General features: G+C 42.8%; 2 protein-coding genes across 6 annotated transcripts; one reads left to right on the top strand and one right to left on the bottom strand.

Annotated features, from left to right (window-relative positions):
- Window positions 1-15,364: 15,364 nt before the first annotated feature.
- erg (ETS transcription factor ERG) lies at window positions 15,365-110,515 on the top strand. Of its 5 annotated transcripts, XM_062485071.1 has the most exons (11): window positions 15,365-15,508; window positions 36,507-36,598; window positions 85,712-85,929; window positions 98,911-99,074; window positions 101,216-101,419; window positions 103,593-103,673; window positions 104,248-104,319; window positions 104,826-104,888; window positions 105,189-105,245; window positions 105,358-105,405; window positions 108,389-110,515. In XM_062485071.1, exons 2-11 carry the CDS (start codon window positions 36,560-36,562, stop codon window positions 108,907-108,909), a joined length of 1,467 nt encoding a protein of 488 aa, XP_062341055.1. In that variant the 5' UTR covers window positions 15,365-15,508; window positions 36,507-36,559; the 3' UTR covers window positions 108,910-110,515. The 5 variants fall into 5 exon arrangements, with proteins under 5 accessions (XP_062341055.1, XP_062341058.1, XP_062341059.1 ...); XM_062485074.1 differs by lacking the exon at window positions 103,593-103,673 and having other exon boundaries at window positions 15,366-15,508; XM_062485075.1 differs by lacking the exons at window positions 15,365-15,508; window positions 36,507-36,598 and adding an exon at window positions 61,507-61,727.
- A 245-nt stretch (window positions 110,516-110,760) lies between these two features.
- On the bottom strand, window positions 110,761-112,246 carry kcnj15 (potassium inwardly rectifying channel subfamily J member 15). The gene has a single exon (XM_062485091.1). It carries the CDS (start codon window positions 112,188-112,190, stop codon window positions 111,165-111,167), a length of 1,026 nt encoding a protein of 341 aa, XP_062341075.1. The 5' UTR covers window positions 112,191-112,246; the 3' UTR covers window positions 110,761-111,164.
- Window positions 112,247-144,179: the final 31,933 nt, after the last annotated feature.

A 144,179-nucleotide genomic window follows, 5' to 3' on the forward strand; every position in this document is an offset into this window, starting at 1 on the left:
ACAACCATGGGATGAAGAATCCCCTCAGCAGGTAAGGCGGCTGCTGGTGATGAGTCTATCATCAGGATTTCTTGAGCGACAAGCTTCTTCAGCTCGACCTTGCACACAACCGGAGCATCACCATCTGGGGGTAAGACCAAAGGGCCTGGACCCATCCATCTGACACGGCCAGCCTCTTCATCCTGACCCGGGACAGTAACACCCTTGAGTGCAGGTTGATCTTCCTTGACACAAACACGAAGGCCTAGTGTTCGGGTGACATCAATGCCATTTTCTTTGCATTGATCCACCAAGCGTCTCACATGGCTCGCATTGGTGCCCACAATGACAGACGTCTCATATTTAGGCCTGGGGTCATCTTCAGCCCTGGGGTTAGGACATATGAGAGCTAGGACAGTTACAGTCTGGCTGGTTCCTAACACCTCCGTGGGATACTCCATATCAACTACCACGTAGCCACGGTAAGGGTAGCTAGCTCCAGACTCACTTAAGCCCCACAGGGAAAGACCAGATACTGGCTGAATGGGAATATCAGGCAAATACTTCTGGTACCAGGATTCAAAAATGATTGTCACCTGAGAGCCACTATCGAATAAAGCAGTGCAGGGTTGTCCATTAACAGCAGCACCAGGCTAGGCGGCCCAACTAACCCATCAGGAATATGCTCACTCTCAGGAATGTCAGTGGTACTCTTCTGAACAGAACCGTTAACTGCATTAGCGGTGGCATCACTTGACGGCTGGTTGTTCTTGGACAGTTTCAGAGCCTGGATAAGTCTCTTGATAACTTTAGCCTGGTTTTCTGGGTTTTGGCAATTCCTTCCAAAATGCCCACTCTCACCACATCGATAACAGAAGTGTTCCTCAGATACTTTGAATGGTCGTTGTGGGGAGCTGGCTACTGCTTTTGAGGCATTCACAGCTGAAACGGCAGCTTGAGGCTCAGCTACTTTATTTGTGACTTTCTGTTGCAAGCGCTTCATTTGTTTTTTCAAAGCTGCTATCTCACTGTCCGCACTGCAATCACTGTGCTCTACATTTGGGGGAATTTTCTCACTGCCAGCTGACTTATCTGGTGCTGGCTTAGACACGACAGTAGCAACCAAGGCCTTAAGTTCTTTGATCTCAGCCTTAAATTTCTGAATTTCGGTCTGTTTCACATCAGCATTCTGTCTTACATTGCCACTTTGCATGACAGGAGTAATCTTCTTTCGTGAGGCCTCAAATTCCTCTTCAGTGCGTATCTCCTTTAACAGCTGGAGAAAAGTCGGGGGTGTTGCTTTCCTCTCTCTGAGACAAAGGTTGACTAACATCAGATCAGAGGCTATCGCACCATGCAACAACTGTTCGAGTCTGACTCTATCTGCACACCCAAGGGGAAGACCATCTCTCTGCACAACCCTATTCAACGACTGTTCTAGACGTCTGAGGAAGTCAGACAGCTTCTCACCTGGTTGTTGCTGCAGTAAACGAAAGGCAAAATACAGCTCTTCTCCTGACTCTGCTGTCCCAAAAACATGCTCAAGAGCCTCTAAGCAGTCTTCGGGGCTATCAGGATCACTAGCTCGTGTTGCTTTTACAATGTCAAGAGCCGGGCCTCTAAGACTTTCCATCAGTCTCCGCCTGTTCTCTTTGCGAGAGCAGTCACTCTCTTCGACCATAAGCTGTGCTTGACCCAACCAGTGGTCGAAATGCTCTTCTCCAGCTGGGGTGGGCAACAACCCAGAGAAAGTTCGTAGGCGGCGATAGCTTCCATGCTCACTTGAGGACTTTGACGTCTTGTCAAGTAAGTCACTCACCGCTCGCAGAATGGCCTCTGTTGACTTGGCAGCAGCCTCATCTTCAGGAAACAATGTGCGAAGGTCTTCAACATGCTTATCTGGAGCTTGTTGCCTTTCCTCTCTCTGACATTTTGTACTGGCTCGTGTAGCTTCATCTGCTATGATAACATACCACGGCTCCCCACCATCAACAGGAAACACTTCAAAGGGACGATTTTGCCTTTTACTACTTCCTTACATTCACACAAGACCAAGTATCGGTTTTGTTGGCTGTTGAACGGCCTCTGACTCGCACACGTCCCAAACACTTCACTGTTTGCATTGTCTCTTCAATTGCATTTGTGTCTACATCTTCTTGAATGAGCACCATGACTGCATGAGCCTCCTCTACTACCTCGCCACGGCACCATCCCTTTAATGCTGATACTAGTTCTTGTACACTTTCCATGTTAGCTTATCCGTTGCACTATTTAAAGCTTCAGAATGCTTATTTTCAATTGTGAAAAGGCACAAAAACAAAAAATCTATACTAGAATCTCAGCGGTGCCTCCATTTTATGTAGCGCCTCTCTAGCTTAGTTGAGCTGAAGTGAGAGGTGGCTAACCTGAATTCTTTTAACTAACAAAAATACACTTGGGGTTTCACTAATGAACTTGACAATATTAATCCAGTATATCAACAATCATTAATTTACTCTTAAACTTAGTAGTTATTACTGATCTACGCCAGTGTCCAATAGGAAAAAATCAGTACACCCATATACAGAAAAGCATTAAAGTTTTACTTTAGGAAAAAACAGATCAGTAATTCAATTCTCGTTTCCAATATTGTCACATACGTTCACATCAACATGACATATTATTCACACTGAAAAAACAATACTAACTAGCCGGCAATACTAAATAACATAATACCCTCTCGATACAGTTCAAACGGTGCAGGCCTGACTGTAGCTTGGGTACGTTGTAGCCGTAAACCAAATGGCTGCTTCACCACGAGGGCGCAAATAAAATTAAGATGGTACCTCTGGTTCAGATGTAGCCACACGCACAGCGGCCGAATGGCAGTAGCAGGTGAAGGAGAGACTGCTCAAAAATCCTTGTGGATGATGAGAAGAGTAGACTTTAAGAGAGGACCGATGCCGAGGACAATCTTGACTTTCCACCGGCTTTACCACTACGTTCGCTGGTCGCTAGCTTGGTAGCAAAGTCTGTGCTCAATCACTAGCCACTTGGTCAGCAGCTGAACTACTTTTTACAATGGTTGAGTTATCCACTCAACTATCTAAATATACCACCATTACTAAGATAAACAGAGTCCTGGTTGAACACTTGCTGTAATAATGATGGATACTTGAAATAAACTGTTTGTATGGGTTTACGTTACAACACTTCTTTTTCGACCTCCTCCGTTCACCGTTATATCTCTCCCTCTCTCACCGTTATATCTCTCCCTCCCTGCACACCCCACGACCTCTCACCCCTGACCCCTGATTGGATATTTTTAAAGGAACGTGAATATTAATGAACTTAATCGAAATACATATAAACAGTACAAAACAAATAATTAACATTTTAATCAATTCACTTTTTAACCCTTAAATGCTATTTATTATATAATGAACTTATTTATTATAACTTATATTTATATAGCAATGAATGAAATTCAACAGGGTTACAATAGTTTTGTAAGGCAAATAGGGTGTCAATTATTAAGGCTCAGACAGGCACTTTTGGAAGCTAAGGGGTCCTTTCTTGTGGAAAAAACGGAGCGGGAGCAAGATCTCGCGGGAATTTAGAAAGGAGAGTTCTGGGACAGCGAAGCGAGGTAGCCAGTTTTTGAAGAGCTAGCATGTACCCCTGTATGACGACAAATAAAAAGTAACAAATCTGCACGCCTGGAAGACATTGTGTCCAAGTGTGCAACAAATATTGGAGGCACCGCTGAGATTGAAGTCGCCATTCGGCGTTGAGTTTTTAGGGTTTAGTTTCGCAAAGGTAGGCTACAATGAGCATCAAGTACATGTAGCCATGTAGCCCCATGCTGCTCTCTCAAAAATGTAAATGAAAAAAACAATCTAATAGTCAATTTAGCATGTGTATGGTTAAACATTTACTTTCTGTGCTTGACTACATTATGCATTGAAAATGACATCTACGGTTGTCACATCCTCCTTGCTTTTGTGGAGTGATGTACTTATAAGAGACAGAAAGCACATGAGTTCACACCTCAGCTACAGGAAAGAGGGAAGCTACAGGAGGGAGAGGTGTTGACCTCCCATGGCTAGTGTATGTGAAGTTAAAAAAGGCATTACATGCCTGCATAAGTGCATTAGTTTGTCAGTAGCCATTAAGAAACGTGACACTTTTAAAGCCTACTGGCAAACAATCAAGAACTGTGCTTTGGACAGAAAACCTACCGAAATGGAGTCAGGAGGCTAGAACAAAACTGGGGTAAGTTGTAAATCCAGTAAGTATTAGGTTAGATAGGTTGATTTGAAAGTAATCAAAGTATGGAGACAGCAGGCACATAAACCACAAGAGTGTGCATGTTTTCCAGCCAATAATAACACACTACTACACAATAATAACGCCTAACTTATAAAATCTAAACTAGTCATGTAAGATGCTACAGAAAGGTGATTGGAGATTTATGTGTCAAACAAATAACTTAATAAAGTGCCACTAAAAGGCCTAACTATACATTTAGTTACAAAGGAGTAAATTGGAATATAGTTGCCATAGCAGCGGTATAACAAGGTATATGTTGAATGTTATGTCTGTTGGATCTTGCAGTGCATTAGTCTGTTAGACCCTATGTGCTGACACACCCACAACACAGACTGGCAGTAAAAAAAAAAAAAAAAGAAATAGGCTTTAGTGGGTTTGGGAAAATCATCATTTTAGAGAATTAATCCATTGCTTTGCATCTAATGTAAATTAAAAAGTGCCCAACATCAAAGGTTATCCTGAACAGCAACTACAAGGAAGGTGACCCAAATGTATTGGGGGAATTTATGCCAAAATAGTCCTTTGTAATTGTACTCTTATATAAAACACCACACTGTGACCTTCAAATGAACCCACATGTTCATCTTGATGCACATGGCATTGAAATGTAAATTGCTGTTGCACAAAAGATGTAGAGTGCATGAATGTCCATAAAAAAAATCAACCTTGATATGATAGAGTAGACAATGAGAACTGGGACATGCCGTCCTTGGGTGATGTTAACGATTCTCATTTTCTGCTCTATTCAAAAACAACCAGTTGATTCATGCATTCATAAAAGAATGCCCCCCAAAAAGTATTGCTTAATTTCTATAGACCCAGAACATTGCACTGAAACCTGCAGAGCACTATGACCACTATGAACTATTGTTATATTACATAGCACACAATTCATTTTTGCATGTATTACACATTATTCAACAAAATGAAAAGATCAATATACCCTACTGTATATGGAAGCTAGTGTCACAGTGGTAGGGCAAGTAGCTACAGGTCTGCAGAATGTGTTTTGGTTATTCATTGCATTCACTGTTGCTTAGCAACACAATACCTCTCTATCACAGCTCCTTGTGTGGGAGAGGGATAGAATAAATGGAATGAAATATGTTGAAAAGATGTACCTTTGAAAAAAGAGGGTTCAGGGACAGCAATACCTGGCAACAAATTATTAAAGTATGTGATGAATTCCGTACTATCAGTAGTACATCAACTTCACAAATGTAAGGTTAAAGGTTCATATTCCATCTTGGTCAGACAATTTATTTATTTATTGAGTGTGCTTGCCTTCGGCGAGCACCACCATTGTTCTCTCTCATATATATTTATTATAATTTGTATTATTATTTTCTAAGGATCCATCAATATTTGGACTACATAGACAATGCCGGTGTCAAAATGTTTGCCTTGGTCCCGATTGCGTTGCTTGTATTTTTATATACGTTCCGTTGCACGGTTTAGGAGCTTACAACGTTTGTGTGCACAAAGGGAACTCAGTGCTAACCTAACATCACAACATCAGCACGCGTTAGCAATGATGCATAGATACGACGTGCATACGACATGCTAGTAAAACTGTTGCTCAGCAAGTATCATGGTGTACTAGCAGCATCATACATTTAAGCAATTCAAGACTTGCATGTACAGTAAGTAATGTCACATTAAATAATGTATTTAAAATAGGGCTGTCGAAGTTAACGCGATAATAACGCGTTAACACAATCTCACTTTAACGCGATAAAAAAAATGGTGCCGTTAGCACAGGTTTCTTTATGACCCTGGGAATCACCTGTCGTCACATGGCTTCGACTGCCGACGGTAGCTGAATGATGGAGAGAGGGCTTTTAGATGGGAAGTTCCATTTCAAAAAGTTGCCAGACAGCCAGGTTGACAAAACCAAGGCTGTGTGTACTGATTGTCAGTCTGAGTTTAGTTCAATCAGGAGAGACCTGGGATGAGTGAATGATGTTTATTACAGAATGATACATTTACATTTAGCAGATGCTCTTATCCAGAGCGACTTACAGTAAGTACAGGGACATTCCCCCAGAGGCAAGTAGGGTGAAGTGCCTTTCCCAAGGACACAACGTCATTTGGCACAGCCGGAATCGAACCAGCAACCTTCGGATTACTAGTCCAATTCCCTAACCGCTCAGCCACCTGACCCCTTAAATGTACTTCAGTGTTTGGAGTTCACGACGAACTACACAGGGAGAGAATCATATTTAAAGGCACAGGATGAAGTGACAGCGTTAATTGATAGACTGGAGCGCTAATCGACCTGAACCCAGATGACAGCCTGACATAGGAACGGAGGAAAGTAGAGCGTTCTTAGCGGGGGGAGTAAGTAGTGTACATTATCGAGTATGCCCGAGTGCAGGGATCGGTCTTGCCTGACTGAACTTGCGCTAGGCTTCATTTCAATCAGGAGAGACCTGGGATGAGTGAAGGATGTTTATTACAGAATGATAAATATACTACAGTGTTTGTAGCTTAGACCCCATGGGGAATTATAGATTAACGGGCGCCTGCCCAACATCCGAAGAAGAATCCCCAAAAGTAAAAGGGTAGGAAGTTAGAGACCATAAATCATACTCACCAACAGGATGGAACCATGAAACGCTGGGGACTAAGCAACACAAACACAACACGGCTGCTGTGGCTCCGGGGGGAGAGAGGGTTGTCTGTTAATCGCAAGGTTGGCGGTTTGATCCCCGACTCCTCCTAGGTCATGTGCGGAAGTATCCTTGAGCAAGACTCTGAACCTCAAGTTGCTCCCGATGGGCAGGCCGGCGCCTTGCATGGTAGCTCGCTGCCGTCGGTATGTGTAAGTGAGAGTATGAATGGGTGAATGAAAGGCAAACATTGTTAAGCGCTTTGAGTGCCGCTAAGGTAGAAAAGCGCTATATAAAAGCAGTCCATTTACCATTTAACATGGAGAACGACCGGCATAGGTGCTCAGCACCGATCGGTGCGACCACGATAAATACGTAACAGAATGACCTAAAAGCATACATACCCGGGCCGGATCCTGCAGGAGATGGCAAGGCACGGACAGATCCGTAGAACTGTTCCTATACCAACGACGCCAGGGGACAGCAAAGCAAGTGATTGTAGGCTGTAGCCTGCCGGCCAGAGGCCGATGCCCTAGTGCATGAATGAGCTATGTTGGCTGGAGGGCCGACACCCTCATGCTGTCGGTGTTTGCTTGAGCCGGCTGAGGCCCAACGCCCTCGAGTATGCAGGTGATAGCCTTTGGCGGCTTTAGTCGGCTAGAGGGCCGACGCCCATGAGTCTATGTGAACAGCCTGTGCCGGCTGGAGGACCGACGTCCCCACGTACATGACCTATGTAGGCTAGAGGGCCAACGCCCTTGAGTCTATTTAAACAGCCTGTGCCGGCTGGGGGACCGGCGTCCCCGCGTACGTAAGTCTAGGTGTGCTAGAGGGCTGACGCCCTTGAATCGATGTGAACAGCCTGTGCCGGCTGGAGGACCGACGTCCCCGTGTACAGATGAACCTATGTAGGCTAGCGGGCCGACGCCCTTGAGTCTGTGTGAACAGCCTGTGCCGGCTGGAGGACAGACGTCCTCATGTGCATATGAGCCTTTGTTGGCTGGAGGACAGAGGTCCTCGTGTGCATATGAGCCTTTGTGAGCTGGAGGACAGAGGTCCTTGTGTGCAGATAAGCCTTTGTTGGCTGGAGGACCGACGCCCTCGTGACTTTGTGATAGCCAGGGAGGCAGGAACCCGGGACCATCTGTTTACATACATAAGGCCGAGTAGCTGTATCCGCAACGTTTGCATCGAGCCTGCAAACACAGAACAGTTAACGCGAGACACGATAACGCCACTGACCACCAGTTATTTGCAAATACTCACAGAGAGCCATCAAGGCCGTAGCGATCTTTGGGCCTCGATGATGGCAGCAGAATCCGGACGAACGTATGAAGAGTACGCTGAAGAAGACCAGCGGTCCAGAATTGTGACATGGGATTGTTGGCAGGGCTTATAAAGAGGGGGGAGAGTGGACCAGAGGGGGCCCTCATCTTTACGTATCTAAGCATCGATAAGAAAGGACAGAAAGGACCCCCCGTGTGAGCAATGACGATAGTGCAAGAGCCGGTTTTAGAATGTTTGAGAAACAGATTAAAGAATTCAGGGTGAAAGGTTAAATCAGAAAAGCACACGTCAGTGGTAGGATTGAACACGTTTGACCGAGTAGTGAATTCCCCGCACCGTAGAAACCCATAGAAAGCCATTAAAAACGAACAATCCAAGAGGGAGTCGATGTAGGGGGAAAAGCAACCACGTCTGAGCACTGAAAGCATGTCATGCAAAATAGACAGAGTGAAAGGGAGTCTATCATCTACTTCAGCGAGGAAAACTTTGCCTATGCCTTTGAACAGTAATTTGACTGCAGGATTAGTGAAAAGGCTGGGGAACGAAGGAGCAAGGCATCTGGCATTGAATTGGATACAACCAGACCTTTAATGTAGTGAGGCTGGAAGTGGAGAACATCAGTGCAGTGACACATGAAAGCACACACCACGTTAACACACACAGGTACCAGCGGAACAGACAGAGATAGGCAGATCATGGCGTACGTTCTCCAGGCGAAATCGAACGACCTAAGGGTGGAAGCAGCCAATCTCTTTCTCATATAACCCTTAGCTAACTCTAAATATGCCTGCAGGGAGTGCTCGTTTAATCTAGGGCCAGTGACATGAGAGGGGGAACAGCTACGGGCCCTGCCAGCTTTATGAGCTTAATGGCATGGTCCACGAATGGAGCGAGAAAGGCTCGAGGGGAATGAGCCCGTTTACGCCAGGAACTGCCGGTAAACGGCAGCTCGGTATCCAGCACGGACCAGTCCAACAACACATTTGAACGGGAGACGTGGAGAGCAGCCTTGCTGGAAAACCCTTTATGGTATATGTAGAAGAGTTTTTTTCCGTAGCGCAGATTCACTTCCCCAATGAGAGCCAGGTACCCGTCTAATTCCTGCCGTCTTTGAGGAAACACGGAGCACACCACCTCGCGGAAAATCCCGAAAGCAACAACGAACTCCCCAATCGACAGGTCCCTTGCCAACCTAGGGTCAGCAGATCGGAGCACCGTGCTATATTGATCGCCGGTGGAGGTGCTAGCGTCACACTTGGGCGAGGGGAGGATCAACAGGATTAAATTAATATTCCTGCCTTGCAGGATGTGGGACCTCAATCGGGGAGTAATCTCAGCCCCAGAAGGGATGTAAGGCCTACCTAGTGAAGGAGCAGCTACAGCAGAGGCCAGGGTGTGCAGCGGCTCTTCAATGGGCACACGGGAGGCGGCAGGCGGCGCGGCCATGGGAGAGGGCACCACGGTAGCGGAGGTAGAAGCCACAGCGTTCTCCAGAGACCGCAGGCGGGCATGGACCAACAGCAGGGCCGGCAGATGCGCCAGCGTCCGAATCCAGGAGCTCTGGACGGCGTGACTTCCTGGCACGCTTCCGACCTGGAGCAGCGTGCAGGGATCGGTCTTGCCTGACTGAACTTGCGCTAGGCTTCATTTATCACCGGAGTACTTCCAACCTAAAATATCACATGCAAGCAAAGCACACAGCTAGCAGCAGCAGGGTTAACAGCAACAGCGTACAGCAGAAGAGTTTGCTACGGTAATATACGGCAGACAACACTTGACAATGTTAAATTTCAGATTACATTTCCTAAATATATAACAATTTGTATGTTCAATATTGTACAGAGTATGTGTGAGTGAATAAAACTCTAACAAATAAATATTTTATTGGGGTAAAATTTGAACAGATTAAATCAATTGAATACATTTGCGATTAATCGCGATTAACTATATGAAATAATGCGATTATTTGCGATTAAATATTTTAATCGCTTGACAGCCCTAATTTAAACTCAAGCTTGTGTGGTGCGGCGCTGTCTTCAATGCTACAGCCTAAACTTGAAGTCAATCTGTTTGAGAAAACGGCTAACATGCCCTGCGCTAGCACTAGTTAGCTTGCCATAGGCATTTCACAGATGAGGGGAAATTGTGTCTCGTTTTCGCTCATTTAATCCTTTCGACCTCATAATCGATTTCCATCTGCAACGGACGCAAGCACACCCCACAATTTCCCCAGAAATTGTACCCTGTCTAGTTTTACATTTAATTTAAGCAGTGGCGGTTCTAGACAAATTTTACTGGGGGGCCAAGGGGGGCCAGTGTTTAATCAGAGGGGCACATTAAAAAACAGAAACAAATGATATTTAAACATTAAATACTTTAATTTTGCTTTAAATCATACAAACGGCTCTGGCTCTCCCTATTCCAGCTCCTCAGCTCTCTCAATACCTTGATATGTTTCTCTCACTTTTTTATTTACTGGGGCAAAAAAAGGCTGCAATGTCCCTTCCTCGTTTCATGATGACTACTAGAAGAAGAAAAACAACATTTTTACAGGGGCACTGGCCCTTGTAGGCCCCCGTGTAGAACCGCCCCTGACTTTAAGTCTGACTGACACATTGGTCGGCTGTTTGAGGGCATTGCTTGCCCATACTTATACCTCGACATCTATATCACATTGCTTGTCCTCGGTTATTTGGGGGAATGATGGAGAACATAGCATGCTTTCTCGGGCAGAAAGTCATTATGAAGCAGAACTATACTGTCAAAAATTAAGTTGTTTCTGCTAAACCACTACCTGTACACTTCCTGAACTTCTGTAATGATTCATGAACTTCATTAGATCCTCATTGTTGTTTGTGTCTACAATCAGAAAATCTGAGACAGTTCTCACTGAGTCATACAAGCAACATACACTCAGGACACTCAGCACACTCAGGACACTCAGCACACTCAACACAATCAGCACACTCAGGACACTCAGCACACTCAGGACACTCAGTCCTGAAGTCAAGGACTTCAAGTCACAGTTTGTGAACAAAACACATGATAGTTTTTCCATGCATGTGTAACAGATCTGAAGTATTAGTACACTTTGTCGAATTGATACTGTAACGCTCTATCTATTAGGAAGTCACGCGCTGTATTGAAGGCTTCTTCAAGAATGAGTGATCTCAAAACTTTGAGCTGTGACAGTTTCACCTGTCATACATTTCTTACGTGTGTTCATTTAGCAGATGCTTATATCTAAAGTGATAACCAGGATTCAAACCTGATACATCTTGATTGGGGGTCCAAATCTTTACCACTGAGCTATACCCATTCCATTTCTTCCATAAAGGGTAGACGCATAAAACCGAAATAGCAGAACCATAGGGAGGCATTCGTCCATCTTATTATATAACTTAAGCATAGTGGGTACTGACAGCTATACTAATCATTGACAATGATACAAATCAGTATAATTTTACCAACTTTTTCCTTGAGTGAGAAGTGATTTAATTTTACAGTAAACTGCATTTGCTTGGCCACTGCTCCCTCTGCTGGTCAGATCAAGAAGCCTAACCCTGCAATACATTTTTGCTGTCTAAATATTCTTTAGAAAAGAGTCATGCCAAAAGCAATACTCAGACAGCCATCAATAATAAAATGAAAATGTATTGTGTTGTACATTTCTTGGCGAAGAGAGTGTGTACATACACATGTATAACTACAATACATGACTACGTTTACTGATACCACCATAGAAAACCTATGACATTCACAAAAACAAAAGGTTTGCTTGACAGAAACACAGCCCAGTCGAAAAGCTCTGAAGCTGTCTCTTGAGTACAACAGCTTATTCAGAACCAGTCTACCCCCATCCAGTTTTGTGTCGGGTTAAAAAATGATGTTACAATTTTTCATGTGTAAGTAGGCAGTGAAATGTGATCCCTGACTGAGGCACAGCAGAGAGAGAGAGAGAGAGAGAGAGGCAACCCTGAGTATTGAGTTGGAGTCAATGGCTTCCAGATTTCAATCCAATCTTCCCTGTCTAGACTCGACGTTGCTCTTTCTCCACCCCACCCCCGTTTGCCTTTTACCCCATTTGTCTCTCTCTCATTCTCCATCTGAGAACACAAAATGGCAAGAGGCTGGGAGTTTTTTTGCACCTCTTCTCCAATCCACTACAATCACTCACACACAGACACACAGACAGAAATCCCTTTCCCTCGTAAGTGGAAGGAAGGCAGGCCCTGATGTGGTGGTTATGTCTCTCAATCGCTCTCTCCCTTTCTCTCTTCAGACACCACACGTATCATCTGGGTGAGGTGAGAGGGACGTGTCCCAGGGGCTATGATCAGGTCACCCACACACACACACAAACACACACACACACCCAAGTCCCCATCACTCAACCCAGAAAAGCACAGTAGTACATTAGGATCAGCAACCATCACAGTAATTATGGGTGACACAGGTACTGAGATATGACTACTACTACCACAATGTCAGCAACATTTGAGCTTAGTTAAGTAAAGCTACAGTTGCAGATCTAAATCCCTGTGGTTTTGTTGGGGTGTCCCAAGACTTGAATGTCAGAATTCAATACAAAAAACTAGATACATACAACAACTAAGATCTTATTTAGCTGTCCTACTAAACTATTTGTTATCTTATGTATTTATAATTTTGGAGCTTCAAACAAATAGAGCTCTGCAGTAGTCGATTGACACAGGTCAACAAAATTGATATATTACGCCAGATGGACAAACCACCTCTACAAAAATCTTAATGAATGTGAATATCAGACTGCACTAAGGTCATGAAAGCTTCTGGGTACTTTGTCTGTTTCAGATGTCATTCATCCCATGTGGTTGTTGCTCTGCTCTCTGGAAGCCTCAAGCCACCTTTGGGAGGGTTTCAATCCCTTAACTATTACTCCTCTGTTTGTTCAGAGGGAAGAATGTTCTTGCAAAAATGCATTCTTTATGTACATATGGTTGAAGTTTATTTCCATGATTTGACTAAAGTGGAACATCCCCTGGTTGCTTCATGTTGACGGTCAGAGTAAAGTCAATCCTAGTCTAGTTCTGAGAAGGTGTGATGGAAGGTAGCCATTGGATGAACTTGCTAATTTCATTTTATACTCTTGAATACTTATCTCTTGTGCATTTTTGTGTTGTAAACTATCGGTAGCAATTTATGTATCCAATTAATAAAGCACTCCTTGAGGTTTATTGTCCCCCAAATGATCCACAACTAGTACGACATTTGAAAGATTTGAAGGTTTTCTGTAGTCTAATGTTGTGCAGTTAGTGCCTATGTCTTCTCATATTTAAAATACTGCATACAATTCTAATCCTTTTGAAATCCAATGAAATGGACTTCTGATGCACACACATCTGATGTGCAACCAATGACTGTGTTTGGGCCTACAGTAAGTAGGTAGAATAAGTATCCAAAGAGAGGTTTGAGGATGACAGAGCGAAGGAGGAGGAGAAGTCAAAGGCCATCCTGCCCCAAACCTTCTCCCTTTATCCAGACTTGGGGGTCTCTGTGTGTTTCTTTCATATTCTACCTTTTTTTTCCTTCTCTCCCGTTTTCTGGCAGACTGATGGAATGTCTGGTTGCAGAGGGGATTGGGCCTTAGCTCGTGGTGCAGCATTCTGAAATGAGAGAGGAAAAAAGAGGGAAAAAGGGAAAGTTAGAGACTAGACCACAGAAATGTAAACATGTCTGGAGCTAAAATAACTCAGCTTTCATTGAAAACACCCCTCCGTCACAAGCAAACTTCTGTGTGCTGCACCCTTTCCAAAACTGTCACCAAAAGGGCTCATTGGTTCTGCAGAAGGGGTATTGTTTTGCAAATAAAAACACCTGTATTTTCATGGCAGAACTTTAAACCTTAAAAACAGAATCTTCTGCGCTGAAGTGGATAATCATTTCCTCATGTATCTGCTTGTGCATTATATTCGGTTATATTTATCATATTCTTGATCCAGATTTTAACTATTTGATCAACTAATAAATCATTTTCACAAATGTTCACTTTCAAAATCAAACGTTTATGATTAGTATCAAATATAATGTAAAATGTAAATAACAATAGTTAAAAGACAATTTGGGGGCCAGTCTTTTGCAAGCAAGGCTATTGGCACTCTTTTAAGATTATTTTCCAACATGAAAATGTATCCATTTACCAGAAATCTTCACTCTCCACTTTAACTTTAGGTTTTTCAATTTCTCAACTTCTCTTTTTCAGTTATTTTCCCCACCATCCGGCATCCCTCTATCTGTCCCTCCCTTATACTTTCTCTCTCTCTTTCTTCTAAATGTAATATTATTCTTATTTTATGTAATTCCCACCTATTATACAATAAATACAATAGTCTTCCAACACACATTTTCTGACTCTGAGCCTGTTCGCTTGCAATTTTTCCATTTATCTCCTGCTCCATCTTCACTGTTAGACTTCAACTTTTTTTTCCTGAAAGGTCAATAATAATAGTTTTGATCATGTTTTAGGCAAAGGTAATGTTTACATCAAACATCTAATCGTCATTTCAAAAGTGTATCACAAAAATGATATTCCGGTTGTGAATCTGATATGTTCAGGTAGTAAATCTAAAAAATAAATAGCAATACCCAATCCTGAGTAATTTCCCCACCCTGAATGTTGTTGTTTTAATGTGGAGCAGGCAAAACTGAAATAACGTCTACTGTTGGGTCATTATTCTTCATGCAGTCATTGTGACATTTCTACTGGTATTGTGAGATCTCTAAACTACATCAATAAAGAGTTTTTATGAAAGTTTCCCAAAAGGTTGCTGCAATAGACAAGCTGTCCTACTGTTCTTCTGATGGAATATACAATATGCACATTCAAAGCCATCAGCTTTTTTTTTTTTAAAGCAGAAGAAAAAGGGACACAGATCACACAGCTATGACCAAGGAGTCATAATTATTTTCCTACAATTAATTGGTGATTATTCACTGTGTGGCAATATAGGAATACAGCACTTTGCCGGAAAGTAGAGTGTTAGCTCTGAAATTATTGATGCTACCCCCAAGTTGACAGCTGACCTCCTCAAATAGCACATAATTTGAACACATTCATTCTTTCTCACTAGCTCTCTCGTGTGCGCACATTTAATAGTGGCGTTTTGTATTAGGGGTCTGCCTTCTTGTGAGGTATAGTTCTTAGTAGATGCCGCCTGGCGACCGGCGACGTAGGTTACCAAAGCAGTTCACCAGACAATAAAACGAATGCCTATTTATTTTTCCTGCACCTTTCCGACAACTTCATCACCACCATTGACGACACAGTATAATACCGAACCGTAAGTCAAATTGTTATTACAACTTATCTGAACAAAGTTGATGAATGTATATACCGTCGCTTTGTTCACTTAAACAGCATGCAAATGTTCTTCAGAACGGATCCCTTTAATGTAGGCTAGATCTGGTGACAGGATGGCTGGTATGAAGACAAATAACGATACCGGAGGTAATGTGACGCTATTGCTGGTTCTATGGCTATTTGGAGGTTCTTCTGTGATGGACAGCTGACAGTAGCCTATACTGTATACGCGCGCATGGATTCTTTGTTAAGACACATTTCAAATATGCCACGGTTTTAAACTAGTCGACGAGTCATAAAAACATAGTGAAACAGTTAGTCTAAAGTGTTAAAATTAAGATATTTAATTGTAACCATGCGTCATTGAAACTTCATTTGCGGGATGGAGGTATAGACTACGTGCACAGCTTTTGAAGTAGGCTACACGATATCAGTACAATAAATAGTTCTAAACACCAACTTGCAGTTACACTATTTTGTTCATTTAGTTGAGTAATTGAGTTAGTTTACTTTCACATTGACTTGTTTTGGGACACATATGGCCCCACCCTTCCCCACTCAGCCATACATTCCCTCAATATTCATATAATTAGTTTGATACTACCAAACCTCACACCAGCTAGGTTGTTTTGCTGTGAGAGCCATTTATTGTTAATCAACACTAAACAATTATTTTATCAAAGCTACCATCTTCTCTCTGTTACATCATAGTTATTCTAAATTATAAGCAATAACATTTTGCTAAATCTTCCAGAAGATAGTAGTTCTGTCACTGCAAGCATTCTGAGAATATGGCAACTGAGTACATTATAGACAATACTGCCTGTAGTGTAATGGAATGTTTAAATTGATAACATAATAGTCTGAAGACCATAAACTTCAATCATTGTGGACAAAATTAAAACAGTATATTATTTACTGTAGCATGGCAGTGCCATTTTTAGCACTACTAATACTGACATTTGAGTATCACATTATTCTTCTGAGCTACTATGAGTGTGGCAGTTAAGTCTGGCAGTAGACCTGTAATGTTTGGTAAAGAAATAATCACATCGTTTGATGTAAGTAAACATTTTAGTTAGTATAAATAGTGGCCATGGTTACTTTCTATTTTTAGAATTTTTTTTTTTTTTACATTTTACAAATTATGTATTAATTACTGTGCTGTGTCACAATACCTCTCCTTCTACATTTTGCCACTAAACAAGAATGTTTGTGTCATTGATTTGACTATAGGCATAATTAAACAGTTTGCTTCTGTTTGGTAAGCTCATGTCCCAGTGATTTATGTGGCGAGGATCATTTTTGCAACATCTGGTTTGCTCCTCTGTCATATCAAAATTTACATCACCATTCCAAAGGCAACATTTGCTGTTGGGTTGCCAGGTCTTTTCCGGATCGAGTGTCACCTTTTCTATATTAGATTTTAGCTGAAAAATTACCCTGCAGCTCTTTTTCTTTTGTCTGAAAGAAGTGATCTTACAAAGTTCATATGGCATAATCTTTTTTCATTCACACCTACAGTACACCATTTCTAACTTGATACTTGAAAGAGTGTGAGTGGTGTTACGTTAACCATATTTATTGTTAAAGGTGTGCATATATTTCTACATTCTTAGAAAAATGTCTCTGTGCCTGGCAAGGACAGCTGACCACGTACATTTTCAACTTGCCTCCTCACTTATAACCCCTAACCACTTGCTATACAATCGTTTTTTAGATACTGTGAACAGCTCTTAAGAAGATGCACTGCATTCCTTAAACATCCTTGACTATACCCATCCATGTGGCAGGTGTGATGTGTGTATAGAGTTGGATTGAGCCTTCCAGTGCTGATTACAGCAGTGCTCTCTGTTGGTCAGAATGGAGTGCACACACACCAGATTGTATCAGACTCAGCAGAGGAAGGGAACTGAGGAGTTTGATTTGTGAAATGTGGATTGAGTCTGATGGGGTTGAAGTGTTAACCAACCTAGATAACACCTAGACAACCCCAGGAGAACTTTTGAGAGCTGACTTGGCTGTAGTTTGTATTTGGGAGAGAGGGCGTGTCCTCAGTCAATAAGTCAACTGTGCTACGATCACTTACCAAGTTAGATGTACAGACACAGTCAGCCAACATTGAATTTAAAAAGAAGAGTATAAATACTTTAATGTATGGTTTTATTTGTAATTTACTTAGTTTACGATGAGCCATTTGTTTGAATATAGAAACATGAAAACAGTATTCGTTACAAATATGGTTCTTGAATGTTCTCATGCTTTTCACTGATTCTGCCAATGGGAAGGACCTATGATACATTTAAAGAAAACATGACAAGTCAGTAGTGTGTGGGATCATGTGTGAATACTCATGGACTATTATGTTTGTGTGTGCGAGTGTGTGTGTGTGAGAGAGAGTGAGTGAGTGGGAACACAGACAGCACATTGTCATTGCTGTCAGTCCAAAGTGGATCCTCACAGCCAGAGATGCAGTCAAAGCACTGTACTGTGTGTCAGTGTGCTTTGGTGTGAGAACACACACACACACTTGAATCTACACTAGATGTTTGTGAAGTAAAGCAGCAGCAGTGTCGCAGCCATTACTAAAGTCACTGTGACACATTAGAATGTGAGCGGCTTCCGTATAAAAGTGGAGGAATGGTGCTTTAGTCGATCATAAAGACCAGGCCTGGCTGAACCAGTGGTAAGGAATGAGCTGATAAACCCCACATTTGGCCAGCACACATTCAACACTCAGGCCTGGCCGCCTAATTTAAAACATATGTGTGTGGGTAAGCATGTATATGCGTTTATATCCGTAACACACATTCATGCCAGCTTTGCAACCCCTAGTAAGTTATATTAAACACACCGATGCCTTCTTATCAATCTTGCCCATATAGCAAACATCCAGACGAACACGGAGTGACCCGCGCCCATCTTTGTTTTGTTTTTTCACAAGCTGCTGTTTCTTCGGCCAGAGACTGCAAATTAAACCATCCTGTAAATGTTCCATTATAGGTAGTAAAACCTAATTTTAGATTTCCTGCCCGGTGCTGCGTTGTGGCTGATTGCGTGCACACCAGAGGGGCCAGAGCTTTACTACGATTGCGGCTTGCTCGAGGCGTTAAGAAGTATCCTTTACAGGTCGCTCCTCGCCCATTAAATCCTTTAAATTGCAGGTAAAGCTGCTAACTGCTGGATCTATAACCATGGGCTAACTAGTCTACGGGTCAGTTATCAGTGCTGTCTTTAGGGCAGCTACCAAACGATACTCACACTAAGGAAACTAACAAGTGATGTAAATGTTTTTTTAGGACACCAATTTTGAAGTATGTTTTATCTATCCTTTTTGTTGCTATTGGTACAACATTCATCCAAAGCTTGGAAATTTGGGATTATCGTGTTCGACTGGATCAAAATTCTGAATATGGACTCCTGTCCTGACTATCAAAATGCCACAGTAGATTTGACCAATGTAGCTTTCACAACTTTTACTAATGTAGCTGCCAACGTTGCAACGCATACATAATGATCCTCAAAGCCAATCGAGCTTTGAGGTCTGCCCTTTTATGCTGCCCCATTACGTTTCTTACCTCTGATATCAATGTCAAAGGTCAAACTTGCAAGTTGCTCAATGTCACACAAAGAGAAAATATGGACATTGATATTTACGCAAGATGTACTCATACAGCTGCTGATAGATTGAAACCATCAGCATTATAAAAAAATATGTATATGGCTGTCACTGAGCTAATGGCAAGATTAAGGTATTTCTTAGTCTCCACATGGGAAAAAAAAGAAAGAAAGGTCAACAAGTCCAGCAATAGATGTGTCATGTACTTCGCGTGAACAGACTGGAACAGTGAGTAAGTAAGTGCGTGAGCTAGTACATGAGGGAGAGCTACACCTGCAAGTAATCACAATTTCACCGCCCACACCCTTTTGGACTCACCTCGTTGGCCGGCAGCATCAGTGCATTTATAGATCAGGTTATCTTGATCCAGATGTGAGTACTGAAAGGTGGACGTGTTCTATTAGATTGGTTTGGAAACATAGAGATATATGAGCTGCTAATGTATCCCTGCTATTTCATCTACCACACAGTACCGTGGTCTGGTTTATTCTGTGGGAGGGTTTCAATAGGTCAGGATTTGACTATCTAAAGTTGGACCTTGTTGTGAACTGTTCTGAAGCAATCTACCTATGACAGTCTGAGTTCTTGCCCAAATAATTGGAGTTTAGACTAACTAATGAAATTCTCATTAATTCAACACTCACACTTGATTAACCAGCTGCCCAGGTAAGTTTCACTTAATTTCTAACTTTGCCACTGTCTTGAATGTTATTGGGCATTTGCAATTGAATTTGATCTATCAAGCATCTAGTATTATACACACAGGCTATATTACATACAAATTATATACACCCAACACTAAAAGTGCCTAGCATGGGTCATTTGACCCCAGTAAAGATTAAAAAAATATAAGTCTTCGCACCCATGAAATTCCAGGACTGCTTTCTTGACTGTTCATAGATATGTGTGGTTTGTCACCCTGTATTTTTTCATATAAGGCTTATAAATTATAATAATTAGAGACACGGACAGACAGACTATTGGGCTCTGTGAGTCCTCTATTTGGCCGGTGTTGTAAAGAAAATCTTGCTTGTGGAGTTTGCTATTATAATAATAATAATAATAAGACTTTATTTATATAGCACATTTCAATCAAGAATTGCAGCTCAAGGTGCTTTACATAAAATCAATAAAAACAATATTATAAGTAATAAAACCCTTCTGAACACAGGCCGCAGTCTTTGCGGTAATCCAGAACACACAAGCCGCAGTCTTTGCGATATCTCGAGCCACAGTCTTTGCGGTATCTTGAGCCACAGTCTTTGTGGTTTCCCAATATACCGTATTTCTTCAAATAAACGCTGCAGCGTTTATTAAATAACGTTCATTTTTGGTGCCTATGAACCTATGATGAGCTCAAGCCTTTTAAAGAGCAATCCAAAACACAAAATCTCAGACATTGTGCAGAGCAGTCCAGAACCCATGTTGCTCAAGCCTTTTGATTCACTTCGTAATCAATTTAGCCTATGTTTCGCTGTTTCTTGAGAATAAGTCCTTTAAGACAACATTTGGTTGTTGTTTGTTATAGAAAAGAATTGTGGCGACACGTATAATGTGCACTTTTCTCTAGCTTATTCGTCTATAAATACACAGTATACATACATACAAATACATACAAAGTATACGCCTTTATTGCCCCATATCTTAAATTGGAAAATGCCTTAGGTTTATCATCTAGACAATATTCATATTTATAGTTGGCTGTATATAAATAGTGTTTGGTGCCTGCAGAAGATAACCCCCCCCCCCAGCTCATGTTGACCAGTAGACTCGTCTGTCCCTTATGTTTGTCCCTTATGTTTCAGTTTTTTTCTTTCTTAAATAAAATGTATTTCATTATCTGGTGTAAATCTTGTGTAAAATACACAGAATTGAGACAGATTTAGATTCCATTTGTGTGGCTTGTTGAATGTGCAACATTTACATTTATTCATTTAGCAGACGCTTTTATCCAAAGCGACTTCCAAGAGAGAGCTTTACAAAGTGCATAGGTCACTGATCATAACAACAAGATAGCCACAAAAACATTGCGAGTAGCCAAAACATGAAGCACACATTGTGAACAACCAAAGTAAGTGCCAAAGGGAAGAACCATAAGAGCATGTAGTTAAACAAGTTACAATTAAACAACATGAACCGCTATAAGTGCAAGTGTACCTGTGGAAAAAGCAAGCAACAATAATAAAAACAATATATCAGAGCGAGTACAACAATTTAAATCAGTTACCACTAACCACAAGAGCAACAAGTTTCTAAGCAAGAGTCATTGTGATCCTTGAGGAAACTAACATCGGGTCAAGCGAACCATTCCTAAGTACCGTTGTACTCCCGGAACAAGTGCGTCTTGAGCCTTTTCTTGAAGGTGGAGAGACAGTCAGTGTCTCTGATGGAGGTGGGGAGTTGATTCCACCACTGGGGGGCCAGACAGGAGAAGAGCTTGTGTTGGGACCGAGTGCTCTTGAGCGGTGGGACCACCAGGCGGTTGTCTGAAGAAGACCGTAGGTGACGGGTGGGGGTGTAAGGCTGCAGGAGAGACTTGATGTAGACAGGTGCAGTCCCGTTCACTGCTCGGAAGGTCAGTACCAGGGTCTTGAATCTGATACGGGCCATGATGGGTAGCCAGTGGAGAGAGATGAGGAGCGGGGTAACATGGGAGCGTCTGGGTAGATTGTAGACCAGGCGGGCCGCTGCGTTCTGAATCCTCTGAAGAGGGCGGGTTGCACATGCTGGGAGACCAGCGAGCAGCGAGTTGCAATAGTCCAACTTGGAGAGGACAAGTGCTTGGACTAGCAGCTGGGTGGAGTGCTCAGACAGGTATCTCCTGATCTTCCGGATGTTGTAGAAGGTGAATCTACACGACCGGGAGACTGCAGCAATGTGGGCCGTGAGGGCTCGTCGTCCATGGTAACCCCAAGGTTCCTGGCAGAGGGTGAAGGGGTCACCGTCGCAGATCCCAGGGTGATTGAGAGATCGTGGGAGATGGAGGGTTTAGCCGGGATGATGAGAAGTTCTGTTTTGGCGAGGTTCAGCTGGAGGTGGTGCTCGGTCATCCAGGCAGAGATGTCTGTGAGGCAGGCCTCAATCCTAGCTGAGATCCCCGGATCGGTCGGGGGAAACGACAGGTACAGCTGCGTGTCGTCAGCGTAGCAGTGGTAGGAGAAGCCATGGGAGGTGATGATTGGTCCAAGTGAGGTGGTGTACAGAGAGAAGAGGAGGGGTCCAAGGACGGAGCCCTGTGGGACACCAGTGGAGAGCTGGCGAGGGCCTGACAGTTTGCCTCCCCAGGAGACCTGGTAGGATCTTCCCGACAGGTAGGATGAGATCCACTGGAGTGCAGTGCCAGTGATGCCCATCTCAGAAAGTCTGGAGAGCAGGATCTGGTGGTTAACCGTATCAAACTCTGCAGAAAGGTCCACGTAGGTCTCAGTATCATTAGGGTTAGAAATACTTTTTGTGGCACAGTCTACTGGTCAACATGAGCTACCAAAATGATTCAGACCTTTAAGTCTCAAAATAGTGATGGAGGGGAGGGGGGGTGTATCTTCGGCAGGCACCAAACACTTTATATACAGCTATCTATAAATATATTGTCTAGATGATAAACGCACTTTCAAATATAAGACGTGGGGCGGTAAGGGCTTATAGGCCTACTTTGTATAAACTAACGTATTTATAGACAAATAAGATTACACTCAAGAAAAGTGCACATTATAGGCCTATGTGTTGCCCACACAAACAAACCACAATTATTTTCTTTAACAAAACAACTAAATGTTGTCTTAAGGGACACCAATAAAGAATAATAATAATAAAAAAATATTTTTATAAAATAGTAAGAACAGTGAATAGCACAGTAACTCCATAAGCAAGCGAGTCGCAGCAATGCAGAAACAGTGTGCGCGCGTTCACGAGCAGAGTTAGATTTGACAGGGAGTGGATTTTCGGCACAACCCGGCCATACTTTATTGTCTCCACTCGAGCAACGACTTCCTCCTTCACCTCCTTTCAATCAAAGTTCCTTTTTTTATACTATTGCCTAACATTACATAACAGCCCACTCAATGACATTTAGTCATTTTTACATTTAGTAATTTAGCAGATGCTCTTATCCAGAATGACATAGCTTACTGTCCTTTAGCTCCGTGCAAAAAGCGCCATCTAGCGATCATTACTTGTCAGTAACAATGTCCCTGTCTCAAGACTCATTTGACCCCTAACGGTTCTAGTGCTAGATAGATTCCATATTTACCATATGTTTTAAGAACATTTGTAAAGTAAAGTAATTTTGTGCATTTTTTTTTACGGTTTTCGGGTCACCAGAGAGGCTGAATACTATTGTGCGCAAGCACCAGACATATCCAGTGTACTGTATATGTTGGTGGAGTCAAGACAATGATGTTGTTACAGCTTTTCATGAAGCCTGAAAAGGCTCTAATTTTTCTTCCAGGCTTGAATTCCGCTTTCCTTGCTAAACCCGTGGAAGCGATACAGTTTTCCTCTGTTTGGAACATTCTCTATTGACATGATGAGCATATTTTGTTTAATAACTGTGGAAGTATGTGGAGACGGGCATTCAGCCAGAGAAATACAGTTAGACTGGCTGTCAGATAGACCCCTGTAGAAAGATGGGAAGTCTAAAAGATATGCTTAGGATGCTATGAGGGTGGGTAAGTAGGGTGATCGGTCGCTTGGCAGGTGTATAGGTAAAGTAAGAATAAATTATTAGACCATAAGCGGAAATCCCGGGGGGACACGACCCCCCCATCCTGGGAAAAATTGCATTTGTCCGCCCCAATACATCACTGTAAACATAAGGAAATATTATATATATAATAGAATATTAATAATATACATTTAACATATTACAATTTAGGCTATGTGTTACAGCAGTAATTTTGGTGTCCCCCTCAGGAATTGCTCTTGAGAAAATGTCATATAATTGCCCCCCTCAAAATTGATAGCAGATATTCGCCACTGTATTAGACATTTACATTACATTTAGTCATTTAGCAGACGCTCTTATCCAGAGCAACTTACAGTAAGTACAGGGACATTCCCCCGAGGCAAGTAGGGTGAAGTGCCTTGCCCAGGGACACAACGTCACGCACACCCAGGAATCGAACCGGCAACCTTCAGATTGGTAGCCCGATTCCCTAACCGCGCAGCCATCTGACCCCACATAAATAATGATAAAAAATGTAGGTGGGTGTGTCAATAGTAGGGTAGGTCAGTCGGTTTGTATGAAGGTTGGTATAGACAGTCAGCAATACAATAAGAAATATGCCAAAAGATGGAAAGACATAATGCATAATTAACAGAAACGAATGGCCTGTAAATTCTTGTCTGGTATTGGTCACCTTACTCTGTCATCTCCACTCACACTTTAAAGCACATAAGCTAACCAATAAAAATAACATTTTGCATAACGTTCTATTTATTTAGCAGAAGCTTTAATCCAAAGCAACATACAAACACTGCTGTACATCAGTGTCATACATCAAGTACAGCAAACAATTATGAACCAAATAAACACAGTTAACAGTGTTTCAGGGGTTAGTGACAAGGAATGGTCTATATTTTAATTAGACTCAGTGCAACAATTACATTCTTTGTGTCTTCTCCAATAGTTGATAAAGAGATAGTGAAATTTGTTGCGGATTTAGTGGTCCATAGGAGAGTGTGTAGCCTGGATTCCCTGTCTGTTTTTAGATTGTATGTGGATGTCACCACAGAAGCCACCAGGCCACAGGCATGTGTGGGGATAGCAGGTTAGGCTTTAGAACAACACCATGTCCTCCCTCAGTATAGCTGGAAAGCCAGAGCAGCCAAAGTTATTGGTGCTCATTATACATTTGTTTGTTGTGTTCACTGCATCAGCATGTTCTATTCTAAAGGGGAGGATGATTCTACAGCTTGAAAAGCAAACAAGAACAAGATAAAGCAATCTGTTGCAAGATTGCTTCAAGGACTTCCCACATACAAAGTAGCAGAGGAAAATTATCCTAAATGATGTTTGTCGCTTCAGAGCACCATCAGAGCCTTACACTTGTGTTGTGTGGCAAAACACCTCAGGTCTACACAATTGAGGAGTGAGCCAACAACTGAATGTGCCTGTGCGTGTCTGTCTGCTGCGGGGTGTGTGTGTAAGCCAACCTTTCTTGACAACCATATGTGCCTAATTTGCTGAAAATATGCTAAGTAGTGTAATTCTTTAAGGATTATTAGAGTGCTCTCTTATAAGCCCACCCGCTCTATTGATTTGGGTTGGTTTCTCCCGCTGAGCATGCTGAACTTGAAACTTTACTTTAATAAGGAATGTTCTACCCTTTTTTTTGCAGAAACACAGTTCTCCCAGAAAAAGCCAGGCAGGCAGGCATGCAGGCAGACCTGCAGACAGACAGACAGACTGTGAATTCTACCGTACGTTTTGCTGTAAATCAACATAGGGCCATGCTCCAAGATGCTGGTGCCATTTTTGAAAAGTAAGAAATAAATTATTAATTAGATACAGATGACTCCAAATACCAGAGATCTTTGCCACATGGGACAAAATGAATCCAGACCCTTTTTAAATCTTTCAAAGGACATATAAATTATAAAGAGGGTCGCGCAAATGGCGTTTTATGTGCATGTGGGTGGGTTAGCGAGACGTGCTAGAGGTCTTAAATAGGGCTTTAAAATAGCCAAAGATGGTATGAGTGGGAGAAGGGATCAACCTCCTTCTGTTGTTTTCAAGCTAATGTAACATTAAAATGTAGAATTGTGGTCAATATTCTAATGCTGGCATTGTTGGGAATGTCTCAAGAAGGTGAAGTCATTGTGACCACTAGCTGCCCATGCCCTTTAGCTGACGTAGTAAATCTAACAAGGTGGTTTGAGGTCATATTTATGAGACGTCATTTCATCAGAAAAACACCAAGTGTAATACCAAAATTATTCGACAAACCAGAGATATTTGTATGCAATTCATTTCATTGTAGGTAGCATCTTGCTAGCCTGGTCCTAACCAGACTCTCCTACATTGAGAGTCTGGGCTTGATCCATTGACAAGCGTTAACTTCCTTGAATGCGGGTACTCTGTTGAAGTTTAAAACTATTGGATCTGCCCAGAGCCACTCTGGATCTGGCATAACCAATCGCTAGTTCGCCTTAGCCACCTCCTTCACCACTAACGGAGCTAGCTGGAAAAACAAACCCCGTGGGGATCAAAGATTGTTCTTGCTCCGGCTTTAACTTCTGGATATATTCGGCAGTGTTGCCACAACGGACCGAATGGCTTCGCTCGCATCTTTCTCCGCCGCCATTACGGAACTACAACTCAAACTAGCGCACGTTATCGTTCTCAGCCACTCCCTCTGTTCGCTGATTTGACCGGTAAAAAGTTTACCGGAGACATCTGACCAATATACCTCAAGCCCATACACAGTACAGAAGCAAAATGAAAATTGAGCGGAAGTACGTAGGAGGGCAGAGCCAGGCTACCATCTTGCATCAAATCAATGAAAAAATCCTCTGTTCAGTAAACCGTTTTTCTATCAGACAGACTCAGAGCATAGCCTTGGCATGGACATGTGAATGGGCAGCCATAGTGCTGGGGAAGACTGTAACAGAGTCAGAAGAAATTGAACGATTACAAAATACGTCTGTTACATAACCCACAATTGGTCACTGTATTTCACACATTGATGTGATTTTTAGTGCTAATGTTTTGAATTGGGCTGGGATTTTTCCATCACCATTTTTCAATGTAATACTTGATCTCAATCTTAATCTTAGCCACTTAAAAATCCATTACCCTATGATGTCATTTACCACTCTACTCCTTGTCTTGGGATGTCTTTTGCTCTCTGGAAAGTTTTATTTTGGTAAAGTAAACAGCGCATAAAAGTGTCTCAGGCTGAAATGGCATGCTGCTGTAGGAGCTGTAGTTCTCTTAAGGCCTGCCACTCACTTCACACCTAGGGTTACATGAGCAGGCAGGCAGGATTTTGGGACAACTAGAAATCCCCCATAAATCCTTCCAGAAACACATAAAAGTTGGCATTCTAGTCAGTGAGAATAGAATGTTTACATTTATTTTTTTTATAAGCAAAAAAAAACCTGATCCATTCCTTGTTCGAAAGACTTATTATTAAGTTGATAATACATAGTCCATATGATATATATATATATTTTTTTTTTTAATAATAACCAAGGGAATTCACCAATGCAAGCCAGCTTTCTAATTGCCCAGCTCAAATGCATTTATGTCAAGTAGTACACCAGAGTGAACGTTCTGACATGCTAAATCAAATTTAAATGGAAACATTTGCAGGACTAGAGTCTGTATTGACTAGCAATAATTATTGCTAGTCTGTCCGTGAACATTTTAAGATAAGAATTTTAGCTGAAGACTGATAGTTTGAAACAAACCCGAATTGGGGAACCTTGGACCCAATTGGTTTTACCTACCTCAAAAATGGCATGGACCAATTGTGAAGCCAAGAGCAAGAGCAAACCAAGAGCAGAAGCCAAGAGCAGTTTAACATACATACTTTTCAGGCATGGTTACCTGCTAGGTAAGACATTTGTTAACAAAGACGCTACAGAAATAATGAAAAGGCTTCTTTGACTTCTTCAAACGATCCAAGCCCTGGAGCACAAAACAACATAGCCTGTGTCTGATGGCAGTCCAGTAACTCCTAAAAGAAGTCCAGACCTCCTCTGTTCCACAAACATAGTTCTTCTTTGATGCACACTGGTTTTATAGCTTGATTTGATTTTTCAGTGTGTTTTCTATGATGGCTGCCCTGTCCTTTGTGGGTGTCCTGGAATGTTTTAGATTTTTTTTTCGTGTTTAACTGTAACTGTTATTCACATACTGTTTTAATTTTAAAATGTAACAAAAAAAGGTGTGTGATAATATACTGGTGCTCTTGGTTGGCGTCAGTACTCCACAGGCCATTGACACTACAGGTATAGGAAAACAGTGAGTGAGCAGTCGCCATGGTGAGCCAAAATGGTGATACAGTATCACTGGGGTATGACATCACCTGGGCTGTCAGTTGATTATCACTCCCTCTGTGTCTCAGAAAACATACATAATTTAAAGATCCTGTAAAGTGGAATTAAAAACGACTTTCAAGTTCACCACACCACAGAATGTGTTATTAACTACCCGTCCAAATTCGAATGAAAAAAAAAACACTGACAAGTATGTTAAATTAGGCTTTGAAATCGTAAGAAAATCAGCAGTCTTCTCTGTTCGAGACTGGGTGGGCGTGTCGCCTGAAGGAGCTGAAGCTCCGCCCCTCGCTACCTAGTGCCTACCTCCGACCCAGATAATGGACGCTATGTCAAGCCGAACAAAACAGTATAGAATTATAATTTATTTGTTCAATGAGAACATACAGATGCATAGAAATGAAATGTTCCCCTGAGCTGTAACACGGGAGTAAAAATTGACACCAGAGACATTAGCTACCATTCCACCAAAATACTATCATTCTACACCGAGTATCCTAATATCAATTTAGCGGTTTGCACTAACTCATAGCAGAGATACCTCTGGAAAAGTTATCTAGTATAATTATAACAAGCACACAGAACTGAGTGATGAACTGCTGGCGGCGGTGGATGGTCCAAGTGCGACCGGAGGATGAACGGCCGGAGGGGCGATGCTCGGTACGGCTCCGCGCTGCAAGAGAAGCCGTGTGTTGGTGAACCCCGTCTGTCTCTGGTCCATGTTAAAACTGTCCGCCGTGAAATGGTCAGTGCAGAGGCGGCTGTTGGAGTTTATCCGAAGCTTTCCATGAGCGTGGCTCTTCACAAAATCTATCCACCTATTTTTCCTTTTATTATCAATAGGGAACTTAAATTGCGTTGAAGCGCAGCTGGAGTTCTTGCTTAAGGGAAGATGCAGTTGCGGGTGGTGGGAGACATCCTGAAGCTAGCTAGCTAGCTGATGTAAGCTACAATAACAGTACAGCAGGAGGAGCCATTCAGTGATCTGACGTAGATAGGTCGAAATGACGTAGATAGGTCGTTTTTTGGCTCCGCCCATTAAAACCTGATCTGAAAACGGAAGAGAAACTGTTCTTCGGTCTAACTCCACATTTCAGTGCGACAAAGTTTTAGCGCTTGGCACATGCTTTCAGGAACTCATTTCACACGTATATAATGTACTTAGAAGCAAAACATGGAATTTACTTTACAGGATCTTTAAGTTAATATAATAATAATTTACTGTCATATTTTGTAAAGATTGGAGGGTAGCCAGTGTGTTTGTGGCTTATGGTTTCTGTGTAGGCATAGACCATTTGCCTCCATCTCTTCTACACAGACACACACAACGCTCCTCTACCTGCCAGTGACAGTGGTAGTGAAGCAATGACCTGGGATAATCAGAGAGCCACACACCAAAGTCTAAATAATAAACAAATGCGTCGCTGGCATGTCCCAGGCCAGCCTTTGATTAACACTGGTGTTAGTAATTACAGCGAACTTCCATTGGCCACAGGACTGCTGTCTGTGCTACTGGATGGCTTCCAGATGTGACCAATAGGGACGGAGGAGAAGAGATTGGCCTATCAATCCTGTCCTGAGTTTGTTTAGGCCCATTCTCATAGGTGCAATCAGCCATGACAGAACAATATTTTTGATGGAATGAGAAGGGGGGACATATTCAAAAAAGTAAACAAGGGGATGTGTTCAGAGTTGATCCTCGAAGTACCAATCGGCACCAGAGTAGGGGAATTTTATGGGGGAGATTGATGGGATAATACCCCTATGTCATGGGATGCCATATGTGTCAATAACTCCATGCCACATGAGTGGACATTTTTGTGATTTAAAGGGGCGATTGATTGCAAAAAACGATTTTACCTGGTCATAGTTGAAAAATGACAGTTTGGTGTGTAAAATAGACATACAGTGAACCTCAAAGTCCATTGAAACCTCTTTCCTATCAAAATTTCACTTCTCACTACTATTTTGAAACTGCAACTTGCAAACGCTAGCTTTTGAAACAGTGCAACTTGTGACGTCACAAGTTGCAGCATCAACTTTGTCACGCCTCAAAATGTACATTTACCCGCCCACTTTTTTAGCTAGCTGCGTGCTGCTCTGTACTTCCACAGGAATTACAAATAAGAAAGTTTATAAATTTTCAAGATATTGAAAATGGAGCGCCATAAAAGCAGTGTTCCAGGCTGTACCGGGAATCCTGACACTTTTCAACATCTTCCCAAAGAACAAGAACGATTATCTATGGAATATCCCTATTTATTAACGCTGATTTGCAAGGAATGCAAGAAAAGCTAGATAGCGAAAACACCTATACTGTAGGCATGTAAACTAGTTTAGCTTGCTAACGCAAGAGCATAAGTAGAATGTGTGATGATTTAGCCTAGTTTATTGGCAATGGGGCTAACGTTATTTCATGTTCCTGACTGTGTTTCATTCAAATAAATAACCTGTGTTGTCAGGTAAATCTACAATTCAAGATGCATGTTTGTCCAGATTTATTTTTCAGCAAGATACTTAGAGCTAACTGAAGCTGAGTTGAATCACGATAGTTTGTCTGCTAAGCTGTAGTGCTAACGTTACCCACCTAAAGCGATCCTGTTTGCTTCGACAACAGAAGTGGAAACAACTGACGTAATCATTTCAAATAATATCTAGTCAATCTGTTGAAAACAGTGTTGTGTAGACACAATAGATTTATTTGTTCGTTTTTATTTCAAGTCTCCACCTTCGTTGTTTCAGTGAGTGCTGTTGGCCGTGTTGCGTCTGTGCTCCGCAGCTTCACTCGTTGTAAACCAACCAATCAGCGCGCAGCTCATCTATATATTCATGAGCATACCATAAAATAGGCCGCAAGGTGAACCACGAAAAGTCTTTTAGAAAATGATTCCCGCTCCACAGTCTGGCATCTACACAATCTTTAGCTCATAAAAAGGAACGAGTCGTGCTAAGCTACCAAAAAAAAGTTTGTAGCTGAAATTCCAGTCGATTATCGTTGCGTCTATGTTTTATGCAGAACTAGTTTCTTCAGAGCGTAATAGGATTTTGGTGGCACGGTTCGACACGTGATCGTTCTACACCAATAAGGTAGCTGCTTTTTGTCAACATGGATGGATATGTTTGGAAAATAGATGATGGGACCAGAGCCTGTTTAAGGAGAGCCTGGCCACTCCCTATTAAGCCCCATTGTACCGAATTTTGTTGCAGTTCCACCAGAGTTCCACTGGGAGTGATCGCGGTCGAGTGCAGAATGAATGGGAGTCTATGGAGCTAAACGGCTAAATTTGTCTCTTTCACCTGATTGTCGTTGAGAAATCTCAGATTTTATTGTAGTTTTTGCATGTTCAACATGGGATTACAGGTCGAAAGTTGAATGAACGAGTACTTATGTCCTTTCGATTTCTTACAGGGTAAGTCGTTGTTGCCCATAACACGCTAGCATTCTGCTAACGAATGCTGATTGGTTAGTGAAGGACTGACTACGACCAGAGATCCCGCTCGATGGCATCCGAAGCAGAATGTCAGAGCATTAGCAACATTAGCAACAACATTAGCAAACCAAAACTCTTTCTAGCATGTGTATTGACAGGGAGAGCCTAACCTGTCAGCTGTGTTGTCGATGCCTCGAGAGAAAAGTGGAAGTAACCAGAGCTTGCCGTCAAGCAGTATCTCAGGCCGTACAATGTGTATGACGTCAATGACATTTTAAAAGGCTTTTTAGAACAGAAAGGTGACTTAAAAAAAATCTATCACCCAGCGGTGTGTATTTTTTTTGCCTCCCCTTTCGAATTCAGAATTCAAATTACTAGACAAAAAATTATATCCTGAGAAAAGGGGATTTTGAGGGGTATAGCTCCATAGACCTCCATTCATTCTGCACTCGACTGTTAGCGCCCTCACATGGAACTAGAGTGGAACTGCAACCAGTTCAGAACCCGGAAGTTTCCCGAGAGTGGCAGTTCTCTCTATATTAGACATTCTCTGATGGGACCTTGCACGTAACGGGACGTAACGGGACGTTGCACGTAACGGGACGTAACGGGACGTTGCACGTAACGGGACGTAACGGGACGTTGCACGTAACGGGACTCAGGTGCCAGAGCGGTTAGGGAAGCGGGCTTGTAATCAGAAGGTTGCCAGTTCGATTCCTGGCCGTGCCAGATGACGTTGTGTCCTTGGGCAAGGCACCTCACCCTACTTGCCTCGGGGGAATGTCCCTGTACTTACTGTAAGTCGCTCTGGATAAGAGCGTCTGCTAAATGACTAAATGTAAATGTAACAGAAATTCGGCCCCTGACAGTGTTTCGCATGTGATACACTGCGGCTGCAAAAGTGCGTGTGAGACAGGCAGATGTTCATGTTTTTCTGCAGGACTGTGTTGCACAGACTTATGTCGTTGTTGTAATTGTGCCAACACAAAAGAAACTGAGGAACTGGAAGATAACTGTCCTGACAATATTTCATATTTTTCATTACGATAGTGTTTATGGTTGATCAGTGTTTTCATTTGTGGAAGAATGAATGAATGAATGTTACAACAACGACATAAGTCTGTCTGCCCCCCCCCCCCCCAGGTTAATGTAATAGCCTAGTTTAATAACTAATGTAATATTGCACATATTGTCGTACTATTTCCCCTAAAGCAATAAGGTTAGGCTACTTAGAGACCTTCCACTCATAAAGTATGTTCTAAATGGCATAAATGCCAATTATTAATTGACGTATTAATAATTGACCTTGGTCAGTAGCCTAGCCTATCGATTAAGGTACTCGAAAGCATGTACACTGTCTGCTTCATTTGAGCTTGATAGGCTAAGCATTCTGTAGCAAATAATAACAATAAACCCACTATTTATTAATTAAAACTACTTCTGCATAGTAATGCACCGAAAATACAAACGTAAGCAAAGGCAGCAATCGCTATCGAATCAACAAACATGTGCAATTTAGCTAGCAGGGGAATAATACAGATCACCAGTTAACTTAATTTAAATTAGCAATAATACAGACTAATACAATAACAGGCTTAAATTAACTGACAAGTTAGCTATACGACTTCTCAAAGACGCACAATCTCAACTGCAGTGTGAAGCGCGTATCCATGCTAATCTCCGACATGCACTCTAACAATCACATAGACGTCCTAAAATTTTGTACAGCCCTATTTCTGATACCATGGCGGCAGAAATGCAGAATAAACATAGAGGAAACACTGTAACGTGCAAGGTCCCATCCTCTATTTGACAACCATATCAGAGAATGTCTAATATAGGGAGAACTGACACTCTCGGGAAACTTCCGGGTTCTGAACTGGTTGCAGTTCCATGTGAGGGCGCTAACGAGCGAGTGCAGAATGAATGGAGGTCTATAGAGCTATACCCCTCAAAATCCACTTTTATCAGAATATAATTATTTGTGTAGTAATTTGAATTCTGAATTCGAAAGGGGAGGCAAAAAAAATACACACTGCTGGTTTTCTCCTTTTAGGCCGTAAGGTGAACCCTGTTATCGTTTCAACCCGCTCCACAGTCTGGCATCTACACAATATTTAGCTCATAAAATTTTTTTATTTTTATTTTTTTTGCCTCCCCTTTCGAATTCAGAATTCAAATTACTACACAAATAATTATATTCTGATAAAAGTGGATTTTGAGGGGTATAGCTCTATAGACCTCCATTCATTCTGCACTCGCTCGTTAGCGCCCTCACATGGAACTGCAACCAGTTCAGAACCCGGAAGTTTCCCGAGAGTGTCAGTTCTCCCTATATTAGACATTCTCTGATATGGTTGTCAAATAGAGGATGGGACCTTGCACGTTACAGTGTTTCCTCTATGTTTATTCTGCATTTCTGCCGCCATGGTATCAGAAATAGGGCTGTACAAAATTTTAGGACGTCTATGTGATTGTTAGAGTGCATGTCGGAGATTAGCATGGATACGCGCTTCACACTGCAGTTGAGATTGTGCGTCTTTGAGAAGTCGTATAGCTAACTTGTCAGTTAATTTAAGCCTGTTATTGTATTAGTCTGTATTATTGCTAATTTAAATTAAGTTAACTGGTGATCTGTATTATTCCCCTGCTAGCTAAATTGCACATGTTTGTTGATTCGATAGCGATTGCTGCCTTTGCTTACGTTTGTATTTTCGGTGCATTACTATGCAGAAGTAGTTTTAATTAATAAATAGTGGGTTTATTGTTATTATTTGCTACAGAATGCTTAGCCTATCAAGCTCAAATGAAGCAGACAGTGTACATGCTTTCGAGTACCTTAATCGATAGGCTAGGCTACTGACCAAGGTCAATTATTAATACGTCAATTAATAATTGGCATTTATGCCATTTAGAACATACTTTATGAGTGGAAGGTCTCTAAGTAGCCTAACCTTATTGCTTTAGGGGAAATAGTACGACAATATGTGCAATATTACATTAGTTATTAAACTAGGCTATTACATTAACCTGGGGGGGGGGGCAGACAGACTTATGTCGTTGTTGTAACATTCATTCATTCATTCTTCCACAAATGAAAACACTGATCAACCATAAACACTATCGTAATGAAAAATATGAAATATTGTCAGGACAGTTATCTTCCAGTTCCTCAGTTTCTTTTGTGTTGGCACAATTACAACAACGACATAAGTCTGTGCAACACAGTCCTGCAGAAAAACATGAACATCTGCCTGTCTCACACGCACTTTTGCAGCCGCAGTGTATCACATGCGAAACACTGTCAGGGGCCGAATCTCTGTTACATTTACATTTAGTCATTTAGCAGACGCTCTTATCCAGAGCGACTTACAGTAAGTACAGGGACATTCCCCCGAGGCAAGTAGGGTGAGGTGCCTTGCCCAAGGACACAACGTCATCTGGCACGGCCAGGAATCGAACTGGCAACCTTCTGATTACAAGCCCGCTTCCCTAACCGCTCTGGCACCTGAGTCCCGTTACGTGCAACGTCCCGTTACGTCCCGTTACATGCAACGTCCCGTTACGTCCCGTTACGTGCAAGGTCCCATCAGAGAATGTCTAATATAGAGAGAACTGCCACTCTCGGGAAACTTCCGGGTTCTGAACTGGTTGCAGTTCCACTCTAGTTCCATGTGAGGGCGCTAACAGTCGAGTGCAGAATGAATGGAGGTCTATGGAGCTATACCCCTCAAAATCCCCTTTTCTCAGGATATAATTTTTTGTCTAGTAATTTGAATTCTGAATTCGAAAGGGGAGGCAAAAAAAATACACACCGCTGGGTGATAGATTTTTTTTAAGTCACCTTTCTGTTCTAAAAAGCCTTTTAAAATGTCATTGACGTCATACACATTGTACGGCCTGAGATACTGCTTGACGGCAAGCTCTGGTTACTTCCACTTTTCTCTCGAGGCATCGACAACACAGCTGACAGGTTAGGCTCTCCCTGTCAATACACATGCTAGAAAGAGTTTTGGTTTGCTAATGTTGTTGCTAATGTTGCTAATGCTCTGACATTCTGCTTCGGATGCCATCGAGCGGGATCTCTGGTCGTAGTCAGTCCTTCACTAACCAATCAGCATTCGTTAGCAGAATGCTAGCGTGTTATGGGCAACAACGACTTACCCTGTAAGAAATCGAAAGGACATAAGTACTCGTTCATTCAACTTTCGACCTGTAATCCCATGTTGAACATGCAAAAACTACAATAAAATCTGAGATTTCTCAACGACAATCAGGTGAAAGAGACAAATTTAGCCGTTTAGCTCCATAGACTCCCATTCAACATGCACTCGCTCGCGATCACCCCCAGTGGAACTCTGGTGGAACTGCAGCCAAATTCGGTACAATGGGGCTTAATAGGGAGTGGCAAGGCTCTCCTTAAACAGGCTCTGACCATATCCACCCATGTTGACAAAAAGCAGCTACCTTATTGGTGTAGAAGGATCACGTGTCGAACCGTGCCACCAAAATCCTATTACGCTCTGAAGAAACTAGTTCTGCATATAACATAGACGCATCGACAATCGACTGGAATTTCAGCAAAAAAAACTTTTTTATGAGCTAAATATTGTGTAGATGCCAGACTGTGGAGCGGGTTGAAACGATAACAGGGTTCACCTTACGGCCTAAAAGGAGAAAACCTTTTTTCCCGGGAAAATTTCACTGGATGTATCAGGGGGCATAGAACAGCACCCGGGCCATTTTCAGCCCAACCAATGTTACATACCGTATTCGGAGACCTTAAGGAACAGTGTGAAATACCCCCCAAAAAACTGTCAATCATCCCTTTAAGAGAATGATTATTGAACTGTGTCTAATGCCCCCCCCCCTTTCTCCCTCTCTCCTTCACACAGTCTCTCTCCATCCCTCCCTCTGTGTCCCAGGGCTGTGTAGTGTGTGGCTGTGTTGTCTAGGTGTCTGATGTCTACCGGGGGTCATGATTCAGACTGGAGCAGATCCTGCCGGACCAACCAAAGTAAGTTCCTCACTCTACTCACTCACATTGTCGAACCACACAGCTCCAAACCTGCCAAATCTTAATTTATGGACTAATTGCTTGACTTTCAATCAAGAATGAAAGATATAGCATAGAGCAGGGCTGCACAATTACAATTTAAAGCATTGACTAACATTTTCTCCCCCCAAAGCCATCCATCCAAACCATTGGTTGGGGCAGGGGGGGGGAGGGGTGCTGGTGTCTCTTATTGGCTGGTAGGTGGCATTTAACTCTGACAGCTATAAACTCGTCAGAAAACCTCCCTCCATATGCCTGCGCCTCTTCCATAAATGCTATATAGCGGGACAAGTTTTCCCTTACTTCTCAGCGTGAGAAATATAAGGTGTGGCGTTTGAGATACAGTTAGGTCCATAAATATTTGGACATTGACACAATTTTCATCATTTTGGCTCTGTATACCACCACAATGGATTTGAAATGAAACAATCAAGATGTGCTTTAAGTGCAGACTTTCAGCTTTAATTTCAGGGTATTTACATCCAAATCAGGTGAACGGTGTAGGAATTACAATACATTTTATATGTGGCCCCCCCCTTTTTAAGGGACCAAAAGTAATTGGACAATTGGCTGCTCAGCTGTTCCATGGCCAGGTGTATGTTATTCCCTCATGGGAGTTCGTTATTTCATTGACAAGGAGCAGATAAAAGGTCTAGAGTTCATTTCAAGTATGGTATTTGTGTTTGGAATCTGTTGCTGTCAACTCTCAATATGAAGTCCAAAGAGCTGTCACCATCAGTGAAGCAAGCCATCGTTAGGCTGAAAAATCAAAACAAACCTATCAGAGAGATAGCAAAAACATTAGGTGTGGCCAAATCAACTGTTTGGTACATTCTTAAAAAGAAAGAACGCACTGGTGAGCTCAGCAACACCAAAAGACCCGGAAGACCACGGAAAACAACTGTGGTGGATGACAGAAGAATTCTTTCCCTGGTGAAGAAAAACCCCTTCACAACAGTTGGCCAGATCAAGAACACTCTCCAGGAGGTAGGCGTATCTGTGTCAAAGTCAAAAATTAAGAGAAGACTTCACCAGAGTAAATACAGAGGGTTCACCACAAGATGTAAACCATTGGTGTCTCAAAAACAGGAAGACCAGATTAGAGTTTGCCAAAAAACATCTAAAAGACCCTGTACAGTTCTGGAACAACATCCTATGGACAGATGAGACCAAGATCAACTTGTACCAGAATGATGGGAAGAGAAGAGTATGTAGAAGGGAAGGAACTGCTCATGATCCAAAGCATACCACCTCATCAGTGAAGCATGGTGGAGGTAGTGTTATGGTGTGGGCATGTATGGCTGCCAATGGAACTGGTTCCCTTGTATTTATCGATGATGTGACTGCTGACAAAAGCAGTAGGATGAATTCTGAAGTGTTTCTGGCAATATTATCTGCTCAGATTCAGCCAAATGCTTCAGAACTCATAGGACGGCGCTTCACAGTGCAGATGGACAATGACCCGAAGCATACTGCGAAAGCAACCAAAGAGTTTTTTAAGGCAAAGAAGTGGAATGTTCTGCAATGGCCAAGTCAATCACCTGACCTAAATCCAATTGAGCATGCATTTCACTTGCTAAAGACAAAACTGAAGGGAAAATGCCCCAAGAACAAGCAGGAACTGAAGACAGTTGCAGTAGAGGCCTGGCAGAGCATCACCAGGGACGAAACCCAGCGTCTGGTGATGTCTATGGGTTCCAGACTTCAGGCTGTCATTGACTGCAAAGGATTTGCAACCAAGTATTAAAAGTGACAATTAGATTTATGATTATGTTAGTTTGTCCAATTATTTTTGGTCCCTTAAAAAGGGGGGGGGGCACATATAAAATGTGTTGTAATGCCTACACCGTTCACCTGATTTGGATGTAAATACCCTGAAATTAAAGCTGAAAGTCTGCACTTAAAGCATATCTTGATTGTTTCATTTCAAATCCATTGTGGTGGTATACAGAGCCAAAATGATGAAAATTGTGTCAATGTCCAAATATTTATGGACCTAACTGTATGAACTGGTTGAAATGCGTGGGTCTTTATTCATACCGGACGTGCCTGCGGTGCGTTACGGCTGCGACGCAACTACGTTATGCCTGGGACACACTGGCTGCAAAGCACCGCGATTAGCTGCAAACCGCCTGGGAGTGCCTGGAAGTACAGCCTTTTTCCTTTCGGCGGCCATGTTATCAAATTGGACCTGCCACACAGGCGGCTCGTACTCGTACGCTTGCGAATTCGGCTGCAGGATGATACAATTCACCATATTATTTGATATATTTGGATAAACATGGTATTAAGATTTACTACGTTAGTTGTAGGCTATAGCCTATAACTTAACACCCAACTTTACTACGCTGGTAACAAACGGCCAACCATGTGTTTACCCCGATAAAAACTATTTATAACATTTAAAAATAAATGTTATAATTGATGATTGCGTTGACTAATTGATGATTGCGTTGACTGTCAAGCCAACATTTCAGTCAGTTATTTCTAAACAGTGTGTTTAACGGGGTCATTGACTGGGTTTATTGGGTACTTCAGGCCCAATAAACGCTCAAGGCCCAATACTTCAGGCCCAATAAAAGGCTCAAGACGCACTTGTTCCGGGAGTACAACGGTACTTAGGAATGGTTCGCTTGACCCGATGTTAGTTTCCTCAAGGATCACAATGACTCTTGCTCAGAGACTTGTTGCTCTTGTGGTTAGTGGTAACTGATTTAAAATTGTTTGTACTCGCTGTGATATATTGTTTTTTATTATTGTTGCTTGTCTTTTTTTCCACAGGTACACTTGCACTTATAGCAGTTCATATTGTTTAATTGTAACTTGTTTAACTACATGCTCTTATGGTTCTTCCCTTTGGGCACTTACTTTGGTTGTTCACAATGTGTGCTTCATGTTTTGGCTACTCGCAATGTTTTGTGGCTATCTCGTTGTTATGATCAGTGACCTATGCACTTTGTAAAGCTCTCTCTTGGAAGTCGCTTTGGATAAAAGCGTCTGCTAAATGAATAAATGTAAATGTAATGTTCACACTGTTCCTTAAAGATCCTGTAAAGTGGACCTGGAAACGAGTTTTAAGTTTGCCACACCACAGAATAATGTGTTATTAACTACCCATCCAAATTAAAATAAAAAAACAACACCGACAAGTATGTTAAATTAGGCTTTGAAATCGTGAAAAAATCTTCTCTGCTTGAGACTGGGGGGGCGTGTCGCCTGAAGGAGCTGAAGCTCCGCCCCTCGCTGCCTAGTGCCTACCTCCGACCCAGATAATGGACGCTATGTCAAGCCTAACAAAACCGTATATAATTAGAATTTATTTGTTCAATGAGTGAAACATACAGATGCATATAAATGAAATGTTCCCCTCAGCTGTAACAGTAAAAATGGACACCAGAGACAGCAGACAGTGAGCTCTCCAACTAGGCTACTTCTAACACATTAGCTACCATTTCACCAAAATACCATCATTCTACACCGAGTAGCCTAATATCAATTTAGCGGTTTGCACTAACTCATAGCAGAGATAACTCTGGAAAAGTTATATAGTATAATTATAACAAGCACACAGAACTGAGTGATGAACTGCTGGCGGCGGTGGATGGTCCAGGTGCGACCGGAGGATGAACGGCCGGAGGGGCGATGCTCAGTACGGCTCCGCGCTGCAAGAGAAGCCATGTGTTGGTGAACCCCGTCTGTCTCTGGTCCATGTTAAAACTGTCCGCCGTGAAATGGTCAGTGCAGAGGCGGCTGTTGGAGTTTATCCGAAGCTTTCCATGAGCGTGGCTCTTCACAAAATCAATCCACCCATTTTTCCTTTCATTATCAATAGGGAATTTAAATGGCGTTGCAGCGCTACTGGAATTCTTGCATCCAGGGAAGATGCAGTTGCAGGTGGTGGGAGACATCCTGAAGCTAGCTAGCTAGCTGATGTAGGCTACAATAACAGTACAGCAGGAGGAGCCATTGAGTGATCTGATGTAGATAGCGCGAAATGTCGTAGATAGGGCATTTTTTGGCTCCGCCCATTAAAACCTGATCTGAAAACGGAAGAGAAACTGTTCTTCCGTTTAACTCCACATTTTAGTGTGACAAAGTTTTAGCGCTTTGCACATGCTTTCAGGAACTCATTTCACACGTATATAATGTACTTAGAAGCAAAACATGGAATTTACTTTACAGGATCTTTAAGGTCTCCGAATAGGGTATGTAACATTGGTTGGGCTGAAAATGGCCCGGGTTAGCTCTAGCTATCTTGCTGAAAAATAGATCTGGACAAACATGCATCTTGAATAGTAGATTGACATGACAACACAGGTTATTTATTTGAATGGAACACAGTCAGGAACATGAAATAACGTTATAGGCCATAAGGTGAACCCTGTTATCGTTTCAACCCGCTCCACAGTCTGGCATCTACACAATCTTTAGCTCATAAAAAAGTTTTGCTAAGCTACCAAAAAAAAGTTTGTAGCTGAAATTCCAGTCGATTGTCGATGCGTCTATGTTTTAAGCAGAACTAGTTTTTTAGTTTTTTCTTCAGAGCGTAGGCCTAATAGGATTTTGGTGGCACAGTTCGACACGTGATCGTTCTACACCAATAAGGTAGCTGCTTTTTGTCAACATGGATGGATATGGTTGGCAAATAGAGGATGGGACCTTGCACGTTACAGTGTTTCCTCTATGTTTATTTTGCCGTGGCGGCCCGCCACGACTACATTTCTGCCGCCATGGTATCAGAAATAGGGGCTGTACAAAATTTTAGGACGTCTATGTGATTGTTAAGGCCGCAATATGAATATCCATCCATGTTGACAAAAAGCAGCTACCTTATTGGTGTAGAAGGATCACGTGTCGAACCGTGCCACCAAAATCCTATTACGCTCTGAAGAAACTAGTTCTGCATAAAACATAGACGCATCGACAATCGAATTTCAGCGACAAACTTTTTTTTGGTAGCTTAGCAGGACTCGTTCTTTTTTTATGAGCTAAAGATTATGTAGATGCCAGACTGTGGAGCGGGTTGAAACGATAACAGGGTTCACCTTACGGCCTAAAGGTATGTTGATTAGGGATGGGCGGATCGATCCTAAAGTATTGATATTTTCGATACTAGCATTGTATCAAAAGGATCGATTCTCAATTTGAAATATTGATTCTACGTGGGATTTCTTTTAAACTAGTGATTTTAGAATACTTTTATAATAGTAGTAGGTCGTATAGTATAGAAATGTACTTAAATAAGAAAGTCAATGGGAACTATTTTTTCTTCCGCTGTGTCTGTGCTCATCATGAGTTCATCAGCGGCAGCGTGCCGCGCTCTCTCACTCAGTGAAAGCACACTCAGCTCAGATTCGAGTGCATTGCTGCGGTCATGACTGAAAGAAAAAGAAGCATAATCTGGAGTTATTTCATTCCAGTTAACAACGATGAAGCTTCATGTGACAATTGTCAAACAACAATACGCCATTGTGGCAATACCACAAACATGACAAGCATCTAAAAGTTAAACACACTAAAGAGCACAACGAAGTACAGCTGACGCAAGCAGAGGAGGCAACAATGCTTATTGCAGTTTATTTAATATTAATAACGATGGCTTTCAGAATGCATTATAAAATTACTCAAATAAAAATATTTCATAGAAGTATCTGTATCGATATCGACGATACTGGACTTGAAAGTACTTGGTATCGGATCGAAAAGAAAATGATTGGTATCACCCATCCCTAATGTTGATGTGTTATGAAACGTATTAAGCATTCTATCTATGCTAGATACAGGAGACGTTAGCATTGCTAATAGGCTAACTGTTACAAAATTATACTTGGCTTGCGTTTGTGATGAGCATAAGGTTGGAACCGCACCTATTTTCAGCAACAGCGTCTTAGCAAATCCTTCTTTAAATTGTCCAAGGTTTTCATTCAAAACTGTCTTTGGTGAAATGGTTCGAGCAAAGGAATAAATGAGTGTCGAACTTCACAGGGAGCTTCTCATAGAAAAACATCAGCCATGCCCGTCCAGTGTCTGGTTCCTTGGGAAGATTATGAAAAGTGTCAGCATTCCCAGTACAGCCTGGAACACTCCATTTACTGGTCCATTTTCAATATACTTTAAAAACTTTCAAACTTTCTCCTTTGTTGTTTGCGTGGAAGTACACAGAGCAGCGCGCAGCTAAACTAGTGTCTGAGATCCTGGGCCAGAACACCAGATAGCTGGTCTGTATGTAAATGTTGGGGCGTGACAAAGGTGATGCGGAATTTGTGAGTTCACAAATTCCTCTTTTTCGAAACCGATCGTTTTACAGCTGTATGTAAAACGATCGGTTTTGTCATCATACTGACGTAAAAAATCAGCTGTTTTTACGTCAGTATGATGACTTGAGCGAATATCATTCACGTCTTACTGAAACAGCGGCCACGCGAAAGGGAATGAGGAAACTTTTTCCTCTACTAAAAAATACAATGCGGGTCACATGAAAAATGATCCAAAGACTCGTAGAAAGACCGAGTCGGGAAATGAACGAATCGTTAGTTTCCTCTAGCTAACAGTACAGAGCCTATGCAGGTCACGTGTAAAATGATCCAAAGACTCGTAGAAAGACTGAGTCTGGAAATGAACGAATCGTTCCCTCTAGTGTTTCCTCTAGCTACCACTACAGAGCCTATGCAGGTCATGTGAAAAATGATCCAAAGAATCGTACCCGAAGACCGAGTCGGGAAATGAACGAATCATTTCTGTTTACTTGGACGAGCCTATGCAACAGTCCCGATGCGCGGCCACGAGAAAATTAACGAATCACTCTTTGAGAGGACTCGTTACTCCCGAGTCCTTGTAAGGATTCGTTCAAAATGAACGAATCGTTCACGAACGGCACATCACTAGTTTGTTGCGAGATACAGAAGAATAAGAAGAACAGACAGCAGAATATAGAATATTTCCAAAGCTCCACAAGCTCTTTTCGCGATTGAAAAAGGCATAAAATTTGAAGTAAGTTTTGAGGTTTGCATTGGGTTTAGGTTTCCTTAACATTTTTTACGAATAGCCTACAGTAGCTGTGTAAGTTAATGTTAGAACTTCAACTCCAATAACAGACAAACTGAGACAGTCAGTAGGCTTGTACTCCGATTTTACAGTTTTGTGCTTGTGCGGCTTATATTTCGAAGCAGTTTATAATCCGGTTTTAGAACAAAAAAGTGGCTTCGTCTCAAGATCTACAAGACCCAGTGAAATGTTATAGCCTAGCTAGCTCTAGCAAAATAACGCTAGCATTGCTAACAACATTACTAATTCAACTTTGGTAGTGTAACCGAGCTCTTTGTAAGTTCGTTTTAGATCTAATTGTATATGATCGTGATCTAATTGTAACGATTCGTTCATTTCCCGACTCGGTCTTTCTACGAGTCTTTGGATCATTTTTCACGTGACCTGCATAGGCTCTGTAGTGGTAGCTAGAGGAAACGAACGATTCGTTCATTTCCCGACTCGGTCTTTCTACGAGTCTTTGGATCATTTTTCACGTGACCTGCATAGGCTCTGTAGTGGTAGCTAGAGGAAACGAACGATTCGTTCATTTCCCGACTCGGTCTTTCTACGAGTCTTTGGATCATTTTTCACGTGACCTGCATAGGCTCTGTACTGGTAGCTAGAGGAAACGAACGATTCGTTCATTTACCGACTCGGTCTTTCTATGAGTCTTTGGATCCTTTTATTATCATGTGAGCCGCATTGTATTTTTTAGTAGAGGAAACAGTTTCCTCATTCCCTTTCGCGTGGCCGCTGTAAGACGTGAATGATATTCGCTCAAGTCATCATACTGACTGGTTTTGTTATTTGGGTGTGCTTTGCCTTCGGCAAGGGCACAACCTTTGTTCTCTCACATATATATTATTGGGTGTGCTTTGCCTTCGGCAAGGGCACAACCTTTGTACTCTCACATATATATATATTTTTTTTTTCTTCTTTTTGCCCCCCTAAAACTCAGTCAATATTTGGCCTACATGGACAACCTAGGTGTCAAAAGTTTCGTCTTGGTAGCGATTGAGTTGCTTCTATTGGGATTTACGTTCCGTTGCATGGTTTAAGTGGAAATTAAGTTTTTGTGGCGAAAAGTGAAGCTAACGGTGGCTAACTTGCTAGCCACAGTCAATGACGCTACTTACGTCACTAACGTCACGAAAACTCGCGTGACTACCTCTAGCAGAACATTAGTTTAGCAGCTCGTTAACTTCTGGGAAATAGCTAAGCTAATTGCTTTACTGCAAGGCAGCTGCAGAAATGCCACAAGCAAAGAGGCCAGGTGATAACTATTTACTAATTTTACTTTGTGATATGACACACAATTGTGACGTGTAATGTACAATATAAGCTGATTTTATTAAGGAAGTACATCTACTTTCGGAAACAGTAGTCTACTATGTCACTGAAGTATTAGCATCATGACATTAGCCTCTGTTGCCCGGGCAACACATACTACAGTGGTCTATGATGCATCTGTTTTCAATCGTTAAAATAAACATTCCTCACAAATACATTTTCGTTGTAGGATTTATTATGACATTACATTACAAGTAAACGATTTGTGGGTGAAATTATCATTACCTGTGGTTTCAAACCAGTGTTGCTTACTGCAACGCTGTAGCCTACGCGAGACACTACAAAAACATCTACACAGCTGTAGGAAGTCAAACGGCGACAGAACATGTTGGCACTCCCCTTACTTAAATCAAAAGTCTATCTAACTACTAACCTTAACTTCATTGCCACAGCCTAAACTTTGTCAATCTGTTCATGAAAATAATTAATTTCAGCCTAAACCGTACAACGGAACGTTAAATCAAATTCAACCAACGCAATCGCTACCAAGACGAACACAGCAGTAGTCTAGTACTGTACCGTAGTAGTACAATTTACCGGGGCAGCTTCTCCACACAGGGCTATATCGCATTTTGCGTTGTTAGTGACAATGATCGCTACCAGTGAGCTTTTTATGAATGAGCGATTCCCCACTAAATAAATGTCAAGCTTATTTACGTTTTTGGGGGCATATTTTCAGTTAGCAGATGGTACTGTTTGAATCGCGATTCCATCTTCTACTGCCGGTAACGTCGTTGAATAGTCTTCAAAGGGGGTTCTTTATTAATGAATGAATGCAATATGAGTAGGCTAAATGCCTGAAAATATCACGAGAAGGGAAAAACTTAAAAGGAAGTTTAAGTCATAGAGATTAGGTAAATTTTTACACCGGTCTGCCAAATTTATTCGTTTTGATTGTTTGCCGTGATAATTAAATGCTAGTGTGATAATAATGGACCAAATCATACAAACTGTCATGATACATTATTTTAATGCAGGAATTTCTTTTAAAATAGTATCTGCTGGTGCACATGTCATGCACTAACCTACATGATAATATGATACGTGTTTGCAGTGGACGGATAGCCCCCCCCCTCCCGTTGAAATGAACGAATGACTCGAAAAAAGATTCGTTCATTTTACTGAAGGAGATTCAAAGAACTGTATCAGTAAAATGATCAGCATCAAACCTACGGCAAATCCTGAGGGACAAAACACCCTTGTCCGTTGTCACATAGAAAGGTCTGCTACAGTAGGCTATCCTCAGGATTTGCAAGTTAGCTAAACTTACACTATATCTAAAATAATTTTGTAGACATAACAATGGATTCTGCCACTAAATGAGTGACTTGGCTTTATTTCTGGACATACTATCCACAAAGTGTGTTACACAATGCTGTAGATCGCCTATACTCGTGCCTTGCTCTTGGTACCCAGAATGCCCTGCGGCAAGGTGAAAACCTTCTAAGTTAAGGGCATTAGCTTAGTTAAATAAGCATTGTTTGGAGTTCTAAAGTTGTGTTCGTTCTGTTTTGAAATGTGTAATGCTATGCTCTTTAGATCATTTGAGTGTTCACCCTGATGAATGTTGTCTAGTTAGATGGCAAGTAATCAATCGTGAGCAGTGGTCCGTTCAACGTTAACCGGCACAAGGCCGGATTAACCATTAGGGCAACTGGGCACTTGCCCAGGGGCACATGACATCTAAGGGGCCCTGGACAATGTCAACTAAAATGTTATATCACTTTATGAACGCAGTCCTAACTATCCTTAATGTGAGTACTTTATTGCAACTCGTTCGATCAAAATATTATGTTAAGAAATCCACTCCTCGTCGAAAGTTTGTTGTGTCCGAGTGGGGGCACGCATTTAAGAAATAAGAAGCGTTGGAGAAGCCATTACTGTAACTGGTATGTATTAACTAGTTAGTCATTACAGGTTGCCCTGGCTCATCAGGAGCGCAGAGTGGAGTGAAGGAAGAGTCAATTACCAGAGAGTGAAAGTGGGGAGTGCACCCCCTTTATAGTTCCCCCATGACAGGAAGGATCATGGGAGCTGTAGTAACAATGAATACACAACAAGTTGAAACTGATTTTACTTCTTGTACTCGCTTTGAATTATATTATTGTTGCGTATTCTTGCTTTCCTACAGGTACACTCTTGCACTTTTGAGGTTCATGTTGTTTAATTGTAACTTGTTTAAAGATCCTGTAAAGTGGAATTGAAAACGAGTTTTAAGTTCACCACACCACAGAATAATGTGTTATTAACTACCCATCCAAATTCGAATGGAAAAAAAACACTGACAAGTATGTTAAATTAGGCTTTGAAATCTTGAGAAAATCAGCAGTCTTCTCTGCTTGAGACTGGGGGGCGTGTCGCCTGAAGGAGCTGAAGCTCTGCCCCTCGCTGCCTACCTACGACCAAGATAATGGACGCTACGTCAAGCCGAACAAAACTGTGTAGAATTAGAATTGATTTGTTCAATGAGTGAAACATACAGATGCATATAAATGAAATGTTCCCCTGAGCTGTAACAGTAAAAACTGACACCAGAGACAGCAGACAGTGAGCTCTCCAACCAGTGGCGGAACTACAGTTTTATACATGGGGTGGCCAAGGGGTGGGCAAGGCTACTTCAGGGGGTCCATAGTCCAGAGTCTTGGGTCACTGTTTTCATTAATACATACAGTATAATCTGGGTCTATAAGTGCTGGAACATCCAAAATATTTTTAGGAAAAAAAGCTCAAGCACCAGGGACTTATAATAGCATTTCTGTGTTACAGAAATAACACAGTGCATAGTTTATTTACAAAACAAAGTGAATTTAAACACCCCAAAAAAACGCTGCAATTTGACTTGACAGGTTGCAGAAATCAAGCAGAAATGGACTTGAAAAATATAAATAACTTGGTGCCCAAAAATATTACAAATTTACAGTATAATATTTATGTTCATATATATTATGTTAACTAATAGCAAAGAAAAGTTTGGGAATTGGCCTACCTAAACAAGACCACATTAAATCTGTGTGATAAGAAACCCTTTGGATGTATAATTTTAGAATGTCAGTGTACAAGCTAGTACACAGTGCAGGTATTATTTATTATACCTACTAACACAGATGTAAACACAATGTTAGGCTAAATTGGGAACGATCTCTCGTCTATCTGATTACCGTATTTTTCGGAAAATAAGCCGCATAGTGTTCGTGTATAAGGCGCACCCCCCCAGAATGAGCACTTTGGGTTTGTAAATCGGAGTATAAACCGCACTGGAATATAAGACGCACTTTGAAAGCAAACAACGTTACCATTGCGCCGGTTCAGGGCCGATTTAACAATTTTCTGTGCCCTGGGCAACAAGGCTCAAGCCCCCCCCCCCCCCCCGTGTTTGATGCAATGCTAGTTACGATTTCTAAAAGTAATGCGAGCACAACGCGCGCGAGCAAATTTTTGGGGCCTTTCTTTGAGCGCAAAATAGTTTTTTGAGCTTTATGTAAAATAAACTTTTTACAAGCCGTTTTTCAATTGGTAAAATCTTGTCTAGAGAATGTGATGTCTTTTTGTCTCTTAATTTTTCAGCCCTACGTAGCTACCTTGCGTTTCTTAGCCTGGTTTAACCAAGGAGCTCTCCACCTTACTCATTTTAAAACTATTTGATATATCGAATATAAAAGCATCATAGAATGTAAAGTAACAGCTAGCTGGCGTCAGTTACTTGTAAAATGCATAGATAATGTTTAACAGTAATGCGCATAGTGCGCGTTATGGGAGCGGCGGCACTGGCTACTAGACTACACAAACACTGTTTTTGACGTGATTTAACCACAATTTAGTTTTGAAGCTGATCGAAAATGCTAACGTCGACGAAAGAAACTAGCAACTAGCAAGCAAGTGAACCAGAGATGGCTGTCTTTAGCAGTGAGACGGGCTTGTGCTTCGACGAGAGCAGCGAAAGTTTTGGAACGTATGAGCAACGTTATGCACAATTTGTGGAAGCCAACGGAATTGAACAAGAAAAACGAAGGGCCGTTTTCTTATCTGTGGTAGGTGCAAAGACTTTCTCATTACTGAGAGACTTGCTAGCTCCGAAAAAGCCGTCTGAATCTACATATGATGACATTGTAAAAGCTCTAAGGGAATTTAATGTGCCAAAGAAGAACGTGTTAAGTGAGCGTTATACTTTGCGTGCAACAAAACGGAGAGTCTTTGTCAGAATATATTGCTGCACTAAAAGGACTTGCCGCCACTTGTGAATTTGGGGGGGGGGGGGGGGGGGGGCAAAATACCTGTGAATAAATACATTGATTTAAAAAAATTAGAAAAAAAAGAATATATATATATATATATATATTTTTTTTTTGGAGCACCGAAGACCCATTTTGACCCAGGAAAAACCCTGTGGTATAGTGCTGGTATAGCGCCAGAAGAGCGTTGTGTGGGCGCAGGTGACGCCCACACAACGCTGGATAACGCTGAAGAACGTTTGTGGACGTTTGACTAACGTTGCACGCGTTTGGCTATCGTTAGTCAGTCGTTCCCCTAGCGTTACTTGGTTGTTATTCATCGTTTGCGAAAGCAAACGTTGTTTTCATCGTTTGCTTTCGTCACACGTCACACGTCATCACACGCTAATAGTTTTCAGGGGTGTCTTACTTGGTCGCTGTTATACACTACTCATGCGTCAGTCCCACGCTAGTCATGCGTTATAGTCACATGTTAGTCACACGCCAGATGTGTCCACCTCGCCCTAGAATGCTTGAAATTGAACGATTAGAACTTTCAGAGAACGTTAACCAGAACGTTATGGTGTGACGGAGCCTTAATAAACAGAGTACTTCCCAGCTGTGCTGAGCCAGCGCAATATGTGTTCATTGCAGGGGCGTCGCTAGACCCTTTTTACTGGTAAAAAGAAAGTTAAAAGTTGTGTTAACAATTTACTTTATTCGTCAGTGCATTCATTTATCAACAGTCATCCCAACAAGGCTTGTTAAATCAACCAGTTGAAAACACAAACTGATGCGTGCCCATGTCCACGCGCTCTTCAGTGCTTGCTACAATGGCCATTGCACCACGCACACAAGTCCAGGTGTCAGCAGGCAAGTCGGAATTGAGGTAGGTTAAGAAAACATTTGGAAACTAAAGAAAATCAGAAAATAATTGGCCAACCGATTTTCTTATTTTGACATAATAACAACATGAGTCCAATGTATTATATTGCAGGAAGCTCAAAAAAAGTATTAGAGCTCAATTTATGGCGAAATAAATTGTTTTTTGTGCTACTGCACGCTCGGATTAACTATTGATGTCCTTATCAAAGCTGACATCAAATTTACGTCCAGGAACTGTTTTATAATGAGTAGGGGCCTGTGCCCTAGTAGAGCTTTATGTCTAGCAAAGCGCCTGGTTCATTGAAAGTAACGGTTGCTTCATCAGTATTTAATTGAACAATTATTTATGAGAAACGTGTCTAGGTCGAGATAGAACCTTAACAAAGACCGAGGTCCGCCAATTGTGTACCCCTGGCATAGAGCCTTAAATAAGAGAAACCCATATTTCATGTTGGTCGTAGATGGTTGAGTTGAATTTGAATGTTTTTTGTTTGTGTGTGTATGTGTTTTTGGCTACAAAAGAGAATGTCCACTACTGCCCCCTGTGTGTTACTGCCAGTGTTGGGGTAGTTACTCAAAAAAAGTAATAGATTACACATTACTAGTTACTTTTTTAAAGTAATGCTTTACTTTACTAGATTACTCACTGCTGAAAGTAACTATTTACATTACTTTTGGATTACTCACAGTGTTTCCCACACATATACTATTTCGTGGCGGTGCGCCACAGGTTAAACACCGGCCGCCACACATTGAGTTTCGTTTTTTTTACGCTATTACGAACACGCAGCGTACTCGTTCAGTTGCATTTCCTCTCCCTCCGTGTCTGTCACTCACGCGTCTCACATACAAACGCACACACAGCCCCTCCCCTCCGTGCACACCACGTCTGTCTCGCGTGTCATGAAAACGAGATCATCCTATTTGGCCTAATTGGTGCAGAGAAGACGGCTGGCGAAAGTTTACGAAAGGTTGGTATCTCTTTACACAATAAAAAGTGCTATAAAAAATATTATATTTCAATACAATGTTGTCAGTGTATTAATGTTGGAGTCCCGACCCTTAGCAAACAAGCGATTCCCTGAAAGTTATCTAACTAGTCGCAAGTTTTCGGTAAAATGCAGTTGGGTTGTCGAGGTATAAACATTATGCTAGGTTATATGTAGCAGCTGTGAATGTAATGTTTTTACTTTAACACAATGTTTGCTGCTTCAATCCAGATGAGTATAGAAAAGTACTTTCTGAAAAAGGCACGTATTGAGGATGAGGACCAGCCAGAACCGGAGGTATCAGTCTGAAACAGCGCTGAACAGTCCGACCAGTATAGTAATTAGTTTTGTTATTAATTTGTTTACAATATTTTCAGGCTTCAACCAGTGCTGCTCAGGCAAAAAAGACAGGGTCAGGGAGAGAAAGAAATAGTTTCTTTAGGCCTTGAAGAAAGAGTAGGAGAGGATGACAGCATCCATGCTGCTGTGAGAGAGACAGCTGAAACAACAGGTAAGGTGTACAAACAGATGTGGAAACAGGCAGGTAAGAAAGCAGGTTCCAGGACAAGGGAAATCATTTATATTCTTCTGTTTCTAGCATACAGGACTTTGGCAACATCCAAAGGCACCAAACACAGGGGCACTGGATTCAACCCTGAGTGGTTGAACATGCTTCAGTTCAAGCCATGGTTGTACCACACACAGCATGGTAAACTTAATGGCTGGATACTATTCTATCCTTTACAAATAATCTGAAATATATTTGTATTGATTATTCTTTTTATATGATTATTATTTATGTAATAAATGTATTATGATAATAAAAAAACACAAAATGTGACTGTGGAATGTCTATTTAACTAATTTCATTAATTATCAATGTACTTTTAAGGGATGTTTTGTAGACTGTGCAGGCAGCACAAGCCTGCACCCAAGAAAGGTGCCACAAAGAGGGCTTTTGTTGAGGTCGGGGCCAATACCTACAGGAAAGACTATTTCGAGCGGCACATCACCAAAGAGCACCACCAGGAGAGCATCAGATGCCAGGCATCTCTTGCATCCGGTAACTTCTGAGTCCAATAGCAGATCATATATAATAATAATAATATAACTTCATTTAGTATACGCCCAAATTATTTTCTAACAATTTTGGCATTAACAGGTGTCTCTGTAATGGACTCTTTCGAGCCTACTATTGTGCTAGAGCACGAGGCCATCATTGGTGGCTTCAAGTGTCTCTACTGGCTGGTAAAAAATGAAAAGGCCCACCACACCAACTACTCAAAGCTTCTGAGCCTGGCAGAGCTTTTGGGGTGTGATTACTTTAACCCTCGTGCTGCCTTCGGGTCACATGACCCAAAGGTTCATAACGAACCATCGTTGTGTTTACCCAATTTTACCCAATACAAAAACAAATTAAAATAATTTTCTTTTAACCTTTGCAATGTGGGGGGTCTGAGACAGCCTAGCTGTTAAAAGAAAATGCTTCACTTTGTCTTTGTATGCGGTAAATTTGTCGCAATACGACGGTGGGTCACAATGACTGATGGGTCAGAATGACCCGAAGATAACACAAGGGTTAAGAAGTTAAAGGTAACACACCTAAACCGTAAGATAAATGTCACCTATTATTTAAACATACATTTAATCTTTACTTTAATGACTATACATGTTTTCCCTTTCCCAATGTCTAGATTGACCATAGGAACAATTACAGGTCTTATCGAATAATTGATGAGATGCTTGAGATTTTATCTCAGGAAATTGAGGAGCCTATTCTGATGGCCATAAGAGCATCACAGGCAATTAGCCTGGAAATAGATGAAAGCACAGATGTGTCTGTGTCCAAGCAGCTCGATCCGCATGTCAGGTATGCATTTATTTTCTTTGTCAGATTTACATGTTGGTCCCTGTTGAAGTACTGTGGATACTAAATGCTTTTCTCACAGATACATGGATACACAGGGAAAAGTAGTGAACCAATTTCTGGATCTTGTCACTGTTCTGGATGGAAAAGCTGACACCATTGTGTCAGCTGTTAAAAAAGTGCTACTAGAGAAAGGTATCCCAACAGAGAGGCTGTATGGGCTCGGGACTGATGGGGCAGCCGTAATGACAGGTAATTATTTTAAACCATGTGAGAGTATCTTGGCGGTTGAATCCCTAAATATTGTGACTAAATGTTGTTTTTTAAATATAGGGCGTTTGAATGGGGTTGCAAAGCAGCTAACTGACAGCTTCCCCAAACTTGTGACCGTGGCCTGTGCTGCCCACAGACTGGCCCTTGCCTGCAAAGATGCATCAAATGATGTGAAATACATGGCCACTTTCAGAAACCACTTGCAGGACCTCTACCTGTATTTTAGAAACAGTGCAAATCGTACTGCCACTCTCAAGGCTGCATCCATAACCCTGGGTGTCAGTGACTTGAAGCTAAAGGTAATATTATTCTGATTCTGATACTAATAGTTATCTTCTGTCTATTCATAACTAATCATTATTGCATATGACATCTACAGGAAGTGAAGGACACACGCTGGCTCTCACAGCACAAGGCCATTGAGACCCTACAGAGGAACCTGAGTGCCGTCCTTGGAGCCTTGGCAGAGGAGGCAGAAGTGCGCAAATGTCCTGGGGCAAAGGGACTCTACACATTCTGTGCTACGTACAGATTTGTGGCTGCCGTGTACCTCCAGGCCGATGTTTTGCCCCACCTTGCCTGCCTCTCTAAAATCTTTCAGATAGCACATGTAAATTTCTTACATATCAAAGAGCAGGTATGATAAATGTGCACAATCTAATTCAAATCTGCTTGATGTGATGCATTGAAATTATTGTTTGCATGCACTAAATGGCTGGAAATGTTTTTTTAAATTTAGGTTCCTGTGACAATCCAGACTCTAAAAAATATAAAATAGGCTGGACAAACTCCACTCCCTGGATCCTTCTTGTCTCGCCTCCATGAGGACCTTGATGATCCCTTGATGATCCCCAAGGACTTGGAGCCTTTAACATTCAGCACGAGGACGAGAGGGATAGGAGAGGGCGAGAGGTCCAAGATGAGTCACGGGTGGGGAAATGGGCCAGATTCCAGCGAGAGGTAAATGATAATTTGCTTAGTGCATGAGTACAGCACTCTTGTTAGGTGAGCTTCACTGTCTTCACATGACAAGATTAAAAATTGATTAGTGCAGGCCTAAATGGCACATTTTAAAACTTTTTAAAAGATAATTATTAGTCCTGAACTGAACATACTGTCTGGTTTGGCCATTGATGCCTATTATCAAAACTGAGTGTAGGCTCTTCCTAAAAAGATGCCAATCTTGTAATTGTAGATCATTCACCCGTACATAACTGGCCTGGAAAAAAATCTGGAGAAGAGATTCCATAATCTGGACATCCTTGGAGCCTTCCATGTCTTGGGGCCACAGTCAGCTGCTCTAAAAGATGACACAGTGAATATCGCTCATCTGCAGACTCTTTCAAGGAAATGTTGCCCTCAACATGAGAAGGAAGTAATTCAGGAGTGGCTCTCGTTCAAGAACCATGTCCTTACTGGGATATTCAAGGTGAGTGAGTGAATTGACCTGACTGTTCACTCACAACACACACATCACACTAATGCCATGACAAACCCTTATATTTCAAGAACAAGAACCAGGAGGAGCTCTTGAGTTTACTGGCAAGTGAATTTGATGAGTGGGCCAACCTCTACCCCTGCCTGAGCCTTCTTGCGAGCATTGCTCTGGTTATCCCTGTTTCCTCAGTCAACTGCGAACGGGATTTCTCCACAATGAACAGAGTAATAGCAATACATTGAAATTCCCAACGTCTTTATATTGTTGCAGTTTGTATTGATAATAATTAGCATTTTGCTTTATCTTCAGGTGAAAACAGACCTCAGGAACCAACTACAGAGAGAACACCTGGCAGCTTGCCTGAGGATCTCCATCAATGGACCATCTCCTGAAGCCTTCCCGTATAATAGGGCATTAGAAACTTTTTTTAGCAAGCCCCGCAAAATACGTTGCTCTAACAAAAGTTGCAGACTTTGCTCATGTAACAAGAAGTAGTATAGGGTGTGACATGTGTACTGTACTACAGTTTAGGGAAGTTGTATATAGTGTGAATAATATAGTTCTATCTAGTGATGTGTTTTTTTATGACTTTACGAGGCCTTGTTTTAAATTAACGCCAATAAAGTTCTGTGCTAAGTAATATTGAACGAATGATTCCTCCGCCCGCACCCCCCCCCCCTCCCCCGGTCGGCACCTGGTCGGCCCCCACACATTGAGGTTGGATCTGTGGGAAACACTGAGTTACTCCATAACATCACTATATATATATGAGATGCACTATAACTTACTTGTCAAATAACAATAACAATTGTGTAGAAATCTGAAGCAGCATGCCTAAACGTTCATACACGTTATCTTTCAAACAGAAAGCTGTGCAGAAAGTTATGTACATGTGTAATAAATACTGGGGTTGAATTTCAGTTTTCAGATTTTTTAGGTGCAGCGTTTATTCGAGGGCGGCGTTTATTACACAACGTTCATTTTTGGTGCGGCGTTTATTCAAAGAAATACGTTATATGCCCAAATCAACTCAAATTCTTATTATAATGAGGACACACAATATCTCTCTAATGCTTTTTAATACCACAAAGCTGACAAAAAAGTTGTGAACATCAACCTAAAAGTTATCAAGCATAACAAGGCTACAGTACTGGCAGTAAGCAAAATGTCTCAAAATAAAATAATGCTTAAAACTTTAAATGGAAACATTTATTTAGAGGGCGATTCCACTGTCGAAACAGGCAACATTTCCTCTAATATGTATCGTATGCTGCTACAAGCCTGTTTCTTATATAGTAGTGTAATAATTGGACCAATACGCTGTTCCTATTGGTCCAGAAGACGTTCTCAAAAGTTAATAATACCGTTTATATACCTCCCGAATGTTCGCAGAGGTAAATAAACGGTTTTATGGACCTAGCAACAAGGTTGCCTTGGAGATGTAGCCATTGACCTTAACAACGTAGCATCTGCTCGGCAACAAAGTAGCCTAAGTTGCGTAAAAAAAAACTAAAACAACCAAATATGGTTTCTGCACAGGTCCGCAATCGCTTCGCGTTTTAAAAAAGTATCTGAAGCAGACAGAAGACGAATTGATGTTGTTGATATGTTGCCTTGGAGGTGTAGTGACGTCACCAGTGCAAGTGCAGCTGATTGTTCTGACAACATGGCGTCTGCTCCATATTCGACCTGTTTGATTTGTGATCTTCCCACGTATTGTTGTAGTATATAAGAAACCAAATGTTTACTCCTCGACAGGTCAGCAAACGCTTTGTCGCCTCGATTTGTTAAAACGTGTGTTAACCGAGACCGTAGGTCGAGGTTTACAAACAAATCGTTTTAACTCGGTTTACAAAGGCGTTTGCAGACCTGTCGAGGAGTAAACATTTGCTGTTTATCTATGCCTTGGTAACCTGCTGTTGAAAGTAAAGTCGTGGCTGCTTGGCTGGTGTCGGCAACAATGGCATATGGCAACCTTTTATCGGCGTCAGACAGTGTCACTCAGGATCCGGAGATTTTAGCTACTAGTCTTGAGTTAGCATGTTACAGTTGAAGATCCTTTGACAGATTAGAGGTTGTGTTTGCGGCGGTGGAGACTTTTTTTGGCCGGGGCACAATGTACATTGTACAGTTAAGTTTTTGTCCTTTCGCGCAACTAATACGAAGTAATGTGCATACCTCCATCCTTTAAAGGACGTCCTAAGCGGCTCTGCCATTCTTGTTTTTCCTCTTGAACTCTGGCGCTAAGGTCAAAGTGACGAGTGTTACGCAAACACAAACGTACTATAAAGGGAGTTTTGATTTGTTGTTTTTTTCTCCTCCCGATATGCAGATCGCAGTAATGCAAGTAACGCAAGACATTCATTTTTTTATTAGTAACTGTAATGCGATTACTGAAGTTATCAACAGTAATGCATTACATTACTGCGTTACAGACAATCTGATTAGGCCTACAGTAACTTGTTACTTTGTAACACCCCCAACACTGGTTACTGCAGTGAGATTTCTGATGACAAGGGAGTTCTTATTTCCTTCCCTCCCTCCTTCCATCTTCTCTCACACAGCACTGTATTTACTGCTCCTATCTACAGAGTTGGATAAATATTCATATTTCAGACTCTGGGAGTGTTTGTGTGGGTGTGTGTAAACCTCTTCTGTGTGTGTCCAATCCCTCCCTCCCTTTCTCTCTGAACACAAAGTAAATAACCGACAGGTGTATCAGACCAGCAAAGGGTGTACAGAATTGCCGTCTACAGTAGATCTTACCATACTGTGTGTGGGTGTGGGTGTGTGTGCAAGTGTCCACACTGCACATCAACCAGTGTTTGAACAGTGTATGTCGGTTTGGTCACTCTACTGTCCTCTTGAGGGAGACTGTCTGGGCTGCTTTTCCCATTCTCCTTCAAATTGAGGGGGATTAGCTTCTCCTGTTGTTATGTCTTGATTGCGTACCAGTCAGGCATTCATTTTACTGTAAGTGATAACTGGCAGTTCACAGACCTTTTCATCCCCATAAACTCCTCCTTTCTCCAGGATACTAGACAGAGCAAGGCCAGATGTGGATCCCTTAGGGTCCCAGTGAGCAGGATTGGGTTTCATATCAGTCCTGGGGACCAGGGCTTGAGAGGATATAGTTCATGTATTGTGTGGTGAATGGACCATGAATGGAACATAACGCATTTGACTGCAGATAGACCCGTGCCTTAGAGTGAATGGAATGAGACAAGTTGATTTGTTAAATCATCTCCAAGCTGTGTGGATAGACAGGAGCATTTCCGCATCTTTGTATTTATGTAAATCCTAAAGGGTTTTATGAAATTATGTTTACAGGACTATTGTGATAAACCCTGTAGATTATCACTTGCCTTTTGTGTAATTCCCCATCTGCAAATGTATTACATTAAGATGAGGTGATGTGTTTCAGAGACTGTGTGTGATTTATTCACTGAGTTAAGTATGAGTGTGTGTGTGTCAATATGAGGATGTTACTGTGGATGGGGCACTTACCAATTGTCTAAAGGTCTAGAGCAGGATCTCATCTGGGATTGCTCCTGTTTGGTTTGGCTCTAGGCCCAAAGCCATTGAGGAGACACTGCTGATCCTTGTCTACAGTTTTACTGCACATACAATACCTACCCAAAACACTTGAGAACCCTGTCATACGTGACCTAGCCTTGGTTATAACAAGTAACTGCATGTCAATGGCAACTAGAAGTAACATTTGTGTCAGCAGACAAAAGCTATGGGGCATCATGTATAACTGGACTGCAATTTTATGTACAGGTACATGTCTCTCATCTCCTTTTAGTGATTTGTGTTTTTGTTGGCTGGCGGTCATAAACATGTCACTTAAATTGATTCAGAGATTTGTCTTCAGAGACACAGGGTCTCTAGAGTCTTTAATCTCAAGGACCTAAAACTGTCCGACTGAGAATGGCTGAAGATCTACGCACTCGCTGACTGTCAGTCACTTTAAACAGAAAGGTTCTTTGCATGGCAAATATTTAGCATTGAGCAAATGGAATCTGTAAATTGGAGGAAGAGATGCGGTGTCCTCTCTACACAGAGACAATGTGTGCCTCGATTCTTTAATGTCAGTTCCCAGTTTTATTTCAGATGGTCTGCAGCATTTGTGGATGGACCTGTAGCTACAATACCATTGACAAATACAGCAATCAGCCATAATGTTATGACCACCTGCCTAATATTGTGTTGGTCCCCCTTTTGCCACCAAAACAGCCCTGACCCATCAAGGCTTGGACTCCACTAGACCTCTGAAGGTGTGCATTGGTATCTGGCACCAAGACATTAGCAGCAGTTCTTTTACGTCCTGTAAGTGGGTCGCCATGGATTGTACTTGTTTGGCCAGCACATCCCACAGATACTGGATTCGATTGAGATATGGGGAATTTTGAGGCCAAGTCAACCCCTTGAACTCATTAATATGTTCCTCAAACCATTCCTGAAAATGTTTTGCATTGTGGCTAGGGTTGCAAAGGGGCGGAAAGTTTCCAGAAAGTTTCCACGGGAAGTTTGGCTCGGGAATTTTGGGAATTTTGAAGGAAAAAAAACGTGCCAAAGTTTTTTTGCAAAAGCATAACAGGGAACTTCAATGTAGTTGAGAACAAGACTATGCACGCCTAGCTCAGCTGGACCCTGAATGCAGCTGGTTGGGAACATTGTCTGCCAGAAACATAAACCTAAACGTAAAACGTTCTGTTGTTTTTGAACGTCTTTGTCATCAGTGTTGCGTCTGAACATTTCAGCCCTATGCCTGGCAAGTGTGAGAGTGCCGAATTGCGTAGAGGCCAAGAGCGGTATTGCAGACATAGATTTCAATTATAGCTCGCAACATATTGAAAGACATTTTTGGAGCTGTGAACATAGTTAACCCTCGTGCTGCCTTCGGGTCACATGACCCAAAGGTTCATAACGAACCATTGTTGTGTTTACCCAATTTTACCCAATACAAAAACAAATAAAAATAATTGTCTTTTAACCATTCCAATGTGGGGGGTCTGAGACAGCCCGACAGTTAAAAGAAAATGCTTCACTTTGTTTTTGTATGACGTAAATTTGTCGCAATACGACGGTGGGTCACAATGACTGATGGGTCAGAATGACCCGAAGATAACACAAGGGTTAAACATTTTTAACTATGAACTGAACTAGTTCATGTAGAAAGTGAACTTTCCAACACTGTTTGTCATTACCTAGCATATTGATTACTTGGTAAACTGAAGCCATGTTCATTTTAATACCAAGTTTATTTGTATACAGTAGACTAACTTTTTACAGCAGTGAGAGTAGGATGTATGTATGTCCACACAAAAGTTGTATTATAAATGTTTGCATGCATGTCTGCTTATGACAAGGTAAATACAGTTAAATTACCCCAACATTTCTAGTTTATTCCTGTTAATTACCGTTAATTCCCGTGGAAAGTTTCCAACTTTGAATATTCCCGGAATTTTGCAACCCTAATTGTGGCAGGATGAATTATCCCCAATCAAGGAATACCGTTTCCCTGAAAGGGTGTACATGGTCTGCAACAATGCTTAGGTAGGTGGTACATGTCAAAGTAACATCCACATGAATGGCAGGACCCAAGGTTTCCCAGCAGAACATTGTCCAAATTATCACACGGAAGGCTTGCCTTCTTTCTATAGTGCATCCTGGTGCCATGTGTTCCCCAGGTAAGCGACGCACACGCGCCCGGCCATCCACGTGATGTGAAATAAAATGTGATTCATCAGACCAGACCACCTTCTTCCATTGCTCCGTGGTCAAGTTCTGATGCTCACATGCCCGTTGTAGGCACTTTCAGCAGTGGACAGAGGTCAGCATGGGTACCCTGACTGGTCTCCCATACGCAACAAACTGTGATGAATTGTGTGTAATGCCACCTTTCTATCAGAACCAGCATGGACCTTTTCAGCAATTTGAGCTGCAGTAGCTCTTCTGTTGGATCAGACCACATGGGCCAGCCTTTGCTCCCCACGTGCATCAATGAGCCGTGGCCGCCCATGACTCTGTCACCGCTTTTTCTTCCTTGGACCACTTTTGATAAATACTGACTTCTGCAGAACGGGAACACCCAAGAGCTGTAGTTTTGGAGATGGCCAGTCATCTAGCCTTGTGGATTTTACCAGCTTCAACTTTGAGGACAAAATGTTTACTTTCATGCCTTGTATATCCCACCCCACTGACTGGTGCCATGATCACAAGATTATCAGTATTATTCGCTTCACCCATCAGTGGTCACAATGCTATGGCTTATTGGTGTATACTGTATAATTAACTCAGCTACATCAAATGTCAAAATTACTAATACAGCCTTATATGGGGATACTTATATGGGGACCCTGTGTTTGAGTACCACCACTTCAGGGACCTCTGTCTGCGGTTGAGGTGTATTTTAGGGACTGTGTGTCTTCCAGTGCCTTCTCCACTCGTCCTCTCAGGCCGACGAGAAGAAATGGAGCAGACCAGACGCCTCCTCCCCCGTCCTACTGTTCCAAGAAATCTGGCATCCAGGAATTTTATTTGCTCTGGGATCACACCATAGACCCTTTTTCATTCTTTGTTACTCCTTCTCTCCTCTCCTGGTTTTTTTTCTCCCTCTTTTTATTACGTGTATTTTTTCTTCAGAGCAAATGGGGTAGGACAGAAGACGATAGGAGGGAGGGGGTGGGATGGGATGAGGGGGGGTTAATGTGTGTGAGGTGTGGGGTGGGTGGGTGGGCGGGCGGGAAACAAACCTAAACTTGCGGTCTGGTCACGTTCGTTCCTATTTCTCTGCACAGCCCTGACATGTGGAGCAAAGCTGGGTTAGATAGTTCAGTCGTTTGTTACCCAGCAGCCTCGGCAGGACTGAGGCTGGGGCTAGGACTGAGGCTGGGGCTAGGGCCGAGGCGTATTGCCAAGTTGTGACCGTGGCTCTGACACACGCTCACATGTGTGCACAGCCCCGGCAGCAGCCTGCCAGGCCAGATGTGCTACTCAGCGTTGCAGCCGGCAAAAGAGACAGGCTCCACGCAACAACACACAGAAGGTAAACTCTGCACCGCTTTAAGTCCATCTCCTCTGATCTGCCTCATACTCTTCTACTCTTCCTTTTATCTATCCCCCTGTTTGAACTCATGCTCTTTATCTCACACCTTCTCTTCTCCTCAGCATGTACGAAGACATTGTTTGTATTCGTCAGTAGTTTGTATCTGTGTGCAATTTCTCTTCTGTAAGAACTGAATTTAAACCCACAGTTGGTTTTATATGTTCCTGTGTCATTGAGAGACTTATCTGTGTCTGGAAGGGAGATCACTTCCTGGGCTTTTTTAGGTAGCATGAAATGGCAGGTCTGGAAATAAAAACCACAGTTTAATGATAGACCAAACTCTTGTTTTGTATAATGAAATTACACTCTGTGATTAATTTAATATGTGCATGAAACATTGAGTACGATCTCAATATCTGAATGTGGGAGTCCTGTGGTGTGCTGAGGCAAATACAATACAAACAAAACCAATCCAGTTGTATTACTTCCAAATGATATTTTCTGGTTCTTAACAACATAGGGAACCCCAAGCCTACGTTAAATGCAGTCCACAGTCAGACTAACAGAGTTATAAGATCAGTAATAAAAGACGTAGTCTTCATTTTTTGTTAGCAGTAGCCACTACCTGGCTGGCTTGCTAGCAACAGCAGCAGATCAGCAGTGACTGTTTATTTCCACCATCAGGATGACTGATGCTGTCCCACTGAGGGCTCCAAGTACTAAGCACACTGTGTGCAGTGTCTTAGAGTCCCGGCTTAGTCTCCGCTCAGCTTAAAACATTAAGTGCTCCATTGCTGGCATGGACAGCCAGGGACCAAAGCAGAGTCCCTGTCAGAGAGCCAGCCTGGCTGCAGGTTGCACTCAAAAGCACACTTGTTGCGGTGCACCAAATGACTCTCTTGGAGTGTCTGTATAAGGGACAGCCCTCTAGACTGAGGAGAGATGGGTACCACTGCTGGGAAATTCCACTGGTGAAGTTTGGCTTGGTTGGGGCTGTGTTGACTGTGGTTTTGTTGTGGTTGGAAGATGTTACCCCTTGGCGAGTGTGAGTTGTTTGTGCAGTGGCTGAAGTTAATTTGAGCTGTGGAGCTCTATTATCAATAAGGTGTTTTGACGTTGTTTGCATTGAATTTTGAGCATCGCTTTACCTAACTGTCACAAATTTGGGCTTCAGTGAAGCATGATACATTTGGACATATTTGTCTTGGGTGTGAAATCCAAATTGTGGTAATGAATCCATTGTAGTTATCAAAAGTTCTGATGAAAATCTATATGCTTATAAGTCAATACTTTTAAAAAGAACACTCACATATTTCGAACACATATCGTTATAGACTTCTGAAACATAATCAGCATCATCGTCCCCACAATTTAGCCTCAGCCCCATGTCAGCATGATATGACACAACTAATTTGAAATCAACACACGGACTAAAGTTGACTGCCGACTATGTGCCTGCTTTGTGCAGGCTTAGTATATTTATTTTCTGTGACGTGCAAAGGGAGGAATCCTGTCACTCGCTTTCTCTCTCTCTCCGTTTTTTCTCCTGGCCACGGACATTCTTTCTGCCGGTGATTTCCTGTGCCGTGGCTTTGCCCCGCCAGTCTTGTGGCGTGACTCACAGGGAGCTGGCATGCCAGTGGTCTGGTCACGGCCAAATCAAATGTATCACAGAGTGGCAAGAGTCTGGGTCCCTGCCCTTGATAATACAGGTAGACTAACTAGGATGGTTGACTGGTCTGTGATGTACTGCTCACACATCTGTAGAAAAGGCAAACTTGTTCAACTTGTTGTGGACTCACCCTTAAGAATGCTGTTATACTTCCAGAGCTTGAAGGTGTCTACATGGGGAAAAATAGGTTTACTGATACAAGTGATATCCAATGAGTGAGCTTCTACTTACCATACATTATATTTTTATGTATTTTTCTCTTACAAATGTCATACCATTTTCTTTTAGGCACATAGAGAATCTAGATGATATAAATTATATAAATAAGAAGATTAACAACTCTAATTCAGGACAAAGCTCTTTCAGGTTCACGTTTGGACAAACCCTCACTCCCCTTTCACCCCACCCAATTCCCAGTCCTTCTGCAGAGGAAGGTCATGTGGTTGACCACTTCCTGGTTTGCCCACACATCTAGGGTGAGATTATGCCTTCACTCTGCACATCATGGCTGCCGTGTGTGACATATAGTTCCAAATCTGGAACCAGCTATTTATGGGTGTTTACGTAGTGTACCTTGTAAAGTGTGTGTATTTTGAGATTGGTTGTTTGAACAACATATCAAACCATTATATGTGAGAAGTTCCACATGCCTGGCTGGATATTTTATACATTTTATTTTGAATTCAGAATGTATGCTCAGATGTTGCTTCATAATATTTTTAATCGTGACTTTAGCGCTGTCCTGTTATTTCATCATGTTGATGTAGAGTACCAAGATAGGTCCTCCATCTTTGCAAATGCAAAACACATGAGTGTCCTCCTGTTTGCCAGATATGAGACCAAAAACCTTAACCATCAGCTACCGGCCAGTGTTTTGTCAAGCAACAGACAACCATTATGACCAAAGGCAAAAAAGTATGTTATTTTTAATATAGCTGTCTGGCCAGGGTGATTAATTCAAATCATATGGTGTTTTCTCCTCTCGTTCATTTTCTCCCTTTCTGACATACAGAGACAAGCAAACACACACACCACACTGAAACTTTCTGAAACTTTCTCTCCTTTCCACTAACCATCCTCATTTCCTACAACGAACCATCATTGAAGCCAATGATACTAGGAGAATGCTAAGTGAACAGGCTATACAGGGAAGCAGGATACTGTCAGTCTGTTGGGATGTAAGTGATCCTTAAATGTCCCCCTTTTACTAATCCAGGCTTCAAAGGCTCTCTGGGTCAGCTGGGGTTCAGTGCTCAGTCAGATTTTTTCACACTTGTCCCCCTTGGATCCCAGAAGAAGTCTCTGCTGGGCCAAGCTGACTGAGTCATAGACATTTAGCTTAATGTTACAAGCCTACATTTTTGTTTATTGGAATTTAATTAACATTTAGCGATAAGAAAAGTGAATTGCTGTTACTGTTTTTTGATGGATAGAACTGAATTGATTGCCATGGAGACATTTTACAAATTCAATGCTGTGTGTGCAAGAATCAAAATAAGGTAGTTTATTGTGTTTGTGTATTTCTTTGCTGAATGATGGTAATTAATAAACTGCTTGACACACCAAAGTTGAAAAAAAAAGTAAAGACCGGATACAGGCTCTTGGGCTGTCTGACACTGGAGGCATTAGTTGGTCAACATCAACCGTAATAGAATCTTCAAGAATGATCCGTTACGCCACTTAGAAGCGTTAGTAATGTGAACGACAGCTCAAAAACACGCTTATACAGCTCCACAATGGGAGTAGTCATGCTGTAGGTATCTTCATAAAAACCTGTGGCCCCTAGGCATCAGAGGAAAATAATATTAATTTCACTCTCAATCACCATATCTCCCCCTTATTTTCTCTCCTCTACCTCTTACTGCCTATTTCTCTCAGAAACACATATTACATTTACATTTATGCATTTTTATCCAATTATGCGCTTTTATCCAAAGCGACTTCCAAGAGAGAGCTTTACAAAAGAGCATAGGTCACTGATCAGAACAACGAGATAGCCCCAAACATTGCGAGCAGCCAAAACATGACGCATACATTGTGAAAAACCAAATAAGTGCCAAAGGGAAGAACCGTAAGAGCATGCAGTTAAACAAGTTACAATTAAACAACATGAAACTCAAAGTGCAAGAGTGTACCTGTAGAAAAACAATCAACAGTAAAATATTTCACAGCGAGTACAAGAATTTAAACCCGTTACAACTAACCAACAAGAGCAACAAGTCTCTCAATACGAGTCATTGTGATCCTGGAGGTCCAGCCAAGCATTCCTAAGTGCCGTTGTACTCCCGGAACAAGTGCGTCTTGAGCCTTTTCTTGAAGGTGGGGAGACAGTCAGTGTCCCTGATGGAGGTGGGGAGTTGATTCCACCATTGGGGGGCCAGACAGGAGAAGAGCTTGTGTTGGGACCGGGCGGGTGCTCTTGAGCGGTGGGACCACCAGACGGTTGTCAGAAGAAGACCGTAAGTGGCGGGGGGGAGTAAGGCTGGAGGAGAGACTTGATGTAGTCGGGTGCAGTCCCGTTCACCGCTCGGAAGGTCAGTACCAGAGTCTTGAATCTGATACGGGCCGTGATGGGAAGCCAGTGGAGGGAGATGAGGAGCGGGGTAACATGGGAGCGTCTGGGTAGATTCAAGACCAGACGGGCCGCCGCGTTCTGAATCCTCTGGAGAGAGCGGGTTGCGCATGCTGGGAGACCGGCGAGCAGCGAGTTGCAGTAGTCCCACTTTGAGAGGACAAGTGCTTGGACTAGCAGCTGGGTGGAATGCTCAGACAGGTATCTCCTTATCTTCCGGATGTTGTAGAGGGTGAATCTACACGACCGGGAGACCGCAGCAATGTGGGCTGTGAGGGAAAGCTTGTCATCCATGGTCCCCGAGGTTCCTGGCAGAGGATGAAGGGGTCACCATCGCCGATCCCAGGTTGATTGAGAGATCGTGGGAGATGGAGGGTTTGGCCGGGATGATGAGGAGTTCTGTTTTGGCGAGGTTCAGCTGGAGGTGGTGCTCGGTCATCCAGGCGGAGATGTCTGTGAGGCAGGCCTCGATCCTAGCTGAGATCCCCGGATCAGTCGGGGGGAACGACAGGTACAGCTGCGTGTCATCAGCATAGCAGTGGTAGGAGAAGCCATGGGAGGTGATGATTGGTCCAAGCGAGGTGGTGTAGAGGGAGAAGAGGAGGAATCAAAGGACGGAGCCTGACACTTTGCCTCCCCAGGAGACCTGGTAGGATCTTCCCGACAGGTAGGATGAGATCCACTGAAGTGCAGTGCCAGTGATGCCCATCTCAGAAAGTCTGGCCAGCAGGATTGGATGGTTAACCGTATCAAATGCTGCAGAAATGTCCAGCAGAATGATGACGGATGACCTGGAAGCCGCTCTGGCAGACTGGAGGGTAGTGGTGACTGACAGGAGGGCAGTTTCTGTGGAGTGGCCAGTCTTGAAGCCCGATTGGTTGGGGTCAAGCAGCTTGTTCTGAAAGAGAAAGTTTGACAGTTGGTTAGATACAGCGCGTTCAATTGTTTTAGAAAAGAAGGGTAGTAGTGATACTGGTCTGTAGTTCTGGAGGAAGGCTGGGTTAAGGGAGGGTTTTTTGAGTAGAGGGCTAACTCTGGCATGTTTGAAGGCAGAGGGGGAAGTGCCGGAAGTAAGAGAAGAGTTACGGACATGGAGAAGAAAAGTTATGATGGAGGGAGAGATGGTTTGAAAGAGAGGGGAGGGGACTGGATCAAGGGGACAGGAGGTGGGGCGATGAGAGAGAATGAGGTCAGAGATCTCTGCCTCGGACAGGGGAGAGAAAGAGTTTAGACATTTAGTTGGGTCAGTCATAGAGGGTGATTGGGAAGGAAAGGTGGGTTCAGGTAACCGACTGCTAATGTCAGCAACTTTTTTCTCAAAGAAGGAGGAGAAGTCGTCTGCTGTCAGGGTGGAGGGGGAGGGTGGGGGAGGTGGGTTTAGAAGGGTGTAGAAGGTAGAGAAAGGTTTACACACACATATACACACACTCCTGTTCTCTTTCCCTCTCTTTCCCTCTTTCTCTCACTTTTTCACTTACTTGTGACCACCCAATCAACCCACAAGGCGACCACAGCGAGACCACAGTACACTAAATCAGATCTGTTCAGACAACAACCGCACCTCCCACCAGGGGGTTACTGGAGACTGCTGACTACTGAATTTATGAGCTTGTGCCACAGTAGGCCCACCTGATGATTAGAGAATTTCAATAGTTTTGTGGTAGTTAAGTCAGATCGTCATATTTGTGTGGAGGGACTGCCAAGACTTGTCCTGTTTTGCATTGTATGAAACATGAGTGCATCCACTGGTTTGATGACAAACACAAATACCGTAAATCCTCAAATAAAGACCGGGATTAGAGGCCGGGCTTCAGATAGTAGCCGGGAGCGTGATCGATACGGACAAATAAAGGCCGGGCCCCGAATACAGGCTGGGGGTAAAATAAGGTACGTTTTAGCAAGGTCCATTTAGTTCGGAGTTTGTTGGCTCCATTTGACCGTAGCCTATGCCCATTCAGATGTTGCTGATGAATTTGGTTGTTGCGTAATATGATAGGCCTAGTGTAAGTACTGGCCTTTCGGTTTAATTTTGTTTGTCTCCTGTTCGTTCTGTGATTGCTCTCCTTTGATGGGACCAGATGTTTATTGTTACGTTGACACTGCAAATAAAGTGCTATGCGATAAACTTTTTATTTGGCTGAGGGAAATTTTTTACTTGCTTGATTGTAATTGAGAACATTGGAAAATATCTGCAATTGACGATGTATCTTAAAACTGACACTATGGTTAATTACTGATTCATTTCTAAATGGTTAGTCTACAGAAAGTGGATTAGCCTATAGGTCTACTGGTTTCATTCTTAAGTTAAATGGTTGCAGGAAGTGTTGAACGCAAATGCAATGAATGCTATTAGCTTACTGTAATCATGCCCATTATTTTATATAAATAATTAAATTCTATAACAGAAGATAAGTAAGAAATAAAAAGAAATGAAGGCCTGCCCTTAATACAAGCCTGCCTCAAATAAAGGCCGGTGCGCTGTGCAGCCTAAGTAAATAAAAGACCCCGGCCACAATTTGAGGATTTACGGTAATGCTATGTGAATAATAATAATAATTGGTATTGTATTTTATATCGTTGGAAAGCCTGATCAGTCACCTTTATAACGAGGTACAACTTGTAAGGATCGTGCATTCGTGGAATGAGCAACACAGCTAACCGTGTGGGTAGCGGCCCAATTTTTTTGCCATAATCCCCTGCAATATTCTTCTGTTGGTATTCACTCTCGTTTTGAGTTGCTTGGTGGATTGGATGATTGCACTCTCCCACAGTAATAAGGAAATAACAACACATATTGGCCATTTTTACACTTTATTCATTTTACACTGTCAGGAATCTCAGTAGCGTGTGGAAGGTCCATACGCAGCCACAACAGCTCCTCATGCTGGTCACCAGCCTGGTCAAACACTGCTGTGGGATGGCATCCCATTCCTCAACCAGGATTTGTCGCAAGTCAGCCAACATGTTTGCATTGGTCACTCTGGCACGTACAGCACGCCCAAGCTGATCCCATCAGGAGGATGTGCCAAGCTTTTGTGGCTGCGTATGGATCTTCCACACGCTACTGAGGTCCCTGACAGTGTAAAATAAATAAAGTGTAAAAATAGCCAATATGTGTTGTTTTTTCCTTATTACTGTGGGAGAGTGCAATCATCCAATCCACCAAGCAACTCAAAACGAGAATGAATATTGCAGGGGATTTTGGCACATTGTTTTGGGCCACTACCCACACGGTTAGCTGTGTTGCTCATTCCACGAATGCACGATCCTTACAAGTTGTACTTCGTTGTAAAGGTGACTAATCAGGCTTTCCAACGATATTAAATACAATACCAATTGGTATTATTAAAGGGGAGGAATAATCGACCGAAATAACGATTCCGAACTTTTTTGGAGGAGTTTATATTAAGACTAGAGAGGGTACAATTTCTGGGGAAATTGTAGGGTGTGCTTGCTTGCGTCGGGGGTCCGTTTTTGAATTACATTTTTACAACTGATATTTCTGTATATTTTATATAAAAATGCATACTTATTATTTATAAAGATTACATAGATTTAAAAGCATTTTTTGCTGCTCATTTACAACTGAAAATACGAGTGAAGTGTAGAATGAAATAGATGTCTTCTCATTTCCCCTGCAAGAGGCAGCCTCATCGTTGAATCAAAACGAATAAATGTGGCAGACCGGTGTAAAAATTGACCTAATCTCTATGATTTAAACGTCCTTTTAAGTTTTTCCCTTCTCGTGATATTTTAAGGAATTTAGCCTACTCATATTGCATTCATTCATGAATAAAGAACCCCCTTTGAAGATTATTCTACGACGTTACCGGCAGTAGAAGATGGAATCGCGATTCAAACAGTACCATCTGCTAACTGAAAATATGCCCCCAAAAACGTAAATAAGCTTGACATTTATTTAGTGGAAAATCGCTTTCATAAAAAGCTCAGTGGTAGCGATCATTGTCAGTACTATAACAACGCCAAGTGCGATATAGCCCTGTGTGGAGAAGCTGCCCCGGTAAATTGTACTACTACGGTACAGTACTAGACTACTGCTGTGTTCGTTCGTCTTGGTAGCGATTGCGTTGGTTGAATTGGATTTAACGTTCCTGGCTGTGGCAATGAAGTTAAGGTTAGTAGTTATAGACTTTTGATTTGAGTAAGGGGAGTAACATGTTCTGTCGCCGTTTGACTTCCTACAGCTGTGTACAGTAGATGTTTTTGTAGTGTCTCGCGTAGGCTACAGCGTTGCAGTGAGCAACACTGGTTTGAAACCACAGGTAATGATCATTTCACCCACAACATCGTTTACTTGTAATGTAATGTCATAATAAATCCTACAACGAAAATGTATTTGTGAGGAATGTTTATTTTAACGATTGAAAACCGTTTCCGAAAGTAGATGTGGGCCTACTTCCTTAATAATATCAGCTAATATTGTACATTACATTTCACAATTGTGTTTCACATCACAAAGTAAATAGTTATCACCCTGGCCTCTTTGCTTGTGGCGTTTCTGCAGCTGCCTTGCAGTAAAGCTATAGTTAGCCTAGCTATCCCCCAAGTTAACAGATGCGAAACGAATGTTCTGCGACAGGTAGTCACGCGTGTTTTCGTGACGTTAGTGACGTTAGTAACGTCAGTGACTGTGGCTAGCAAATTAGCCACCGTTAGCTTCACTTTTCGCCACAAAAACTTAACTTCAGCCTAAACCATGCAACGGAACGTAAATAAAAATACAAGCAACTCAATCGCTACCAAGACGAAACTTTTGACACCTAGGTTGTCTATGTAGGCCAAATATTGACAAAGATTTAGGGGGGCAAAAATAAATAATAACTAGAAAGGCTGTTCCTGCGAAACAGCAGTGAGAATGCTGAAAACCTGAATGGGGATAGCTGACCATGCTAAAAAAGCTGAAAAGTGAAAATTTAGTAGAAAGTTATAAGCTGAAGCTTCAAAGCAACCGAAAGGTATTTTTGAAAGGGCCTGGAGCAGCATTCCAACAATGATTTGAAAGGATTTACCATTACTTTTAAAGGGAGAATAATTTGCACAAAAACCTTTATATTTTAAAAAGTATAAAAGTGAGAAATGAGAAAATACCCGCAAGGTGAAATGAATTTCAAAAATGTGTGAGTGACACAAAAGAGGCAGTGTGGAAGCTGAACTGCATCATCTAACAAAGCTAAGAGCTAAAATAGCCTACAATGCGGGAGAAGCTGAAAGCTGAACTGTTAAACAGAAGAATGCGAGTCAGGTGGCTGAGCGGTTAGGGAAGCGGGCTAGTAATCAGAAGGTTTCCAGTTCGATTCCCGGCTGTGCAAAATGACGTTGTGTCCTTGGGCAAGGCACTTCACCCTACTTGCCTCGGGGGGGTTATGTCCCTGTACTTACTGTAAGTCGCTCTGGATAAGAGCGTCTGCTAAATGACTAAATGTAAATGTAAGCTAGCTAGTCGTAACAAGAATATTATTGTTTTAACAGCTGAAATTATAGTTGGGATAGTAATAGAAGTAGCAGATGTAGCCTACCATTGAGTGCGTTTACTCGGCTTTCTTAGTAGGATTCAATGTGTTGATGGAATGAAACATACAGCAGTAGGGCCGATACAGGAAGACACGGCGACACTTTGTTGCAGAAGGATGATGGTGCAAGTTTTGTCCGTGGAGCATACAACGATTAATAAAAAGAATCATGTAGACGCGCTTATTGAGTAATCGCATAACTAATTACACATGTAAACGGAGTAATCGTATGGCATAAACCGACAATTGCTAGTAATCGGGTTTCTCATGGTCAAGTAAACGTACCAATCAATGGCGGAGCCAGGGGGTGGCCGGGGGTGGCCACGGCCACCCCCCGTAGAATCTCGGCCACCCCATTGGCCACCCCAAGCACCACATCAGAGCGGTTAAAAGTTTTGACGGCTGTGGAAAAATGCGGAACCTTTCTCGCACCGCTAGTACACTGTCGGACCCTTTAGCCACGCGCAGCGCGCACACATCCTGTATTTGAATTAAACGGTTCAAGCATGGCCTGAGAATGCCTGTTACCACCTGACGCTTCGACCGGCACCTGCGGCTAAGTGAAGAAACGCAAAACAGAAAGGTATGATATCATAATGGATGTTGTTTTTGTCTTCTAATAACTGTGACTATCCCACCCATGACTATCTATTTTGCGAAGTTTAGAAGCAAGCTAGATCGGAGGAGAACATAGTAAACTGTTAAAATTGCTATATGCTATGCTGTATTTGATAACTACGTTGCCAGAACGTGTTATGATTGTGTCAGGTATATACAGTATGCATTTTGGATAGGTGTCATTAAAGAGGGAAAAATAATGAAGAGGAAGAAGGCAGACATAGCGTCCTTCTTCAGGGCAAGTGGAAAGAAGACAGCTAAGGCAAAGAATGAGGATGAGATGGAGAAAAAACAGGCAGAGAGTGAGGATGAGGAGCCCCCAGAGAGCAGCAACTTAAATGGACCTCCAGGTATACAGTATAGAGACTCACATATAGTACAGCTTGATATGATGTTATCTTATTTACAATTGGCTTAAAGTGTGTCTATTCATATACAGGTCAGGTTGAAAGTGCATTGTAAAACATATCAGTTAGTTTTTTCATTACATTAAAGTATGGCATATTTGTATTTGCTACCCAGAGACACTTTCACTAATATTATACTTTAGCTTATAGAGTGTTTGTTAAACACTATATAGCATGCATTATAAAACCTTTAGGAAAATTACCTGTACACCTTATTGTAATTATTTTAGATGTTTCTGAAAGATTGATTGAGAGCAGGACAGAAGAGTCCTCCCTGAGGAGTGGCCCCAGTGGATCCCCAGGTAAATTGTCAATCTTACATTGTATGTTGTACTCTTCTGCTAACTTTTCCATCGATATTGTCCACAAGTTTATATTGAATATGTTTAATGCTGTAGAAAATGAATTTTAATCTTTTGTATCTGTGAAATTGGATAGTGGATCATTACACCTTGTGGAAAATACTTTAAACACCTATTAATGTTTTTAATATATATATTTAGATTCCCACAGAGAAGATTCAGACAGCGAGAGAGAGGTGCCTCCAACAACGAGTGATGTTTGTTATTATGTGTTTGATAGATGTTTATGGATCGAATTGAAGAAAAATTGACACTGCTTATTTAAACAGGCTGTTAATGCTTGTCATATTTACATTTGTTGTAATTCAGCAAATTGTATTCAGGATGTTATTTTATTTATTTTCCTATTTCTATACATTAGCTCAGTATTTTATACTTTTTGTTATTTAAAGATAAATCCATATTGTGATCAGACTTGATTAAAAAAACATTGCACTTCTAATTTTGCATCCTTGTTTTGTATTCCTGATGATACACTGAGAGAATTGACTTGGCTTGTCGCCATAAACTGAGGACATCTCTACTATAAAATAGAGTACCTTACTGTCATTGCATATCTCTACAACCATTGTTCGACTCAGTCGTACAATACAAAAAAAAACGCAAATAGCAATCGCTAAATCAACACAGTTTAAAACCAAGTATGAATACAGAATAAGTGTATTCTTTTTTTTCACCTGAATTCCGAATAATGTTGAGATGTTTCCTATATGTGTCTAAAATAGCTCTGCATCGCCTGGTGAGACACATGCTTGCCACCCAAAAATTATCACTGGCCCCATCCTGGCCACCCCAATGGTAATTCCCTGGCTCCGCCACTGGTACCAATCACCTGTGTGAGAGACTGAGTGGTGCGTGTCTGTCGTTACGGTGATGGTGCAGCTATGATTGCTAACGCGCTGAGGGCAGAGAATAAGAGAAATGTAGCTAGAATCCACACCTCAAACAAGATAACCTAGACGCAAAACTGTACGTCCAATCCAAAATATAAGGATATTTTCCGAGACCCAAGACTCTGCCGAAACCAGATATATTCTTTATATGTCTGTGCAGTCAGAAATACGACTCTACCTGCAGTTTCAAAAACGTGTTCCTTCTGCTTTCCTGGTGCGTGTTTGTTTGGTTGCCACGGCGATGGCGCAGCTGTGATAGCTAACGAGATAGGCAGAGAGAAAAACGAACATTTACCTAGCATCCACACCTCAAACAAGTTGACCTAGACGCAAAACTACACGTCCAATCAATAAAATTAGGATATTTTCCGAGACCCAAGACTCTGCCGAAACTAGAGATGTCCTTTATATATCTGTGCGGTCAGAAATATGTCTCTACCGGCAGTTTCGAAATCGTCTTCCTTCCTGCTTTCTCTGACGGATTTTACCCACCTCTCCATTGAAGTTAGTGAGAGAATTTGAAAGGCTGCTCTCGCTTCAAGGCTCATAGCTGAAAATCTGTAAATGTGAGCTCTTTAGTAGTTACATTGGCTGAAAGAGGACAATGTTTCCTACATTTTAAGGTATAACTTGTTTCTGTACATTAAACTATATGAACGTTAGAGGAATTTGTTTGACAATTTAGTTGAATATCAGAAAAAGAGCAGCCAGCAGAGTGTGCCACTCTGCTGGCTGCTCATTCATAAAAATCAAGAAGGAGCAAACATTTTAATGTATTTCAAACGGTCATAATTCAAAATTGGCTGAATATTTGAAAAAGCGGAATCATTTGGGAATAGCTGAATGTCTTGTGAACATTTTAAAGGTTGAATGGTGTCTCTAGCTGAAAGTATGCTGAAGTAGTTACGTTTGAAAGAGGAGGAAGCTTTTTAATGATTTGAAAGGATTTACCATTACTTTTAATGGGAGAATAATTTGCACAAAAACCTTAATGTCTTAAAAAGTATAAAAGTGAGAAATACCAAAAGTCATAGCCAACATCTCCTGAAGGAGCTGAACGTTTTGATACAAAAATTGTAGGAATCGGTGAAAGTATGCAGGACTAGTTAAAGGCCAAAAAACCAGCGGAAGAACTAAGAAGTTGAAAAACAATAGTGAGAATGCTTAACAGCATTCTCACAATAATAAATATATATGTGAGAGAACAAAGGTTGTGCTCTCGCCGAAGGCTTGAGCACACCCAATTACCAATGTGCTAAAAGCACAATATTGTCCAAGACTGGTGCAGTACTTCTGCGCCGCCTGTAGGTGGGATTGTATGTGCTGTCAATATTTTGTGGCCTGTGGCGCCTGTCAACAGACATCAGCATGTGACAACAATGCTACTCACGCTCTTCCTCTATTGTTCAACGGCCAACACACTGAACACAACACAAGACTGTCCATGTGCCTGACATCAAGTGTTTAGTCAAAGACTATCAATCTGGCCTTTGACGCACACAATTCAATAACATCGTTTCCTTAATTGTTGGAACCTATCTATTTATAGCTTAGCCAGACAAAAAAGATGTCTGTGTGTGTGTGAGTGTGTGTTAGCATGTGTATGTCTGTGACAGGACGTTCCTGGAGGAGGTCGCAGCCCAGCTTCCCAGCCCCCTACGGACAGAGCACTTTTAGCATTTAGGTTGTGGGACAGGGGGGGATGTGATGGGACTTTGGCAGTACATATGGAGGAATGAGTACAGTGGTGCTCTGACATGGTGTGTGTGTTTATGTGTGTGAGTGTGGACCGCCCAAATCTGGTGTGAGAGGGGAACAGGCGGGGTTATATCTTACTAACTTCCTGCAAGAGACCATAAAGCCGAAAGGCATTTGTGGAGGAGCACAACGAAGAGAAAGAGAGAGAGAGATGGAGAGAGATTGACACAGTAACAGAGGAGAGACAAGACCTAGAGGGAATGAGAAAGTAAGAAAGGCTGACAGCTACAAATTCATAAATACAAGCCAGCACAAGCAAAACGTTATTCCTCTATTAACATGCGGAACATATAGGGCCCTATTTGAACAATCTGAAACACAAGTATCAAAACGCAAAGCGCAAGTAACTTTGTGGGCGGGACTCCGGCGCTGTTGCTATTATACCGGCGGGATAAATGACTTTGCGCCTGGCGCAAATCTGAAATGAATTGGTCTGAAGTAGCTACATTACTAATGGGTGTGGTTTGGGCGTAACGTGCAATAAACCAATCAGAGCGTCATCTCACATTCCCTTTAAGTGCAGGCGCGCTTGTTCCATGGCGGATTGCTATTATAACGGCGGATTTGCCAGGCGCACACCAGGAGCGGTTCATAGCCAAGGAGGCCGACGTTCTCGTCAGGGCCGTAATAGATAGAGAAGTGACATTGTATGGGATAGGCAGAGCAGTTTTGTCATTGCCCACTCATGCTGCTCATTCAAATTCTTAGTCTAATTTTTATATATATTTAATTTTTTTAATTGTTATATTTTTTAATTGTTTAGTTCTTAGAATTAGTTTAACCATTGTACTTTTTTAGTTAATTTAAGACCCGTATATATGTTTATTGTTTGCACCTTACTGCCGCAGTAAATTCTGTGTTTGTGTAACATACATGGCGAATAAACCGAATTCTGATTCTAATTGGGATGGGAGAAGAAACCCACCCAAATTAGCTTCGGTTAAAGAGTTAAAGAGGCGTGGGAGGAAATTGCCACAATTGTTACAAATCAAGTTCACATACATAGAGATTTCTCATTATATATAAAAAAAAAAATCTTTGACATGAAAGAAATGTCATACAATACACATACACAGCCATACAATAAATCAAAACAATGTAAGGTGGCTTTGCAGGAAGAAGACCCTGGCCTCGCCAGCAGTGCGCACGGGCCAAGCATGCGCCCTTAAAATAGCATCTGAATAACGCGCCATTGACTTTAGACTACGTTTTTCCTGGTCTGTGGCGGAATTGTTTTTCTGAAACTGCAAAATAGCAGCAGGGAACGTTTGCGCCGGAACACGCCTCCTTTTTTCACTGAACCGCCCCCGGGAGCGCAAGGTCATTCCCAGTGGTGTAGTGGTAAAAATAGAGGTGGGCAAACTATGAATTTTATTATTTATTTATTTACAGGGTCGTCAAGCACCCCCCCCCCCCCCCCGAGACGAGCTTTCACGTCTGTTTCGACCCCCCCCCCCACGCATTGACCGTGAGAAACACGCATTTCAGCCCCTTCACAGAGGCTTGAGAACCCTGTTTATTTATTCATTTTTACGTTTCATTAGGCCTATTTGGATGGAACCAGTAAGGTTGTCTTGTATCTGCATCATTGTATTTAAAAGAATGTTAATAATAGTAGGCTAGCCGTTTGTCCCTGTTTTAATGCGATGTTGTGCAAACCAAAACAACGTTTACAAACGTGAATTTATCTTACTCTGTACTTGAGGCCTTTTGCGGGCATCTGTGGGAGTGGGAGAACTCGATGGTCTCTTCAAAAATCGCCTGATATCCATGGCTAATTAATCCATTCCAAACAGGTAGATTAATCCACAACGTGTATGTGTGTACATACTTCGTGGATCCTGATTGGTGCCGCAGCCGCAACGCATTGATTGGACACAGACCATACAGCGCAGATGAAATGATTCAGACTACAGCGTTTATATGTTAAACAATATGAAATTTTGTCTTTGGTGTTTTAAAATTACACCAAATTTTATTATTATTCTGCCGTTTGATTATTCCCACGGCAGAATACGAGGCGCAGAGAACTTAGATGTGCGTAAACGCGCATAAACGCTAATTAGAGGTGGATAAACGCAATTTCTGCAATTTAGAGGTGGATAAACGCTATTTCCGAATTTCGGGAGGTGCATAAACGGCGTTTACGTGCGTTTAGCCCCCACTACATCCCTGGTCATTCCCTAATTTACCGACGTGCGTCTGTGGAGGGAAAAGTCCGCTTTGCGTCCACTGCAAACTAGGAATGATACTTGCGTTGTTGACAAAGTCAATTGCGCTGGGTGCAAGATAGGGCCCATAGCCTCTATATGCTCAGATTTTTTTATTGACCTCTCTCAATATTGTTATCACATCTTGAAACTGGTGTTTGTGGTGTACTGGTTCTTGTGTCCAAAAATCTGATTTCAGACTATAAAAATACATATTAGGGCCGTATTTTTTGGGTGACCTAAATCAAATGACCTAGTCCTTACAAAATTAAACTATGTTTGCAATTATTACTTCCTCTTTGTAATCTGATGCAACGCAGTTTGTAGTTGCATTTTGAAACCCAACTCAATCCCCTGTTGTTGTCTTCGATTGCAACATCTCAAGCAGTCAGAGGAACCAAACATGATCAACGGTGGGGGGTTTGGTTTTGAACCTGAAGGGGACCTGAAGGTCACAGGTCACTGTGGAAGTGGAGTCCGATCTAAGTGTGTGTGTGTGCATGTGTTTCCAGCGTTTGTAATCAACAATCTGGGTCCCAGGGTGGTCACAGGGTGTGTTTTGACAGAGGGACGGTGGCAGGATGTGCGAGGCTGTGCTCTGATTTCCTTTCCTTGACTTTCTCCTTGACTTCACCTCCTTATCTGGGTCGTTCAGATATGTGGAGCTCTCACCTCTGATCCTCTCTGGGAAGCCCAGCCAGGGTCCCGGACACCTTGGAGGGCTGCTTGCATTCCAGCTCCTCCATTCAGTCATCGTTCATTCATTGTGATGGTCAGTGTGCGAGAAAATATTATGTAGGGCGTTTAAGCTTAACTCTTCCTTGAGCTGGAGTGTGTGTAACCTAGAAAAGGTGTATTGGATGACCACAAGCTATATATCCAATCAGCAAGTGTGGAAAAAGGATAACAGTTTTGAAGTGTGAAGCTCTAATGTGTGTAATGTTTTTGTCTACAATGCTTTACAAGTGTTCAGTATTTTGTGTTCAGTGTTCAGTGCCAAGTCTTACCAGGCCGGCTGGGTCTCCCCTCACTGCTGCCGCCTGTAACTGGTAGCCCTCCTGGGGGCCCAAGGCAGGCAAGCGTGTCAAGTATGGACTGTACCATCACACATCTGCATCCTGTCACCGGTTTTAGTGTACAAGTGTGATACACACACACACACACACCTGCATTGAAGTGCACCCTGGTGTGCATGCTTCAGCAAACACATGTTGTTGCACACTTTCATAGAGAAACCCACACACTCCTAAGGTTTTGCAAGTCTGTGCTCACACAAACACAAGATAAGATAAGATATACCTTTATTTGTCCCACAATGGGGAAATTCGGGATACACACACACACACACACACAAACACAATGACATTTTGCACCTGTCTCATGTCTCAATGGAGACCCTACTGTTAGAGTAGTCTTCTTGGTAACCCCCACCTCCATCTAAAACTTACCCCCTCCTTAAAATCTTCAAACACACATCATCAAAAATAACAGCATTGTTTTTTGCCCTTCTTATCTCCTCACTCCCAAATATCCTGTTTCTTCGAGTTGCGGCGGCCAGAACCAATAGAAACCTCTTCCTGCTATTGGCTGACTTTACTTCCCAACGTTAGCACAATCTCATCCGCTCCAAACAACGCTTAGTGGAACCTCAACTAGCTTGCTGTTCAGATTTTTTTTAACTTGAATTCACGTCAGTGAGTTTTTGCCAGGACTCAAAGGTCCTGATCAAAAATGGCCAGCACCATCAAGGTGAGTCAATTTGATTGTGCTTTCACTGATTATTATTAATATTTTGTACATTTTGAATACATGATTTTATGCATCGTCTATGGCATAAGGGAAACACCCTTCTGCCATAGCGGTGAGACAATATTTTGTTTTTCTCCTTTGCAAATTTCCTTTTTCCTATTCGAATTGGTCTGCATAGATTCCCCAAATTTCAGGGTACTGACCTGATCTGGGAGTGAGGTGATTATCTCCCCCTTATCTCATCCACAAAACAACAATTGAAAGAGTGACATGAATAATTAATAACTGAAAACATACTTACAAATATAGAAATTTCTATAAAAAAAGAAGAAAACTATCAAATAACTGCAAGTAAGAATGGTTATAGGACAACTTTCGTTTTCCTTCATAGTTCTAATTTTCATACGATATGAAGAAATGCTATATTAATTGCATACAAAAGTCATTTAGCGGACGTAGATTTTCTGGTTATGTATTGTTTTTGTGTAATTATTAAAACAAAAATAAAATATTCTCTACAATGCTTGATTTATACTTTACAAGAGCTTTCAAACCAACTTGCTATGCAAATCTTGTGATGAAAGGAGCAGTGTTCCCAGAATAATGGACTGAAGTGGTTTAGCACATTTTTACTCCCTCTCAAACTGGTACAGTAGGTCAGGGATAACCAGTCACCTGGCAACTTAACTGAACATGGCGCTCTTAAAAAGATTATCCCAACATGCCAGTGAGAAAATGTTGTCAGGGGTAACACAAAGATGTTTTGCAGCCAGTCTGACCTCTTTGTGAACACAAAAAACAATGCCAAGATGACATAATCAGCTGTCCTACAAATCAATAGATGTAAACACCAAAGTTTGTGAGCAGAAACCAAATGTTTAGAGAGAGAGAAGCCCACTTCTTTGTGAACCGAGATACTGTTGCGTTGAGAGTTGAGATCTCAGGGAGAAAAGGAGAGTAACCGCTGTTTATACTGTATACTTTACCCCTTGAATGTCTTTATATGAAAATGTGGAGACCCTAACTAACCCTCATCTTTAAAACTTTTCTTAGTAGAAATTCTAGCAAAAACAAGATTTGTGACTCTTCTATTCATCAGCATGCAATGCCAGTAAACGTTTGTACCTTTTGAAGAATCCAAGGCTTGCACTACCAAGCTATAGGAAAAAAACAGCTTGTTGTCATCTTTTGGAAAGTGCAATAGTGAAGTTCATGTGGAAAGTACTGTCTAGTTCCTCTGTCACAACAGTCCTGGTTAGTTGCACAATGGTTTCACTGGTGTTTAACATTGAGATTGAAACATGTCAACGGTCAATCATCAGAAAGTAAGGATTTGGTTTAGTACATTTACATTTTAGTCATTTAGCAGACGCTCTTATCCAGAGCGACTTACAGTAAGTACAGGGACATTCCCCCCGAGGCAAGTAGGGTAAAGTGCCTTGCCCAAGGACACAAAGTCATTTGACACGGCCGGGAATCGACCCAGCAACCTTCTGATTACTAGCCCGAGTCCCTAACCGCTCGGCCACATGACTCCCTATTAAGTACTGTCCTGGTTACAAAATGTTTGTAATGTGAAAAACATAGTCTGGCCTCTACATACTGTATATCTTGACGGCATGTTCCTTGAACTCCTGCAAAGTCAAGAGAAATGGGAAAGTTGTTCTCCAACAAATGTTTTGGAAAGGTCAGGATTTGCACTCTACAAAAGCATGCATAATTAAGTGTAATGGCTTGACTTGTATAAACACTAGGGTCATCCCATGGTATGTGGTTGTGGCTTTTTGTGTGTCAGTTTGTGGCCAGTATTTTTTTATTTCAGAACCTTAAAGCGCACTTTTGCCATATTTTGACATTAGCCGCTCCAAGTTTCACCCTGAGCTAGTTTCACACATCATGAGTGTTCCGTACCACACATGACAGCATAACATACGCTACTGCCAAACCAAGACCCTGACAATGATTCATTGTTTGCTTGCTGCAGAGACACCCACTCACTATTGTGTCCGATTTCAAAACAATGAATTTGTGTGTGCCGACATAACTTTTTATCCTGTTTGTTAATAATATGAAGCTTTAGGATTAAGTACTTTTTGCTATACTGAAGAGACATACATCTCTGTCAGTTCCTAGTGTGACATCCATTCGTCCTGTCGTCTAACCACCTGGAAAAGAATGAGTTGAATGATTGGTGGAATCAGGGAGGGGGCTGCTAAAACAACATCCAGAATGGATGCCCCCGATGAGCCATAGGCTGCGCCATTGACGTTACTGGGCGGTTTACTACCCAATGTGCTGTCCTTTTATACATGGATGAGTGTGCTTCCCTAGCTCTTGATTTTTTCTCCTGCCTTTCCTCCCTTTTCATTTTCCTTTCCTCGTGCTTAACATCCCTTTCTTTCTCCAATTCGCTCTTTCTCTCACTCTACAGTGCCCACCCCTATTCTCATTTACTCCCTCTTGTTTCTCTTTTTTTGTGCTCTCATCTTTCTTGTATCTTTCTCTCAACTTTCGGACTTTTTCTTTCTATTTTCTATGTCTCTCTCCCTCCATTTCCCTTTTGCCTGGCTATTCCATTGGCTCTCTGCAGTTGCAATCCGGAGGCCGATGGACAAGTGCTTCCTTTTGTCCGCCCCCTCCATCTCCGATATCCCTCACTATCTGGAACTATCAATGCAGGAAATGCTGAGAGAGGGGCTGCTTCCTGTCTACAGATCCACAGCTCATCAGCATCTCTTCAGTGTGGTAGCCTGCAACTGCTTCGTGTGAATAGCTACAGTATCTTTCAGTGGCATAGATTTGGAACTGCCAGAGTTGCTGATACTGAATTATGAGTTACAGAGAGACACTGTAGCTATCCTGTGGTTAATTATCTTTTTTGCCCCAATTTTGTGTGGTAAACCTTTCTATTCTTAGAAGGCTAGAGCGCAGTGTGAAAGCATCTCCTTTGTGGAAAAAGCTTTTAGTAAATGTATATATAATATGTATAATGTATATATCAGTATATATGGCCAACATTTGAACTAAGATTTTGAAAGGATTGAAAATGCTATATTGAATAAGATTTTGAAAAAAATGACCACCAATATGTTTGGCAGGATCATCCAGAAGAATATAAGTCTGATTGTTGTTAAATGTCATTTACACAACATTATATTAGGTGAAATTAACAGTGCACCATACCACTTTTCCACGATAAAAGCTCAATATTTATAGTGGCAAATCCCAATAAGAGCCTCATGGTGGCCAAGGGTTTTTATTTGAGTAAGCTGCCCTCTGGTCAATAGTTCATTTTCTTTCCCAGAAAGCTATTGAGCTGCCTGCTTAGTAGTGTCAGTTAGCTCTTTGCTAAAACACAGAGTGCTAACTTTGACTAAGGACCACCCTTCACGTGTGTTCTCCATGTCTTATCCTCCCAAGGAATGGGTGTCAAGTAGAACTTTGCCTTGCTCCTCTCTCCATAATTCTGTGTTTGTTTTTTTTGGCAGGGACGCCAAAGCTTGTGAAACAATCTTTCACTTTTCCTCAGCAAAGAATAATGGGCCGTAGAGGAATTCTCAATTCTGGGCAACGTTGTTGACTTGGCCAGACCTTTCTTGTTGTCCCAACTAATTTATTTAAAAACCATACATTATTATTTTTGCTTCTTTTTTATCATGGTGTTGATGCAATATATTAATCTCTTCACAAAAGGAACGCAGCATGTTGTCTCGAATCTAAGGTTTTGTTTTGGGTTTATTTTATATTCAATTCATGACCTTCCCCAACATTTTCCATAAAGATTATCACCTAGCCACAATAGGCTACACTGGATACACATAGATTCCAAGCAATTCCCAACAATGGTTTTAATCAACACCACTATCAATGATCTACATAGCAATTGGTTCTCGGCTTTATGGCCTTTTCTATAGGATCAAAGTTCAGGAAGTGTGGAGCTGTCTGGCCCTCCATTAGCCGTGAGTTGATATGTTTTTCTTTTGTTTGGGCTGGACAACCAAAAGCTGCATGTGCTCCTAGTTTCACTAGGATCATCAGGGATTTGAACTAGTCTCTTTTCTCCTCTGTCTTCATCCATCCCTCTTCAGCTTCCTCTTTTGTGTTTCTGTATCTAAACATATCAGTTTTTCTCGTATTGCGTTCCCTCCCTTTCTTCTTCCCTCTGTCAGGTGAGGGTAATGTGGTTTGCAGCTGAGACACTGTATCAGGGAGGACCAGGACCCCACCACATTAATCTGGTTTCCCACACCGTTTCCTTTTCCTCCTAACTGATTTGAGGTCAGGCTCTTGACCTGCCTCCAGATCAGGGCGGTTCACTCACACCAATACGCTTCAGAGGCACTCCTACTACTTACAAATGTGTGTGTGTCTGTGTGTTTGTGTCTGTCACAGACTGAAAGAGAGACAGGTGAGGAACAAGGAGAGAGTGGCTTTGAGAGACAACTATGGTGTGAGGTGCTTTAAAAAGGCAAGGCCACATCCTTTTTTCTAGAGAGAGAGAGAGAGAGAGAGAGAGAGAGAGAGAGAGAGAGAGAGAGAGAGAGAGAGAGAGAGAGAGAGAGAGAGAGAGAGAGAGAGAGAGAGAGAGAGAGAGAGAGAGAGCAAGAGAGGAGAGAGGGACATGAGAGGGATATAAGAAGGGGCAGGGCAGTTGAAGACATGTAAGATATCCAGTTTTAGCTTGGTTGTGTTTGACAAGGTTGTGACCTGAACCGTATGCTTCACAAAACTAAACAACACTGCGAACAAAACTGTTTGTTGTGAGGTTTGTGGAAAAAGGTGTGCATGCGTCATAGACAGTAGTTTTGTTACTTCACAGTTGAATTCCAGAAAGGAATTTGAAATCAACTCCTCCTGAGCTTAAAAAAAACCACACTTTCTTTCTAAGTATTCAGCCGCATGTTTTTACCATGTGAGATGGTGATCTTTCTTAGAAGCCGTGCAATCTCACGCTGTGTGTTTGAGAAGTCAGACCTTTAGAACAGTGTGGTTTTAGGGAGGATATCCAGAGATGAGATAACCCCCTTATCAGCATGGTTATGGTCTCTGCTGTGGTCTTCTTACATCAGCTTTAACTACCCTCTTGACCATATTTAAGTAAAAATATATGGTTGAGTCCTAGCATTCAAATCTAAAACAATACAATGCGGAATTACATAAAAATGTATTTACTGTAACTTTTTTTTACTAGAAAAGGTTATTCTTTATTTTACTATATGTAACGGGTGTGAACCTGTGAAACTCACTCCTCAGGTATGTAACAGGCCACCCGCGTCAACGAATAGCTAGCTTTTCTTTGGCGTAGCTGATAGTGGTCGCGCTTGGCAAGTCAGAGGTTGTGAGTTCGAGCCCAGCGAGTGACGAATGACACCTTGTTGTGACAGAGCGTGGCTACATCTGTTACATACCGTCACATTGGTGCCGTGACCCGGATTCACAAGGTTAGCGTCAGCTAACCACTGGAGTGAATTTCAGAAGGGTGAATGTAACGGGTGTGAACCTGTGAAACTCACTCCTCAGGTATGTAACAGGCCACCCGTGTCAACGAATAGCTAGCTTTTCTTTGGCGTAGCTGGTAGTGGTCGTGCTTGGCAGAGGTTGTGCGTTCGAGCCCAGCGAGTGGCGAACGACACCTTGTTGTGACAGAGCGTGGCTACGTCTGTTACGTCTGTTACCGTCACATACATACACATCATTCTAAAGAACATAAAATTATTAAAACTATTGCAAAAACAATGTCAGTATACACTTGGCCACAGAGTAAGAATAAGGGGACCCCCTCAATTTCAGACCATGAATATATAAACCTGAAAAAGGTTCCTCCCTGACTGGTAGGCGGCAAAGTCAGCCTTGAGATGCCAGGATATGTCTATTGTCTTGTGGGGAAGAAAGCCTGCAGGATTAACTGAATGCCTTTGCTTCTTGGTGGTTCCCCGGTGTTAGCATATGGTAGCTAAATTAACAAGTTTTTGTCGTGTTTGCCAGTTTAAATTTAGTGTTTGCTCAGATTTGTGGCTTTCAGATGGATATTTACACCAATAATAACATACAGTACATGAATGGTAGAGGGGGAAAAAATAGTTTGGAATGTTCACAACAAGCATTGTACCAAAGTATATGACAGACTGGACTTTACACTCTTTTAGAAGACATTTGTTTATATTTTCATATTTTGTTGTTTAAATGTTTTTTCCCCCCCACACTTTGCACAGGAAGCGTTGTCGGTGGTGAGTGAAGACCAGTCACTGTTCGAGTGTGCTTACGGAACTTCCCAGCATCCCAAGACGGAGATGACGGCGTCTTCGGCCAGCGATTACGGCCAGGCAGCCAAGATGAGCCCTCGGGTAAACCAGCAGGACTGGCTGCCCCAGCCCCCTGCTCGTGTCACCATCAAGATGGAGTGCAACAGTGGCCAGCTCAACGGAAACAGGTGAGGGGGTGGACAAACTAGTGCACTTGTCATTTACAGTAACAGTTGTTTCTTTTCGATATTATTTGTTGTTGTGTCCACAATCTCTTGTTTTGTTATCAGAGAATAGTAATGAGGCTTTTTGGTTACGATAACACTAAAGGTAGAACCTTAGTAAATCTCTGGAGTTGTGGCACTGATGCATTTCCATGCACTAAAATAACGTATTTCAACAAAGGCTACACTTATGACATTGTTTGAAGGATAGCCTGCCTGGTTGTCCACTGCCCTGTACACTAGACCCCAAAGCCATTTGTTTTGAGAATAATGGCTGGCTGATGAAGTTATTGGCTGGCTAGCCAGCTCAGCCAAAACCTAAATGGCTGCTGCAGCCGCCAAAATGTTAATAGCTACAAATGGCTGAAGCTGCCACTTCATGTCTACAGAGGTGTATGTTATACTGATTTACTAGATCTCAATATTTCCAAGTTCTAAAAGAGTACAAAAATATTGATAAAACACTAGTCCTGACTCAACGACAAACGGCATTCTAGTCCTGACAAAACGGCATTCTTACTTCCAAAAACTGAAGATCTAACAACAGTCTAAGTATCCAACGTAGTAATTAGGAAAGTATGTGAGAACAACACAATTACCTTTTCTAGTTTTCTAGCCATTTCAGCTCAGCGTGAGAGAAAAATGCATTGCTTCTTTTACTGTCTATGTCTATGATCATCACTATCGGAAAACGCGCAATTTTAATTGGTCATCAATTCACTGTGAGTCCTGTGTATCATAGCAACGAGCACGAGACTGTGGCGAATCCGGTGTGCAAAATTGATTTAGTTTATCATTTATTTTTCGTGTGTGTATGTCTCTATGTGATAGATATAATTATTGTTTGATGCAAATAATTTCAGCTGGCTCAGCCAAAGAATATCAGATGGCGGCTCAATTTGGCTTACAAAATTATTAGCTGGCTTTGGCTGAAACTCAAATGGCGGCGCTTGGCGGCGGCTTCGGGGTCTACTGTACACTACACATCTGTTTGGACAGGGGAATCCAACTATAGCAACATGATATGATATGTCTGAGGAACATACTTGCCTCAACGGAGAAGGCTTGCTAGTAAACGGAGGGTGTGTTCCAGGGAGACTCCCTCCCCGAGGGGACAGAGAGCTGCAGCCAGGGTGCTGCAGCCCAGGGTCTACTGCTGGGCTTGTGTACTGCAGGCAGGCGGCATGCTGGCAACGGTTTCCTGTCCATTGTCTGGCATTTCTATGAATGCTGCTTCAAAACAGGTCGGTCCGCTGCAGGGTGCAATGCAAACCTACCAGTGTAAACATTTTCTAATAAACACTGCAGACAGGGTGGATGGTTTTAGCCCAGTTAAGGGTGGGGGGCATTACACCCCAAGGACGCTCATCACTCGTCAGTGACACAGCCTGGGACAGCGGAGTGCCTACACCGCCAAACCAAGTCAGGGCCTGACTAGAGGAGAAAAGGGAGCAGAGGGGCCTGACTAGAGGAGAGGAGGGAGCAGAGGGACCTGACTAGAGGATAGGAGGGAGCAGAGGTGCCTGACTAGAGGAGAGAAGTGAGCAGAGGGGCCTGACTAGAGGAAAGGAGGGAGCAGAAGGGCCTGACTAGAGAAGAGGAGGGAGCAGAGGGGCATGACTAGAGGAGAGAAGTGAGCAGAGGGGCCTGACTAGAGGAGAGAAGTGAGCAGAGGGGCCTGACTAGAGGAGAGGAGGGAGCAGAGGGGCCTGACTAGAGGAGAGGAGGGAAAAGAGGGTCCTGAATAGAGGAGAGAAGGGAGCAGATGGGCCTGAATAGAGGAGAGGAGGGAGCAGAGGGGCCTGACTAGAGGAGAGGAGGGAGCAGAGGGGCCTGACTAGAGGAGAGAATGGAGCAGACGGGCCTGACTAGAGGAGAGGAGTGAGCAGAGGGGCCTGACTAGAGGAGAGGAGGGAGCAGAGGGGCCTGACTAGAGGAGAGGAGGGAGCAGAGGGGCCTGACTAGAGGAGAGGAGGGTGCAGAGGGGCCTGAATAGAGGAGAGGAGGGAGCAGAGGGGCCTGACTAGAGGAGAGGAGGGAAAAGAGGGGCCTGAATAGAGGAGAGGAGGGAGCAGAGGGACCTGACTAAAGGAGAGGAGGGTGCAGAGGGGCCTGACTAGAGGAGAGGAGGGAAAAGAGGGGCCTGAATAGAGGAGAGGAGGGAGCAGAAGGGCCTGACTAGAGGAGATAAGTGAGCAGAGGGGCCTGACTAGAGGAAAGGAGGGAGCAGAGGGCCCTGACTAGAGGAGAGGAGGGAGCAGAGGGGCCTGACTAGAGGAGTGAAGTGAGCAGAGGGGCCTGACTAGAGGAGAGGAGGGAGCAGAGGGGCCTGAATAGAGGAGAGAAGGGAGCCGATGGGCCTGACTAGAGGAGAGAAGGAAGCAGAGGGGTCTGACTAGAGGAGAGGAGGGAACAGAAGGGCCTGACTAGAGGAAAGGAGGGAGCAGAGGGGCCTGACTAGAGGAGATAAGTGAGCAGAGGGGCCTGAATAGAGGAGAGGAGGGAGCAGAGGGGCCTGACTAGAGGAGAGAATGGAGCAGAGGGGCCTGACTAGAGGAGAGGAGGGAGCAGAGGGGCCTGACTAGAGGAGAGAAGTGAGCAGAGGGGCCTGACTAGAGGAGAGGAGGGAGCAGAGGGGCCTGAATAGAGGAGAGAAGGGAGCAGATGGGCCTGACTAGAGGATAGGAGGGAGCAGAGGGGCCTGACTAGAGGAGAGGAAGGAAAAGAGGGGCCTGACTAGAGGAGAGGAGGGAGCAGAGGGGCCTGACTAGAGGAAAGGAGGGAGCAGAGGGGCCTGACTAGAGGAGATAAGTGAGCAGAGGGGCCTGACTAGAGGAGAGGAGGGAGCAGAGGGGCCTGACTAGAGGAGAGGAGTGAGCAGAGGAGCCTGACTAGAGGAGAGGAGGGAGCAGAGGGGCCTGACTAGAGGAGAGAATGGATTAGAGGGGCCTGACTAGAGGAGAGGAGGGCGCAGAGGGGCCTGACTAGAGGGGAGGAGGGCGCAGAGGGGCCTGACTACAGGAGAGGAGGGAGCAGAGGGGCCTGACTAGAGGAGAGGAGTGAGCAGAGGGCCCTGACTACAGGAGAGGAGGGAGCAGAGGGGCCTGACTAGAGGAGTGAAGTGAGCAGAGGGGCCTGACTAGAGGAGAGGAGGGAGCAGAGGGGCCTGACTAGAGGGGAGGAGGGCGCAGAGGGGCCTGACTACAGGAGAGGAGGGAGCAGAGGGGCCTGACTAGAGGAGAGGAGTGAGCAGAGGGCCCTGACTACAGGAGAGGAGGGAGCAGAGGGGCCTGACTAGAGGAGTGAAGTGAGCAGAGGGGCCTGACTAGAGGAGAGGAGGGAGCAGAGGGGCCTGAATAGAGGAGAGAAGGGAGCAGAGGGGCCTGAATAGAGGAAAGGAGGGAGCAGAGGGGCCTGACTAGAGGAGATAAGTGAGCAGAGGGGCCTGACTAGAGGAGAGGAGGGAGCAGAGGGGCCTGACTAGAGGAGAGGAGTGAGCAGAGGAGCCTGACTAGAGGAGAGGAGGGAGCAGAGGGGCCTGACTAGAGGAGAGTAGCGAAAAGAGGGGCCTGACTAGAGGAGAGGAGGGAAAAGAGGGGCCTGACTAGAGGAGAAGAGGGAGCAGAGGGGCCTGACTAGAGGAGAGGAGGGAGCAGAGGGGCCTGACTAGAGGAGAGAAGTGAGCAGAGGGGCCTGACTAGAGGAGAGGAGGGAGCAGAGGGGCCTGAATAGAGGAGAGAAGGGAGCAGATGGGCCTGACTAGAGGATAGGAGGGAGCAGAGGGGCCTGACTAGAGGAGAGGAAGGAAAAGAGGGGCCTGACTAGAGGAGAGGAGGGAGCAGAGGGGCCTGACTAGAGGAAAGGAGGGAGCAGAGGGGCCTGACTAGAGGAGATAAGTGAGCAGAGGGGCCTGACTAGAGGAGAGGAGGGAGCAGAGGGGCCTGACTAGAGGAGAGGAGTGAGCAGAGGAGCCTGACTAGAGGAGAGGAGGGAGCAGAGGGGCCTGACTAGAGGAGAGAATGGATTAGAGGGGCCTGACTAGAGGAGAGGAGGGCGCAGAGGGGCCTGACTAGAGGGGAGGAGGGCGCAGAGGGGCCTGACTACAGGAGAGGAGGGAGCAGAGGGGCCTGACTAGAGGAGAGGAGTGAGCAGAGGGCCCTGACTACAGGAGAGGAGGGAGCAGAGGGGCCTGACTAGAGGAGTGAAGTGAGCAGAGGGGCCTGACTAGAGGAGAGGAGGGAGCAGAGGGGCCTGACTAGAGGGGAGGAGGGCGCAGAGGGGCCTGACTACAGGAGAGGAGGGAGCAGAGGGGCCTGACTAGAGGAGTGAAGTGAGCAGAGGGGCCTGACTAGAGGAGAGGAGGGAGCAGAGGGGCCTGAATAGAGGAGAGAAGGGAGCAGAGGGGCCTGAATAGAGGAAAGGAGGGAGCAGAGGGGCCTGACTAGAGGAGATAAGTGAGCAGAGGGGCCTGACTAGAGGAGAGGAGGGAGCAGAGGGGCCTGACTAGAGGAGAGGAGTGAGCAGAGGAGCCTGACTAGAGGAGAGGAGGGAGCAGAGGGGCCTGACTAGAGGAGAGTAGCGAAAAGAGGGGCCTGACTAGAGGAGAGGAGGGAAAAGAGGGGCCTGACTAGAGGAGAAGAGGGAGCAGAGGGGCCTGACTAGAGGAGAGGAGGGAGCAGAGGGGCCTGACTAGAGGAGAGAAGTGAGCAGAGGGGCCTGACTAGAGGAGAGGAGGGAGCAGAGGGGCCTGAATAGAGGAGAGAAGGGAGCAGATGGGCCTGACTAGAGGATAGGAGGGAGCAGAGGGGCCTGACTAGAGGAGAGGAAGGAAAAGAGGGGCCTGACTAGAGGAGAGGAGGGAGCAGAGGGGCCTGACTAGAGGAAAGGAGGGAGCAGAGGGGCCTGACTAGAGGAGATAAGTGAGCAGAGGGGCCTGACTAGAGGAGAGGAGGGAGCAGAGGGGCCTGACTAGAGGAGAGGAGTGAGCAGAGGAGCCTGACTAGAGGAGAGGAGGGAGCAGAGGGGCCTGACTAGAGGAGAGTAGCGAAAAGAGGGGCCTGACTAGAGGAGAGGAGGGAAAAGAGGGGCCTGACTAGAGGAGAAGAGGGAGCAGAGGGGCCTGACTAGAGGAGAGGAGGGAGCAGAGGGGCCTGACTAGAGGAGAGAAGTGAGCAGAGGGGCCTGACTAGAGGAGAGGAGGGAGCAGAGGGGCCTGAATAGAGGAGAGAAGGGAGCAGATGGGCCTGACTAGAGGATAGGAGGGAGCAGAGGGGCCTGACTAGAGGAGAGGAAGGAAAAGAGGGGCCTGACTAGAGGAGAGGAGGGAGCAGAGGGGCCTGACTAGAGGAAAGGAGGGAGCAGAGGGGCCTGACTAGAGGAGATAAGTGAGCAGAGGGGCCTGACTAGAGGAGAGGAGGGAGCAGAGGGGCCTGACTAGAGGAGAGGAGTGAGCAGAGGAGCCTGACTAGAGGAGAGGAGGGAGCAGAGGGGCCTGACTAGAGGAGAGAATGGATTAGAGGGGCCTGACTAGAGGAGAGGAGGGCGCAGAGGGGCCTGACTAGAGGGGAGGAGGGCGCAGAGGGGCCTGACTACAGGAGAGGAGGGAGCAGAGGGGCCTGACTAGAGGAGAGGAGTGAGCAGAGGGCCCTGACTACAGGAGAGGAGGGAGCAGAGGGGCCTGACTAGAGGAGTGAAGTGAGCAGAGGGGCCTGACTAGAGGAGAGGAGGGAGCAGAGGGGCCTGACTAGAGGGGAGGAGGGCGCAGAGGGGCCTGACTACAGGAGAGGAGGGAGCAGAGGGGCCTGACTAGAGGAGAGGAGTGAGCAGAGGGCCCTGACTACAGGAGAGGAGGGAGCAGAGGGGCCTGACTAGAGGAGTGAAGTGAGCAGAGGGGCCTGACTAGAGGAGAGGAGGGAGCAGAGGGGCCTGAATAGAGGAGAGAAGGGAGCAGAGGGGCCTGAATAGAGGAAAGGAGGGAGCAGAGGGGCCTGACTAGAGGAGATAAGTGAGCAGAGGGGCCTGACTAGAGGAGAGGAGGGAGCAGAGGGGCCTGACTAGAGGAGAGGAGTGAGCAGAGGAGCCTGACTAGAGGAGAGGAGGGAGCAGAGGGGCCTGACTAGAGGAGAGTAGCGAAAAGAGGGGCCTGACTAGAGGAGAGGAGGGAAAAGAGGGGCCTGACTAGAGGAGAAGAGGGAGCAGAGGGGCCTGACTAGAGGAGAGAAGGAAGCAGAGGGGTCTGACTAGAGGAGAGAAGGGAGCAGAGGGGTCTGACTAGAGGAGAGAAGGGAGCAGAGGGGCCTGACTAGAGGAGAGGAGGGAGCAGAAGGGCCTGACGAGAGGAGGGCGCAGAGGGGCCTGACTAGATAAGAGAAGTGAGCAGAGGGGCCTGACTAGAGGAGAGAAGTGAGCAGATGGGCCTGACTAGAGGAGAGAAGTGAGCAGAGGGGCCTGACTAGAGGAGAGAAGTGAGCAGAGGGGCCTGACTAGAGGAGAGGAGGGAGCAGAGGGGCCTGACTAGAGGAAAGGAGGGAGCAGAGGGGCCTGACTAGAGGAGATAAGTGAGCAGAGGGGCCTGACTAGAGGAGAGGAGAGAGCAGAGGGGCCTGACTAGAGGAGAGGAGGGAGCAGAGGGGCCTGACTAGATAAGAGAAGTGAGCAGAGGGGCCTGACTAGAGGAGAGAAGTGAGCAGATGGGCCTGACTAGAGGAGAGGAGGGCGCAGAGGGGCCTGACTAGAGGAGAGGAGGGAGCAGAGGGGCCTGACTAGAGGAAAGGAGGGAGCAGAGGGGCCTGACTAGAGGAGATAAGTGAGCAGAGGGGCCTGACTAGAGGAGAGGAGGGAGCAGAGGGGCCTGACTAGAGGAGAGGAGGGAGCAGAGGAGCCTGACTAGAGGAGAGGAGGGAGCAGAGGGGCCTGACTAGAGGAGAGTAGCGAAAAGAGCAGCCTGACTAGAGGAGAGAAGGGAGCAGAGGGGGGGAAACGATGGGAAAGTTTGTCTGACTGCTGACTGAGATCCCCGCCACCACATACACACACACAGGCCCAAGTCGGCAACACTCAGCCAATGGCTATCTGCTGCTGTTGGAATCCCCTAACTCAAAACAGATGTACTTCTGCCCCCCCACCCTCCCCAGCCCCCAAGTCTCGTCGCACAGGTCATATTAATGACGCATCTCGCACACTCTCCAAAGGCCCCACCACCACACCAGCCCTCAGCCGTCCTCCACACACACTCCCCTTCTTCCATCTTTGCAGCAGGCCTCTCTCCACAGGCACCCAGGGAGTGGGTCTAATTTATCTGGCAGTGAGACACTGGGAAAGATTGTTCCAATTAGTGACGAGTCAGGGAGCAAGAGAAAGATTTACAAGGGAGATCAACACTCAGACAGGACTGCTGCTCCTGCTCAGTCCCTCCCCCCCTCCCCCCTCAACCCACCCCCTAGTTCTCCCCCATTCTCTGGAGCTACTATAGGATGGCCAATGCACTGCCAAATAGAAATACAGTATGCGAGGTTCGAGGACAGAGAGTGATCTGAGGGCTGCAGGTGTTTTGATGCACAGGGCATGTGTGTTTGTATGTACATGTGTGTATGTGTGTGTGTGTGTGTGTATGTGTATTATAGGGGTTTAAATATTAGCCAAACAACCAAAACTATTCCCCTACGGTTTAAAGGAAGAGGGAAACTGAACAGTATATTAACATCAGAATCAGAATGGGTTTTATTTGCCATGAAAGTTTGCACAGACAAGGAATTTGCTTTGGCAGGAAGGTGCAAACATTAAACATATAGGAATCTAAAATTTAAATATGAGGACTAACTATACTAAGGGTACATAACTAGCAATACTAAGTGGAATTAGATTAAAATAAACTATACAATAAAATATAAAATAAAACATGAACCAAATGATGCCAATACCAATGAAATTACAGTTATTTGACTCTATGGGTTCAATCAGAGCAAGAATGATCAAAGTAAAGTTAAATGAAATAGATATTTAATAACATTGCAAATGAATGAAATCAATTACAAGGCAAACATTAATAAGTGAACCCTCACATACTCTACCTTGATTATTGTAAATCAGAGAGAGAAAGAGTAAGAGGTGAGCAAGGAGTAGGAGCCAGAGCTGAGGAGAAGCCCTCAGGAGATGAAGAATCAGACCACATCTTGACCCTTACTTATATGACTAGCAATGGGTTAGGGTTACACAATGAGGTGTGAGACCCATCAAGCACAGACTCCGTCCTGCAACTCCAGATTTTAGCATATGAGAGGTGGGGGCAGGGTGAAACCCAGCCTTACAGTACGATGTATGGTGGATGTTCAGCCTGCATACAGTAGATCTGTCACTGTGTGTGTGTATAATATCTGGGGAACCCGAATTCAACCCAAATTTTTCTCTCGGAAATCAATCCCCCAACTCTCCAGAATAGATCTTCCTTCAGATTATGTTACATGCCCCAGCTTTCTTTCTCCTCTTGTGGAGTTATGGTTTAAGGTTTTGAACCAGGAGGTATATGAAGGGAAGGGGCGGGTGATGGAATGTATTGTGCAGTATGTTGATGTGAGGGCAAGGTTGGGTCCTGGGGTGTTGAACTCTCATTATCTGGATATAATGGGCGAGCAGAGGGTGTGGATCCCTGCCCAGAAACCACAGTGTGATCCACTGCAGACCCAAACTCACAGCCAGACCTTACATGAGTGGTAGGCAAGGTTGTAATAGGAAGTGGGCCCTAGAGCCTTGGTTCATGGCAGATAAATTATCCTCAGCCAAGGCTGGAGAACAATGAACAATGTTAGCTTGGAGTCACGGGCTGAGGCAACGTTTGCCTGCTCTCCAGAATTCTTTACTTTGTCTCTCTTTCTCTCTCTGTCCCTGTTCGTTGGTCTGTCACACAAATTGTCTTTATGTCCTTTAATGCCTCCATTATTTCTTTGTCTCTTTTCGTTGGTTTCGTATGCTGTTTTTCCTATTTTCTTCTTAGTCTCACTGAGATTTGTATGCTTCAGTTTGCAACAGCTTGACCACAGCACAGACACAGCTGTAAACACACACACACTACTTTTCTTCTGAGATGTTTTCACACAGACTTTGACATCCGAAGGAAAACACTCTAAAACACACAAGTCTAATGTTTCCATACCAAACAACACTGTCAGTGTAACAGTGCAATGTTTGTTGGCGGTTAGGTATTAACAAAAATTTTGCATCACATGCTCCTTTGAGTGTGAACTCAAATAATAGATAACATCCACAGACTTGTGATATGTTTTTCAAAAGGAACATATGGCAACATGGCTAGTTTCCACACTCAAACGTATAACAGATACTTTGAAATTAGTGCTTGGAAAGCTGCAACAGTATGATCTTCTGCCCAAACTGTTAACCTCAATCAAGCATAGATTGACCACAGAAAGACATTCTGGTCCTTTCCCTCTCCATTTGGGAAATATATAAAACCAAACCCTTGAGATAAAACATATTTCATTTATAAATTGTTCAATAGTACTGGCACGTTAAGTAATTTTATATCCATCCATCATCTTCCGCTTGTCCGGGGGTCAGGTCGCGGGGGCAGCAACCTAAGCAGGGAGGCCCAGACTTTCCTCTCCCCGGCCACTTCCACCAGCTCTTCCTGGGGGACCCCGAGGCGTTCCCAGGCCAGTCGAGAGACATAGTCCCTCCAGTGTGTCCTGGGTCTTCCCCGGGGCCTCTTCCCAGTGGGACGTGCCCAGAACACCTCACCAGGGAGGCGTCCAGGATGCATCCTTATCAGATGCCCGAGCCACCTCAACTGGCCCCTCTCGACGCGGAGGAGCAGCGGTTCTACTCTGAGCCCCTCCCGGATGACCGAGCTTCTCACCCTATCTCTAAGGGAGATCCCGGACACCCTGCGGAGAAAACTCATTTCGGCCGCTTGTATTCGCGATCTTGTTCTTTCGGTCACTACCCACATTTCGTGACCATAGGTGAGGGTAGGAACGTAGACCGACTGGTAAATAGAGAGCTTCGCCTTTCGACTCAGCTCCTTCTTCACCACGACGGACCGATGCAGAGCCCGCATCACTGCGGACGCCGCACCGATCCGCCTGTCGATCTCGCGCTCCATCCTTCCCTCACTCATGAACAAGACCCCGAGATACTTGAACTCCTACGCTTGGGACAAGATCTCCTCCGTGACCCGGAGATTGCACTCCACCTTTTTCCGGTCGATAACCATGGCCTCAGATTTGGAGGTGCTGATTCCCATCCCAGCCGCTTCGCATTCGGTTGCAAACCGCTCCAGTGAGAGCTGGAGGGGGATCACACTCCTCAGCCTCCCTGGGAAAGTCTATTCAGGGGTACTGGAGAGGAGGGTCCGTCGGATTGTCGAACCTCGGATTCAGGAGGAGCAATGTGGTTTTCGTCCTGGCCGTGGAACTGTGGACCAGCTCTATACCCTCGGGTTCTGGAGGGTGCATGGGAGTTCGCCCAACCAGTGTACACATGCTTTGTGGATTTGGAAAAGGCGTTCGACCGTGTCCCTCGGGGGCTCATGTGGGGGGTGCTCCGGGAGTACGGGGTACCGGACTCCCTGATCGGGGCTGTTCGGTCCCTGTACGACCGGTGCCAGAGTTTGGTCCGCATTGCCGGTAGTAAGTCAAACTTGTTCCCGGTGAGGGTTGGACTCCGCCAGGGCTGCCCTTTGTCACCGATTCTGTTCATAACTTATATGGACAGAATTACTAGGCGCAGCCAGGGCGTTGAGGGGGTCCGGTTTGGTGACCTCAGGATCGGGTCGCTGCTTTTTGCGGATGATGTGGTCCTGTTGGCTTCATCGGGCCGTGACCTCCAGTAATTTTATATCATTTTTATATTCATTTTAACCTGAAAAAGGTTGGTTTTCAATATGGCCAAAAGATAAGTGATGGGGCTTAACTTAAAAGTAATAAAGAGTACAACCTTCTTCTTCCTGTACATATTTCATGTTTTGGCCTAGTTTGGCATCAAGGTTTCTTTTGCAATAGCTTGAAACTTTACTCTCATGCACAATAGTTTGATTGCACTTCAATTCTAGCTCAAATTGTCAAACGTTGGAGCATTCCGTGGGATTTTTAACATGTATGTCATCTCTGACCCTTAACTCAACCTTAACACACTGTTCTAATACCCTAATTGATTACGGATGGAATCGTTAATCACATAAGTCTCATTTGATAAGGAGAGAGAATGTCACTGCTCAACATTCAGCAAAAAGTCAATTTTGAACAACCAAACATTTCCTCAGGTTGGCTTTCAGGTGATTAGGTTTATTTTGACAACCTGATCCCCAGTGATGGGTGTCCGCTGTTTCTGAGGCCCAGTTGCTAACAGTTACAGACGTGTAAGGGAGACACCCTTTGGGAGTTCCCATTTCAGCCAAGTTGAAAAAACAAGGTAGTCCATACTGTAGCAATGTGATAATTTCTTTCCAACAAATAAGGTATCAAGGTTTCATTTTAACATTCCAATCTGGAAACCATATCCTGCTGGTTTTCTAAATTCTGCTGTAGAAAACAAGGCGACCACTAACATTTTGTTATTATTGCCCAGCTTTGGGTCTTTGTTGTCCCTCATTACCTCAAGTGTACTATTCAAACACAAACAACATTTTTAATAATCAAAATGGCCCAAGAATAACATTTCTTTTAAGTATATTTTTGAAGTCTGAAGCTTGTCCTCAAGTCACATGGCTGTCCAGCTTGTAACCATGGTAATGCCTCTCTCTATGTAGGGCCGGTTGAGGCCAACAGTTGGTTGACACATGACAAACTTTGATCACATTAAACAGTCTCTAAATTGTTCTTATAATGGCTGCGGCAGGTTGATATGAATTCATGTGACATTCCAGCTGTAATCCATCCCATCTGGTGACTGCAACCCTCAGGGAAGTTCTAGCCATCCAAACAGGAGCCTGGGGGCTTACAGGTCCTCCACTTCCTCCTTTTGATTTTGGCAAAAATCTGCACTTTCTATGTGGCTTGAGTAAAGCAGCGGGGCAGTGGTTTCAGCCGCAGCTGGGATATACTAAATAATGAGAGGTCTGGATGATAAGAGAAGAACAATCCGAGACGACTTTGTTTCGGGGGCTTTGGTGAGAGGGGGCTCAGAATTCTGATTACATGGTCTAAGCAACTGGAGACTGGAGACACATGCTAGGATTGGAGAGATTATTGGGGTCGGCCTTTCAGGTGATAAGTCCATGTTGAGAGGTTTACCTTCCAACCAGGGATGTAATGAAGCATGTTTTTCTGAAAGGCCCCTGTGACCAAGGTGCAATTTTTACAATGACAATCGGGGGGGGTCAACTTTTTCTCCAGGGTGTAAAGGATACCTCGTACAGCGCAGGGGCGTGCTTCAGTGAACTGAAGTCTTCCAATCCCTACAGTATCTTGCTGGTTTAACGTATTGTCTGCAGTCTGTTGGTGATAATAAATCCAATCCATTCCACAAGCTAATGGGGCACGTACCACACAACAACTGTTGTAGTCAGGGGTCACCAACAAAGTATCGTAAAGCAAAACTGGCAGCAAGTCAGACCCACACACACAACAGCAGATCATAATTTACGCTCAAACACAATGCTGTACCAGAACAAAAGACACTATCAACATTACAGGTAACAATTTATACATTTTCCGAACCCCCCGACCTGTTGTTTTTACCTGTTTTTGTCCAAGTCTTAATTAGTAATTCAAACCCAGCCTGTGACCGTGGGTCAGCCTATCATTGAATTCTGCAAACCAACTCAAAGTTATCTGTTGCAGAACTCTCCAAAGTGTATATTTTTGTAGTGTTTAATGAACTGATGATCTCATTGTGATCTATTGAACTTGTTTCGTTGCATCACTAAGATATATAATTGACCTATAGATTGATTCTAACACTGTTTGAATGTGTGTTTGTGTATGTGTGTGACAGGACCTCTCCGGACAGCTGCGGAGGGGGGAAGGTGGTAAAGCTGGCCAGTGGAGGAGGTGGGGCAGAGAGCACAACCCCTGTGAGCTACGGCAGCTACATGGAGGACAAACACATTGCTCCTCCAAACATGACCACCAACGAGCATAGGGTCATTGTTCCCGCAGGTAACACTACACTTACAGCAACCATGTCACGAAGGGAAAGCATCGTTACAGAGTTTTGCAGTAATTTAGATGTGACAAGATGTGTAATACAGGTACAATACAAGTGTAATATACCCTCCCTCCCTAATAGGCAAGACATTTTGGTCTATTCTACTCTGTTGTAGCCTCGTCTAGTTCGGTCCAGTATGTGAGTCGCATTCTGATAAGAAGAGTGTTTCTCCACTCTCATATGTCAAGAGGAGGGACGACTTCCTCTAATCTGCAGAACAGAAGGCCCCAGCGTTAGTTGCCGAGTGAGCTGTTCCTAGTCTAGACAATTTCCTAGGAGAGAAGGAGCAGGGGGGAGAAAGAATTTGTCTGCCAAAGGGAGAAAGGTATTCTTATCAGTTCCCGTTTAGATGAACACACCTACATTCTGGCGCCTTATTTGGGAAGAAAACAATGGCGGCCTAAGTTAGTCAGCCAATAAGAAAGCCTTGTTCTCTCATTGTTTACCCACGTAAATAGATTTGAATAGTTTGTATTACAGTTTAATATATTGTTTTTATTATTACAAGACTTATATACTTACAGTATTATACATTATTATTGAGGTTGATACTGAGTAGAATCATTTTTGTCCCATCTTGATCCTTGACTCCACCTCAAGATGGAAAAATAATGCTGAGTAGTCACCTATTTTTTGGGGGGAATTTTCCCACAGTGACTGGTAGCATCGACTATGTAGCATATTTACAGTGTCCACTCTCAACGACACTGGGCTTCAGCTGCTGTTTCTCTGACGTAGCGCAACTTCCTATTCAACTGAAGCTGACAAGGACAATGACGAGGCATGTTAAGAACATCCTGTTTTTGCTGTTCACTTAGGGAAGGACAATAGACGCATGCTGCTCCACAGAATGGAATGGGAGGTCGCCGTCAAATTGTATCTTTGCTCGACGTACGGGAAATGCACAAGACATTCCTGATATGTTAGTTTTCAGGGAGAGTGGTATTTCACTTTAGTGATTTGGCATGTAGTCGCATATCTGCCCAGCTGCCCACATATAAGGATGGCTTTTCCATAACGTGCGGGATCACTTATTCCCTGTCTCACTGATGAATGTCCTGCTTTTAAAGTCACCCTTATACAACCCACCCTACATACTGTCCCAAAGTTACAGTACCGTCTGGGACTCTTGTTTCACCAAATAAATAAAATCCCCCTGCCTCAAAATGTGAGAAGAAATTGGAATGAGGGAAACATATTGAACATGGTCTACTTGCTCAGTTTTTTTCTTATCAAAATGAACTTCACCTTATCAAACTCTTATCAACAAGAGCATCGTTGAAGCATATTTCTGGTCTGATCCTAGCCCTTTATTGTTTCTTTCCTTTCTAAATCCTGTCCGCATTAAGACACAATCACTACCTAAAGCAACATCTAGAACATTGTTTGGCCGGTTAAGTCCTCTGATATTGCATCATGATCTGAGGACACATGGAACAGCAGTGGTCCACCTTCTGCACTATCCCTGCTATCCCTCGCTCGTGCCCCCGTGTAGCCAAACATCTCTCCCAGTTAGCGGTACCCTCAAGTCTCTTAGCCTGTGAAAGTGCTCCAGTTGTGCCTGGCCAGATGCCATCAGCCATGGGGAATCACCAGGGGCTTGTAGTCTCCTCCAGCCCCTGCAAAAAACAGCTCCAGTTACAACAGTCACACACTGCTGCTGCTAAATATGGCAGGGGGTTTTGGGGAAGACGAGGGGAGGGGGAAGACGATTGTGGTTTGTTTTTGTGATCGTCAGCCATATTTGGATCCTGCTAAGGTTGTTACAGTAAGTGTGTGAGCGAGGTGAGGGGGGAGGGGCAATCTTGTGGGTTCTTATGTGTGGGAGACTTGGTGAGACAGCAATTGTCTGATCTTAGGGAGATATTAAAGTAATGCACTCAGAACACCATTTCAGCCAAGTCAGAGAATCCTGCCCACACATTTCTGTAGGGGTGATAATGACCACCTTTGACAAGTTTCTGAGCGTGCCTTTTGACTATTAACCTTCCCTTTAGTCTTTACCATCATTCGCCTCCAATATAGCGAGATTGGGGGCATTCCTGACATTATTCGAAGACACACATTCACATACCTCCCCCCCCCCCTCCAGACCCTACTCTGTGGTCCACGGAGCACGTGCGCCAGTGGCTTGAGTGGGCTGTGAAGGAGTACGGCCTGCTGGATGTGGACACGGCTCTCTTTCACAACGTGGATGGCAAGGAGCTCTGCAAGATGAGCAAGGAGGACTTCCAGAGGCTTACGCTCAGCTACAACGCAGACATCCTGCTATCCCACCTGCACTACCTCAGAGAGAGTGAGTCCCTCCACTCCCGCCCCCCTCCCCCCACCTCCCGCCTGTCCTCTCCGTCCACTCTCTGTCCCCTCCCTGCTCTTCCTCTCCTTACCTGTGCCTCCACCTCAACCTCCACTGGCCTGTGGAATTATGGGTATTTGAGGAGGAAGGGGGCACAAGGGCATACTAGAAGGCTGTGACTAGTTATTATTTTATATTTTTTAATATATATTATTTTTAAATGAACAAAAAAGCTGGTGATATTCAAATATTTTACCTTCAATTGTGTGCTGAAGAATAGTATTTGAATTAGGTGCTGGCTTTGACCGAGGCCAATACACAGGGTTTCTTAACTGCCTGCCTGCTGCTTTGGCTGTACAACTCTATGCTTCTTGCTTGCTCTCCTTGGCCAATCCTATGTAGCTCTTTGCACAAACACACACTCATGCTGCATAGAGGATCAGATCAGGCTCAAGTTTATGTCAAAACACTAATCACGCTAATGGTGGACACCTAAGAATCACATCACATATTGGCAGATGGGTATAGAAACACTTATCTGTTTATAATCAGAAAATGGCTGTCAGACCAGATTTTGGAGAGGATTTTGATCATCTCTGATATATTCTTTGTATTGTCTTCCAATACAGAGGAGTCCAAGATCCACTTGCTCTCACTGAGACGAGGCCTCCAACAAACCCTTTCTCCCCCTATAATGACTCCTCATGTTTGTTTTATATCAATGTTGGTTTTAGTAGCGATCACGCCACTCCAGATGTGCTGGAGAGGTGAGTGATGGGTATTGCTGGCAGGCAGAGAAAGAAAGAGAAGCAGCAAGCAGGCATGCACAGAGACAGACAGGCAGGGAGGTAGGTCTTCAGGCAGGTCAACAGGGAGACAGGGAGGCAGTTCAACAGGGAGACAGGCAAACTTAGAACCAGAAAACCAGACGGACAGACAGCCATTAACTGGACTATAGGCAGATGTACTGTGGAGTAAAATTGTCTTCTGAATTCTCTTCTGTCACTATATTTACATCTGATATGATCAGTACTGTGAATTGCAATAAAATGAATTGCCTGTATATTTACTAGGACACTTAAATGGTGACATTTTGTTGTTTAACCCTTGTGCTGCCTTCGGGTCACATGACCCAAAGGTTCATAACGAACCATCGTTGTGTTTACCCAATTTTACCCAATACAAAAACAAATTAAAATAATTTTCTTTTAACCTTTGCAATGTGGGGGGTCTGAGACAGCCCAACGGTTAAAAGAAAATGCTTCACTTTGTTTTGTATGCGGTAAATTTGTCGCAATACGACGGTGGGTCACAATGACTGATGGGTCAGAATGACCCGAAGATAACACAAGGGTTAAAATACATATTAGAAACCATAAGTGATTTTACAGGAGTTAACAGAGATGCACAAAAAAAAAAAAATGCGTAAAAAACATAAAAACAAATCACAGCCTGAGAAGGAAAGGACTTTCTTTGGCTTTAAGCTCCTCTCAAATGGAAAAGACACCAGGGATGAGGGGTAAAGGGAAGAATGCCCTTACAAGCTTTCCTTTCACCCCGTCCCTTCCTCTCTTCTCCTTTGTTCTTGGCAGCAGCTCCTGCTTCTTCTCCTGATATGTACACACGTTTGCTGAATTCATCCTGGAGGAGGAAAAATTGTGAAAAGCAATGGATTCTCACTGACTTATGTGGGCACGAGTGACTAACTATTTATTTTGGCTGGCCTTCTGTGCAATTGTCTGTTCCTCCCAGTCTGGCGCCGTGTGCCACACTCACACAAAAGTTTCTCCCTCTCTTTCTCTCTTTTTTCTTTCTCTCTTTCTTTCTCTCTCTCTAGCAACCCCCCTCTCTTCCCATCACTACATATTTTAGCTTTAAAAAAAAATCTTTCATTCATCTTTTGTCTCCGATGCCATATTCCTCTCTTTCCCTTATCTCACTTCTCATCCACTCGCTATTCCAGTCAGTTTCCTTGTTGCTAGCCTGTTTGACATTGATGCTTTCAGGACAGCTTCTCCATAGTGCATCCCTCTCACAGTTCTCACAGTAAGAGCCGTTCCCACTCATAATGCCCGTCGCTCCTCTTTCCACACATCAAAGGATGTTTTTATTTATTTATTTGGGGGGAGTTGGTCTCTTCTTTTTTCAAAAAAAAGAATGTTTTATTTCTCAGCTCCACTTCCTCACTTGACTTCCGATGATGTTGACAAAGCCTTACAAAACTCGCCGCGGTTAATGCATGCTCGCAACACAGGTAAGGAGACCCCCCCTTCCTCCACCTTCTCCTCCTCCTCCACTCCTTCCCTACATCTGGCTTGGCCTCCGCCACCACAAGCCTTACCGTGGCATCCACTGTAGGACACATACTGGCCATCTATACAGTTCATTCTTCATACTGTATACATGCAGCATACTGCTTTTCTGTTGAAAACAACTTTGTGATCAAAGTTGTTGCTATGCTACATAATTAGTGTGAGCCTTTACGACTCTCCCTGGGTCTGTTGTCTTTTGTGATGTGTATCCATATTTGATGACACACTAGCGGGAGGTGGCATCCACAGTGTACGCTGGTGTGATGGGACCACAGAGTGGCCTTTAGAGACAGAGATAAATGCATGCGCTTCAGTATAACATTGATCCATAATGCTGTAATTGCCTGTGCACCTCACATTGTGATATTATGTAATGTTAGCCCCAACCCCGCGGATATACTATTCGCCCATACAATTAAAATGTCAGCATTGGAGCAGTGTATCATGAGATGTGTCATGAAAGTTTCATCATAATTGAAATGATTCATTAATAACACCGTCATTCACTCTCGGTAGGAGGGGCGAGTTTCATCTTCCCCAACGCTCCAGTTTATCCCACTGACTCCCCCAGAGTGCCTGTCAGGGCAGGTGGGTCTTTCAAACTAACGTTACACACTGTTACAATTACACATATACTTGTAGTAGACCTATAGGGGCAGATTATGATATTCAGGTTAAACAAAATGAAAAATACAGGACAAATATGGTGTTTTGTTACTTATTTAAACATATCATATATATTAAGTGTAAATATGGATATATATCTAGGAATATACGTTTTGTGCACTTGTACATAATTGTCTATATATGTCTACAAGTGATCTAGAGATACCATCTCTTGTTTGAATCTCAACTTCAGACTCCACATTAAAATAAAGCTCCTGTTGTCAGTTTTCTGTGTTGAAGTTGCGTGTAGAGTGGGAGGTCTTTGGCAATCCAGCACCCTTGCCTCAGACCAATGTGGTAAACCACAGTTGCTCTCCTCCCTCTGTGTTTTTATACAGCCCTCTAGGGGGCATGGTGGGTAACTGCAAGGCAGGCAACAGGTTGCAAGTCATCATGAATGAACATGAACTGTGTTTGTAACTTTACAGACTTGTCATACGAAGCAGCCAGAAGGTCTGGATGGCCTCCACAAGCTGTGCCTTCTACCAAAGGTTTGTATTTAGATATTCATTTAAACATCAATAGTTATAGCATATATACTGCAATATATATTCTATAATGTATATATATGCAATTAACTGTGAAGGAAATGTTTCCATATGCAAAAAAGTGGGTGCATTAGTGAGGTTCTGAAAAACCGACACACTTGAATGTAAACAAAACCTTGAGGGAGGAATCAACGAACAGGAAATTGTATACCCCAAGATAAGAAGGAATTTCAGTGCTCTATACACATGGAAACTTGCCCTCAAGGAAACACTGTTAATATATTGGGAACTTTATCCTTCAAGGTTCCCAGCCATCCCCTGCCATTGTGACCAAAACAGAGGAACAGAGGCCACAGCTTGGTAAGATGCTTTTTTTGTAAAAAAAAATGATCCAAAAAAAAAAACAAAGGGCTGTTGAAGAAGTTGAGGAAAACCTTCCTTATTTTGTAATGCATGCTTTTCCATCTCTCAGATCCCTATCAGATTCTGGGACCGACAAGTAGCAGGCTGGCTAACCCAGGTGAGTTGATGTGTTGACAGTCAAAGGCAGTCAAAAATTGCTAAAGGGGAACTCCAAATCAATGTTCTCATCAATTAATATAAACAATTAATTCCAGATTTTGTTATCTCACTCTTTTGACTGTCTATCTCTAGGATGTCACATGTAGAAACATATTTGATATTTATGCATATACAGGGCCAGATTAACAATTTTCTGTGCCCTGGGCAACAAGGCTCAAGCCCCCCCCCCCCTCCTGTGTTTGATGTGATGCTAGTTACGATTTCTAAAAGTAATGCGAAGGCGCGCGAGCGAATTTTTGGGGCCTTTCTTTGAGTTTTTTGAGCTTTATGTAAAACAAACTTTTTACAAGCCGTTTTTCAATTGGTAAAATCTTGTCTAGAGAAGGTGATGTCTTTGTCTCTTAATTTTTCAGCCCTACGTAGCTACCTTGCGTTTCCTAGCCTGGTTTAGCCAAGAAGCTCTCCACCTTACTCATTTTAAAACTATTTGATAAATCGAATATAAAAGCATCATAGAATGTAAAGTAACAGCTAGCTGGCGTCAGTTACTTGTAAAATGCATAGATAATGTTTAACAGTAACATCTCAATTTAGCTTGCACCTAAGTTAAAACATATTTGGGTGTGCTAACATTGGCCGGGTTTCCCAGATTCGTTAAGAAGCTCTTAACGCTAAGAGCTTCTTAACGAATCTGGGAAACCCGGCCATTAGCAATAACGTCAGCTAGTTTGAGGTTTATGCATAGGCTAACCATTAAATTAGCAGCACATTTTCCGTGTTTAACAATGATTAAACATGGACTTACCTGAAAGTGATGCACGAGCACCATCTCGCAGTCTCTTTCTTTCTTTTTTTCTTCCCCTGACTCCTGTTATCTTTTTAATCCAATTTTAGAAAAGTTGACCTAGCCTGCTGTCAAAGTTCTTCAGGCCACTGAGATAGGGAAGGGCACCCACAGCGAGCTTGGGAAGTTGAGTGTGTATTTGTTTGTTTTTTTTTTTGGGGGGGGGGCACCATCGTAACTTTTTTTGAGCATTTAAATAGGCTATATCTCTTGTTCTGCCTGTTTTGTAATATACGTGCCTAATATTTCTATACTAAAATAATATCGGCATTATAAGTATTATAACTATGATGATTTTTTCAGTTGGCTAATTTTTGGTGCCCCCTCAGGAGTTGGTGCCCTACGCACAGCGCGTAGTGCGCGTTATGGGAGTTGCGGCACTGGCTACTAGACTACACAAACACTGTTTTTGACGTGATTTAACATAATATTTTGATCGAACGAGTTGCACTAAAGTACTCACATTAAGGAAAGTTAGGACTGCGTTCATAAAGTGATATAACATTTTAGTTGACATTGTCCAGGGCCCCTTAGATGTCATGTGCCCCTGGGCAAGTGCCCAGTTGCCCTAATGGTTAATCCGGCCTTGTGCATATAAATTGTACAAATGTACAAATATATTGTGGATATTAACCTGTTTACGCTCCTGTTTCGCCCGCGAGACAAAAATGCTGCCTCCCCCTTCCTCAGTTACGACGCACTAAATTCTAAAAAATATATTTTTTAGACGCTACACATGTTATACATCGTTGGAAAGCTACGATTCTTGTGCTTCCATTGAAATAAACCAATTCAAGATCAAGTCGCAATAGCAAGCAAAGTCAACGTCTTTTTCCGGTGAACATTCCTTCAACAATGCCAAAGAAAAAAGTTGTACTCACCCTAAGTTGTTCAAATAGGTCCAGGTGTGCAAATCATGCCATCAAAACTTGATCTGCGTAAGTCCCAAGGGTTCAAAGTATCTAACCATGTAAAGTAATTCGTCCAAATACAATGTTTTACGTTCATGAATAGCCATTATCCTTTGTTTCATTATGCAAGTTAGCCGACGGAAGAAACAACTTGTTCACATAAAAGTGTTATTTTCTCCGATTTATCAACGGAGTATTTACAAAATGAAGGTCTCAAAATGTCCGTTGAACCCTCCCCTTTTGATTGACACCTTGTTCGACCCAATAGGAGCTTCCATGCCCCGTTGACAGCCCTCTAAAGCCAACTAGGTCTGTGCGTCCTGCCCCCCCCCCGCCCCCCCCCCCCCACACTCGTTCTAAACAAATTTCTCGAACTGGCTTCGACTGGCTCTGAAATTAGCTCGTTAGCCTTGTAGCTGACAGCTAGCTGAAAATGCCAATACCTCATTTGTATGCGTCTGTGGAGCCTTCAAAATAACAGTCGATTGCGCAATATGGTTGACAGAATCAGTGTTCTTTGTGCGCCAATCCTTGGAATCAGATAAAGCACTCCAATGTGTTCATGCTTCAGTTTTTGTGTTTCAGTATTACTAATTAGGGATTTAGCTATTATATATGATATTTCTAAGTACCAGAGATGGGCCAGAGATAACAATTATGAAAAATAATACCTTTTTATTTGACCTTGACCTTGGTTACAAAGGGTCATTTTGGAGTCTCCAAAAGACCCTTTTAGAAAATTCCTGGATGTACTCTTATAAAAACATGTGTCAAATATGAATATATTGTGGTATTATGTTTGACTTTTGATTTGAATTGGGTAAGGCTTCAACCTGTGGTCCAATTTAGTCTTCCAGATAATACCTACCACCTCTAGGCCTCTTCAGGCCTCTGTTTTCAAAACAAAATCTAGGCGGAAATAGAAATTTTCACTTTCCTTGTGTTCAAGCTTCTATTACTCAACACTAGAAGGACTGACAGGGGTCCTGACAACAGGGGACATAACTTCAGAGTGTCAGCTTTCAAAAGAGATCATTTACATGCATGTACTCCAAATGGTTCAAGAACAGCTTCCAATTTACTTTGGGTATGCTGTTTAGGCGTTTTCAGGCAAATTTAACAGGAACATGAAAAGGTTAACATCACATTTAGGAAATGGGTTCAGTATTTGGCATTCTGTCTCAGTCCATAGTATTGACTGTTAAGACTTCCTGTCTCTCCTCCAGGCTCTGGTCAGATCCAGCTGTGGCAGTTCCTGCTGGAGCTTCTGTCGGACAGCGCAAATTCCAGCTGCATCACCTGGGAGGGCACCAACGGGGAGTTCAAGATGACCGACCCAGACGAGGTGGCGAGGCGCTGGGGCGAGCGCAAGAGCAAGCCCAACATGAACTACGACAAGCTGAGCCGCGCGCTGCGCTACTACTACGACAAGAACATCATGACCAAGGTGCACGGCAAACGCTACGCATACAAGTTCGACTTCCACGGCATCGCCCAGGCTTTGCAGCCCCACCCCCCGGAATCTTCCATGTACAAGTACCCTTCTGACCTGTCCTACATAAGCACCTACCACGCCCACCAGCAGAAGGTCAACTTTGTCACACCCCATCCTCAGGCACTCCCAGTCTCCTCTTCCAGCTTCTTTGCCACCCCCAACCCTTACTGGAACTCCCCCACAGGTGGTATCTACCCCAACACGAGGCACCCAGCGGCACACATGCCCTCCCATCTGGGAACCTACTATTAGATGTACCAGAGGGAGGTCATTCAGGTGCCACATTAATGGTGAACCTGAATAAATAAACTGGATGAAAACAAGGCAGAGATGGGGCTTAATCAGCCCTTATCAAAGGGGAAATGATCAACAAAGAAGAATTATGGAAAGTAGGGTAAATGCTGTAATACTAGGACATGAGCTGAAGAGGAAGACTAAGGTTTTTTAAAGGAATAAGAGAAGGGATGAGAGAATGTAAATAAATAACGATATAAGTCGGTGATCAAAATCAGTGGTATAGAATGCTTAAACGAACAGAGGCATTATAGGAAGTATGGGACGTATGGGAAAGGAAGATTAGTAAAGATAAGTAGACATAAAAAGTAGTTGTAAGTGGACAACATTACAAAATCAAGTTATTTTAAAATAGAGATACATATATAAAAACATACAATAGCTGCATGAATAGTTACTTTTACATATGTGTTTAAACTATTAGACCACCTTATTTAAAGAAGTAAACATATCAAAGACTGTAATGATAAAGGGAGATGAGAGAAGGTGAGAAAAGGATCATAGTTTGTGATACTTTGCGTGCACAGATTGATAAAGGACGGGTAGCTGTTGAAAAACTGTGAACAAAGCACGTACAGGAACCACCTTTGGTAAATCAGTGCAAGATGGGCATGTTGCATGACCATGTTTTGGGCCATGGCACTATACAGTATACAGTATACACAGGTTTAATCTCTATGGTTGGGACTCACAGGACAATATGAGATCAAAGGCGTGAGGGCAACGAGTACCTGAATGACAGTGAATATCAGAATGAATGGCTGACTAGAGACACTTAATATGTGAAAATATTATTATTCCTTTATATATAAACTGCCATGTCTTATCAGTATTATAATGCATACAGTATGGCATTCTTGGATGTAAAGGGAAGCTATATTACTTGACTGTTATTCTTAGAGTTTGCCTTGAAAACATTCCATCAGTGTTGTATTTGGGAAATTTGAAGACTAGAAAAAAACTGGAATATGCAGGATTCGTATGAAGTTGTGTATGACCTCAACCCTTTTAGGGGGAATTGAGAGTTTTTTTGACCAGTGCCTTACCACAGAAACTCTCAATTCTGAAGAGATTTTACAAAAAGTGCAAATGTTTTATTTTTTTTCCTGAGTCGCGAACGCTGTGCGTTTGTTAGATTGAAGTATTCAAGTCAGTGTTTTATTTCTTTTTATATTATAAATATATAACTTATGCATTTATACACTACGAGTTGATCTCAGACAGCCAAAGAGACACAATGTTTTTTTCTAGAAATAGAGATGAAAAAGCCATTGAAATGGACCAAAGTGGGCAATAAGAAATTCAAAAACATTCTTGCCTTTCAGCATTAAGCTTTGTATACAGTTTACATACATAAACAATATATACTTATATACAACTGATTGTGTTGGCCAGGCAAGATATGGCAGATCAGTTGGGTAGAACACCTTTAAGCTGACAAACCTTGTAAAAGCATTTAAACCGGACTGAAATACTGAGATTTATGATGTAAAGGAAATATAAAAATGATATACTTTGATAGATTTTTCTACTGTGTCATTTCTAATAAAGTATTTTCAACCAACATACTGTCCCTTTTATGTATATTTGAAAGGTCACAGATGAGAAGGTGGTGTTCTATCCTGCATGACAAGAAAAGTTGCCAGGTGCCATTGTTTAGACCCGATACAGTAACTGCGTGCCAACAGTGAGATAATCCTCACTGGCCCATCAGCCGATTGTTGCCACAACAACAACGATGAGGAAGAGAGCCATGTGACTTCAAAGCTGTGTATGTGGGTTGTGTCCATAAAGATTATGAAACATATCATTTTAGAGACAGTGGTTTATTAAAAAAAACAAAAAACATATCAGATCCATTATCTTACAAACATGATTCATTCCACACCCATCTGCCTTTTACAGTAAAATAAAATAAGTGCAACTATCCAAATGATTTGTTACAATTTCTTTACTATACATCTATTTTCCTGTAATCATACAGGGTATATAACGATAATTTGTTGTAATACAGTAACTTCTTCTTTTGTTTGGTTTCCAGACTGTACTTTCACTCTGCAGATGAATATCTTCTTTTACTCAGAGATTTTACACCGACAACTGATGAAACACAAAAACAAAAAAAATACACATATTCATTTTGAGATTTAATTGAGAACAGACTAGCTATTGTATAACAGTCAGAAGTCTAATTTAGTCCAGTGTGCCCCTCTCTATACTTTCTTATACTCTTCTTCAAGCTTCAGTTTCTCAGTTTTGTTGCAAGTGATGATGGCAGGGTCGGTGCTCCCCTGCACCTTGTCAAAGTAGTTAAAGTCGGCGACATATCGTCCACCGGGTGTGCTGAAAAGCACTGGCTTGAACTCGTAACCCCACAGAATCTCCTGAGGAATGTACGAGGTGCGGCTCTGACATGTGGCGGCCGTGGACTCCATGGTTGCGTTGAGGGTCACCAGCAGCTCAAAATCGCGTGTTTTCAGGTTCTCTGCGGTCAGGCCCTTCAGAGGGCTGCTCTCATCCAACACGTGATAGAAGGTGAGCGGCAGGATGAGGAAGGGGCAGTCTCCGCTGGAGTCCATGTAGAAGTCCACGCTGGTCTGGTGTATCAACGTCTTCTCGCCCTCTTCGGTAATGTTGGGGCTCAGTAGTTTGCCTGTTAGCTGGCACTGAATCAGCAGGCTCTTCCTCATGTTGGCCACCCGCACCATCAGACATGTCTTCCCCTCATGACGGCACACCACTGCCCACTTGCTGAATTTTATGGTTTCCGCCCGCTTCTTCGGCCGTGCCAGCTTGGCCAGGAAGGCGCCCGTCACAAAGATCTCCGCCAGGCCAGTGATGACCAGCTGTGCCACCAGGGTGAAGATGGCGAGCGGGCATTCTTCAGAAATGTAGCGGAAGCCGTAGCCAATGGTGGTCTGAGATTCCAGGGAGAAGAGAAAGGCACCGGTCAAAGTCTCCACGTTCATGACACAAGGAGTGTGATTGGAGGGCAGCTCAGTGTTAAAATCGCCATTGCCCATGCCAATGAAGAAGAAGATGACGCCAAAGATGAACCAGGTCATGACGAAGGTGGAGGCAAAAAGAGTGAGTTTATAGCGCCATTTCATATCTACTACTGTGGTCCAGATATCGTGAAGATAAAGTTTGACCATGCCCTCCACATTGTCGATGCGCACATTGTTATGGCCGTCTTTGGACACAATCCTTCGGAGAACCTCTGTCTTCTTGATAGTCATATTTGGTCGGTTGGTGATTGGACCTTCTGTCTTATCCTATCAGGATTGCAGACAACAACAAAAACAGCGCACATTGGGTCAATACACTGTTATCATAACAATTGTCCGTGATTAGAACATAATTATAAACATTCATCAAATGTAAACATACAAAACTAGTTTTCCTTCTTACAACAAAATGGGGGACAGACAAGGTCAAGATCTGTCTCTCAAAACATGACACAGCAACTTCAGCAACAGAACAATCTCAAGAACTTGTTATTTTCCTTATTGCTTTTCAAAGTTAATAAGCACATTTTGCAGTTATAAATTAACCCAGCTCCACTAACACACTTGGAAGAACTATTTGGTCTCAGAAAAGTTCTTAAAAGTAAAACCAATATTGTAATTGGAATGTAAAATTGACAAAACATACTCACTCGTTTACTTGTCCCTAAACAAGGAATGAGTAAGGTGAAACTACTTAATAACACCCCTCCTAGAGAATTTCACAATCACTCCTGTCTATTGTCCCTGCCTATGCGCATTGAACTTTAGCATGATCATATTTAGGACACAGAGAAAGGCAGAGAGTGAGAGCAGAGCAACAAAGGAGAGAACTGCCTGCACAGGTAATAGTTCAGCTTTTGTTGTGGACAAACTCCACCTATCTGTTCCACCTGACGGGACTTTGAGAAACGTTAACTCTTTCTGTTTTCTCACTTGTTCATCTGTTTGTTTTGAAGTTCCTTTTACAGTTGTGGCTTTATACATGCCTGCATTTACTTTCTCCGTCACAAACTACTGTTGGTAGTATGCTGTTGTGGGAGTGTTCTGAAGGTGTGAACTTAGCTAAATCGTGTCGTAAGGTAGTTTGATGTAACGAATGTCTCTTTTTTAGAGTAAATATTTGCTTAGCAGATACTGTCAAAATCATCTTCATGGCTAGTCTTGTAAACGTAGCAAAATATCAATGCAATTCTTAAGTTACATCCGTTACACAACAGTCTAACCACATCCTTAATCAACAAAAGGTTTTGGCAAAATATCTTTATTATTTGTAAAGACCAATTACTTTTCCAGCACTTCTCTACACTAAACAGTGACCTTGGGTTGTGTTACAAGATGGGAGGATAAGAACTCCCTGCGTTTGTCATTAACCCAGCCTGGGGCAAGGGTGCCAAGAGGAAATGGACAGCCAACACAGACAGCTTGGTAATCTCTTGGCTGTCTGTGTCTCTTTGTGAACACTTTTTCTTCTTCTCTGTATCTTTGTTTAGCCCGCTGACTTGTTAATCACATTCATTGTCTTCCCATTTAATATTTAGTTTTTCAAATAGATCCAGTATCTGATCACTAGTGATGTGGCTCTGTCAGCCGACAGCTCTAGTGGTGGATGGAACATTTTCTCTCATTAACTTTAAGAACATTGCCTCAGGACCATGCTTTTTCAGATATGCTACTGATGACTGAAGACTAGTTACAAATTCATAAAGGCAGTTAATAACTTATGTATCTAGTGGAGGGGTCTTCCCACACACCAAAACGCACATTCACACACGAACAGAAATTCACACACACCACCACCGGCACGCACAAAGACACACACAAACCAGCAGGGCCTGGAGCAAAGACATTTGCAATAGTTAGTTATCTAAGTGGGGAGAGCTGAATAGATCATTACATAAAAGAAATTGTTTTGTCGGCACTCGGTGGAGCTCCGCAGTGCTGGCCTTCACATCTATTTTATAGGTCACAGGTGGAGATAAGTTTGCCACAGACAAAAAGGTAAAACGGAGTCTTCCACCTTGATCTCCAGCCTATTGTTAAATTCACAAATCGGGTTCTATTCCCCAGAGATGGGGTGGAAAAAGGGGAGGTACGAATATAATAAAGAGGAGGAGGTAAAGCATTTCAAATGGAACTGAAATGAAAGCCATGGCCTATGCGCCTTTGGATTTAAAGATAAACGTTCTGCACCAGTTTGCATAAGTGATCCATCATAGGAAGAGGTACTAAGCTGTCAAGTGAAAAGCATAACTTGAGAAAACCTCTGGTGGAGAGGGTCTGAGATAAGCATCACTTGAGCCAATGTATAGTGTGAAGCACCGAGACAGACTCGCGAGAGAGAAGGTAAGCCCTAGGGTGTTTAATAGCACCTTTTTGGTGTAAAACAAATACAGTAATAAGGAAACTGAAAAAGCTGTGTCGGCGTGTCTCTTCGGTCGACAAGTCTCTTAGCCTCTGGCCCTCCTGGCTCAATCGTTAGGGTTCTTCTCTCCTTACGGCGAGTCTGTGTAGCAGAAAACATGTCCACATCAACCAATCTATCACCCCTTTTTGTCCCCTTTTGTACTCATCAGGAGTGGGGTAGATGAGCAACAGGTGTGCCTCGTTGAGGCTCTCTTCCCCAGCCCAGGAGTAAAGGGCTGGGCTGAGGCTTTGCGTCGGTAACGAGGCCAACGGGCTGCCAGGCCTATGGCCGACAAGGCCCCCTTGTCACAATAGACATAGCCTTTTCCAGGCCTAACCACAATCACGTCTATGTGTTCATTTTAAATAAAAGATAAATACATTTAAATAAAACTATATTTTTTAAATACATACTTTATTGGAAAAAACATTACTTGCTATGATATTTGCCTTAAAAGCTTTATAAACACATCACCACACACTGCCATTTTTCAGCTACTTTAAGCTCACTATTTAGCAATTCACTGAGTAAGTATTCTAATCTCACGCCTCAGTTTAATGGTTACTACTTTCAAAACTGTGAGAAGATATCCACAGCCGGTCCCAATGTTTTCATAGTAAGGCCTGCCCAAGGATAGTGTTCCTATTCTATGAAGACTCTCCCAATGCTAGCAAGAAAACTATACAACAAACTCCAGCCTTCATTCAATCATGATTCCATCATTAGGAATGACACCTACATGGAAACACTTTTGCTCTGGATAATAGAATAGGTAATAATAGAAAAAGGTCACTGGGTACCAACAGTGGCTGTCCATGTGGCTAAATTAGGTGAACATGGATATTTACAGAAGATTCTGTGTTTGCATCAAATTGCTCTATTTTCATCTATTGCAAGAAAAAGCTCAGAAGCTGATATTGAGACCCAGGCTCTTACAGTAAGCAATTCCCCACTCCCGGACCTCAGCCAGTGGATTTTCATTAGGACCATATTGGCCCTGCTGAAGACAGTTCAGCATCGAGAGGAGGGAAAAGAGGGAAGAGGGGGAAGAGAGGAAAGGGGCTATGGGTGCATAGCATGGATGGAGTTCATATCAGGAACAGCAGCAGCAGAATTTGAACTTTCCTTGCTTGGTGATATCCTCTTGCAACCAGAAGTAGCGTGCCATGATTGATGAAGCAGCACATGTTCATTTTCTTTCAACGGTATATCAGTACAGCGAGGAGAAATGCTTCTAATCAGCCAGCAGCATGCTGCGTGCCCAGGGGAGAACAGGGGGCCTATTATTGTAATTATTGAAGGAGCACACAGCCTTTTGCAAAACATTAATTAGCTATTAGTCACATTGCACATTTAATTGAATCGACAATTTTATTACTTCCAGAATGTCTGTGGGGCATGGTGAACGAGAGGTCCCTTTAGATAGTTTGAACCTGAGAAGGCCCTATCTGAGGAACAAAGGGCATGTTGGGAAAATGTTAAATCTTTGAGGGTGCAACATGCCATTAATACGCTAGGTATATCCCATCCAAGCCCTATTGCTGAGTCTAAGTAATTGCACTAGATAAACACAGGGCACTCAACACCCTCTCATTGTTTCTGAATGTGCCATAGTGTGATTTTTGGATGCCATTTCTTATTTTGCCAACTATCTAAGTAATGCACTCACTAGAACATTTTGGTGCTGGAGTGTCGGATTATAAATTAAGCACATGATGATCTGCAAATGCGGTAATACTGTAAAAAAAAAAACTAAATTGTTGCATTTTTATACACGCCAAGCTTTAGTAAATTTATGTACTAATATAACTACTCATGAATTCTCAATATACATGTTTGTCAATGCCAAACCTATACTGATTTAATAGGCATCAATGGTGGCAGTCGCATCTGGTAGCCGGTTATTTGAGCTGGGATGATGTTGTTGACTGTGATACTTTATCTTTGAAAATGCCCTTGCCAGAGTTTTCTCTCTCTTAAGTTTAGATCATAGGACAGTTTGAAGTCATTATAGAGGGCTTTGATATAGACTGAACCTCAAGCTTCACTGGGGTTCCTTGGGTGGGAGGGGTCGGCCACAATCTTCCTCGCTCGCCTCAGGGTCCTCGAGGCGTGCAGGTCCTCGAGGGTAGGCAGATTGCAGCCGATCACCTTCTCAGCAGTGCGGATGATACGCTGCAGTCTGCTCTTGTCCTTGGCAGTGGCAGCAGTGTACCAGATGGTGATGGAAGAGGTGAGGATGGCTGTGTAGGAGTGCACCATCATTGTCTTTGGCAGGTTGAATTTCTTCAGCTCCCGTAGGAAGTACATCCTCTGTTGTGCTTTCTTGGTGAGGGAGCTGATGTTCAGTTCCCACTTGAGGTCCTGGGAGAGGATGGTGCCCAGGAAGCGGAAGGACTCCACAGTGTTGACTGGGGAGTCACACAGGGTGATGGGGGTGAGTGGGGCTGTATTCTTCCTGAAGTCCACAACCATCTCCACTGTCTTAAGAGCATTGAGCTCTAAGTTGTTCTGGCTGCACCAGGTCACCAGGTTGTCAGCTTCCCACCTATAATCAGACTCGTCCCCGTCAGAGATGAGCCCAATGAGGGTGGTGTCGTCCGCAAACTTCAGAAGTTTGACAGACGGATGACTGGAGGAGGAACTGTTGGTGTACAGGGAGAAGAGCAGAGGGGAAAGGACGCTGCTTCCTGTCAGACAGGAAGTCTCTGATCCACCTGCAGGTGGAGTCGGGCACGTTCAGCTGGGAGAGCTTGTCCTGAAGCAGGGCGGGGATGATGGTGTTAAAGGCAGAGCTGAAATCCACAAACAGGATCCTGGCGTAGGATGCTGGGGAGTCCAGGTGCTGTAGGGTGAAGTGGAGGGCCATGTTAACGGTGTCATCCACCGCTCTCCATCCATGGCTCTGTAGGCAAACAGCAGTGGGTCCAGGAAAGGGTCGGTGATGGATTTGAGGTGTGCCAGCACAAGGCGCTCAAAAGACTTCATAACCACAGAGGTCAGGGCGACGGGTCTGTAGTCATTGAGTCCTGTTGGCCTTGGCTTTTTGGGCACAGGGATGATGGTGGAGGACTTGAGACAGGCTGGCACATTCCTACCACTTAGCCTCCTTGGTTGGCAGAATTGTACATGCAAGTGCTGTTTGGTGAATTAGGCCAACAATTTTTTGAACTGGCTTAACCATTGTGCATGTAATAACTTCCGTTATTAACTAAATGTCTAGATGTTTGTGGTGGTAAGACAATTGAACAGAGAACCAATATAATACATTTATCAACATAACATGAGCAATTGATAACGTAGGAAACAGCAGACAAATGAAGGCTAAATAATCATTGAATGAATGTAGGCTACCACAGCATTGGCAATTTGACTAGAATAGATGATTTGGAGGTTGAACATTTACATTTAGCAGACACTCTTATCCAGAGCGACTTACAGTAAGTACAGGGACATTCCCCCTGAGGCAAGTAGGGTGATGTGCCTTGCCCAAGGACACAACGTAATTTGGCTCGGCCGGGAACAAGTACTTCAGAGATGACAATTTAATTTGTGATCTGAGAAATATAGGTACCAAAACCACTGAGAAGAACTGTCATCACCAGCTGCATCACGGGCACTGCACTATCTATCTATAATTCCAGATATCTGTGTGTCACCGACATCATCGCGGGCACTGTGCCCTATCTATAATTTCAGGAATCTGTGTGTGTGCCACCAATTGTATTACTAGCACTATGCACTAGTTTCTTCAATTTGAAAGCAGCATTTGAAACTTCACATCTGAAGATTCAGCAGAGGGCACTGCTGAGACAGCCAAATTAAACCTCCCTTCACTTCCTTGATTGAGCAGATGGCGGGGCTATATGAGTGCTGTTCTCCAAACCCTTCATCTTACCTCACACTGCACCAACAGGAAGAGGGATGGGGCCTTTTTTCCAAACATTTGGAGTCTGCTGGAGCTTGCTGGTGTGCGCAGACTTAAAAGAGTGTGTTATGGTTAATTTGAACACCAGTTGGTGGGGATGATGATTATCCCAGTACTGACATAGGCAGGAGGGGAGGGACAGTCTCCTCTAAAGCCATGGAAGGAGTTCACACTCCCTCCTCTGTGAGCTTTTCCATTACACCCTGAGTACTCCCCTGCTGCTTCTGGAAGAATAGACGCAGCAGCTCAAGCTGGTGTGTGTGTGTGCGTGTGTGTTGTGTGTATGAGTGTAGGGATGTTAATGCCAACATGTGTATCATATCTTTGAGAACAAAAGCACCACAACAACCGAGACATTGCCTGTATGGCAAACGCAAAGCCAGATCTGAACTGGGAGTGGTGAGCTGTGCCTTCCTCTAACCAGGCCAGGTCTATTCCTTACCTGCCTCCTTGACTGGTCCATCATTACTGGATGCTGGCAGAGGTTCTGTCAGGCTGATTCTTTGTATTGATATTCAGTCTCAGGAAAAGCCACTCTCTCCATGTCCACAATCTAAGTTGTCAGACAAGGTCAGACAGGAATTCAATAGAGAGGATTCAAACCAACACTTACGGTACGTGTCCACTACAGCGTTTTTTAACGCTCTGCACTGCTTGCCTTCCCACAGTACACCACGCTCAGGGGCGTGTCCGACAGGTTAATACAGAGTTGTAGTTCTCTAAGGTCACTGAGTGTTGTAGTCATGGCCAATCGTGCAGACTTGGGTTCATGTACTCACAATATCGATCAAAATACCACTTTTACACAATATTTGTGTAAAAATACACAATAGTTTACTAGTGAAGATTACAGTACATGTTACGCCACCGGTCACTCAACCCAGTCGTGTGTCGGCTGGACTAGCGAGCTAGCAGTGGCACAGAACAGTCACATAATGTGACGAGACTTTAATTTAAAAGTATAAAAAACACACCGTGGACGCTGACAACATCGGCAACCCTGCACCATGCATTATTGGGTGTGTTCACGCCTTCGGCGAGCACAACCATTGTTCTCTCACATATATATTATTATTTGTATTTTTTTCCCACCCCTAAGGATCCCTCAATATTTGCGCTACATAGACAACTCCAGTGTCAAAAGGTTCATGTTGTTTGCGATTGCGTTGCTTGTATTTTTATTCAAGTTCCATTGCACGGTTTAAGTTGAAATTAAGTTTTTGTGGCAAAAAGTGCCAAAGGGAATCAGTGCAAGCCCAACGTCACAACGGCAGCACACATTAGCAACGACGCATAACTACGACGTGCATAGATGTAGTAAGACTGTTGCGCACAGTACTTTCAGCATCATACATTTAAGTAATTCAAGACTTGCATGTACAGTAAGTAATTTCACATTAAATAATGTATTTAAACTAGTGGTGGGCCGTTATCGGCGTTAATGCGTGTTAACGCGCTGCGACTCTTATCGCAGATTAAAAAAATATCGCCGACCTTTGACGCGTACGAACATACCGGTATGTCCAGTCCTGGCTGGTCCCTGAAGTGTACGGACATACCAGTATGTTTAGAACGCGTCCATAGAATGTCCAGTTTGGCTTATTACGTAACAATAAAGTCTTCAAAATTAGACTACGTATATATTATAAACATAAGTCTCGATGCACTGTATATTTACCTTTATTATCCATATGAAAACGTTCAAACAAATTAGTTTAGCTAATGTTAGCTAAGTGCTAACCAAAAATAACTCACACTTTACTCACGCCACCTAGTAAACCATAATATTATCCGTTTTCCTTGACTTGGCTATCACTTTCAACAAATGTTACTATTGTACAACCAACTAGGGATGGGACGTATGGCACTGACGCATCGATGCTTGTGTCGCAAAACCAATACGCACAGTTTCGAAAAAGTGTTTTGGAGCTTGTATCAAATTACGAAACCACGTGATAGATGACGTTCAATGCTTCAAACGTCACAAACTGGTTCGAAGTTTTGCCGCTCTTCTGAACCAGAGCCATAGAAGGAACGAAGCCACCGCTTCTTGTTAAAGACAAATCTCACATTGCCAGAGAAGCAGCACCAGGCATCGCTCGAGTTTCTTCCATCAGTCATTATTATTTAGCCAAATCCGTATTGTAATAATTATAAATCCGTGCACTTGAGTGTTGTGTTATTTTATTGAAATGAAACGTAACATGATAGGACTAGGTAGGTCTATACAGTGCCCAGAAAACAAATGTTGATGATTCGTCAACATTGTCAACAGTAATAATAATTAGTAAAAATAAAGTCCCTCCAGTTCACAATAGGCCTACATATCACAAATGTTAAGAATAAGAAAAAATCTGTGTAATCTAGTTTAATTGATATAAAAACCGTATCGTATAAAGTCCGTCCACCCGCATAAACAGGTAACGGCTTTTTCGGTGGTGTAGCTGGTTAAAGCGTTGTACGACAACGTATTGATAATGCGAGTCTGGTTACCTGAGTTGGCGCCCCAGTGCAGGGAACCTCGGATGATATTCTTTAATTTTTACTGTGAGAAAATGATATAATTCTAACGGCCTTCAGATGTATCACAACATTTTAATGTGTGAGCACTAATCTCAGATAAAAATGAACACATGTAGCCTTAATTAAAATATTAAATAACGTAGGGTAGTCTACCGTCGGAGACAACCACTACGCCTATATGACGCTGTTCATTTTCAATGCGCCGATAGTTCGGCTCTTTGGGCCGGCACAATCCGGAAGAAACCACCAAAGCTTCACAAGGCATCGTTCGCCCATCCCTACAACCAACCAGAGATCGAAATAATAGATATACTTTCACAAATATGCATCTAAAACATCCAACGTCTGTCTTTCGTCTCGTTTTGAGCTACTAGAGGCCATCTTAGATTTTTTTTGTCTTCCGGCAACAAATATGACCCTTGATGATGTACCACTTGACCCCGTACACATCAGTATTTTCTCAAAAAATCGGAACAGTAATGACAGTACTAAGTTATTTTAATAAATATTTTAATAAGTTAAAAAGCCCACACCAACAAGTTTCTTAATTTTTAACACGTATCCTTCTACTCATTTCAGGTAGCTACATGCCCAGGAAAGGGTAATCTCGTCATTGTCACGTTACATATCAAGGAATATCATTGCCCACAGCTATAAAAAATATCACATCAAAATTATTTAAAACCTTGACGCTGTGTAGGGGTAGGCAAAACTTCCGTCAACATATCGGCAAAAAGGTACAGCATGTTTCAGTTGTGTGATGTACTGGCTATGTTTAGGACATGATCCTTTACACAGGATCCACTATGGACATCCAGGATCATGAAGGGCTTGGGATTTCTGGATCTGTTGTCATGACAAGTCAACTGGCATGTATTGTCATCATATACTTACAGTACACAATGAAACAAAACAACGTTCTTCCAGGACCTAGACAACTACAACAACTGCGTGGAATTAGGTCAATAAAATTGGTCCAATAAGACAAGATGAAATTTGTGACAAATGCCTCAAAACACCAAGAAGTGGGGATACTGTGAATGTAAACAAGTAAGCTAGTGCAAGGGAAACTGAATGTAAACATAACATGCTAATACCATAATATGTGGACATCAGTTATTGAGGTAGCAGCCATATGCAAAAATATTGAGTGGAGTCTGATGATGTACAGGATCGTGTGGGGTGCATGGGTTTGTCCACAATGCGTGTGGCTTTGGGGATGCAGCATTTGGTATAGATGTTTGTGAGGGAGGGCAGAGAGATCCTGACTATCTTCTCAGCTGTCCTCACTGTCCTCTGCAGGCCGTGATGCAGCTCCTCGGGATGCTCTCTATAGTCCCTCTATGCAATGTGGTGAGGGTGTGGGATGGGAGATGGGCTTTCAGCCTTTGCAAAAAAATAAACACGCTGCTGGTATATCAAGGAACTAGAGAGGGTACAATTTCTGGGGAAATTGTAGGGTGTGCTTGCTTGCGTCGGTTGCACAGGGGTCCGTTTTTGAATTACATTTTGACAACTGATATTTCTGTATATTTTATATAAAAATGCATACTTATTATTTATAAAGATTACATAGATTTAAAAGCATTTTTTTGCTGCTCATTTACAACTGAAAATACAAGTGAAGTGTAGAATGAAATAGATGTCTTCTCATTTCCCCTGCAAGAGGCAGCCTCATCGTTGAATCAAAACGAATAAATGTGGTGGACCGGTGTAAAAAATGACCTAATCTCTATGATTTAAACGTCCTTTTAAGTTTTTCCCTTCTCGTGATATTTTAAGGAATTTAGCCTACTCATATTGCATTCATTCATGAATAAAGAACCCCCTTTGAAGATTATTCTACGACGTTACCGGCAGTAGAAGATGGAATCGCGATTCAAACAGTACCATCTGCTAACTGAAAATATGCCCCCAAAAACGTAAATAAGCTTGACATTTATTTAGTGGAAAATCGCTTTCATAAAAAGCTCAGTGGTAGCGATCATTGTCAGTACTATAACAACGCCAAGTGCGATATAGCCCTGTGTGGAGAAGCTGCCCCGGTAAATTGTACTACTACGGTACAGTACTAGACTACTGCTGTGTTCGTTCGTCTTGGTAGCGATTGCGTTGGTTGAATTGGATTTAACGTTCCTGGCTGTGGCAATGAAGTTAAGGTTAGTAGTTATAGACTTTTGATTTGAGTAAGGGGAGTAACATGTTCTGTCGCCGTTTGACTTCCTACAGCTGTGTACAGTAGATGTTTTTGTAGTGTCTCGCGTAGGCTACAGCGTTGCAGTGAGCAACACTGGTTTGAAACCACAGGTAATGATCATTTCACCCACAACATCGTTTACTTGTAATGTAATGTCATAATAAATCCTACAACGAAAATGTATTGTGAGGAATGTTTATTTTAACGATTGAAAACCGTTTCCGAAAGTAGATGTGGGCCTACTTCCTTAATAATATCAGCTAATATTGTACATTACATTTCACAATTGTGTTTCACATCACAAAGTAAATAGTTATCACCCTGGCCTCTTTGCTTGTGGCGTTTCTGCAGCTGCCTTGCAGTAAAGCTATAGTTAGCCTAGCTATCCCCCAAGTTAACAGATGCGAAACGAATGTTCTGCGACAGGTAGTCACGCGTGTTTTCGTGACGTTAGTGACGTTAGTAACGTCAGTGACTGTGGCTAGCAAATTAGCCACCGTTAGCTTCACTTTTCGCCACAAAAACTTAACTTCAGCCTAAACCATGCAACGGAACGTAAATAAAAATACAAGCAACTCAATCGCTACCAAGACGAAACTTTTGACACCTAGGTTGTCTATGTAGGCCAAATATTGACAAAGATTTAGGGGGGCAAAAATAAATAATAATAATAATAAATATATATGTGAGAGAACAAAGGTTGTGCTCTCGCCGAAGGCTTGAGCACACCCAATTAGGTGTTCAACAGTCTCGTTGATGTTCAGCAAGGAATGGTCACTTTGTGCTGACCGTACTTGCATTGAATTACACTGAATTATTGTGTTTGCTTTAATTTGACTAAACATGGCAATTAAATTAATGCATCGTTTTGTTTTCGTTTTGCTGGCTTCCATCCAGTAACTTATTTTGTGAACACGGGCTGCGTTGCCAACTCAGAAGGTTTACGAGATGGAAGCCAGCTAGACAAAAACAAAACGATACATAGTAATCAAGTTAGACTGACTGGATGTATCCAAATTATTTTTTATTCGTTATAATCCGACCACACAAACAACGTAACATAGCCTAGTCATTTAGCAACAGCTAACTTGTTGATTGACTCTTTACTAAACGAGCTAGCTAGTTTGGCAAAAACATCACCTCGTGAAACACAACAGTTCATGCTTTCATCTCAGTAAACTATATGGGTGGTATTATTTGAGTTATACAAAAACTTCAGTCACCAGAATAATAGCCAAAATATCTACTTTGAAGGTTTCCGCTAGTCCCCTGAAGCGGAAGAAATACGTAACGAGAAGGTGGGATAAACAAAACAACCAATGAATGGAGTAGTCGTCACTAATACGGGGTGCAAGCTAAGTCAATGGAAAATGCGAACCGAGAAATGCTGAAATTGTATAGCAATTTGATTTTAATGCGTCAATCAATTTCTGGAACGTTGAGATTGATCCAAACTCACGCGCATAAATAACTCACTCTGGGGGACCAGTCAAGAAATTTAGAACGTACAAGTGAAAGGGTTAATCTATTCTCAAAGTTGGGTTGGGAGCTGGGTCTATACTACGCAAGCTATGATGACTTTCACCTCGATATTTTAGCGCGGATGTATACCTAGCCGAATTGCACTGTAGGGGGCGAGAACGAGTCTTCGAACCTGTGTGTATGCCTTGTGTATGACATTATCACATCAAACGTGACGTGCTAACATGGATGCGGCTATGAAGCCGCCTGGTTTGCTTCAGGGAAAATGTATTTTTAAGAAGCTTCCCAATGGAAACCTCGACAAGACTAAGGTTGTTTGCACCTTGTGCTATGCAGAATTAGTTTACTGTAGGAGTTCTTCCAGTCTCAAATACCACCTAAACGCAAAGCATCCCTTTGCTAATGCGGAAGATGCCGGGCCAAGCACTGATGTAGCCATAGAGTTAATATAACTAGAGGAAGCAACTTTTGTCTTCCAAGATGGCGTCCCCATTCATTTCTATGAAAAGTGCTCAGTGGCGCAGTGAGGCAAGCGAGAGCGCGAAACTGGACCGCGCCATCTTTCCACTTCCGACTCTTCCGGTCTAGCTTTAAACAGTGGCTCTTTTTTTTCCCTAGCTCCGAGACCTCGTGCACGCTTGCAACTAGCTGTACACATCATACTTTGCGACAGCCAGTGGCGAGCATAGATTTATATGGTTGCGAGCGTGTGAGCTAAGGCATTGCAGTGGCAGAATGGGGTACAAGTCCGATAAGAATCAGAGACATGACGCAAACTTTACGTAAATGTATGCTGTCATTGTATAGTATTCCTTTCACTTGGTTGTTAGAAATAGGCTATAGGGCTAAATATAGGGCTATTCTAGACGGAACTCATCACATGTTGCTTTTTTTCTTGTGATTTGAGTATGATTTCCAAAGCATTGTATCGGATTAAATAAACTTTTAACATGAACACCTAGCTCCGTCGTTGTTCTCGCCAGGCAAAGAAAGCTCAATAGTTATTTTGGTAACAGAAATCTTCTATAATGCAGACTTACCATAGCTTACTGTCAACTGTATTTTCAAACGAAATGCCACGACATTCACACTGCCAGCAATTTACATATCAATGTAGAAATGTGGCCTGTGTTTTATATGTTCTACAAAACCAAACGCCTATTAATGGATATAACGTGATCTAACAAGACTTGGAAATAATGTAATAAATAAAAGATTGAGAAGTGTGTCTAAAATATACTTTATTTAACATTTGCCTTTGAAAGGGGCATATTAACAGAACAAGGCCTATATACAAGACGTTTCCATCAGATATAAGTGGGGGTGAAACAGTCACTGAGGACCTTCATTATCCCACAAAAGCAGTCTGGCTTGATGACACGATTAAAAAAAAGAATAATGGGTGTGTTTAACAAAAGCTTCTGAAGGCAAGACTAATCATATTTATATCATTTCTTATTGTGGTTATCAGTTAAAGCATTAATCTTCGTCTTTGCTCCAGATAGACATGTCAACAATCTATGCTCACGCTTAACATAATATAATATTTGCCATCATGTCATGAACGTAAAAACGTTCTTGACAGAAAAATCAAATCTGTTTTAAAATAACGGGAATAAACTATATTAAACATTTCATGTATGTGTAACAACCATTTGCTAAACTTGCTACCACAGGGCAGGCAACTCAAGCCATTTCTCCCTGTGCTCATTCAATATGGCTCATTCAGCTCCAGGTAAATCCGCTATCGGCCAATGTGAACTTTTGTGCTTGTGCCCTGTTAGTATCCGCGAGCACATTTGCAGGCAACTTTTATTGACGTAAGCAAATAAATGGGGTGCTAGTTTACCCATTTCGTAATGGTTTCAAACTTAGCAAAAATCAGGAAAAATTCTTCTATGAAAAAGCTAATAGTATGAGCCAGGTTCGAGAATCGAACAAAAATTATTGGGGGAGATAGTTTTGTAAATGTTGACTGGAGTTAATAGAATAAAAACGACCGGAAGAGCCGGAAGTCTAACAAGAAATGCAATACCACCTACATCCACCAAGGCCGTTGCTTCAAGCCGAGGGGCGAGGGATGGGGGCTTGGATGTAGCGCAGGGGAAGAGTCGTCGTCAAACTACGATGTTTGAGTGCAACCGAGGCAAGCCCGTCAGCACAGCTCTATAAGCCAAGCTAACGAATCTAATAAACAGTTAATAAACACAAGTACATCTTATTGAACATAATTTATTTTAATCACCAATTATCATAGTAGAACAGCTTTCTCAAGCAGTTTGTGATGCATTTTGGAAGATGAGATGAGCTCCTGGTCTAATGCGCCACCTGGCTTGAGAAACCCGTTCTCAAAGACTTACTTTTAGTAATTATTTGGGTAGCACACATATTCGGAATGCCTTCGGCGGAATTCAAATGAGCCATTTTAATCTAGATTAACGCCAAGATTACAGTGAGATTAATCTGGATTTAAAAAAATAATTTATGCCCACCACTAATTTAAACTCAAGCTTGTGTGGTGTTTCGCCTGATTAGTCACCTTTACAACGAGGTACAACTTGTAAGGATCCGGCATTCGTGGAATGAGCAACACAGCTAACCGTGTGGGTAGCGGCCCAAAAAGATTTGCCAAAATCCTCTGCAATATTCTTCTGTTGGTATTCACTCTCGTTTTGAGCTTCAAGTGGGATCAGCTTGGGCATGATGTATGTGCCAGAGTGACCAACGCAAACATGTTGGCTGACTTGCGACAAATCCTGGTTGAGGAATGGGATGCCATCCAACAGCAGTGTGTGACCAGGCTGGTGACCAGCATGAGGAGGAGGTGCCAAGCTGTTGTGGCTGCGTATGGATCTTCCACACACTACTGAGGTCCCTGACAGTGTAAAATTTATAAAGTGTAAAAATGGCCAATATGTGTTTTTTTTTCCTTATTACTGTGGGAGAGTGCAATTATCCAATCCACCAAGCAACTCAAAACGAGAGTGAATACCAACAGAAGAATATTGCAGAGGATTTTGGCAAAAAATTTTGGGCCGCTACCCACACGCTGTGTTGCTCATTCCACAAATGCACGATCCTTACAAGTTGTACCTCGTTGTAAAGGTGACTAATCAGGCTTTCCAACAATATAAAATACAATACCAATTGGTATTATTGAAGGGGAGGAATAATCGACCAAAATAACGTTTCCGAACTTTTTTTGAGGGGTTTAGGTTAGGGTGTTCATTCTACATTTAGCAGACGCGCGTATCCAGAGCGACTTACAGTAAGTACAGGGACATGCTACACCTCACTTTTTTGTATTTTGAATTGTACATGAGCAGCAACAAATGTAGGCTATGCTTTTAAATCTATGCAATCTTCATAAATAATAAGTAGGCATTTTTATATAAAATATACAGAAATATCAGTTGTAAAAATTACAGTTAAAAAACGGACCCATCTGCAACCAAGCACACCCTACAATATCCCCAGAAATTGTACCCTCTCTGGTTATTTTAATGTAATCTTTAAATTCAGGCTCGTCAAATTACGTAACTTTGTTCTGAACAGGAATGGGTGTGCAGCCATACACGAAAGGTTTCTCCTCCATCTTGAAATTGTAAAATCTACAAATGTTTACCATGACCAACGGTTGCTACGTTACAAGAAACAAGAAACCAATCCGATTGCGTTGGCCAATCGGTTGTCCGTTTCGTTCTTCTGCCAACCGAGTCTTCGGATCAATGTTTAATTCTTCTGCCAACCGAGTCTTCGGATCAATGATTTGTTCATCTGCCGGGTATGACTCTTTGGATAATTTTTCACGTGACCTGCATAGGCTCAGTACTGGTAGCTGCATTTACATTTTACATTTATGCATTTAGCAGACGCTTTTATCCAAAGCGACTTCCAAAATAGAGCTTTACAAAAGTGCATAGGTCACTGATCATAACAGTTTCGCGTGACTAGGTTTAGTAAGACGTGAATGATATTCGCTCACAAGTGATAATTATAGGTTTTGTTATTTTAACAACAAAAAATTCTCGGCCACGAGAAAATGAACGAATCGCTCTCTGAGACTACTCGTTACTCCCGAGTCATACTAATTATTTGTTCAAAAGAAACAAATCATTCACGAAAGACACATCACTACTACCTGAGCTGAATGAGCACAAGGAGAAAGAGCTTCATAATCTACAGTTGCCTGCTTTAGCTGTAGCCAGTTTTACAAATGTTTGCACACATACATGACGGTTGTTTGTAGAGTTTATTTCTGTTATTTTAAAGCAGATTTAACCATTTTGTAATGAACGTTATTATGTTCGTGGCATGACAAAAGTAATGCCTAATATAATGAGTGATATCGTGGCATGTTAAGGCATGTTAATCTTGGCTTTATAGATTGTTGACGTCTTCTGGAGCAAACACAAATCATTGATCCGAAGACTCAGTTGGCAGAAGAACGAAACATTGATCCGAAGACTCGGTTGGCAGAAGAACGAAACATTGATCCGAAGACTCGGTTGGCAGAAGAACAAAACATTGATCCAAAGATACGGTTGGTGGTGAACGATTCGTTCATCTGCCGGGTACGAGTCTTTGGCTCATTTTTCACGTGACCTGCATAGCCACAGTCCTGGTAGCTAGAGGAAACAGAAATTATTCGTTCATTTTGACGGGGTCTTCGGGTACGGGTCTTTGGATCATTTTTCACGTGACCTGCATAGGCTCAGAAGAGGAAACAGAAAGGATATGTTTACCTTTGTTCACTAGAACAAAGTTGAACTGGTCCACCAGTACTCACGTAGCCTGGTTCCTCCGTCTGTAACCAGCTCCAGCAGTACGCGGACCTAGCAGACAATCCTCTTCTCCTCCGCACGCCGACAGTCCATTCCACCACGCTTTGTAGCGAAAACACCTAGCTAGCTAGGTCCAAACTCAGTCCGTCACTATAGGTTACAGACAAGGTTTATACTCAGTGCCTCCCACTATATCTTACAGAAAGTAACGATCACTTTACTCAAGTGATGCATACGACTCCTGGTCTAACACAGGCTTACTTTACTCAATAAATCGGAACAAAACTTTTGTCCGTCCGTGTTTCTTCACGCCGTTCCTCTTTCTTCTTTCTCTCTCCTTCTTTCGCGGCTTTCCACTCCTCTCCAATCCCAATCCCACTCTCTATTAGAGGCGGGATTAATCTAAATAGCATCCAATTAGACCTTGACTCCACAAATTTGATAGCACGACCCACATGTTCTGTATGTGCATTGCTCAAATATTAGCTACAAGGCTTAACTCTTAAAGGAACACAAACCATTATTTCTTAATCAAACAAAAAACAAAATGTTTACATTTGTAATAGACCCTTCTTAAAATAATAAAACTCATCCACAAATAAAATGATAATACTTATAACCCTAGCCGGGTTACACTTACAGTTCAGTGCAGTGTAATTGTTTGCCGCGATAATTAAATGCACACTGTCATGATGCATTATTTGAATACAGGAATTTATTTTAAAATAGTATCTGGTTTACATGCACTAACATAGGCCTACATGAAAATATGATACATGTTTGCAGTGGACGTATTTAGGCCAGGGAATTGGCCTAAACTACCCCCCCCCCCCCCCCCCCCGTGAAATGAACGAGTGACTCGAAAAAAGATTGGTTAATTTTACTGAACGAGATTCAAAGAACCGAGTCAGTAAAATGATCCGAACTTCCCATCACTAACGTGTACAGCTAGTTGCAAGCGTGCACGAGTCTCGGAGCTAGGAAAAAGGCGAGCCACTGTTCTGCGCAAGGCCGGACGAGCCGGAACTGGAAAGATGGCGCGGTCCAGTTTTGCGTTCTCGCTTGCCTCACTGTGCCACTGAGCACTTTTCATAGAAATAAATGGGGACGCCAACTTGGAAGAGAAAAGAAGCTGTGTCTACTAAATATAAGTCTATGATTGGAAGCCGACGCCCCGCGCTGCCCGCTCCGCTGTAGTGGACACACACCGTTACTGCTGATGTGTCTCACTGTGTCTGACTATTGGTGTTGGATTGTCAATCCCACAACTGAGAACATATATTTTTAACTGTGTTGTTATTTGTGTGCATTGTGTAATATGGACCTGGTCCTCAGTTGTTTGATAATATACCAGTATATAGTATACTTAATTAAATGAGTATGCCATACCAAAACTAGTGTTCAGTCTGTTTATATGCTATGCAATCAGTGATTTTTTTTTGCTTTGGAAAAGTGAGCTCATTCATTCTCTGGGGTCACACTTGAAATGTGGGTCTGTAAACTGCGGGTGTCTCCAGAGGAAGTGCGACCTTCTGCGCTTCCTGTCTTTAGCAGCAGCGTGTCACCCTCTGTGACTCGAACCCTCTCAGGCGGCGCCATGGGAAGGCACTGAACCATTTTGGACCAGTCATGCTCCTCTTACTCCTCAGTCACGGCTGATGTGCCTTTTTCCCTCACATGCGTCTGTCTGCTTTGAGAAACGGAAAGCAGTAGAAGGTGAAAAGGGGGGAAAAAGGGATGAGCAAAGCAGCAGGAGTACAGGTCCCTCAGTTTGACTTGACCTCCTCTTCTCCTACTGTGCATGATCTGTTTAGCTGTGACTATTTAGCTCTCTAGACCTTCTGAGTGCAGACAGATGTAGATTTCACAGGGAAATATATAAACAAATTCTAAAATGACCAGAGTTCCTGTCCACATGTACAATCACTGAACAACATATTCCTAGTGAAGTAATATAGTTCTACGTTGGTGCTCGGTTGCACTTGCTCTTGAACAGTGTTGGGGGGTAACGCGTTACTTTAATCAGATTACATTTGTCTGTAACGCAGTAATGTAACGCATTACTGTTGATAACTTCAGTAATCGCATTACAGTTACTAATACAATAATGTATTGCGTTACTTGCATTACTGCGATCTGCATATCGAAAGGAGAAAAAAACAACAAATCAAACTTCCCTTTACAGTAGGCTACGTGTGTTTGCTTAACACTCGTCAGTTGACTTAGCCCCAGAGTTCAGGAGGCGAAACAAGAATGGCAGAGGACATCATTAGGACATCTTTTGAGGGATGGAGGTATGCACATTACTTCGTATTAGTTGCACGAAAGGACAAAAATGTAACTGTACAATGTACATTGTGCCCACGCCAAAAACACCTCTCCACTGCCGCAAACACAACTTCTAATCTGTCAAAGCATCTTCAACGGCAACATGCTAACTCAAGACTATAGCTAAGGATCCCGGAACCCTGAGTGACACATAAAAGGTTGCCGTTGCCATTGTTGCCGACACCAGCCAAGCAGCCACGACTTGACTTTCAACATCAGCAGGTTACCAAAGCAGAGATAAACAGGCTTGTAGCAGGTGACATCTCAGGTGATGTCACAGAGTAATCCAAAAGTAATGTAACTAGTAGTGTAACTAGTGAGTAATCTAGTAAAGTAAAGCATAATTTTTTTTAAAGTAACTAGTAATGTGTAATCTATTACTTTTTTTGAGTAACTACCCCAACACTGCTCTTGAAACGGAAGCATATCTGAAACAGAATTGTCTCTTACGGGGATTTTGACCGTGCATATATTTACATTTAGTCATTTAGCAGACACTGTTATCCAGAGCGACTTACAGTAAGTACAGGGACATTCCCCCGAGGCAATTAGGGTGAAGTGCCTTGCCTAAGGACACAACATAATTTGGCAGAGCCGGGGATCGAACCAGCAACCTTCTGATTACTAGCCCAATTCCCTAACCACTCAGCCACCTGACTCCCTTACACATACACTGTTCTGTACTGTACTGCTTGTACTGAACGAGTTTTCATTACATACAAGACCTGTTTATGTTTCCAGATTCCTAGGGACATTTGGAAAACGTTATTATTCCACTGTATGTGGAATGGTTTCACAGTCTGGGTGTGATATGGTTGTGTGATGTATTGCACATTCATTTCACATCTAGCGTTGAACCAATAAGGGCCCAGGGGAACCAGGAAGGAATCTGATCCAGGCAGGAGAACCCATTTACTGTGTGACTGCATAAGTCACTGCTCATGTGTGTTGGAAAATGTAGTGCTGCATCTCAGACCATCAGAATAGCCTGGTTCCAGTGCAGAGTTCTGAAGCACTGCATTGTCGATTGGGATGCTTAACATTCAAGGACCTGGGGGACTCCTTATGGACTCCCTAGTCCCAGAACAGAGTTCCATGGCAGTCCAAGACATGTTCTTACTAATTTATGCCCATGGACGCATGTCTGAGAAAGAATAATCGTTGCTGCTGCTGTATTCATTCCTCAGCTCAGAAAGAAGAATTTATACCTGTGTGTTTGTGTGTGTGTGTGTCTGTGTTGACTGTTGAGGGCTATTACAGGAACAGATTCAACAGAGGACAGACAATGCAGCTTATTGTTTTGTCTGGTTGAAGACAAATTGTGTGTGTCTTTTTGTTTTAGTTAGAATTGTCTGATGTCATTGGGCTTCGGGGTTTACCCTTAACGTTGTAGTGTCCAGACACATTCTGTCTTTTCACAAATCCATTCATAATTCATGAAAGCTAGCATTGGCTGATACTCTATTCCATCTGCTCAGCAGTGCTTGCATGGCCCAACATTAATATCAGCAGTGCATGATTTAATTATACCACACTCCACAGATATAATACTGTACATGTGGGATGAGGTTTGCACATTTAGGGCACTGCAGCACCAGATCTAACAACCAGGAAGACAGCCATTGTTGTATTATCATCAAGCTCCCATTAGAAAACGTCTTTGAAACCCCCACATTTCAATGTGAAATGTTCTTTTCAGGAGGAAACCCTTTGAGATGTACCATCTCTTTTTCGAGGGGGTTCTGACAAAAGTACCAAAAAATAAATATAGCTGCAAGCAGCGATGCAGGTTCCTCCGCAAAATGGCAAAATATTACAAAAATGTACATAGTAGAAGGTCAAGAGTTGGACAACAAGAGAGCAAAACTACTTCTTGTTTGGCCAACAATAATAGGCTGAATGGGGATTTGAACTCATGAGCACAAGTCAGTCTCTCTATCCTCTCTGCTACACACCAACTGTTGAGATTTTATGAATAGAAAAAGAAGAGTATTAGCTTTGGTCAGCTTTGGGACAAAGGTTAAGAAACGGTTGACATTTCAAGGTAAACTTGCATGAAATTGCGCATGGTACATCAGAATGATGTCACCTTGAAGCCAATAAGGTTTGAAAAACCATCAGTTGAAATTATATTTGATGTATTCACACAAAGATATTGAGGCAATGTGTACATTTACATAAATACACCCCTTTCAGACATTTTGTATTGCATTTCTCATTCCATTTCACCCTATATAAAGACACATCTGCCCGGCCAGCACACTATCCCCATCCATGCTGTTTCCATGCCTCTCTCCCAGCGCAGGTCACGCCAAAGGAGAATGCTGCAGCAGCCGCATGAGGTTTAGATGTAGTCCAAAAATTGCCTCCCACAATCAAAACATATTAACCACAACTCTGTTTTCAAACTTCCTCAAAGATCACTTGAAGACCAAAACTATTGACTCTCTTCTTGGGTAGATGTCTTTCCAGAACCTCAGTCAATCCACAATCAAGTCAACATTAGTGATGGGTCGTTCGCGAACGATCCGGCTCTAAGAGCCGGCTCTTGAAGGTGAACGTCGGGAGCTGGCTCGCATATCTGAAGAGCCGACTCTATTTTTAATAGATTAATACAGCCTATAAAAACTAAATGATTATGAAAGAATGAATTTTAATTGTATTAAAAATATTTGACTAATTCAAAGAACAACAAAAAAATACTTGTAGGCTTAAAGGCGCACACAATCATCCTCACATTCTGTTCCTGTCAATCCTGCATGAGGGAGGGCCGAGCCAACTCACACACAGTCAGAGAGTAGTCAAAACTCGGAGGAGAGCCATGACAAATCAATGCATTTTTAAAGATATGTGGTTACAGTCGAGTATGATTTCATTTCATAATTTAATTCAAATTGTCTTCACACCCATCATAGTCAAATTCATAGTTAAAACATGTATTTTTTATAGAGCCGTTCGGGAGCCAAAAGAGCCGGCTCTTTTCGGTGAGCTGAGCCATACGAGCCGGCTCACGAAAAAGAGCTGGAATGCCCATCACTAGTCAACATCGTAGTCAACTTGGCTAAAGCATAGCCTGTAATCAGCTCCTTTCGTGGACCAGTGATGATAGTGAAGAAAGCCGACACTGTTTCGATTAAACTACACAACATGCACACTCAGGGTGACGGACACGATTATATTAACTAACAAACAATAACATTACAAACATCTAACTGAACGAACACAACAACCGAAATCCCTCACATGGCTGTTGTAACCTAACTATTTTCCACAAGTCTTTGCGTTTTTTGACATGCCGCACTGCATGCTGGGTACCCAAGAGTGCTGACGCTGATTATCGAGCTGTGCTCCGACTGCGTGATATGACGAGATGCTAGTGACGCGCTAAGGTCTCGGAGTCTCCTGCATTAACAAGTTCTGCCCGATTAGTATGGAGGACTAAAAGTGCCACAATGAATTAAATAAATACACCATTAAATAAATAAATACACCATTAAATAATTACTTAAATGTGTCATGAATTAATTAAAATAGACATTAAATACATAAATGTGTTCTTAAATGTGTCATGAATTAATTAAAATACCAATTCATTTCATGTAAAATACATATATAATTATTTCACTATTTAAGTATTTCATGCTACATTTCATGCTACATTTCATGCTACATTTCATGCTACATTTCACAACGAGTTGTGTTGCAGTGCTTCATTAATTGTGTTATCTGTCAAACTCGCCCATCAAAGTCAGTGGGTGGGGCTAGCGCGAATCTAGTCTGATCCATTGCGTTGGTCTGAAGTAGAGTGCCTGGATAGAGACGATGGAGGATCTTCATGAACTTTCTAGGGAGTTGGTGAGAGACATTTTAGACTTAGCTGACGATGTGGAAGCAGGACCTGCTGACCAAGAGCATGTAGCGAGTAAAGCAGAGGAACTTCTTGAAGTTTGGAGTTATTTCCGCACTTTCCGACCAAGATAGTGACCACAGTGACTGCAAATTCATCAAATTCGCTGCTTCTCTCAGCAGCTCCGGGCAAGTTTTAGACATTTGGTCCTGCACCTCGCATGCTGTCTCAACATGGGGGCTAGCAGGACCGAGTCTTCCCCTCGATTAATATTAGCCGTAGCATTGCAAAGTGCGGAAATAACTCCAACTAGAGAGGGTAAAATTTCTGGGGAAATTGTAGGGTGTGCTCTCTTGCGTCGGTTGCAGGTGGGTCCGTCGCCTTAAGTTTTTCCCATCTAGTGATATTTTCAAGCATTTAGCTTACTCAAGAACCCCCTTTGAAACAAGCGAACCCCCTTTGAAACAAGCTACTGTAACAACGTTGTCACCGGCAGTATTTCCGATGGAATCGCGATTCAAACAGTACCATCTGCTAACTGAAAATATACCCCCAAAAACGTAAATAAGCTTTACATCTATTTAGGGAGAAATGGCTAATTCAAAAGAAGGCTAGCCAAACTGAATGAGAATGTTTCTTTTGACATAAAGTTTAGGCTGTGGCACTGAAGCCAGCGACGCACCACACAAGCTTGAGTTTAAATACATTCTTTAATGTGACATTACTTACTGTACATGCAAGTCTTGATTTGCTTAAATGTACATGTATGCTGCTAGTAGTAGTACACCACGGCACGATACGATACTCGCTGTGCAACAGCACATCAATCCATGCGTCGTTGCTAACGTGTGCTGACGTGGTGACGTAGCTAGCACTGATTACCCTTCGTTGACTAAAGGCACTTTTTGCCACACAAACGTTGTAACCTCCTAAACCGTGCAACGGAACGTAAATAAAAATACAAGCAACGCAATCGAGACCAAGACATCATTTTGACACAGGCGTTGTCTATGTAGTCCAAATATTGACTGATCCTTAGGGGAGCGAAAATAAACAATAATATATATGTGAGAGAACAATGGTTGTGCTCGCCGAAGGCGTGAGCACACCCAATAACTTCAAGAAGTTCCTCTGCTTTACTCGCTACATGCTCTGGGTCAGCAGGTCCTGCTTCCACATCGTCAGCTAAGTCTAAAATGTCTCTCACCAACTCCCTAGAAAGTTCATGAAGATCCTCCATCGTCTCTATCCAGGCACTCTACTTAAGACCAACGCAATGGATCAAACTAGATTCGCGCTAGCCCCACCCACTGACTTTGATGGGCGAGTTTGACAGATAACACAATTAATGAAGCACTGCAACACAACTCGTTGTGAAATGTAGCATGAAATGTAGCATGAAATGTAGCATGAAATACTTAAATAGTGAAATAATTATATATGTATTTTACATTAAATGAATTGGTATTTTAATTAATTAATGACACATTTAAGAACACATTTATGTATTTAATGTCTATTTTAATTAATTAATGACACATTTAAGTAATTATTTAATGGTGTATTTATTTATTTTAATGGTGTATTTATTTAATTCATTGTGGCACTTTTAGTCCTCCATAGATAAGAGATATTTTTACTAATGTTTTGTTAGCGGTTGAATGGTAATGCAAGCTAGCTAAAAACAATGTTAGTTAGCTTGGCTAAACTGGTTTTCATAGCAACAGAAATAAACAAATCAGATCAGTCGAACTTTATTCAGAAGGGGGGGGGGGGGGTGGCGCGGGTACAGTAAAAGTGAAATGGAACGCGTCTTTCTGCCTTGAAGCTGCGTGCGCATCATCATCAAGACCCCATCTATATGTAAAGATAACATCCAAGCAAACAATTTCTCCAAATCTGACTGCAGCTTTACTGTGTTATGGTTGTTTGAGTTAAACAACTTGCTAAATGAATTAAATGTCTGTTAAATGTCAAATCCAACTATAAATGTATAAAAGAGAGAGTTCCAATCAAATCTGAATTATTTTTACATTTATGCATTTAGCGGACGCTTTTATCCAAAGCGACTTCCAAAAGAGAGCTTTACAAACGTGCATAGGTCACTGATCATAACAACGAGATTGACCTAAACATTGCGGGTAGCCAAAACATGAAGCATACACTGAAAACGAAATAAGTCCCAAAGAGAAGAACCATAAGAGCATGTAGTTGAACAAGTTACAATTAAACAATTTAACAACATGAACCTCAAAAAGTGCAAGGGTGTACCTGTGGAAAAAAGCAAGCAACAAAGATATATTACACAGCAAGTACAGTAGTTTTAAGTCAGTTACAATTAACCAACAAGTCTCTCAATAAGAGTCATTGTGATCCTGGAGGAAACATCAGGTCGAGCCAATCATTGCTAAGTACCGTTGTACTCTCGGAAAAAAGTGTGTCTTGAGCCTTTTCTTGAAGGTGGGGAGACAGTCAGTGTCTCTGATGGAGGTGGGGAATTTTTAAACCTAGAGGTTTAAAAGGCTACCTTTGCGTAAACGGACATGCACCAACTCAGAGAACTGAGTTTCAACATCCATTTACACATTTAGTCTCTAATTTTTACTCTACTCTTAAGGCATGACTATGTTTAACTTAATATCTGCACCTCTCTGTCACCAACTGTCTCTGGAGTGGGGGGTGGGGGCTTCACAGGGTGTATACAGGTATAAACAAGTTAAATAGACTTAGACTTTTTAAGACCTTTTAATACCACTTGCAAATGAAATTAAAGGCCAAACTTAAGATGGAAATACAAATCAAAAGTGGAACTATACAGTAATCTTTCGAAGTAAACACTGATGTCTGTTCAATATGAACAGTATGGTAAAATGACAATAATCGGTTGAGTTTAAGAACATTGACTAAATGTGTGTAATGGGAAAGGATGACACAAAAATGTAATTGCTGGGAGTCAGGTGGCTGAGCGGTTAGGGAATCGGACTAGTAATCTGAAGGTTGCCAGTTCGATTCCCGGCCGTGCCAAATGACAATGTGTCCTTGGGCAAGGCACCTCACCCTACTTGCCTCGGGGGGAATGTCCCTGTACTTACTGTAAGTCGCTCTGGATAAGAGCGTCTGCTAAATGACTAAATGTAATGTAATGCTGTCCTAAATTATATTTATTATTACACTATGGTGGAAATGGTGAAGCAGAAATGAGCAATTCCATGAAACCCATGGAAACAAAGGCAAATGTGTGAGATGTACTGATGTGGAGCAAAAATCGTCCAAGAAGCAGTAATTCTCTTGAGTGTTTTTATGTCTGTTCAATATGAACAGTATGGTAAAATGACAATAATCGGTTGAGTTTAAGAACATTGACTAAATGTGTGTAATGGGAAAGGATGACACAAAAATGTAATTGCTGGGAGTCAGGTGGCTGAGCGGTTAGGGAATCGGACTAGTAATCTGAAGGTTGCCAGTTCGATTCCCGGCCGTGCCAAATGACAATGTGTCCTTGGGCAAGGCACCTCACCCTACTTGCCTCGGGGGGAATGTCCCTGTACTTACTGTAAGTCGCTCTGGATAAGAGCGTCTGCTAAATGACTAAATGTAATGTAATGCTGTCCTAAATTATATTTATTATTACACTATGGTGGAAATGGTGAAGCAGAAATGAGCAATTCCATGAAACCCATGGAAACAAAGGCAAATGTGTGAGATGTACTGATGTGGAGCAAAAATCGTCCAAGAAGCAGTAATTCTCTTGAGTGTTTTTATTCAAATGATTAATCATTGGATTAAGGTCAAAAGTCTATCACTTGAACTCGTTTCATCACTTAACCCTTGTGTTATCTTCGGGTCATTCTGACCCATCAGTCATTGTGACCCACCGTCGTATTGCGACAAATTTTCTTTTAACTGTCGGGCTGTCTCAGACCCCCCACATTGGAATGGTTAAAAGAAAATTATTTGTATTTGTTTTTGTATTGGGTAAAATTGGGTAAACACAACGATGGTTCGTTATGAACCTTTGGGTCATGTGACCCGAAGGCAGCACGAGGGTTAACCCTCGTGCTGCTCTTTTAACCTTTGCAATGTGGGGGGTCTGAGACAGCCTAGCTGTTAAAAGAAAATGCTTCACTTTGTCTTTGTATGCGGTAAATTTGTCGCAATACGACGGTGGGTCACAATGACTGATGGGTCAGAATGACCCGAAGATAACACAAGGGTTAAGACACTCAAAGTCAGCAGCTTGGCATGCTGGGATATGGAAAGGATTAAACATTTAGACTTTTATCAAGGTAAAAAAATGTGGTTTGTCCTTTTTCATCAATGTCCTCAAAAAAGCAATCTACAGAGCCAGTAAACACAGTAGTCTGTGGGATGACTGTCTCTTGAGGGTGTGCAGGCAGGGCCTGGCCAGCAAACAGGGCAGGCAGGCCAGCTGGATTAAGCTGTCTTGGGGTCAGGGCTGAAGAGAAGCTGTCCGGCTAGAGAGGGGAAGTCCAGCAAGGGGTCTGTGTTGCGGGTGACTGTCTGTCTCTGGAGGCCTGGCAGGCAGGGGCAGGCAGGGCCTGCAGGCATGCAGGCAGGGAAGGCCAGCTGGATGAAGCTGTCCTGGGATCGGGGCTGAAGAGAAGTTGTCCAGCTAGAGAGGGGTAGTCCAGCAAGGAGTCTGTGTTGCTCTCAGCATCCTCTGTTGTACTCTGTTGAGCAGGCCTCTGCATGACCCTCCAGACCTGTAAAAGTGAAGAAAGGGTCCATGTCAGTTGTGAAAAATGAAGCTTTTCCCATCTACACTTGATACAGACTTCAGTTTTGACTGTGAAATGCAGTTGCATTACTTGAACTTGAATCCAAATGTGTTGACCTGATGGAGACCCATGCAAAGTCACTCAAAACACAGGTTCGATTCCAGGCTCTGGCAAGAGTATTTAGCTCTAAACTGGTCAATAAACACAGGGCCGGATTAACGTATGGGCAACCGGGGCAGTTGCCCAGGGGCCCCCAGCCACCAGGGGGCCCCCGACGACATGTTGGGTAACGTGCAATGAAATTACAATGTGCAAGTCAACTGTCCAGTGTTTACACACTCACTGTTTACGCGCGACAAATTGACCAATTAAATCGTGTGAATATTTTCTACCAGAAGACATAGTTACCCTTAACGATTGGTACAATGGTAATGGAGGGCTGGTTTAATGTAAAGGCTGAAAAAATTAAGAAAAAAATGTAGCCTAGCTAGACAGGCAGCGCAGAAAAGAATGGATCGACGCACTCCTAGCGCTAGCGGGTATGTTAAGCGAAAGCAAAAAAAGGAAAATAAGCGAGAGGAGCAGCTCTTTTACAAAGTTGGATGCCTTCTATCGACAGCTTTTTTTAAAAAAGGAGGTTGCTCATCAGAGGAGGCACCTGTCGCTAGTGCCATCTCGTGTGCTAATGTGAGCAATGAGGCTGACTTTTCTTGACTGATGTGGACAATAGAACGCGTTATTTTTGCCCAAGGGTAACCACTGTCAAATTATCCTGGAACGCAGGTAGCAAACACATTGAATCGAACGTTCAGAAAACATACGGTTATTATCCTGAATGTAGCTGAGAACACCGCCTGAAAATATGGCACCGGAATTTTCAGGTCTACGTCCTTTTCTTAGTTCAACAACTAGCGACTACTAGCAATAAATGAAAGACAAGTATGCCAGTTAGCACGTAGACACTTACGCCTTAATACTATCAAATGTTGGTTGCAATAAACATTGAGAAAGTGTGTGAAAATACTGTTTATAGTTTTTGCTGCTTTGGCTAGGGCACGACTGGGAGACATATCTTAAACTAAAGTTTAGGTTGTTTTCTTCAAAATAAGGTATGTTTTTTTCCCACATGGACACTTCCTGAAAAGCTACATTAGGTCAGAGCCATATAAAAAGAGTAAATATAAGTAAATAAAGCTTATATTTCCACTTGCCCTACAAAAAAATCCACGCATAGAGGCATATTTATTTATTATTAGGCCTACATGCTATTATGCTCGCTGCTGGTATGTATAATTTAATTACATTTATAGATTTTGTGCTGTTCATTTTTCATTGGCTGCTGTAGCCTACTGAACAATCAATATTATTTTGCAACAGACATCGTTTTACATATATAACTAGCTGTGGTTGAGTTAATAGGAGGAGGGGTGGGAGGGGCCCATGATGCCTTCATGCCCAGGGGCCCAGAATTTGTTAATCCGGCCCAGTATATACACATCTGTCCAAAGACCAGCTCAACATTTTGCTGTAATCAGTGATTCTGACTGCCAGAGACCTTTAAATAGGCTGACCGAGTGAAACTAGCCTGGCTAACGTAGGTCGCTTTCTCAGGCAAATTACGAAGGAAACAAGATTGCTTTGAAAAATCCTAGATACTTGTTATCTTCAGCAGGCTCTTGTCTACAAAAAGCAGTCCTCCCTGACGTTTTTGGAGTAGAATTGAGTGAAATACAGTCACTGCCAGTGAGCGAACCAAGTCTAACTCTGAGGCTAACGTCAAAACAATGCACTCTCACTCAATTTGCAAGTTTTCCACAAATCACAAAAATAATAGGACCATCTGGCTACAAGCACAATTCCCACATCTCTTGACGCTGCCTTGCCCTTTTCGGGGGTTGAATTTTAGTGATGGGAAGTTCGGATCATTTTACTAATTCGGTTCGTTGTTTTTTTTTTACATATTTATTTATTGATGGAAATTGGTGGTATACAGAGTAGAATGGGAAGCATTAATGGTACAATCTCCATGTTTTTTTTGTTTTTTTTTGACAATCAAACAACAACAATGACATCATCCAACGATACCCTGAACTAGTATGATGAATGTACAAAAGGAAGAAAAAGAAAAAGACACACAATAATAATTATACTATAAATAATAATAATACAAAAAAAATAAAAAATTGCGAACCCCCACAGTAGTAAGAATAACAAAGAGAAAAACACACATATACAGTGCCTTGCAAAAGTATTCGGCCCCCTTGAATTTTTCGACCTTTTGCCACATTTCAGGCTTCAAACATAAAGATATAAAAATGTAATTTTTTATGAAAAATCAACACGTGGGACACAATCATGAAGTGGAACAAAATTTATTGGATATTTCAAACTTTTTTAACAAATCAAAAACTGAAAAATTGGGCGTGCAAAATTATACAGCCCCTTTACTTTCAGTGCAGCAAACACTCTCCAGAAGTTCAGTGAGGATCTCTGAATGATCCAATGTTGACCTAAATGACTAATGATGATAAATAGAATCCACCTGTGTGTAATCAAGTCTCCGTATAAATGCACCTGCTCTGTGATAGTGTCAGAGGTCCGTTTAAAGCGCAGAGAGCATCATGAAGAACAAGGAACACACGAGGCAGGTCCGAGATACTGTTGTGGAGAAGTTTAAAGCCGGATTTGGATACAAAAAGATTTCCCAAGCTTTAAACATCCCAAGGAGCACTGTGCAAGCAATAATATTGAAATGGAAGGAGTATCAGACCACTGCAAATCTACCAAGACCCGGCTGTCCCTCTAAACTTTCAGCTCATACAAGGAGAAGACTGATCAGAGATACAGCCAAGAGGCCCATGATCACTCTGGATGAACTGCAGAGATCTACAGCAGAGGTGGGAGACTCTGTCCATAGGACAACAATCAGTCGTATACTGCACAAATCTGGCCTTTATGGAAGAGTGGCAAGAAGAAAGCCATTTCTTAAAGATATCCATAAAGTGTTGTTTAAAGCTTGCCACAAGCCACCTGGGAGACACACCAAACATGTGGAAGAAGGTGCTCTGGTCAGATGAATCCAAAATCGAACTTTTTGGCAACAATGCAAAACGTTATGTTTGGCGTAAAAGCAACACAGCTCATCAACATAAAGCAAAATCTACAATGGAATGGTTCACAAATAAACATATCCAGGTGTTAGAATGGCCAAGTCAAAGTCCAGACCTGAATCCAATCGAGAATCTGTGGAAAGAACTGAACTGCTGTTCACAAACGCTCTCCATCCAAACTCACTGAGCTCGAGCTGTTTTGCAAGGAAGACTGGGCAAAAATTTCAGTCTCTCGATGTGCGCAACTGATATAGACATACCCCAAGCGACTTACAGCTGTAATTGCAGCAAAAGGTGGCGCTACATAGTATTAAGTTAAGGGGGCCGAATAATTTTGAACGCCCAATTTTTCAGTTTTTGATTTGTTAAAAAAGTTTGAAATATCCAATAAATTTCGTTCCACTTCATGATTGTGTCCCACTTGTTGTTGATTTTTCATAAAAAATTACATTTTTATATCTTTGTTTGAAGCCTGAAATGTGGCAAAAGGTCGAAAAATTCAAGGGGGCCGAATACTTTCGCAAGGCACTGTATCTTGAGCCCTGGATGCCTATGTATCGCGAATGTGAATAGGCGTTTGAGAGCATTATTACAAGTACCGCGCACTCTCAGACAGTGTGGAAGGCCAGGGTACACTAAATGGACCATGTCTACAACTCCTTTAAGTTGTCAAAATATTCAATAATTGGCTGCCATCTCCGGTAGAAATTCTTCATGGACCCTCACAAAGTAAATTTAATTTTTTCTAGCTTGAGAAAGAGTATGACATCCTCCAGCCAACGGGCACTTGATGGGTGTGTGGTGGATTTCCACATAAGGAGAATTCTACGGCGGGCAAGCAGTGAGGTGAATGCAATAACATCCGATTGAGCTTTAGT

Source organism: Osmerus eperlanus, chromosome 19, assembly GCF_963692335.1.
Source record: "Osmerus eperlanus chromosome 19, fOsmEpe2.1, whole genome shotgun sequence".
Classification (NCBI taxonomy): Eukaryota; Metazoa; Chordata; class Actinopteri; order Osmeriformes; family Osmeridae; genus Osmerus; species Osmerus eperlanus.

What these genes read in the sequence shown, in the direction of transcription:
- erg (XM_062485071.1), top strand. Translation starts at nt 36,560, where the DNA reads ATGATTCAGACTGGAGCAGATCCTGCCGGACCAACCAAA. An exon ending in AATGCATGCTCGCAACACAG is followed by an intron (nt 103,674 to 104,247) that starts GTAAGGAGACCC and finishes CACTCTCGGTAG; the next exon opens with GAGGGGCGAGTTTCATCTTC. An exon ending in CAGAGTGCCTGTCAGGGCAG is followed by an intron (nt 104,320 to 104,825) that starts GTGGGTCTTTCA and finishes GTAACTTTACAG; the next exon opens with ACTTGTCATACGAAGCAGCC.
- kcnj15 (XM_062485091.1), bottom strand. Translation starts at nt 112,190, where the DNA reads ATGACTATCAAGAAGACAGAGGTTCTCCGAAGGATTGTGTCCAAAGAC.